At 35.1% G+C, this 144179-nt stretch overlaps 6 protein-coding genes across 17 annotated transcripts in view; 4 read left to right on the top strand and 2 right to left on the bottom strand.

Annotated features, from left to right (window-relative positions):
* Positions 1-15884, bottom strand: part of LOC142336325 (uncharacterized) — a 34739-nt gene extending 18855 nt beyond the window's left edge. The window contains exon 1 of one of the 4 annotated variants that reach the window (XM_075385094.1): positions 15749-15884. The gene's annotated coding sequence lies outside the window, so the exon portion shown is untranslated. Of the gene's footprint in view, positions 1-5889; positions 6957-9753; positions 10156-15748 lie in introns of those variants that run through there. The other 3 variants (XM_075385103.1, XM_075385085.1, XM_075385077.1) reach the window with 3 other exon arrangements.
* Positions 15885-37781: 21897 nt separating this feature from the next.
* LOC142336316 (NADH dehydrogenase [ubiquinone] 1 alpha subcomplex subunit 5-like) lies at positions 37782-38524 on the top strand. The gene is made up of 2 exons (XM_075385065.1): positions 37782-37907; positions 38217-38524. The coding sequence occupies exons 1-2, from the start codon at positions 37785-37787 to the stop codon at positions 38463-38465; spliced, it is 372 nt and encodes a 123-aa protein (XP_075241180.1). The 5' UTR covers positions 37782-37784; the 3' UTR covers positions 38466-38524.
* Positions 38525-38526: 2 nt separating this feature from the next.
* LOC142336306 (AP-3 complex subunit sigma-1-like) lies at positions 38527-54590 on the top strand. Of its 3 annotated transcripts, none has more exons than XR_012758898.1 (6): positions 38527-38680; positions 38833-38927; positions 38995-39103; positions 42888-43067; positions 50726-50896; positions 54318-54590. XR_012758898.1 is itself a non-coding variant. In XM_075385048.1 (6 exons), exons 1-5 carry the CDS (start codon positions 38612-38614, stop codon positions 50828-50830), a joined length of 558 nt encoding a protein of 185 aa, XP_075241163.1. In that variant the 5' UTR covers positions 38527-38611; the 3' UTR covers positions 50831-50870; positions 54318-54590. The 3 variants fall into 3 exon arrangements, 2 of the variants coding, with proteins under 2 accessions (XP_075241163.1, XP_075241152.1); XM_075385048.1 differs by having other exon boundaries at positions 50726-50870; XM_075385037.1 differs by lacking the exon at positions 50726-50896.
* A 6372-nt stretch (positions 54591-60962) lies between these two features.
* On the top strand, positions 60963-62329 carry LOC142346992 (peroxisomal membrane protein PEX14-like). Its single transcript, XM_075398903.1, has one exon. It carries the CDS (start codon positions 61089-61091, stop codon positions 62166-62168), a length of 1080 nt encoding a protein of 359 aa, XP_075255018.1. The 5' UTR covers positions 60963-61088; the 3' UTR covers positions 62169-62329.
* A 15585-nt stretch (positions 62330-77914) lies between these two features.
* Positions 77915-89545, bottom strand: LOC142346975 (uncharacterized). Its single transcript, XM_075398902.1, has 4 exons — positions 89155-89545; positions 86718-86937; positions 78899-79207; positions 77915-78550 (listed from the first exon to the last, which is right to left on the bottom strand). The coding sequence occupies exons 1-4, from the start codon at positions 89337-89339 to the stop codon at positions 78089-78091; spliced, it is 1176 nt and encodes a 391-aa protein (XP_075255017.1). The 5' UTR covers positions 89340-89545; the 3' UTR covers positions 77915-78088.
* Positions 89546-96966: 7421 nt separating this feature from the next.
* On the top strand, positions 96967-128840 carry LOC142336272 (uncharacterized). 7 transcript variants are annotated; one of them, XM_075384981.1, is made up of 3 exons: positions 96967-97434; positions 98174-98291; positions 125565-128840. In XM_075384981.1, the coding sequence occupies exon 3, from the start codon at positions 126394-126396 to the stop codon at positions 128473-128475; it is 2082 nt and encodes a 693-aa protein (XP_075241096.1). In that variant the 5' UTR covers positions 96967-97434; positions 98174-98291; positions 125565-126393; the 3' UTR covers positions 128476-128840. The 7 variants fall into 7 exon arrangements, with proteins under 7 accessions (XP_075241096.1, XP_075241122.1, XP_075241130.1 ...); XM_075385007.1 differs by lacking the exons at positions 96967-97434; positions 98174-98291 and adding an exon at positions 99101-99237; XM_075385015.1 differs by lacking the exons at positions 96967-97434; positions 98174-98291 and adding an exon at positions 122915-122930.
* Positions 128841-144179: the final 15339 nt, after the last annotated feature.

Genomic DNA, 144179 nt, shown 5'->3' with positions numbered 1-144179 from the left:
AAACCAGTAGGACCTGTCTTTGGTTAGACTAAGCCACAGGAACGGACTATATATGAAGAAAAACTTGAAAAAGTACTAACAACAAATTAAAAACATTGCGAAAACACAAATTAGTGAAGTTATTAAAATCATTAGCTATTAGCTCAATATTATCTATTATTGTTTCAATTTCTATTAAAACTAATTCCGCTAAAGTTACTTTGATTGAAGAAATAGGTTCCTTTGAGCCCCATTTGAAAATCATTGGGATCTCTTCTTACGCGATTGGGCTAAAGCAGGAGAAAAAGAAACACAAATACACAATTCACAAAACATTTTTGTGAAACCGCATATTGTCCAACACACAAAACATCAGTTGCGTCATAATATCAGTAAACATGTCGAGTTACAAGGAATTGTATGGGAACGATCAATGATGAGACACAGTTACAAGTTGACGATAACAACAACAAAAACGGAAAAATTTGAAAAAACCTCAAGATCTTAAAAATGTATAAAATTGTAAACATTGGGCATATTCGCTATAAACTGAAATCTTTGGGTACAATTATTCAATCGATCTTCAATTGTAAGCTGATAAGACCGGTCAGCTTTTTAGGGATACCTAAAATTTAAAAAAAACAGGCTAACACAGCAAATTCAAAAAAAAATTGAGTGAGAAAAGTGTCAAAGCCATTAAAAAATGAATTTTTCAGTAAAAACCTTTCATCTTTCAACTCATTTTTTAACAGAAATAGGTTTCTTCTTCTTAACAATTTGGCTCCAATGAATCAACAAACATGAACAAATATATTGAAACATTGAAATTTTTTGAGAAAGCCCGTAGTATCAACCCCAATAAGTACAAAAACTTTCATTGAAAGCTAATAAAAATGCTAAGTTATGCCTCAAAGAGACAACGAGAATGTTTTTCATTCACAGCTCATCAATAGGACATTACAAAAAGTCATTGACAATGAATCAACAACAAACACAGGCAGAATCCAAAAAATAAGTAGAAAATTGCGCAAAGAAAATGTCGAAGCCATTTAAATCTTTAGCTTTTCTCTGAAAACTTTATGTATGATCCATTGAACTTCTGCTCTAAACTTATAAAAATGCCAATAATCGGATAATGTGTTAAGTTTCAAAAAGGAACCAAATATACAAAATATATCCAAAAAATTAAAAAAAAAATTATGAGAAATCGTGCATCGAAATCATAACACTGATTGTTAGAACACAAACCCCTAACTAGATTAATTTTGTTTGAAGTAGAAAAAAGGGTCTGCTTTTTGCTGCGACTCACTTACAGTTCACGAAATAAGGGTCAAGATCGTTTATTGTTAAAAAAAATTCTCAAAAGATCTTTTCTAAATAATTAACAGCATTAAATTCAATAGCATTCAACGGAAATCAATAAAAATGCTCAATTATCCCTCTATTGGAAGGCAAGGATATTTTCCGTGCATATAAATCAATAAGACATCGCAATAAGTCTTATGACTATGGAAACAACAACAAATGCAGACAAAATTAAATAAAAAAATTAGTGGAAAATTGCGCGAAGAAAGTGTCAAAGCCCTTCAAACCATAAGTTTTTCTCAGAAAACGTTATCCGCGATCCCCTAAACATCTTCTCGAAGCCAATAGGAGATATCAGCATCAACATAATGTGAAAAGATTTCAAAAGGGACCAATAACAAGAATATGTCAAATTTTTTTCAAAATTTTAAGAAAATTTTGAAATCGTGTGTCATTGAAGTCATATAACAAATAGTCACAAGATAAAACCGCAGATTAATTTTGGTTGCAGTAGAAAAAAGGAGTCCTGTCATTACTGAAACTGACTTGCAACTCACGAAAATGTGTTTATGATTGGTTAATGTTAAAAAAATTTCTTGAAAATCAATTTCGAAGTCTGAACAGCCAATAGCTGTTTACTCAAAGCTCTAGATAGGGTCACTTAATGCTCATTACGAAACTTAATGCATTTTCAGTCAACGAGTTCATGCCATGGGACTCCAAAAATTAATTAATATCTCCATAAGTAAAATCTCCAATAGCTTATGGTTTAAATTTAGTAAAATCAAAATTTCATTTAAAATGAGTCGAAGCCAAAAAAAACACGAGTGATTCCTTGAAAACGAAATTTTTGTTCATTGGGCTTTAAATCAGGTATTCAGGTATTCATTAAGCTTTAAATCAGGTATTCAGGCATTCATTAAGCTGTAAATCAGGTTTGTAATTCACGGAACCTCGGTATGAATAGTGACTAGTCTCTAGGTGACTTAAGGAAACAAAAAAATATGAAAAGTTTTCTAAAAAAAGAGCTCTCAAGTAGAATTCTATTTTTTTTGATAGTCAACTTCCCTATGGGACCAGAGTCTTTTAATCGCCTTTCGTCTAATAGGAACTCAAAATTGATTCTTTTGGGGCGTGAAATGTAACTTTAAATCATTTTTTTAATAAAAAATGTCTTAATTTGTAGAAAAATTACACTAAAACTTAACAAAATCATGTCAAATATCACGTGTTCGCACAAAACTTCAATCGTCAATAACTCCTCGAGAAAAAAAACGAAATCCGGAAAAATCTTTTTAGTGTCGAACTCTATGCTGGACGAGCTTTTTATTGATACCACTTACGTTTTTTCAACGATATATCGACCGGCCAAAATTGTCTGAACAAAAAAACCATTTGAGTATATAGTTCCTTCCCCCACAAGTGAGGTCGGAACAAACGTTTGAATGTGTCATTTGTGTAACTTTTATCAGAAAGGAAACTGAAATTGAAAATTAAACGCTTTGATGCATATTATTATCACTACTTGACACAACATGGAAAAAGCAACCTCCATTTCCCACCGTAATATCCAAAATATCCATTTAAAAATATCCATTTCCCACCGTAACTCTTTGTTAGCATAAGGAGTTCCCACCGTAACTATTTGTTAGCTAACTCTTTGTTAGCTCACTTACGCTTCATCTCATTTTACTCTTTAAGATACAGAAACTATACAACCAAAATTACATGAACGAATCCACATATTTTGGCGTTAATTTTAATTTAACAAAATGCTTTTTAGTATATATATATATATATATATATATATATATATATATATATATATATATATATATATATATATATATGTGTATATCTTATATGTTTTATATAATTTATATAATATATGTCTTGTACCCGGCTTTCTGTGGCCAAAAAGAGCCAAAAAGTACGCCTAAAGAGTACACCTAATAATCTCAACGCTTTATATATACGTTTTAGGAGATTTTTAGTTTGAAATATCAGTAATCAGGCTACCAATGCTGAGGTCCAGACCGAAATCGTCTCTGATCAGACCATTCCTGACAAGAGTGACCTCTGATCAGATCGTCCCAGACTGAAGTGACCTCTGATCAGACTAGAGAGCGCTCGAAGCTCATTGTTTGCTCAAACTGCGCTCGAAACCACCTCTGATCAGACAAGTTCCAGACTTAAGTGAACTGTGATCAGACAAGTATCATACCATTGTCCAGACTAAAGTGCGCTCGAAATGGTCTGATCAGAGATCACTTCAGTCAACTCGACCTGAGAAGGTTTGTGCCAATTGTGACGGCTAAAAAGTTTACCCTTATGATAATATTTTTACTCACCCTATTTTCACCTCAATGGTCAATCATTCGTATATGATTGGTGGAGCTTATAGCTTAGAGCTTATTCTTCTGCTTATTTCAATCTTGTAATATTACGAAATCTTTTTTTTCAGTTAAAACGCTTTTTCAAGGTCGATTATTTGACTAGCAACTTTATACAGCAAAAAAGGCAAGTTCAAACATTTTAAGCATAATTTTTAAGCATTAGCAAATCACTCTGACCCAGTAACAAATCAGGACAAGGTACCTGCCAATCCCGGTCAAGTAACCAGTCAGGACACGGTTCCTGCTAAAACAAATAGAGCTCCAATATTGGAGACTCCTGTTTCCAACTTTAACAAGTGGACAGCAAAAGCCAAAGAAACTAAGTCGAAGAAAAGAAAAATTTTCGACAACCTCCCAAAAGAGGCAGGACAATTTCCCAACAAAAAATCGAGACTCGAGATACAAAAAGAACGAGAACAACATCTAAACTTCATAAATCCTCAGTTTGTTGAGTTCCTGCAATATTCCTTGAAACCAGAGGCCAATATCTGGCAAAAGACTGCTGATCGAGAGTACGAGAACAAAACGTTAAATACGAAGCGCCATATTTTACCATCAAATGCGATTGGGAAATTTGAACTGGAGAATGGAAACCTTCAACTACTGCCTGAATTCAATTTTTGTCGGATCAAGATGAGAAACGTATCAACACAAACCTACACCGTGCATTTCAACTCGCTCAAAATTTATCTAAACGTACCTTACCAGTATCTAACCGCCTTCCCAAATGGGTACAACTCGGAATGGCTCGGGCCAAACGTAAAATCAACACCTCCACGAAATCCGCAGCCTTGTACTTCTAGCTCAACTTACGTAAAGTCAAAACCTCCACGAAATCCGCAGCCTTGTACCTCTAGCTCACCTGCTTTCCCTGCAAATCTTCCAACATCGTCCATTGAATTGCAAACGCAACAAAATAATGAGGATATTATGCAAAAGAAAATAGACAACTTACAGAAAGCCCTCGATCGAGCACAGCATAACTGGAACGAAACGGAATCAAGGTATGACTTATCCATCCAAAACTGTGTGCTTGCGGACAAACAATTGCAAGAAAAGAATCTTGAGCTGGTAAAACTTAAACGTGAAAATGAGTCTCTAAAAGCCCAATTAAACAATGTTAAAACAAAACCAAGTTTTGAGGCCGAGTATCTTCAGTGTTACCACGAGATTATTGAACTAAAAGCAGCCTTAGAGAAAGCTGACAGTCAGCAGCTAAAATATCAACAACTGTATCGAAATGCTAACGTGAAGGCAGAAGAAAATCGTAAAATTGGCCAACATCTGAAAAATATTCAGCGAATAAGCGTTGACATCGATGTAAAACGTGCTGAGGCAATTAAACTAATTCAAAATCTGGACGACGAAAAATACAAGGAATTGCAAACATCTTTGGCAGAATTACTTGATTTGGCAACCGCGATCGACACCGAAATTTATTTTGAAAATTCAATCTTCAACGTCTACAAGGGAACTGTTAAAGAGCGTTTATCTACTATATGGTACCCAAGTGGTGATGGTTTCGAAAAAGATTATAACTGGGAAAATAAATATGCTAGATTGCCCTGGCCGATAAACCAGAAAGCGAAGAAGCAGAGCCAGCAAAAATAACTTGTCATTAACTCTAGTAACACTGTTTGTATCTGGTATTACTTGTACTTGTTCGTATATTCCTGATTCTACGTTTATTATGCATTTCAGCATATTATTTTGATATGGACTATTTAGCCCGTGAATTATTATGCATGATATACCTTTGGTAAGTTTGTAGTTTTTATATTTTCCTTCGAAGGGGGGTGAGTTGTAACATTTCTCTCCTATTTCCTCCCACACTATTTCCACTATTTCCATATTTAATACAGTGCTGTTTGCTGTTTGTATGAGTAACATGAGTAATCTTTTTTACTCCCACTTTTTAGTGTTGTACGTACGCACTTCTCTACAGCCTTTTTCAATCATTCCCTCAGATAAACCTCCGCGCACAAGTTACTGTGTACACTTAAAATATTCTTTCCACTTTTGCTATTTATTTATCTTCAAGTAAATTCATCTTATTAAACACAAACATTTTCACTCAAGAATTGGAACTTAGAAACAATAAGATAAGAATCTTAGTCTAAGGATAATCCAAAAGAGTTAAAACAAAATATCACCGAACCGGCTAGTACAAAATATCATCATAAAAAACTGAATAATCTTCAAATTCTACCTTTATGTGAAAAAAAACTGTGTAACTCCAATTTTCTTGATTCATTCACTCAAGTCAGTTAACTGGCTGAAGACTACGAACAATGAGAAATGAACAGACATGCTTCGCTCCTTTCAAGAAGAACCACTAAAGTAACTTTCTCGGCATAAGGTTTTCATCCGTAGCAACGAAGTTCGTTCTGTGTCGTTACGAAAAAAAATAAATGTTTCTGTCGTTTCATATTGCTTTGTAAATGCAGCTTAAAGCGATTGAAACAATTTAAAACAACAAATCAATTGTTTATTATCCACAACCGCTGAAACAGTTCAAAGGCAAGCAGGAACGAATGCAATGATGTCTTCAAACGTGGTAGCTATAAGAAGGAGTAATGGTATTTCATGTGCAAATTTGCTGAAACTAAATAGTAAGTGCTAAAGCATTACTAGTCTTAATTAGCGAATAATGACAGTAAGTTTATGATAGTATACACTGCTAACTTGGTAAGGGAAAACTCGGCAATAGAATAATGAGATTAATTTACATGCTAGCGCTGAAGTCTGTCGAAGAAAAATCTATGTATTGAACAAAATTAACTCTTGAAATCTATGAAAATTGAGACCAATTTTGATTTGAGCTGTTTAATTAGTCTATTGTTTTCACTGGGTATAATGGCATGGATAAAATGGCTGGGTAATGGCTGGGTAAAATGGCTGGGTAAAATGGCTGGGTAAAATGGCATTGGGTATAATGGCATTGGGTAAAATGGAATTGGGTAAATTGTCCTGACACCGTTTTCACTCTAATAGGGCGTGCTTTACCTAAACTTAGTGCAACTTTGGGCTATGCGGAGATTTTAGAAAGTTAAAAAGGGTGCCTTTGATTTGGGGTGTCGTTTATAGGAAAATTAGCGACGATTCGTCCTTCAGTTCGGAACCCTAAGAATTATATTCATAGACTCACGATAATCACGGGAACTTTGCTATCGCTCATCACCACACGTCCTGAACAACTCCGACTGGTACCTTGTAGGATCTCACAAGATTCTGACAAAAAAAACCTACGAGAGGATGCGACGTCTTACAAGATTTTCGGACTGGATATTTTAAAATAAATATACAACAATCATAAGCAAGATAAACATTTGTCTTAAAACTTAAATGATAAACAATTTTTACAGGACCCTTGTAAAGATCTTAGAATATAACCATCCCGTCTCGGCGTATGCAACATTAGAGATATTAATTTCAATTTCTTGCATTAAGTTGACTCCGTTTTTGTAAGTAGATCGATTGTATTAGATAAATTAAATTTAGGGTTGATAAGATTTTGCTTAAACTTCTGGGGATAATTTTTATGCCGATAGCTTCCTCAAATCAAGAAATGGAAACCAGTACACCGTCATTTTATGAGCCACAGCAGCTTTTATGACTTATAATGCGTCCAATAATTATGCATCGCTGAGAAATCTCATTAAACTACAAGCGGCGAAACAAATAAGATGACAAAACTTCTAATATAATCTGCTAATTATCAGTAAATTGTGAGAACATGAAAACAGATGCAAGTCACCTTTTGTAAAAAAAACACAACAGTTATAATTCTAAAGCAACAAACCAAAAGATAATATTTTGAGTAAAGCGTAAAATATCAACGGTATATTAGAGTATAAACGATGTTCGTTAACATATAAAACAAAGTTAAAGAAAAAGTGACTACTAGTGACTGTTAAGAGAAAAAATAATAAACCCGCTAATTTACGTACAAAATATTCCTACTGCTCACATTAATCAACTTCCAAAACAAAAAAGTTTAAACGAGATTTGATTTTGGAATTGGATTCAAAACTACATAGTCTAAGTAAAACTTCTAGAAATCAGCTTGAAGAAACAATTTTAACGTTTCGTTTTGCCACCATACTGTTCTACAAAAACTTTTGTTTGTGAAAACAGAAGTCACGTAGAAAACGTGAAGAAAAATCTGAACCTTCAGATGCCCCTTGCTTTAAAATATAATAGCCAGTTTATTCGATAAAAATCGATGCGCAAAATGGCGATTCTTTAAGAATGTAATACCTGACGAGGTTCCGCTTAAGTAAACCGTCTTCCAATGTTGTTAAGATAAGGAAACAATTCTATATAATTATCCAAAAAAGAGGTGGTTATGGCGTAAAACTAAGGGAAAGATTTATGATCTGCCGTCATTTTCATTCAACTAGATAACTGTCTTCCCATAAAGCTAAATAATGAAAATTATAATGGAATGAAAGCAAAACTCAATATTTCAGAAAACAAAAGCTGGGTTAAAAACTTCTTAGTGCTCCATCCCAAAACTAATCATAGATTTCTAGCTTGCTTTACTGTAATCTTGGGTTTCAAAACATAAAGCAGAACGCCAAAAAATTGGAGAAAAAGATAATACAGTGTGCTACAATAAAAATAGATGTCGATTCCGGTCAGACTCACCACGATACGTAAAAGTTTGTCGAAATGTCATGATTTGTCGGAAATTTCTATCAACGTTCACGTGCATTTAGAATTTAAAGACAACGTAAAAGTTTTCTAAATTAGGAAAGCACAGGCAAAAGATTACATTAAAAAAGAAATTGAAAACCATTTTCTACCAAAAAAAAAATTAATATGCAATTATCTTGTACAATTTTCTATATAAACAGTTTTTTTCAAATATTAATAATAAAAAAGCGAGATTTGCAGCACAATCTTAAGTGAAGCAGAAAAACAAACAACTTTTTTGAAGAAGCACCTTCCGAAGAAAGTTTCTGTAACCCACTAGAAAACACCTTTCGATTATAATAGCTTTCAGTTTTTTTAATTTATTAGATGCGTTAAAATTTTAATTGAAATGACTCCATAAATAAATAAATGGAAATTGAAATTTAAAATTTTACGGATGGAAGAATGTTGAATTTCAGTTTTTACACTTTTCGGTACGTTTCCATAAATCTGCTAACAATAATTTTAGAAAGTGGAATGATTTCTGGAGTTTTCTTTTAACATTCGCCCGCCAGAGTCTTAGCTTCCACAATTTTGGCATAAAAGAGTTTTTTCACTAATGCTTCTTCTTCAATACAAGAAATGGATGACAATCAAAAATATAAGAAAAAGAAAAATTTGAAAATTTTCTACAGTAATTAGTCAAATGGTTCAGTGCTATTTTTCCAATTGAATTTAAACGCTAAATACCTAACTTAGAAGAATCAATGCCAGGTAAAACAATTAGGTAGTCAACCTGACTTCATTTTCTCATTTCAAAGTTTGCGGGTAAAACAAATTTCGGACTTTCAAAACAGAAGTTAGTAAAACTATTCAAAATAAAATGACAAATCCCAATTAAATAATGGAGACCAGAAAACCCTCTGTTTTAAATGTTTGAGAAGGTTTTCAATAATTTCAGACTGCTTTTGCTTAAACAATCTAGAATCATTTTTATTAGATTCTGTCGAAAGTTTCTTCGCAGGATAAGAAAGGTTCTGAAACTCTAATAACGTTCACTGGGCAAGTTTCAATTTTATTCTTTTCTTCGGAACATTTGTTGTCACAAAGCAATTTTCTCACTCTTAAAACATATTTTTCAATTTTTAAATCGCCTACAACTCAAATAGAACGATTACAATACTTTGAAAGAGATATTGTTTAAATCGTATATCATGTAAAAAAAAAACAAATGATTTTTTTTAATTTTAGCGCTCTATTTTTTCTTTTTTTTAGCCAACTGCTTTTTCAGCTTACTTCAACGTAATTCAATTATGCTGGGGAAAACTGTAATACTTGATACACTATTTCTAATTCTATTTGATTTTATGGTATTTAATAAACCAGAAAAACTCATACGCTCATTAACATGAAGAGTCGTTTAATTGCTCATCACCTGATAAACATTTGTTGGTCTCACAAGAAGCATTTTTTACAATAAAAGTCGTATAATTCATGTACGAGGAAAAAAATGTGTGATTTAACACGAGAGACACTTAGAATGTAAATCTCATTTGAATAAAAATATCATTTAAATTCCATTAGTAAAGAAAATATCTGTGGGAAACTATAAAAAAAGGTAAAGCTGAAAGGCAAAGAAAAGTAAATTGATCTCAAATGGGTTATTATAATAGTACGTCTGGAATTAACATAGTTGTTTAAATTATCTCATTGATGATCTAGTGATTCAAGCATAGCAAGATAAAACCCAATAATTTGGTCCAAATTATCAATGGTAAGAGCAAATTTGCATTCGGTAAATGCCAGCAAACATGTTAGATGGGTTAATATTGGCAAAACCGGTATAATTTAGTATGCATCTGGGTATCAAAAGAAATAATGAAGTAAATATGAAGTTTAATTTCAACAGCTGATATAGCATGCTATGTCTGGACTATTCTTGGTTATCATACAATAAAGATCTTCTTTCTCGGAATACCTGCTCAGGACTTTCAAGTTTGTCCTCATCTTGATTTTATCCTATCCGTCACAGTTGACGCAGTACTGGCCGACAGGGCCTTCAGCGCACAACCAAAAAATGAGTACGCAGTAAAAAAAAAGTTCAAACAAATTTACCTGAACCGTGTTCAGGTAATCGGTTGTTCAGGTGAAATTCAGGTGTAAAGACAGCTGAAACACACCTGAACTTTTTTTAGAGTGTAACTTTGCCAACATTTTAAGTAAAATGAGACTGTAGATTAATTCTGGAGCTGTTATTGGTCAATTAGCGAAATGAGGGTCTATCCGTGGCTGTACCCAAATTTAAAACTGTCGGCTACAATTCTGATTTTTTCATGTAGGCTAAACTTCCTCTGGGCTAATCTTTCTATCACCTCTTGTACAGTACCGTGGTAAGAAATTGACAAAATTTAATAGTATTGTTTAGATGTTCACTGTTTTGTCAAATTATGAGTGTAGCTTATTTATAGATAAATTTTTTCAATTAAATTGATTGTGGGGATATGCATTTTCTAAAATAGTCAAACATTTCTTTCAAAAACTTTTATTGGGAACCTGAAAATGAGAATGATTATTACCTACAAAGACAAAATTCTGGCCTTTCTCTCAATCTACCAATAAACTCACTAAAAAGATGTCGCAATATTTTTGTACAAGAATTATTATATTTTTTATTCTTCTGAAGTTATTATTCTACTGAAGTACTTTTGGCAGGAAATGTAATGAATGCAAAACCAAGTAAAATGTCGACATTCTGAACAGTCTGACTCACTATTTCCTGTTTTGATCTCATATCATTGCCGGATATGACGAATTTAAATTAACAATGTGTCGACATTTTATCTGTAGACAAACAGATGGAACCGTAATCCGCTGCTGTTGATTTTTCATCACATCAAGCAGCTTTCTGTTTCAATTTTGATAAAAACTGCAAAAACTAATGCATTAAGTTTTCAATTACGCATATTATTGATAATTTTTGAATGTCAGTAGTGTGTTGAGACCTTGTTCAACCTGAAAGAATTATATTTGAAATAATCCGCAAAATTTGTACCTGAAAAAAGTTCTTCACCGCTCTTTCTCTTTGTTAGATGCGAAGAACATCTGAGAAAAAGAGGTGAAACCAGATATCAAGACAATTTAGGTGATTTAGACACTAATGAAAACTGAATTTTGGCCTTTATTGTCTCGCTGAAAATAAAAAGAGCAATTTCATAGTTAAATTCCATTGATGTGGAACTGAAAGGTGGACATTATCAAAAAATAAACTTCATTTCCTGAGCTCAAAAGATACGTTTTTGGGCGTGCTAAAACTTGATAAGATAACCGCTACAGCTGATAGGCAAAACGCGTCAGCAAATCAAACGAGCGGAGAAACTACACATTGACAGCAAAGCTCTGAAAGTCATTAAATACCTTCTAGCAGTTCTAAGTAAAAGTTTATACTTCTGAGACTACCCGACAGGACAACAATAGAAACAAAGAAACCAAAAAAAAAACTCTGTTTCATTTTTGTAAAAGAAAATGCCGAAATGAAAAAAAAAACGACTCATTAGCAACCGATGAAACCTGTCATTATTGAGACCAAACAATAAAACACAAATACGGCCAAATAGTTCTAATAGTTTTAATAGTTTTAAAACAATACTAGTTTTCATTTTTAAAACTAATATTTTTTTAAAAAAGTCACGGAAAGCAGAAGCTGCGTCCTGAAACAATTATTTGCATTAATTTAATTTACAATAACAGTCCATCCGTTAATGACATTAGGTGACAAGACGACAATAATTACAACAACTACTGGCAAGACTCAAAAATTATAAAAACTTTCCGAAAACTAGTATCGTATAAGTAAAAAAAAACGCACTAGCTATAAACTCAAACAATGATTCAATTAATTTAGGAAGTCATAGCAACAGACGAGATTTATTATCAATGATACTAAGAGATGAAATCATAAATATGAATAAAAACACTCATACCTCAAAAACTAGAAAGATTTTCTTGAAAACAATTAGTTTAAAATTCATAGAAAGCATTAGCTTTGAACTGAAACAAAGAAACTAATTGGAATATCACCTATTAGCAACTTATGGGACCCATTCTTAAAGATAATAAACGATAGCGCAACTAGAACTACAGCAAATTTTCCCAAAATTAGAAAATGAAACCCACCAGTGATGAAATTGAACCATTAATTAGATTACACTACTCAATACTAACAACCAATGATGCCCCTCAGTTTTTTTATCTAGGTGATAAGACCTAAGAAATTTTAATAAAAGTTGGTCAAAATCTAATATTGTCTAATATTTTAAAAGAATAAAAAGTTTCAAATTCGTGTAAAAAAAACATGAAATACCCAATGACAAATTCAAGCAATTGCAAATATGTGCAATTAGAACACATATTTAACATAAAAAGTTAAAACTAAAAACTGAAATGAAATTGTCCGATCGGACGTAAGAAAATTCGCTTTTAAAAACAAAAAAATTGTCCATGTACCGATTTATCAGTAAACACTAAAAGTACTTCGAAAAAATCACGCCTCCAACTTCAGTGTTTTTTGCTCCCATAACTACATTAGCGTGAAAATGATCGCCGTTATAATTTGATGTCTAATTTTCGTGAATAGGGCGAAAAAAGCATGAACAGATCTTTACATCAATTTGCCGTTTTTTAAAATTACTTGGCTTCAGAAATTATTTGGCGTCTTTTTGAAATCATTTGGCCTCAAAAAATCAATGGGTTTTTGAAAGTTGTCCCCTTCCAAAGTCCCATCAGTTTTCAGTTAAAGTACAAGTGATTTTATGAAGATTATTTTTTGTTTGGTGGCATTTTGGAGGTATATTACAATCTATTTGCTTTGGATTCTAACAAGCAGCAACACAAACAAAACCAGAAAACATTTAAAGCAACAACTCAATGCCCTTTTTGAAAAAAAAACACCTTGTAAAAAGAACAAAAAGAACCAAAAACCACCAAACAAAACTCAATCTTCACAAAACAGCTTGAATTTTAATTGAAAACAGATGGGATTTGAGAAAGGGACAACCTTCAAAAACCCATTGAATTTATGAGGCCAAATAATTTGGAAAATACACAAAATAGTTTTTGAAGCCAAGTAACTTCAAAAAAAAACGTAAAAGCTAAAAACTTCAACAATGAGTTCAATTGATTTAGAAAGTCTCTACAACAGATAAGATTTGTTATTAATGAGAAAAAGAGATAAAACATAAATATGAACAAGAAACTCACAAAACTCAAAAATTAGAAGATGTCTCTTGAAATCAATTAGATTCAAAGCCATAGAAAGGATTAGGTTTTAGCTGGAACAAAAAACAATTGCAATATCCCATATTAGCAATTGATGAGACTCACTTGTAAGATATTAAAGAATAACGCAACCAGAACTACAGCAAATTTAACCAAAGGTAGAAAATTCAAAAAGTTTTTGAGAACAAACAACGTCAAAGTCATGAAACCCACAAGTCATGATGTCAAACCATTAATTAGATAACTTTATGTCTCACCAGCAGCCAGTGAGAATCCTCAGTTTTGGATCTATGTTATAAGAACAAACAAATTTTAATAAAAATGGGTAAATTCCTATTTCTTATGACAATAATTTTTTATGACAATGGGCAGTTTCTTATTTTATTATGACAATAATTTTTTTTTACAATAAACAGTTTCAAATTCTTGAAAAGCATAAAATGACCACTGGCTATTTAAAGCATTTGCAAATATGAGCAACCATAACACATATGAACAGAAACACAGAAAAAGTAAAACTAAAAACTGAAATGAAGTTGCCACACGTGCAAAAAAATGCTTTCAAAAACCAAAAATTTGTTCGAATACCAATTTTTCACTCAACTCTAAAGGTACTTTGACAAAATCACGCCTCAAGAATCATGTTTTTTCCCATTACTACTCCAGCGTGAATAAAAATTGCTACTCTAATTTGACTTCTCATTGGCGTGAATAAGGCAAAAAGCGAGATCTTCATACCAATACAATCCAAAAAATTGGATTGTAACAAACAGCAACACAAACGAAACAAGAAAGCATTAATTACTGTAGCAACTTACTACCTTTTTTTAAAAACACTTGATAACCAGACCCAAAAACTACCAATCAATGCCTAATATTTACAAAATACATGTACTTTGATTGAAAAGAGATGGGACATTAGAAGGGGGCAACATTCAAAAACTCATTGATTTTTGAAGCCAAATAATTTTGAAAACCATAAGCATTATGGAACAAATTCTATCTAAATACTCATTAAGCTATTTATTAGGCCAAGGGAAAATGTCAGTGTTGAGACTTAGCCAACAGCTACAAAATAACAAACAAAAAGCAACAAAGATGAAGCCACAAAGTGTTGAATCAATTAGATTTCATCCATCGATTAACTGAAAAGATTATTTATGTTCGTTTGGGCCTCAACTTACAATCAATGGAACCTGTTATAGGGGAAAGGAATATGGAAAGAGACAACAAAAAGAACCACAGTTTTTGCCTGAAACTTAAAAAAATAGTTTATGACAATACACAGATTCCAAGTCATAAAAAATCAGTGAAAATTGGAAATTACTAAACATATTTTTGCTTGCATTCAAGGAAAGTGGATATAACTTGTCATCGATGAGGTGAAGTTCGAAAAAGTTACCTTTTGACAAAATGAAGAAAAAAGAGCCAAAATCAAAAATACAATGACGTGTTCGAAAACATAGTAAATTATGGTCATTAAAACCATCAACTATCAACCGAAAGAACTGAACAGAATCAATTAAAACTGAATATGAAATCAATGAGGCTGATCACTAACCAGGAGAAATCTTACATCACCAAATACAGCAAAAGAAAAATGTTTACGAAAAAAATAAGTGCTACAAAAATGAAATATGTCTAAGTCATTGAAATCATAATCTATTAACTGAAAACTTTATATGCCTTCAATTGAGCATGTTTTCATCGCCAATGGGAAAACCATAAAGCCTCCATTGAAAAACAAAACTGTCAAATTTTTTAAATTCAATGTAATTACAAATTGACAGACATAAGACCAAAAAAGGGACAAATTCTAAAACCGTCTGTTTTGATTATTTTTTTTCAAAGTGATAACAGCCGTTATCTGTCAATTCAAGGCATTATATAAGTTCTCTTATTTTTTATGAAGCCATTATTGAGCAATAGTACAAAGCGGCAAGGTCAATTTTAGTATTTGTTTTAGGGACCGTTGATAAAGCAAGGATGTTCAAAGCTCACAACGTTTTCATGGTCCAATTCCCGATTTCATTACCGCAAAACTACCAACCAAAAACTTTGAAGAAACAAGTTAGGACAGGCAACAATAAATTAAAATTTTGAAAACGAAAGAGAACAATGAAGAGAGTTTATTCAGAAGTTTTGAAACTCGTTACCTGGTGTGTTCTTTGAACGAGTAGCTTTTGGAGATGAGATTTTGAGGTTTAACTAGGTAACGCTTGCTTAAAGCATAAATAATGAATGCTTCGAAGAGAGCAAACCTTCATAATTAAAGCGTAATTGTCAATTTAGAACAAACAAATGCAGTGAATGGACATTTCTCTCTCATAAAGAATGTTGAGAAACTATTTGCAAAACCTTGTACAATATTTACTAAATTAGTTCATCAATTATCTTTTAATCAGGAATAGGTACTTATTTGATTATGTACCACTTAAGCTTCTTAAAAATAGCAGCTAAAGACGCGGGATCTAGGATTAATTGCCTTATTTTATTTCAAATATATTACGAAGTCCATTGGAAAATTGAAAAGTACCGGTACTACAAAAAATAACGTTGTATCACATACAGCGTGGAATTCTTCTTAATATGTGAAAACAAAAGCAGTAAAATTTAGGTTAATGTTTTCCAGTTTGTTGGACAATGACTATTTATTACTGTTCCTGGTATTGTGTTTCACGCTTTACTCACTGGCGACGCGTAAAAAATCAAAGTGCGCAATATTTTATGAATCACTATCGAGTGTAATATTAACCGCTAGTTTTTATATCACCGGTTTAAAATCATTGGAACGATCCTGGTAAAAAGATGTAGCCAAGTAGAAACGGGTCTGGCCACAAAAATAAATGCTTATAGATCTTTCTGATAAGAAAGTGATTAGATCAAGAAGGAAAAGATACCGCTACAACTTTCAAAATGAATGCTGACACAATGAAGAGTAGTTATCTCAGTTGAAAACAAGAAATGACGAAAAAAGTGATAACCGAGTTGTCCGACAAAAGAAAGAAGCAAACAGCATGAGTCACAGTTAATGAGCAAAGAAAAATCTTTAAAACTGACACGTTATATTATTTAATATAAAACATTTATGACGACATGAGAGTAAGTTTTTGTTGAAGTTTTTTGTGGAACATTTCAAGAACTTTTCCGAAAAAGGCAAGACTAGTTTTTACTAGTTTTTACGTTAATTGAAAAGAAACTTGGATGCTATAAAATGCTACTATAAAGATTCTTTGTTCGGAAGTACCATTTTTTCCAGATATTTTTCACTTAGAACCTACTTTGATTTTTTAAATAAAAAATAATAGTAATTTATAGTTATGAGAGTTGGAAGCATGTGATTCAAGCCAGGTCTACATGAACGTCACATTTTTAAAGATTTTATTTTCGGATTTAAATTAACGACTATTTTGCCACTTGTTTTCACCACAATAAAAGGTACAAGATATTAAGCACAACAAAAAATTATCTCTATAAAGCATTTCTCTTCAATTACGTTACTCAATATCTCAATTCTCATCTTAAATCTGTCTTTCAGATGCTTTACATAGAGCAACAACGGAGGTTTGTATCAGCTGTGCTTCCACAGCAACTTTTTCCAACAAATTGTGGAATCGTTTAATTCAGGTGTGTTGCGAGGCAGAACAGTCGCCAACAATAAATAATAGTTTAATGCACAATTGTGCGACAAAAAAGTTTACAATCTCAGTTCACAACTTCTGTTAGAAAGTTTAAAAATGCTTTGTTCTCCCTTCCTTTAGAAAACACCATTAGTACACCATTAGTTCAAAAAACATGGATTAGTAACTCACAAAAGAGGTAAAACGTTCCAGCGGAACGTACATTTTGAAGGTCAAAAAGACAGACAGATTATTCGCTAATTTCTTCATTTTGTTGTATAAACTAATGTTTTATAGCTGCCACGCTGTACTCTGAAAGGAGCGGTACACCTAGTTTTTGTTTGGTGTTGTATTCTGACTTTTATTTTCTTTCAATTTACCACGTCACCCCACGAGAAGTTCAGTCTTATCACGTGTTCCAGCAGCCATTCAGCCTTTTTTTATATTTTCGAGGTTAATCTTGACATTGTTTCGAAAAGAATCTACAACCGCTTTTTGTGATTAATTTCTAATCAGCAATGAATTGTTCGAATCACCAAAAAAATCAGCTGAAAAGAAATGTAATTAATGACGTGGAAATGAAGCCAACGCGGCTAATAAAATGGGTGATTTAAATTTTCTCAGAAAAAAAATTAGATACCAATAATGGTTCTTTATCGTTTGAATAAGTTTCGTAAGCAGAAATCTGTTTCTTAGTTTACAAATTTTCTCAGGCCTTCAAAAGTAAATTACCTGCTAATTTTATCTTTAGTTCAATATCCGACAAAAAACACAATAAAGTAAAATCAACTAAATATTTCGGTCCTGTCTGTTAATCTAAATCAGCGGTCTTGGAAAAGTTTCTGATATCATTGCCAAAGGAATTTATTCTTTGCTAAAAATAAGAATCATTGGACAAAATGATGAAAAAACTAAAGCTGAATTTTAGGAAACTAGTTTTCGAGAAAGCAATCTTTACCCTAAATTCTCGCAATCACATCAACAAATAAATATACGCTCTCTCTCTCTCTCTCTTACGCTCTCTCTCTCTCTCTCTCTCTCTCTCTCTCTCTCTCTCTCTCTCTCTTTCTCTCGTTTTGTCGACAAATAGTGATGTCCTTGTCTCACAGTCTCACATCAAAGGTTACAGTTGGTGTTAGTTTTTAATTTCTATTAAAAAACACTTAATCTTAAATTACTCATTGAAGTTTTGTTTTTAGTCAGTTAAAACAATTGATTGAAGCTGCTGCAAGTTTGCCAGATCTGATTATAACTCATCGCGCAATATGAAAATCGGAATCAATAGTGAAGGCAGAAAAAATAGCTTATTTTTTATATCAAGTTCTCCAGGTGATAAAAAATAAAATTTTTCATGAAGAGTTAATATAATGACCCAGATTATTAACTTCTATTGTCAATAATCTTATAACTTTTAGGCCATCACTCTAATTTGCATGTCATTATGTGCTCTATGCTAAAATAACTGCTAATAGGTCTTTTCCATTTGTCCTCAATCATTGCGTTCTACACCCCGCAGTTACAGATCACGTGCAATTACATGGTAAATCATCATGTAAAAATGGACCTGTTGTTTTTTCATGTAAAATGACTGATGGAGCAAAAATGTTGGTTTGCCTTCGGTCAAGCGTTTGAATAGAACAAAACAAGCTGGTTCAAACCCAATATCCAGAGGAATGGTTCTCAAAAATTTTGCACTAGACCTAAGATTAGAAAACAACTGGTAGTAGAGGTCCATTGAAAACAAAACAAGGGCATCAAAAACCCGAATTGCAAAGCTTTGCAAAAAGTTGTAACGGCAGAGTAAATTTCCGAGGAAAAGGCGTAGAATTTGAGTTATGCGCACACTGTTTTCTTGCAAAATGTCAGAAACAACAAAAGAGTAATAAGCCAAAATGCAGGACATTCTTTGTATTACTACGTACTGCAGCAATAAACAACCAACGGGAAGTCTTGATGAGAAAAACTGTTTGTCACAGTTTGTGAAGACAGAAAGAACTAAAAAGATTTGTTAATATAGCACAAAAAAAGGATTTTATCTCAGAAAAAAAACAATAACGAACGACAATTGGCCTTCTTGATAACAATATAAATATGAGAAGTCATAAAAAGATTAACTGCAATGCGATCTAGGACCAACTGACACAAGAATGATAATAAACTTTTTGCAGCTGCGCGCCGCTTCAGCATAAGAAAAACTTAATTCATGTGATGGTTCACAGTTTTTTTTTTAAATTACCACTTGTTTGTTGAGCTTCGATCCGGCGCTTGAACAAGAACAGTCATTAGTTACCAAAGATCGGTTTCCAAAAAATGGTGATAAGACCTGAAGCAGACTTTACATTAGATAGAATGTAGCAGTTATACAAATTGAAAAAAATCAAACTGACCATCAAAAACGGGAATTGGAAAAACTGCAAACCGACAGTAGCTTTCCGAGGAAAAAGAGTACAATGTGAGTTATGCAGAAATCGGTTTCATTCCAAAAAAATAGGGTCTATTCGATTTCGCCACCTCCAGCTAAGTGTGCTTATATCTTATACGCACTTCCCCCAGCATACGTGCCATTTGTTTACTTATCAACGTGCTACATAAGTTGTATGGGGGAGGAGGCGTAAACAAACTAGGAGCCAAAACAGAACAGATCCAAATAACAAAACAAAATAATGCCCATATCAGGACATTATTTGGTGTTGTACGTACGGCAACAATCAACAAACATCCGGGGAGGTTGAGGGAGAAAAATTGTCCAAAAGATATCTTGATGACATGAGTTGAACAGTTAGAGATGAAATGGACAACTACACGCGATTTGCAACTTCAGAGCAAATAATCTGCAAATTTCATTCACAAAGTCGGACTATGAAAGAAATTTGGCTTTTCCCGATATTAACGTAAATTTGCGCAACGATAGCAAAACTACCTGTCGTTGGTATCAAAAACCAACTGACACAAGAATTACAGTGAATATTGTATCAATGTACCGCTTCAAAATGAGAAAACGTTGGTTCAAAAGAAATAAGTTTTGTAAAGCAACTACCAGTTGGTTGGCCTTCGATCAGGTTCTCTTAAGGAACAAGACATTTTGGCCCAAAAATTATTCTTCAAACAAATGGTCATCAAACATAGTGAACCAGACAAAAATAGATAAAAACCGCTCGTAAAAGCCGTTTGTAATGAAATGAGCGCCAAAAAACGGGAATTCTCAAAACTGCAACCTGACAGAAACTTTCCGAGGAAAAAAAAGAAGAGTATGAGTTTTTAAGTTATGCAAAAACTGGTTTCAATCGGAATACCATAAAATAACAAAATAAGATATTTCTGAACCCATTGCCAAAAGAATTTATTCATTGCTAAAAATCAGAATCTTTGGAAAAAATGATGGAAAAAACTAAGGTTGATTTTTAGGAAACTAGTTTTCGAGAAAGCATTCTTTATCTTAAATTTTCGCAATCACTTCAACAAATAAATATTTGCTCTCTCTCTCTCTAATTTTGTCGACAAATAATGATGTCCTAGTGTCGCAATCAAAGGTTACAGTTGCTGTTAGTTTTCAATTTCTGATGAAAAAACACTTAATCTTAAATTACTCATTAAAATTTTATTTTTAGTCAGTTAAAAAAATTGATTGAAGTTGTTGCAAGTTTGCCAGATCTGATTATAACTCATCGCGCAATATGAAAATCGGAATCAATAGTGAAAGCAGAAAAAGTAGCTTATTTTTTATATCAAGTTCTCCAGGTGATTCAAAATAAATGTTTCATAAAGAATTAAAAAAATGACCCAGATTATTAACTTCTATTGCCTATAATCTTATAATTTTTAGGCTATCACTCTAATTTGCATGTCATTATGTGCCCTATGCTAAAATAACTGCTAATAGGTCTTTTCCATTTGTCCTCAATCAGTGTGCTCTACACCCCGCAGTTACAGATCACGTGCCATTACATAATAAATCATCATGTAAAAATGGACATGTTGTTTTCTCATGTAAAATGACTAATGGAGAAAAAAGTTGGTTAAGCTTTCAAATAGAACAAAACAAGCTAGTTCAAACCCAGTATCCAGAGGAATGGTTCTCAAAAATTGTGCACTGGACTTAAGATTAAAAAACAACTGGTGGTAGAGGTCCTTTGAAAATAAAACAAGGGCATCAAAAACCTGAATTGCAAAGTTTTGCAAAAAGTTGTAACGGCAGAGTAAATTTCCACGGAAAAGGCGTGGAATTTGAGTTATAAACACACTGTTTTCTTGCAAAATGTCAGAAACAACAAAAGAGTAATATGCCAAAATGCAGGACGTTCTTTGTATTATTACGTACTGCAGCAATAAACAACCAACGTCTTGAGGAAAAAACTGCTTGTCACAGTTTGTGGTTACAGAAACAACTCATAAGATTTGTCAATTTAGCACATAATAAAGGAATTTAACTCAGAAAAAAAACAAACGAAAATTGGCCTTCTTGATATCAATATGAATATAAGAATTCATGAAAAGATTAATGGAATTGGGATCTATAACCAACTGACACAAGAATGATAAAAAATTTTGTGCAGCTGTGTGACGCTTCAGCATAAGAAAAGCCTAGTTCATGGGATGTTTCACAGTTTTTTTTACATAACCATTTATTTGTTGGGCTTCGCTCTGGCGTTTGAACAAGAACAGACATTATTAACCGTAGATCGGTTTCCAAAAATGGTGATAAGACCTGAACCAGACTTTAGATTATATAGAATGTAGCAGTTACACAAATTGAAAAAAAATCAAACAGACCATCAAAAACGGGAATTGTAAAAACTGCAAACCGAGAGTAGCTTTCCGAGGAAAAAGAGTACAATGTGAGTTATGCAAAAATTGGTTTCATTCCAAAAAAATAGGGTCTATTCGATTTCACCCCCTCCATCTTAGTGTGATTATATCTTATACGCATCTCCCTTCGCGCACGTGCTATTTGTTTACATTTTAACATGCTATATAAGTTGTATGGTGAGGGGCGTAAAAAAACTAGGAGCCAAAACAGAACAGATCCAAATAACAAAACAAGATAATGCCCATATCAGGACATTATTTGTTGTTGTACGTACGGCGACAATCAACAAACACCCGGGTAGGTTGAGGGAGAAAAATTGTGCAAAAGATATCTTGATGACATGTGTGAAGAGTTAGAGGTGAAATGGACAATTACACCCGATTTGCAATTTCAGAGCAAAAAATCTGCAAATTTCATTCACAATGTCGAACGATGAAAGAAATTTGGCTTTATCTGATAATTACGTAAATTTGCGCAACGATTGCAAAATTACCTGTCCCTGGTATCAACAACCAACTGAAACAAGAATTATAGTGATTATTGTATCAATGTACCGCTTCAATATGAGAAAACGTTGGTTCAAGAGAAATAAGCTTTGTAAGGCAACCACCAGTTAATAAAGACTCGCCGCTCGGAAAGGCCGCTCGGAAAGGCCTATTGTAAACAATTGGCGCCAAAAAACTGGAATTGTCAATTGTCCAACCTTGCAACCTGACAGAGACTTTCAGAGGAAGAACAAGAATATGATTTGTTAAGTTTTGCAAAAACTGGTTTCATTCGGAATGCCATAGGCTGACAAAAGAAGATATGCCAATGTAATAGATGCTGTTTTGATTTATGCGTACTGCAGCATTGAAGAAAGAGAGGGAAAGTTGAGACCGAAAAAATTTTTCTAGAGGTAACTGGGGGCCAATATTTGCACAGTTAGTTGTAAACCACACGAGTACTTTATTTTTATAGAAAAAACATAAAAGTTCACGTTAGAAAAAATAAATGACCACGGAAATTCGGCTTTTCCTTATATCAACCTAAAATTGAGCAATGATTGTAAAAATAGCTGGAACTGGTATCAAAAACAACTGAAGCTAGAATAATAAAGAAGTTTTGCAGCTGTGCACCGTTTCAGCAGAGATGATCGGCTTTCGATAAGACGCTTGAAAAGAACAAAACCATGCTTGACCAAAAAATAGTATCCAAATGACCAGTCTGCAAAACTAGTGAACCAGACATAACAATAGACATTAACTGACAGAAAAAACCATTCGAAACAAAACTACAAAAAACATGAAAACGCCACACTGCTTTTAATTAAAAACCAACAATTTGTCTAGAATAGAGAGGCGACCATGCCCAAAAATTTGCCATCAACTAGGAAAATCTATGTTAATAGCAAATAGTTTTTGCAAGGCAAAGCTTAGATTATGCCACCGCACCCTCAAATCATCTTTTGTTAGAATCATGAAATATATCAAAAAATTTTATTGGTTGAAAATCAGTCTAGTTTGCGCAGACAAGCAGTCATGTTACCACTAGGTTATCAAAACAAAAAAAATGGGTTCATAGGTGCGTCAACACCATTCTGAGTGTTGCGGTGCCACGAGTAAAATTGAATGGAAACTTCAGGATACCTGTCGCACATTGGAAAAATTTAAGACCATCGAATGGGCTAATATTTTCAAGTTGAAGCCGCAACTAAACGCATGAAACAAAAATCGCGGGAACTCACGCTTAAGTGTCTGTTCATATCAAATTGTTGCCAGAATTACTAGGCGGAAAATATTTGAGCATAGCACAACAAAATGTACAAAGTCACCACAAAAAAAGTGCTTTGGGTAAAATTCGGAGTTACACTGGGAATAAAAAACATTGCCAAAATCAGAAATTCTGGAGCAGAAACGTTTTTATAGAAAATGATAAGAGATGTATACATGAAGTTGTCAACGGGCTAAATTTTTTGTATATGAAAACCTTGAATAATTGTTCCTTTTTTGGATATTTGGCCAATTTGTTTTCCCACAAACTTCCCACAAATTGTGGTTTCCGACACATAAAAATACAGTTTTTTTTTATCATTCAACAATTGGTGAAAATGTTTTAACTCGACAATGAACGTAAATTTTGAAAAAGTAGGTTTTAGAAAAAAGGTTTTCTTCAAAGTTCACTAATCAATATATTCCCAATCAATTGGAGAAACATAATAAACACAATATTCAGAAACTGGAGTCGCTGTTTCACCTTTTTTCCATATAAATGTTTTATAATTGCTCAAATGAAAAAATTAATTGAAGCAGTCATACACATACTCCGACGCAGTTGCCATGTTTTTGTGTAATTTTGACAAAAATGATTTGCCAGTTCAAAATTATATGTAATTTCTAAAGCAATTTTCGGACTCGCATTCGATAGGTTAAGACTGTTTCATAAACTGTCAAGGGATAAAAAAAATTTTCAGTTGTGTGATATCAAATTTTAAAACCGTTCTTGAAAAAATGTGAGTAACTCAAATAAAATGTTTCCAGATACACAATAGTTTATCCACAACTTCACATTTACGTATTTATCATCTTCTTTGGAAACAAGCTGATTCCAATTTTTCGATTTCATCTACGTTTTTCTCCATTTGTGATTCCTAGTTTTGCCCTAAGCATTCTTTTTGTGGGTTTTCGGTCAGTTTTGTTGAGCTATGCACAAAACTTTATATCTGTCTTGTAATTCAGTAGGTAACTTGATTTGAACTAAAATTTTATCATTAATTCCACATATGATATTTGTTGCCTGTGTCTAGCTGCTTCTTCAAATTGCAGATTTCCACAGCTGTGATGGTCGTGAAGTGTGATGCTGTGCGACAGGCATCCAGAAAATTCCGTTCAGGGTAACTCGCGGCGATAAAATTTTCCGCAAGTTGTTGACCCACCTCTGAACCTTTCGTTCGTGTTTGTTCTGGTAATCCTGTGGTAACATGCCAGTTTATCTGCGCAACAAAGATAGATTCGCAACCATTACATTCTATTTCAAAAAGTCAGTGACTATCCAGTTTTTTTTTACCAAAAGATGATTTTGGGTGGTGGCATGGTCTGTACTTTAAATGGGTAAAACTGTTTGCAAGTTACATAAACTTTCCAGATTGCTAATAAAACTTTGTTTTTAATTGCCTCTGTATTGTAAAAACTGGTTGGTTTTTCACGACATCTGGTCAAGTTTTTTACGCTCCTTTTCTTATGTTTTCAGTGGGTCTTTGCCGGTTATCATCTAATCTAAAGACTAGTTCACAGTTTTTGAATAACCTTTCTCTGGATACTGATCTTTTATTCAAGCATGTGATTTTCTCTACGACCTCCTAATCGGAATCCATTAAACCATCCCTAACTGGAATCCAATAAACTATCTTGAAAATTAACTGTCAATAGTTTTTGATACCAATGACAGGCAATTTTTTAAATCGTTGCTCACATATATGTTGATATCAAGAAACTGCAATTTGTTATAATCAAATTTTTTCAATGTTTTTTCCATTCTCGAACTTGCTGGAGTTTTCTCGGCTTTTAATTTAAACGTGTTTTTTTTATTTTTTAATTCGTCAGACCTTCACGATTATTTTTCGCTTGCCTTTGTGCTTACGGTAGAAACTTGCATAAATTCTAAATTCTCTCCATTTGACAAACTTGGATCGTTTCTGTTTCAGCCCCCGCCCAAGTTTTCAGTTTTTTTACTCCATGCTCTGAAAGTAATGAACATATTAAACTCTGTTAAAATGTTTGACAAAACATTATCCTTTCAATGTAAAAAAAACTCACAAAAACAAAAAACCACTTCTAAAACACTAATGTTTACTGTGTTTGCAGCAACCAGCACTGTATGCTAAAACGATTCCTATCTTCACAGTTGTCCTTGTTAAGTGACTGTGGTTGGCTGGCTGCTCTCATTGCTATTGTTGTTGTCATCGTTTTTTGGGACTTGCTAAAATCAATGACACGGTCCCAGCCATCAGAAATAAAATACTGTCCAATTGATTGTGCACACTGTGCAATAACAACACAAACGCAAAGAGCAACCGTTTATTTTCTGCGAAGTTTTAATTTTAAATTTCTTCCATCAGTTGTTCAAATCTTCGTTTTAACCCTATTCATTTGCAGAAAACAATAATTCAATCTTTTGGAGCAATTCTACGATTTGTGAAAGCAACTGCAGTTCAGTTTTTTTGTTATAGCTTTTTTTCAAAATTGAAAATTTCATGTGCCCGTTTCTCTCCACATTTTTGTTCTGGCAGTTCAATCAACTCATTGGTCTCTGTCATCAGTTGTGAAGCAACAAGTAAGTTATTTAGCTTGAAAACATTGAAAACGGTAATATGTCTAAAAATCTCAACTGTTTGGTGCACTCTTCAATACACTTTCCAGTAATCCATTCGATCGCTCTTTTTTAATTTTTTAATCAAAACCATCTTGAATCTTTTTACTTATATAAAATTGAAGCCGTATGGCAAAAAAAAGTAGTACCAAAGACTTGTAGAGACATAGCTTGACAAAGAATTTCTGTTTTGAACACAAGTTTCTTGCAAAAAGATACAAAACTCTCTGCTTTTTCTTTCTCTTTCTCTCTCTCTCTTCTATTCAAAACCTCGAATTTAGGTCTGCTGATACAAAACTGCCTAGACTTTTGACGGTTTTAACTGATTCTCTCTCCTGTTCTAGCAATCGGAAATTCTTTTTAGCTCCTATGAATATTAAAGTTGTTGTTGTGGATTTTCTGGTTGCCCTGATAGAATTTCTCGCTGTAAAAATGTCAGTTTTGCACACTTGTCCATGGCTAGCTGCTTTTGTTTCCACTTAACTGGTTCCAATACTGTCATCCTGAGTTCCCCGGTTTTTTTGTTTAAAATTAAAATTTTTATATCATTGGCAGAAACGAAAGGTTCAGCAAAACCAAGAACACCCGGCGAAACATTAATAAAGATAGCAGACAGAGTCAGTCCGGGCAGTGAGTTTTGTGGTTATCCACTTGCTTCACATGGCACTGTTGACATCAGGTTGTTACAGCGAAGAACGTGTTTTCTGTCGTTTTAATACGTTTTAATAATCTATCCGAACTTCACTTCAAGCTTGCAGTCACCTACACTGATGAACGCCGGTTTCTTGGCTGGGTAAAAGTGAGGTATATTTTAAAAAACCTTCAAGAAATATGTTTAAAAAGCTACTTTCTTGTTGCTAGCGTCTTTGTCTAAGGCTTCATAGATTCCTTTTAAGCACCAAAGAATTTTAGTTTTGAGTGATCTCTTCTTAACAAAACCAAGTTGACAGCATTGAAGAAAACTAATGAGATTATCGTCGAAGGCATAGAAAATAAATTTCTGGAGTTTTTGGCTCTCGATATTTGTTAGTGACACCGGTCTAATTTTCAACGTTTTTTCGATTACTTTTTTGTACTTAGGCGTTGTAGCGGCATTTTTCTGAGCGTCTGGTACCACTCGGTACTCTTAACTTAGTGACATCTAGAAATATCAATATTGTTTGACATCGTTCCATTTGAGCTGTCATTTTCTGCTAATATCGGTTCTCCGCGACAAAGTCGCTTTTACCGAGCATCTGCTTTTGAGAATTCTAATCGAAAGAAGTCGTTCAGCAAGTCAACAATCTAATTGACAGTCATGTTCCGCTTACCCTTACCTATCATCAGCTTTGGTAAGCAGTAGGCTCCAATGAGACCCAACAAATGCTTGAATAAAAGGTCAATGTGTCCTGAATTCACAATTTTTCCTCATAAATTTTTTTCGGGTAAATTCACCCGCTTCAGTGACGGCATTTTTCGTTCTTTGAATAAAAAAATTCCTCTAGGACGTAGTTTTGTTGCTTCAACACTTCTTTTTGTGTCTGTTACTGTTTATGAGAATTGAGTTTGATTATGTGATCCAGGAGGGCAAAGCCCCATTTTTTGGACTAAAATCTCAGTCAAATTCTTGACACATCTGGAAACTTCGGTGCTCTTTTTATTGATGTATGTGTAACAGTCGGGGTTGAATGCACCTGAATGCAAAAAATCTTCCCGTAAATATCGGCATTGCCGAAGCTCCTGAAATTCTCCTTGACAATTCTGTTTTGGTTTCAATGAACAAGCGAATCGCACTTACAAATTTTTCCGATTTTTGTATATTCATCAACAGTCAGATAACAGTTTTTGTAGAGAATAACATCTGGCGCACATTGGAATACCAGTAACCACAGACCATTTTTCCTAAATACAAATTTAATAGTGCGTTTTTTTCGCTGGCAGAGCTAATAAATGCCTTCCAGTTCTATTCACAAAAATCTGCATCGACACGGACCAAAACAAGGAAACAGTTTTTTTCTATTGATGTTAAGGAATTTTTGTTTTTGACAGAGTACCTGTTGCGACTTGATTTTGGTGGTTTAGAGGGAGCGGATAGTATTAATTTAAAACTCTACTGTTTGACATTACCCGCTGCGCAGGGGTCCGGACAAACACCTTTTATTTGTTAAGACGTCATGCTCTCTCTGATGAGAATGAGACTGCTTCCATGACAACCGTTGTGTCCCAAGAGTTTTCTGTCTCTTCGATAAAAATAGAAAACTTTCAAGAGATGATACGACTTTAAAATTTTCCGATTGAGCCAAAGTTGACGAAAACAATGCGCAATAAAATCAGTGTTGAGAGGGGGCATTCTCATGTCAATAAAATGGCTTCCAAGCAAAGCTCCTTTATTTCGTTTATATAATCGACAAGGTTGTACATTTTGGTGTTAAGTGCTTTTGAGTGAAGTAAGAAAAGCAAGTACAATGGAAAAACGATGTGATGGTCGTCCTTAACCCTCAACCGTTCTTCTCAATGGCCAACGTACAAAATCGCCAAATAAAGAAGAGAGTCATTGTTACCGCCCTAGAACCGCAAAAATATGGATATCTTTTGGAGTCAAGAAACAAAAACAGATGCAGAAGTCACAGTAATAAATGAAAAAAAAGCAATGATTTCCGACAGGGGAAGAAAGTGACATCATGCTCAAGGTTTTCCGGTAACCAAAAATCAAAACCCACAAAACAGGGAACTTCAACGACTCAAATGCCCATATTAACATCAAAAAAGCCAAAAAGGTAGCAAGAAGAATATCAACGGAATTAAGAAGATATTCTACCAAACAGACAAAAACAACCAGGTTGTAGTTGGTGTTTACCCACCCAATTGAGAACCACCAAGAAATGCCCGAAGTTCCTCTCTGAGCAATTTTATGCAAACCTGAGTGCAGTAGTGATAAATTTCGCGGGATTGGCGTTGACATTAACGCATAACTATGTTGAGAAACGTTGGGTTGGCCATTAGCAGGCAAGCGGGAGTTAAAAGAAATTAGAATGGATATTCCCTCCACGAATTGCAAGAAAACAAACAATTTAATGCAGCTAAAATATTTTTCCAGCATAAAACATGCAACATGGCAACCGGGACCAGAATAGAGAACAATACTAGAGTCGAGAAACAAATAAACTATGAGTTGTTTTATTAAAACAAAAAAATGCAAAAAAACAATCGGATCTTTAGAGTGGAGACGGATCACAGACTAGTCACAGTGAATAGTCTATAGAAAAACCAAGTGGGAAAGAGGGATGAAACCAGTTCTGAAAGCAAAGTCAGACAATTTAATCCTATATTCTAATAAATCCTGAATTGATACTGAAGCAGATAACGGTAACCATGTAAATTTACCAATCTAAAACCGACAAATCGGAGGAACCGAAAAATGCAACTAAATCAATTAAACAACGCCATAAAAATAGAAAAGTTTTTAAACAACTAAAGAGCTCATTGAAAAGGCGGAAAATTTCGTGCAGCAAAAAACGGCGCACATGTAGCCCTAATCCTCAGTCTGAAAGCAATTCCAAAAATGTCCACACAAAAATATGAAATTTCAAAAAAAGGTAATATCGGGTACATAACCGAATAATTTGAGAAACCTTTTGTGACGAATCAGCAATTAGATGAGGTGTTTCCTCGAACGCAAACAGGTCTCAGATGGCGAAATCAAAACAGACCAGGCCAAACTGAAAACTGAGAAGTCACCCGGACCAGACCTGGTAACAGCTGACAAATTCAGAGTGCTAGATCAATAACATGTTGCACTGGTACCTATTGAGAGGCTCATCTATGCCAAAAAAGCCTTAACAATGGTTTGCTGGTCCCAATTAACAAACCAGGAAAACAATACTGATAGTAGAAAATTTCGGACTAGTCAAATGCCTGTACACCTACCGCAAACTAATATCTTTTATGGTACCAGATAGAATAGGAGCAAATCGGGACGCGACAATGCTTCTCTACCTATTTGTCTACATGAAAGAAAAATCCATAGGAGACATTTTCTCTGCCCACAAATAACTCATTGCCCACGGTCTGAAAAAACACTACACTGTATGCGTCGGACTAGGCATATCGAAAGCGTTTGACACGGTGCCATAAACCAATCTCCTTTAAGTCCCAGCAAAAAGTAGTCATACGAAAATAGTCTAAAATAAATCAAGTTACTTCTTAGAAAACAACCTCGAGGTTTATTATGAAAATCTAAAGGGAGAGTGTTCAGCACGAAGAAAGGGATTCCCCAGAGACGTTTTATCCACAAAGTTTTTTACAGATTATCCCGACGAAGTGTTGAGAGGGATAGATAACAACCTAAACACAGGAAACTCAACCACCTAAGTGAAGAACTTCTGCCCAAATATGCACAGTCATGTACACAACAAAAAAATGCGGCCGCAAAGGCATCAGCATCTGGAAAATGCTGATTATATCGACTTTTTCAATAGCATCAAAGAAGAAGCAGAGAAGCACACAAGTACCGGAAAAGTATAGTTCAAAAGTAAACCAAAGCAGAAATGGAAATACCAGAATACAAAAAGAACTCAAATCTGCAAACGATTAAGTTTATCTGTTAAAACGGCCAATTTTTCTGTATAACTGCTCAACGTTGAACACTTAAAAAGTCAACAATGATAAATATGACTCATTCCACAGAAAACAGATGAGACAGTATATCAGCATCAGATACTCAAAATTAACGTCTGATGTCGATCTATATAATCTCATTAATCAATCGAAATAATTTTTCCTAAAAAAAGACAAACACACAAATTTTCCGCCAAAATTCTCTAATCATGGATCTTCTAGAAGCACTTAAAAGTACGAAACCTGCTTAGAAGCCATCAAATCGAGCAAAAGTTTCAAAAGTTTCTAAAACTTGCAAAAGATGCGGGACATTTTCTGAAAACACGCAAAGAATTTTTAGTATCGACTATTTTCCAGAATTGGCTGAAAAAAAGCCCTGACAAGAATATTGTGAACAGAATTATAGTGGTTTTATATGGTATGGTGTAATGAAACACAAGAAAATGTTTTTTTTCTTTTGCTATGATAGAGTTCTTTTAATTACAAAAAATTTCCCCATTTTGACTTGCAAGATTATATTAGTACAGAGAAAAAAGGAATTCAAGCTATTTAACGAGACCAAGAGCTCAAAATGATTTTCTTCTGAAACAGGGAAACTTAATAGAGGAGTGTCAATAGACCAGTGGAACTTCCGCTTGACTACCGTATCTGCTCCTTTTAGTGTCGGATTTTCCGCTTTCTGGTTTTTCGAAGGGCGTTTTTTCTCATTATTAGCTTAGCTTCTTCACATTGTCAATGTTTTACGTATAAGAGTCTTGATTTCCAAGTTTAGCTCTGAGTGGACTTGACTGTAATCTTTTACAAAGTTTTTTTGTCTTTATGCTTTCGTTTTGACAGAAGTCTTTCCCAATATGCAGAATATGAATACCTTTTTTCTTCATTGCATTATAGACGGTTGGTTTCGCGTTACTCGTGCGCTAAACTATCACGATAACCTTATTCTTTTTTTAATAATTCTACTTTTTCGACTAATTATAGCAATTTTCGAGAAGCGATTAAGCAAATTCATAACGCTTCAGTTTTAATAGATTTAAATACGTTATCTAAATAAATTTTGTGGTTTATTTGCAGTGTGGTTTAATCCAGCAGGGGATATTTAGTAGTTTTACAGCACATGATGATCTTTGCTATTTTTGACTACTGTAAATTTAGTACATATAAATTGAAGTAGACTTGTCTTCTCCCATTTGCGCTCCCGTTTTCACTAACAGCTCTTTAAAAACAACGGGGTTTTCTATCGGACTTTTAAAAATTGGAGGTTAATTCGAAAGTGTCCAATATTTACGAGCGAAATGCACCTCTAACTAAAAATACCATCTACTTACGGCCAAAAGCAGAATTTTCCAATCAGTTTCTCGTACTAGTTTGTTTTGCTATCGTCTGCGCTGCGCTTTTCAAATTTAGGTTGGATTTTTAGCAAACGAAAAACTTAATTGAATTCTGAGCTCAACTTTGCTGCTAAAAATCTTGAGAGAGTTTGATTATTGAATTTGAATTGGTTTATATAAAAGATTGAACTGTTACGTGCTTATCAAACAAATGATTGTATGAACAGAATTGAACGTTCATGCATCGGAAAAGTGAAAAAGAAGGAACAGACGTAAACTAACAAACGGGAAATATGGATTGAAGTTTCAAAAAAATAATGAATTGAGGGCAAACTAAATTGAATCAAATAATGCATCATATTAATTTTACTGCACTTAACTGACTGATGATGTCCATGTAATACATTACCCCCAGAAGTTTGATGAAAAATGTACAAAAATGAGATTTTTTAATAATAGTAACATATTTGTAGTAACACATCCTGTTATATCTGTAGGAGCAATTTATGTACTGGTTATCATAGCTAGTGATAATGGTAAAATACCTTTTAAATTTGAGTTTTTCGAACAGTTTATTATTATTCATTATTCAACTCTGGTTTGTATACCGTCCTTGATATAATATTGTTGGATGTCGGACTCCTGTTGCCATCCTCGCATCACGCGTGTTACATTGTTTTTTGAAGACGAAACCCCCATGCCCGGTTCACGTTTCTTTTGCTTAACATTTTATCGCCACTAGCAATATTGCTAATGCGAGTTGTGACTACTAATTTTCCAGGCTTTTTTATCTGTGAGGCGGTGGCGCTATCTAGCTAAATTCTTCGTTCTAAAAATTTTCCGGGCCCATTTGTGCTCAAAAGAGCTTTCAGAGAGAGAGAGAGAGAGAGAGAGAGAGAGAGAGAGAGAGAGAGAGAGAAGAGAGAGAGAGAGAGAGAAACTGGGCGGCTGAGATCGGAAGTTAGGTAGCGTGATTCGAGGTCGTTGCTATTCTTTTCGCGTTCATTCGCGTCACGTGTGGTTCTGGTCGTTTCCCTCTCTCTTTCAATATTGCTTCGATATCTGTTGACTCGGTTGTCATCTGGTAGAATGGCATCTGGCTGAACTGTGTCTTCATCTTTTTTAGATGAAAAGTGTGTGACTGCAAGTCCAAGTTGGCCAAAAGCACTGCAAATGATTTGAGGCTTGAGGACATCAGCTACAACTGTGAAAATTGCGGCTGGTATGTTTCTAGTTCTTGCTTGTAACCCGGGTTCCTATGTCATCCTTTGATCTGATTGGCTTAGTTAGAAAACGGTCGCAATTGCTGTTTGTTTATTTGTCTTAACCAAATCGCTTTTGGGTCACTGTTAGCTACTTACGTCGCAAGTGACTTGTCCAAAATGCTGCATGCCTTTCCTGAATCCTATAAAACTAGTGTAGATGTTTCCGATGTTCAATGGCATATTAAGGCGTTCTTTTTATCAGGATAATTGCTGATTGTAGCAATGACATTGTCTTCTCCACTACTGTAATCTGATTCACATACTCCGCTTCCTTGCAACTATTTCACATAGTTCACGAAATCTATAGGTTGAAATTCTTCCTCTACGGCATAGGTTGATTTCTCGTTACTTTTAGTTCGGGGTACTTCTTTGTTTCTCTTGTTTTAGACAAGCGGCAACAGAGTGGTACATTAATCCACAATTATTGCCTGTTTTGCCTCCTGCAATACATTTTTCTGACCCCGGACACATACTATCCTGCAGTTTGGACAGTAGAATGTTGGTGGTCTAGAACCCCTCGGTTTGTTTCATCAACATTTTTTGTTTTTCTGGATCATTTAAAATATTATGAAGACATCTTTGATGAGTGTTTCTTCTTTTTTCTCAAAGTCACTAGTTTTTTGAGCTTCCCGTATATGTGTTTGACCGTTTCACCTCAGAGATTTTTCTGGCGAGACAAATGAGTCCATCAATTATTTGTTTTCGCAGTCTGATGAATGCTTCCTCTATCAATTTCCAAAACTCTGCTTTTGTTAGTGTGTCTGGTGTGCGGGTTCTTACTGTTAAGAATTGGACGCCCCTCCACACCGATGCTGAGGCAGAGCAGTGAAACGGTTTTACAATCAGCCAATTGCCATGATCTATCCAACACATGTTCCCAATTTCTAACCAGCTTTGAAACTTGTTACGTCAGTTCATTTTCTGTTGAGCATTTTCGGAGTTACATTCCCGTTTTGATTGTGCTGAGGAACCCATGCTTGTCTCCTCGTAGATGGGATCCCGAGGGCACTTCATCCATTTTGGGTTTTTGGCCAAATGGCGTGTTCAAAACATATTTTCTTAAATTAGCAGAACTAAATTGCATTGTTTTCTCCGCTTTTCCAACGAAGAGGTGGGCCAGGAGTGCCGGTGTCTCAAAAACGATGAATCCCCAGGGTAGTTCGTTTCTTCGCTGAGTGCGCCAAGTCATGCTTTATTGTTTTCCTATGGTCCTTCCGGCGACATTAAACACTTTTTAAGTTTGGGTTGCATTCCGCCAGGCGAAATACTTAATTCAATTCTAAACTCAGCTTTGCAGTGCGAAATCAAAAGAGAATTTCATTACTGATTTTGAACTGGCTAAATTAAAAGAAGGAATTGCGAATTGCTTATCAACAAAAGTACGTATGAATAGACATAATCGACCATGCAGCGGAAATTAAAAAAATAATGAACAGGCGTCAACTAACAAGCGGGAATTATGAAATGAAGTCTGGATAAAATAATAAAATGAAGAGCAAAGGATTTTGAAATAAAAATTGCTTTAAATTTTTTTACTGAAAAAAATCAATAGATGATATGCAAGTATCATACAATTCTTTCATTGCGTAATTGATATGCAAATTTCAAAGCTTAATTAGGAAGAAGCTCTTGGCCAGTCATCATCTGTCAAAAAACAAACAAATATTAATTGTCCGAATTATATATCGTAAATACTATGGAAAAACCAGCTGTTATCAAAGCAAAAAGACCTGACAATATAGACGATTTGTTTTTAAACATATAGCACGAACATTATGCAAATCAATACCCCTGCAATTTACTACTTTATCAATGAGGGGAAATGCCCAAACATCTTGAAAAGCAACGAGAATTAACCAGTTGATAAAAAGGCCACAAGAAATCAAACTTGAATATCAGATCAATAATTATAATATGCAGTAATTCTTATTTGCAGGCTTTATGTATAGCGTTTGAAAAACTACAATAAGAAAAATCTTAGAGATCGGTGAATCATCTGTTTCATGATTCACAATTCGAATACAGACCACAAAGATCAACAATTGTTCAAATTTTATGCATCCTCTGTCAGTATAATGGTAAATCTAGAATCAATGAGCTTTTTCTTTCATAAATCGATCTTCAAGAACCATTTGACAAATTACTCAACTACCGGGTAAACAATTACTCTTCAAAATGTGAATAGGAGAAAAAGCTCTTCTTCTAACCGCACATTACTTCGAAGACAGGGAACAATGTGTCAAAATAAACCATTATACATCAGAATTCAGAAGTGTAACCAGTCGTGTATCTCAAGTAAAACCGGAATTAAACGCAGGATCTACTTGAGAAAGAGAAACTCCAAACAAATCGTGCTTAAATTAATTGTAGGGGCAAAAGAAAACTATAAGGAGCGGTTAATTAAACTAGTAATGCTACCATTTTCAATATAATATGAATTACAATTCGGTTCAATGAAAACGATTACAGGAGACAAGGAAAAGTTGGCGAGATAAAAAATTCTCAAAACTCGTCTTTATAGGATTTACAAATTTTTTTGTCACCTGCAATTGTTCAAAATCATTATCAAACAATCAAACGTTTTAGACCCAGAGGAAAACAAATGAAAAATTTGTAGTTAAAAAACTAAATCAATTTTAAAATTTAATGTAAACGTATTTAATTAGCAACACAAACGTTTTCTATATCTATCGTCGTCAGGCAAAATACAGCTTCAAGTTACCCTATTCAAAACTAAAATGAATTAAATTCTCATAAAAAAAATAGTAAAAACTAAGTTCTTGGGAAACTGTTTGTTGGTGAAAACCAAAAACTTCTGCAGTTTTTTGTTTTCCAGTTCCTTTTCAACTATATAATCAAGATCGTTGAATTTAGGTTTTTGAAGTTCTTAGTGACTTTCTACATTTTCAGTAAACTTTTGGGTCATTTCAATGTTTTGATTCGCTAAAATGTAACTTTCAAATTGAGCATTATAACAACTGTTGAGTAGCATTTCATTGTCAACTCCAAGCTACGGTACTCGCGTGTAATCAGTGATGGCTTCTTGTTTGCAATATGTGTGCAATATGTAACGCTTCGAGATTTATGACTTTTTGTGGCACATTGCAGTGATCTATTATACGCCAATCAAAAGCTTGTGATGTGCCTTAACATTCACATACATGCTGATCTACTGATGTGTCCTTTTGTATGTCTGCAAATTTGGCCTATATAGGTGGAGTTGCATCCACTACATTTTATTTCATATTCCACGCGCAATTTCAGATGCTTGTAAAAACAAGACTTTAATGATGGTAATCAGGTTTTTAGTTTCTGTGTTGTGTAGATCACTATGAGATGCGTGATATTTTTTGCAGCTTTTCTTTGAGTCTAATAGTTAATTGGCCTATATTCTGTGAGAAAACTGTGGGTATGTCCTTCTGCTTAAACTTATCGCAGGACTTTATTCCGCTGCTGTTTTTGCGGTCTACTATTGTCACCTGATTAACAATGCCTGACGACCAATTTTCCGGATATTTAATTGTTGCCATGTTTTTTCATTCATTATTAGATAAAAGTAATGCAAGTTGCTTGTAGAGCGAAAAAACCTATGGATAGTATACCCTCTACAGTATTTCTTTTATGCTGGAGGGGAGCGCAGCTAAGGAAGTTTAGAATTGTTCGAGTGTCTGTTGGCTTCTGGTAGCATTTACAAGAAACTTTTCTTAGTTCATCTACGTAGACTGCCATATCCAGTAAGGCTACTTCATGTTTTTCATCCATGTTTCCAATTGTGAATTCCAATTTTTTTTTCAAATTGTTTCCTAGTTGAAGAAAATTATTGGGTCGTGTACTACGGTGCAAATTACGTTGCACAGAGTTTGTGATCTCTTCTGGGGCTACTTTCTAATGCGAAATGACAAAACTTAAACGTTCCTGGAAATTTTTTTTGTGTGCAAAAAGAAACCCTCCTGCTGAACTCGCTGATATAACTCATTTGTAAACTTAATATATGGGTTCTAACACCCCTGTAGTGAAGTACTAAATTCTAATCTACCAATTCTGCTTTTGCAAGTGATTTGACTGTAAAAGTTCAACCCCTGGCTTATAAATTTAATAAACTTGTTACACGTGGAAGTCGATTCTTGTCAATTTTCATTTGGCAGTGGATAAACGGGTTGGTCAAATCACAAAACTGGCAAATTTTTATATGTCACAGTTCGTAGCAACATGTGCTGTTTTAGTTAAAAATGGCCTCTGGCGTAAAAAAGTTGACCACTGGTCTAACAGGATTAGCAGTTCAATCGAAACCTCATGACATGCTGAAGCTCCTTTACAACAAAACATTGATGCACTTAAAGAACTATCCTCAGGTAGCAACTGCTGATTTCCTGGTCCTTCCCATTTTATTCTACCAGCATATTTGAATAGAGCTTACAGCAGCCCTCTCCCATTCCAATAACTGTAATTGTATCATAAGGCGAATTATAATAGGAGAGACTCTACTTCCTCTTTATTTCTTATTTCTTAAGTAAGTATTTCGCAACAGCAACTAAAAACAAGCCTATGCACTTTGATGTGTTCTATTTATATACCGCTTTCATCAAATCTGTACGTTTACGGATTCCTTTGTTTCCCTGTATCTTAGTGTTTTAGATAGTAAACACAATTAATTTTTACAGGAAAGTACCTATAGAGTGTCGACCGAACGTATCATTAACAAGAAGTTGAACTATCTCAAATCTGAGCCGGACCGAGAGAAATTAGAAATACTGTTGGGTGTTCAGTTAGAGGAAGCCATAATTGATGCCCAGCGTGAGGTTGTACTCTCTCGAACTTTGAAACAGTATCAGCCATGGCAGTCGCTGGTTGGAGATGCTCCGCCTTCTCAGTTGGATTGGCCACCCGTCTCTAAGTTTCATCAAAAATGAAAGCATTCTAAATTTTAGCACAGATGACCTAAAACTGAAATTAACTTTTACTAATAAAATCTTTCCGCTCAAATTTCTATTGCAGACAGCTATTTATATGGATAGCTACTTGCCGCTTTTTAATCAGATTTTTATTTTCAGACAAAATGATCAAAGCTATTCTTATTTTCAACAACCACGGAAAACCCAGACTCCTCAAGTTCTACCATCAATATGTGAGTATCTAAATAGATTCTTTATACAACTCTTTAAGATGTGTTCGTTGTAGTTGTTTTTGTTGAATAAATTCTGACATAATTTGTGTCGCAGAATTTGAAAGCATACATTTGAAACGCCATTTATTCTTCCTTTAACGTTTTTTTTTCAGACGGAAGACCAACAGCAGGCCATTTTGCGTGAAGTGTTTCAAATAGTTTCCAAGAGAGAAGACAATGTGTGCAATTTCTTAGAATCCGTGTCATTGTAAGAGCTTCTGCCCTCCTTAATTAATTTTTTCTCTATTGCTTTCGAATAAACCTTTGTTTTACAGAATAACAGGATCTGACGACAAGCTAATCTACAGACACTACGCGACTCTCTACTTTGTCTTCTGTGTTGATTCCTCGGAAAGTGAACTTGGAATTCTAGATTTAATCCAGGTTAGTCTATCAAATAAAATACAGTGCAAATGTCAAAAATGGGCGGAAACTCAAATTAGTCAGAAAACGGGCGAAGTTTTGTTGACTGTAATTGAACTTCTACAACCAAAGATTTTGGGTCTATTCTGTTTCGACCTAGTCTTTTATCCCCCACATGCAATTATGTTTTTATATAGCATGGTACTATGTGAAAAATAGTACTGGCGCCTTTGGTGTAAAAGTTGTATTCCCACTCAGTTAGTCTTTAAATGTTACGAGTCCACCGTTCTTCTTTTAACTTTGTTCCACCGAATCATCTTTTAACTTTGTTCCATTGAATCATGCGCAACCTAGAAAAAAACAGCGTTGCCTTGGTCACTGTGGTTCTTAATTCAAATATTTAAGCTTTTGGTGACTAGTTCGAAAGAGAAGTTAATCGCACTAATCTTTGCTAATCTTTGTTCATCGGTATAAAGTGCGTGCATCTTGAAAAATTTTTGAAAGCAGGTGACAAATTGATATTCTACGTTGGTCCCCTAACAACCCTTGTACATCGATTTTCATCTGTCAATGCCAAAAGTGTCGTGAAAACCCCTTGATGTTGTGGAGTAACCTCGGGACTACCGTCCCAGTGGGCTCACCCACGAAGTAATAAAAATAATAAGGAGGCTCGGTAATGTGCGTACGCACATAATGTTCCGACCGGCTCATCCACATTCTTGATTTAATTGGCTACCAAATTATAAATAGATAGAAAACTTCAAAAAACATACATATCGTTCAATAAGCCTTAAATGGAATACAATAATGCCACGCTAGAGGGTCGATAGAACTTGTTGTCAATAGGACTACTAGAAAAGAAAATAATAAAAATCAAACAACAAACATTAATTACGACCAAAACTCGTGTCTATATTAAAAAAATCACAACAAAATCAAACTTGCATCAGATAAAACCTAAGCGAAACAAAATAAACTATACTTCAATCGAAAAGTTATTGGACCTAGCTTCAATGCGACTGGGTAACCGGTCGATAAAAAAGAGCAAAAAGGTGGGAAGTTCAAAAATAAGTTTCCATTATTGAAAACAAATAATTTCAAAGTGTTTAATATCATTAGATATTAACTCAAAACGCTAAAACGTTTGTTTATGTCTTCGTAGGAAGCAATTGAGACCTATCATTATTCAGTGTACCTCATACGACTACAAAATTAAGGACCGATACCGGCAAAATTACAGTTCAAAAATTACAGCTCAAGAATGGCAGTGAAGGCGTTATAGCCAAAAATCTATCACTTAGAGCATCAAAACTGTGCAATTGTTCAACTTTTCAAAGTCAATGGGACCTATCATTAATACTATAAATTAAAAAGAAAACAAATCCTTTGAAATGTACAAATATCTAAAAATCTCAAACAGTTTGAAATCTCCCAGTAACAGTAGTAACAAGTCGAGAAACAAATGCTTGAAATTAAATTGATTAAAAAGATTAAATAATAGCTCACTGGAAACGGGTTGTGACCTGTCTTTACAGCAACTAAGCTACAAATCGACCGAGAAACAATTTAAAATGGCGAAGCTCAAAAAATGTTTTTGAAAACATGTATTTTCAAAAGTCATAAGACATAGGATCTCAAAAAAGAGATGGGTTAAGTGCAACACTTCAATGAGCCAATCGCGCGTATCATTATTGAGACTAAGTCACGAGACAACAAAGAACAAATACAGGCAGAAGCCCAAACTTTGCAAGCTATTTTTGCGACACCACAGTGTTCAAGGCTCTATACTTATAGAATGTTATCTGCAGCAACTGTAAATTATCACTTGGTTCTCGTCTGAACATCAACGGGTCTTCCTTTTGAAAAGACTACGTAGAAATCACAACAAAAAGACCCAAAAACAAAACAGCACAGAAATCTCGAAAAAAATTTTCATGAAACTAAATAGTCCGAGCCATCTGTCAAAACACATAACGAACCGAGAAACTAATGTTTGAATTAACAAAAGTAGTAAAGTTTTGTATTAGTGAGGTTGAGTTACATGGTGAGAAAAATTAAAGCAAAATGGAGGCAGTTGAAGTTAATTTGAAAGTCAGTAAAACAAATAGCTACTAACTGAAGTCTGTAAATAGTACCAGTTATACTTCCTGGGGAAGCAGTTGAGACCAATGATTCTAAGGTTTATGCCGTACAACAACAAAAAGAAAGACAAATATAGGCAAAAAATAAAAGTCCTAACTTTTTCGAGAGACTTGTGTCTCAGCCCAATAGCATTAACTACTTAACAAAAATAATTAACTTATTCAGATGCGCCTTTTTTCAACACTTGTGCAATTTCCCCAACTATTTTTTCCTTCGATTGGACCCGTTAATGATGTGATAATTCGGCAAGGAAATAAGATGAACTTATAAAATTTTCAATTATGCTCAAAATGCAAAAATTTGAAAACTCGTATAAAAACCAAGAAACCATTAGTTAATTTTGACATCGTTACAGACAATAATTTTTAACCCAACAGGAAGTGAATTTCTGCCTGTTTTTTACCTAGAATACGACAGAAATTGGGAGAAATAATATAAAATAATGGAGAAGTTCAAAAATTCACCGACATTTTTTAAAAACAAATAAATACAAAGTCATAAGAGACATTAGATAACAACTGAAAACCTTGTCTAGGGTCACTTATACTTTTCAAAAAGCCAATTGGATCTTTGATTGGGGAGACTAAGTTATTGGACTACAAAAAGTATAACAAATGGAAGCAAAACATAAGAAGAAATACATAAAATTTTACGAAAGCAATTGGTTAGTCATAAAAACCATGAGCTCAACTCCGAAACCTTAGTGTGGTCTTTGGGCCTCTATTTTGTTAATAGCATCTTTCTATAATTGAACCTTGATTTGAGATTCTTGTCATTATTTTATATAAAAAAACTTCAAATGCGGAAATATTTAGAAAAAAGTAGCGCCCATTAAAATCTAAAATTTTTTCAACCGTTAGGATCCATGGTGAGATCAAGATCAGCTCTGCTAATGCTGCGTGGCTAAGAAAAAACTCAATTGTTCAAATGATTGCGAAATAGATCGGTTTTTGAACCAATTTTTTCAGTATATCAAAAATAAATAATACATGTAATGATGGAGTTTAAATTTGCCAAAAACTGGCTATATTATCATTCCAGAAAACTTTTAATTTCAGTGGGAGTACAATTAGCTCGTGTTGAGCTTACAAAGAGTCTCACCGCAGTTTCAGGGTGTCCGCTTTAGCAAATTTAAAGAATGAGCATTAAAAAGCGTATTTGGTCCCATTTTGACGAGAAAGTCTTGAGTTTTGAAAAAAAATTTTAGCAAAATTTAGTCAAGAAACACGGATCGAACAACTCAGCAACCGTACTATATCTTCAAAGCTAAAATCAATAACACTCGTTAACATCGGTAACATATTTTACCAAAAATTGACGAAAATTTGAAAAAAATACGGAAAATGTGAATAAAAACAAGGTAATGTCGTCTACTATTCACAAAACTTTTAAACCTCGATAACTCCTGTGAAAAGGGAAAATAAAAAAAATCTTTTTATTTCCATATTTTACGCCAGACGGGATTTTTAATGATACCACTCACAACTCTCTACGATGCTTATATCGATTGGCCAAAATTGACTGAACAAAAACAACCCATTTGAGTATATAGTTCCTCCCCCACTAAAGTGCGTCGGAACAATATAGTGAACTTTAAAATATGTGCTGCCTGAGTCACAATTTTTCTTGGCTTCTGCATTACGATTTTTACCATCTCCAACAGGTGTTTGTGGAGACGTTGGACAAGTGTTTTGAGAATGTGTGCGAACTGGACTTGATATTCCACGTAGACAAGGTTCACTACATTCTGCAGGAGATAGTGATGGGTGGGATGGTGTTGGAGACGAACATGAACGAGATTCTATTACGTGTGAACGAACAGGAGAAAATAGAAAAACAGGAGGTTAGTGATGCAACTCTGGAGAAATATTATTGTATGCACGCACTTCAAGAGAGCTTTCGGAATGACTGAAATTCTATAACACAATTCAGTAACCTCGAATCAGTTATGCTATCCGAGTGACGGCTTTTCCTGTTAATTTCGATTATTCGCACTAAGTCTTTACGCAGGCTGTTTTCAATTTTAAAAGCAGGTTTCATTTAAATTTGAAAGGTTCGGACGCCGAATTTTTGAATGCTCCTCTAATGTGTTCTCGACAAACGAAACTCTTACTGCATCTAATTTCGATGAAGCAAGCAAGAATTTCAGCTGCCAGTAGAATTGAGATTGACCAATTTTTAGTTTTGTACTAAATGCTGTATGGAGAAGATAGAGAAATTGAAATGAATAACAAGAACGTTTTTTTTTCTTGTTTATTTTTTTGTGTGTTTTCAAGCTGCGATGAGCAAATCGTCAAGCTATTGGAAACAAATTCTACGTAGAAACCAAATTGACAGCTATACAAGCCCCCAAAATTTTATTAATACCCGCACAGCGATAGCTGAATCTATATTTGGCCTTCTCTTGGTTTTTCAAAGATTTTGAATCTGTTCACACATTTTCATGATTTTTGAAGTCAAATAGGAGTAGTGATTTGGTCACGCCGAAACAGGAAGTGGAGCGAAAAAGCGAGTGGTTGTGCGGCGTGAAATTTTTTTGCTCTAAATTTAAAGTAAAGCGAGAAAACCGTGTTTGAACAAATATTCGCTTTCTCGCTAGTGGTTTTTTATTCACATGCGGCAATTTCACATTGATTTTTACTGTTTTTTTTCAATTTTTTGGATTGGATTTTTTTCTTAATGGTTTTTCCTATCCATTCATAGTCCGTTCTAGGTCTAGTTTTCTGTTAAGCCAATGAAAATTCTTTGGATTGTACGTCAGGACTTGTCCTGCTAAGTTTTTTTATTTCGTCGTCGCGATTTTTGTCACAACCAAATGACGTCACAACCACTTCAAATCTGCTTTTTGTTCATGCAATTTCAATTGAACTGCGTGTGTGACGTCATCTTTCGCTCTTAGTGGAGCGAGTTTATTTGTTCATTCGCATGATTAAATTTTTGGTCACACTTGACTTACTCACTCTCAAAAATGACTTCCTCTCTTTGAAATTGACGTCTATTTACTTTAATTCAAAGAGATAAGGTCAAATGGGTGTATGTCACTCTAAATGAAAATTATTTGAGAGCAGCTATTAGAGGCAGCCATAATTTATACAGATTTTTAATCAAAATATAACATATGAGCCTTCAATGAAAAGACGAATTATTTTGGTCTGTCTTTTTTACTGTTTTTTGATACTTCAAACCTACAAAGCTATTGCAGCTATTTTCTGGCAATCTGCCAGCTGTTTAAAGCTTTGCAATTTACACCAATTGTGTTTAAGTCAGTTTTGAACAAATATTTTAGTACTGAAAGCTCATGAGAATATTTTGCCCTGTGCTAAGTTTCAAAAATGCGTTTTGGGGCTATAAACGTGGTATGACATGACACAGTATCAGTTAAGGTGTAAAAGTTAAAAAACTAAAAAAAATAGCCCAGTTCTTTCAATTTAGTCCAGGATAGCTTAGAAATTGTAGATCCCAATTGTACTAATAACCATTTAAGTCTCTACAAAATCAGTAAGAGGTATTTTAAGAGTTGCTAATAGATATCAGTACTTACTTTTTTGGCAGTTTATTTGCAAAATGTTGTCAGAACTACCCCCAAATTTAGTCTTCGTAATTTAAATCTAGCGACAAATCATTAATGAATCCTCTTTGCGTTAAAACTACTAGCCTTAGAAGTTCTGGTTTTTAAAACCCGACGCGAAGTTAAGAGTACAATTTTGCAGATTAGTGAAACAACATATTTTTTCTTAAAAGTATACAGAAGTTGAAATAAACCGAACGTCTACGATAGTGAAGCAGCCGATTATTTATAGCGGTTTGATTCAAGTATCAAACGTTAGATTTCTTAGTTTGAAAGATTGAACTAAGATGTTGGGTTTTGGGTTTTCGCAAGCGGAATAAAGACGTTTTTAACTAAGTAGAAAAATGTTCTTTTGCAGTTGAGTTTTGAGATTTACAGAAGTGATCTGATTATAGATCAAGATGGTGATTTGGTTTTGGGGATGAAAGAAGGCTAAAAAATTAGCTGTATATATACCCATTATCAGTGCGCGAAAGTCGAGATACAAAACTAATCTTAGCACCATGATTTACAATGGGGGTCGGAAGGGTTACCAAATATAGTTTGCTTCTGCAAATTTCCTAGAAATCATTCGCAGGGTGTACCATAGATGGTATGCACTTCATTTACACTTTTCTAAGAATCCGTTCACATTTCCGGTGGTATCATAATCTTTCAATACCTGCTGGAAAGATTTTACATTAAATGATCTCTCTAATTTTACTTATCTATATTCACGAATTTGAACCAAATATTGATTCTAAGCACCATTTCTTGACGATTCATTCATATAAATTCTGTGATTAAAATCAATTTGCTCTTGTCTTCTGTAATATGTAAGTTAAACTTTTTCTAATTCTCGCTAAGTTCATGACTATAGTTTGGTCGATATTCTAACACCCCCACTCAGACTTGAGCTGATTGCGTAGAATCTGTTCGCATCAAAACAGTACTGAGTACTTCCACCTTCGATTCGGGTAAGGATTTCGAAGATATCGGCTGCCATTTTGTCAGTAGGAATGTAATGAATTGAAATAGTTCCATCTTCCGTCTTGTCCCGAATGAATTAAAATTTTGTCTCAATGTGTTTGCTCCTCTTGTGCATGACTGGGTTTCGGCACAATTTGATACAACTCTGGTTGTCCTCTCCAATTGCTATTGCATGTTTCTGTTGGATGCCGAAACCCTCCATAAGTTGTTCCAGATACAATGCTTTTTGAACTGCTGCTGCCATGCCCTGATATTCTGCTTCTGAAGAAAAGAAGAAAGAGCAACTGTGGCCTGCTTCTTGACACCCCAGCTGAGTGCTGCGCCACTTCCGTTAAGCTTGAAGTAGTATCCCGTCGTTGATTTTCTGTCGTTCACGTCACCAGACCAGTCTGCATCACTTTCCCCCACTAAATCATAACTAGCTTTTTTTGTTTAAGTAAGTTTTAAACCTTTTTGAACCATGGAGATATCGCAGAAGTTGTTTTCTGCACATCCATTGTTGATTGGTAGTTGCATTCGTGTGTCTGGACAGAATGTTGACTGTGAACATGATGTCTAGCCTCGTCTGTATGGCCACATACAGAACTGATCCAACAAATCTTCTGTAAATCCACTGGTCCTCTTCTTCGTCTCCGTTGTGTGCTGTCTGAAGTTTCAAATTCAACATTTGAAACCGCTCAAGCATTGTTTGTATGTAGCGTTCTTGGTGGACTGTGACTTTGCCCTCTTCTCGTCTGATTTTTAGACCCAGAAACCAGTGTAATCTCCCTCTGTTTTCCATGTGAAATGTTGCCTGGAGTGCCTTTTCGACATTGGAAATTACTGTCATGCATCTTGATTCTACTATTTTGTCGTCAACCCAGGCCAAGATGAAGGTGTGACCCTCTGTCTCTGCTCTCGCGAACAAGCAATGATCATTCCTCCTTCTGGTCCACCCCTATATCAGTAGGAAGTTTGCCAGCTCCTTATACCAGTTGGTAGCTGCCTGTTCCAAACCATAAATTGATTTATTCAGTCGACATACTAACTTCTCTCCATCTGATCCTTGTTTTACAACTTCCTGTGGCTTTTCCCGATTCACTTTCTTCCTCTATTGGTGAGTGCAGGAAAGTCGTCTTGACATCAAACTGGTGCATCATATGGTCCTGCTTTGCTGATAGTTGAAGTGGAATCCTGAATGTCTCTGGCTTACAGGTATGCGCAAGTCTCAAATTAGTCCAGTCCTTCCACCTGTTTGAAGCCCTTCGCCACAGCGCGCTTTGTATTTGTCCACTTGACCACTGGGTCCCAATTTTACTTTGTAGACCCATTTGCCGGGTAAGACGTGCCTGTCTGTGGGTAGTCTCACTAGGTTCCAAGTCTCGTCTTGGAGTGCCTTCACCTCGTCCTTCATTGCCCGGTGCCACTGGTCCCAATCGTCACCTTGCTTGGCTTCGTAGACTGTTTTGGTTTCCACATAGTCACCCTCAGTATCATCAAGATGGGTCCTGACTTCTTCAAAAAATTGCGGAACATTTCTTGCTCGTGTCCGTCGTCTGGGCTCTGCCCTGTCCGCTTGCTCCAGTGCCTCTTCAAAGAAGTGAACTGTCTCTAACTCTAAGAAGTCCTCTATGTCACTGTCTTCCAGCGACTCCGAGTCTCTGAGGCTCCCTCTTGTTGCAGTAGATTCTTCGTCTAGTGCTGCTTCCTCAACATTAGAGGCATCTCGTCTGTGTCGTTTCTTGAGTGTTCACGCGCTCTGCGTCATACCACTCCTCCTTTAATGCAGTAGATAAGCCGTGCTCCTCTTTGTCGCCATCGTCTTGATGACCATCATCTGGATGCCAGATATTCAGTTGCTGTGACCTCATCTAGTAGGTTGGGCGTGTGTTGACAGGGATTGAGACCACTTCGGACTTATTGATGATCACATCTCGAACTGCTACCACTTGCGTGTGTTGGGTGCGTACACCAGGTATTCGTTGTCTCCTTCGGTGTAACCCAAACTTTCCGTTCAGTGCCTTGGGTTCAAGTTTGCTGACATTTCTGTCCCGCTTCCTCATGAAGACTGTACAGCCAAAAATAGATAATTTACTAATTGAAAGCTTAGGCTTTGTACCTCGCATCAGCTCTGCTGGGCATTTTTCTTGTCTCACTACCAAGTTACTGATCATTGTTGCTTGGAGACCTGCTGCTCCCCACATCATGTTGGTAAGACCCGAGTCAATGAGCAAGCATCTTGCCATCTCTAACAGTGTCCTGTTGCACCTCTCAGCTAACTCATTCTGTTGTGGCGTCTCTGGTGTGCTCTTCTTCCGTACAATGCCTGCATCTAAACAGTACATCTTGAAATGCTCTGAGAGAAACTCTTTCGCATTGTCTTGTCTTAGCTTCTTGGTCGTCCCCACACTGACAACAAACTTCTTCAGGCTGGCCAGTGCTTCATTGTTTGCCTTAAGCAAATTCAGAAACATAAACTTAATGTATTGGTTTGCAAACACAACGCAGAACCGGAACACTGACAATGACTCTACTCTGAAAAGTCCAATCACGTCTGTGAACAACCTCTCCAGCTTCTCTTCTGCTTGGGTCTCTGCCACGCTTGGTACTGGAGTCTTTGTGATCTTTGTCAATGCGCACACATTGCATACATCATCGAGTTCCCCCACTGTCTCTGGTGCATTCCTGACCACATCCGCTTGATTCAAATGACCCAATCGTCTGTGCAACTTCCTTGCACTGTCAAGTTTCACGCTGTTGGAACCCGTCTTGATTTCTAGAACGCTGCAGGGTAAGTAAAACATAATTTTCTTGTGTTAGTTTTAACTGAGTTCTCTTTTGGAGTTTCATGCAGCTATTTCCTTTCTCGAAAGTGAAGCTATGACCCCACTCTGTGCATCTTGAGACTGATAAGAGGTTTGAAGAATAGTCAGGCGCACACAAAGTAGTTTTGATTTCGCAATGGAATTCCCCTTTGTTTGAGGGTATGATGATCCTCACACCGCCTCTGCCCACCACTGGAAGCTTCTCCGTTGGGATTTCTGACGACTGATTGAATGGGTTCATCCAGGAACTCGTCGATGTTCGTCACTATGTGATCTGTACAACCACTGTCAACTAGCATGACTGCTCTCTTCCACTGGGTAAGAGCTGCCTAGTATTTCTCGTCTCCTGAAGCCAATGTTGGACCCATTTTCACTGACTCATGTTTGCGTCCATCTTTTTGTCTCTTGCATGCCCTGTCTAGATGACCTTTCTCACCACACTTGCTGAATTGTGCTGTTTCCTTCCTCCTGCAGTCCTTGGCAAAGTGTCCCCTCTTGAAGTCACGCTTCACTGGCATTGCCACTGAACCACTTTGTCCCTTGTGTCTCTGTTCTGTGCCCTCATGGAAGTTCTGCAGCCGTTTCTTCAGCCCTGTGAAATTCGTTGCAGTGTTGAAGCTTTACTGTATAACAAAACTTTCATACCTCATTGGCAGACCATTGGGGACCTAGGCGTTGAAGAGGGTCCCTGAGACTGCTTCACCTGCTTCTTGTAGCCTTGTGAGCAAATCCTGTCCTCTGATGAAGAAGCTATCCAAATCGTCAACATCTTCGAGCTGCAGTCGAGCAAGCTGTGCCACCAAAGTCACCACTGTCGGCGTCTCCACACTCTAAAACCTGTCTCGCAAAAGCTTCCAAGCCTTTGCTCCATCTCCAATGCCGTCATCTCCCACGCAGTCTTATCTCATCAGCATGAGGGTTGTTGCATCTAGAGTCAGTGCCAGATGGCACCACACATTGTTCCGTTTCTCCTTAATGTCTGCAACTTCCTTCTCATATGCATCCTTCAGCACCTTGTAGTTCTTCTCATCATTGCTCGCCCCATTAGCTAGTGGTGCAGGCTCATTGGGTTGCTCCTCTGTCCCAAGTAGTGATTTGTAGAGTCCCTTCTTCTGCATCGTTGCCACAAATCTTTTGCTCCAGATAGAAAAGTCCTGTTCCTTTCCTGTGTTGGTCAGCAGCTTCAGTGTTTGTTGATCCATCGTAGTTTGTGCAGGCAAAACGGTTGTGGAAAATGTACTAAAAAGAAAATGTTTATGACTGTCAACAAAAATTTAGTTTTGTTTTAGAAATTAGTTTTATGACTTAGAAAATTGCTGGGCCCATAACCTGTTGGGTTATGGGTTTTCGCAAGCAGAATAGAAAGCGTTTTTAACTAAGTAGAAAAATTAACTTCTCAATTTGAAAGAATAACAAGAATGGTATTTTAGAATCATAAGACAAAGAAGTGAAAGTCTATTTTTGTCGTAAACTTTGTGTCCTATGGGACACTATGTTTAGGACAAAAAATTAGGACTTTCACTTCTTTGTCATTGTGCAGTCTTTGAAGCTAAGCTTTCTGCCTCGAAGTTTTAATGGCTGATGAAATTGTACCCTGGGTTCTCTAAATTCAATTAGAGCTTTCGGCATACTATACCCTACGTATGCGATTCATCGAAACTGCTTTGAAGACATACATTTATAGTGTGAAGTTTATGCATTTATAGTTCTTAGAGTTTGAATCCCACCCATTTACTTCCACTCCCCCAACCCCAATCCTCACATTAGCACCCTCCACATCGTTCCACCTGTAATCCAACGTATTTCGCCCCTGCTCGCCACGTGTCCCCTCATACCACTGTGTGCCCCCCCCCCCCCCACACACACACACACAGCTCTCACCCCATGCCCCTTCAATTAGGCTAACACGAGCCTCCCTAAACCGTAGCTAGTTACTGAGAGCCATCGCTTGAGAGCAGTTCTCCCGACGTTAGTCGGCTAGGTTTTAAAATTTTGCCCAGTTCTCTGCACGTTCTGCGGTAGAAATGTAACTGCCATGTCTCGACGTTTTGTTCGCAAAACGACTTCTCAACCTATTTCCACTTTTATTATTATTGGGCATTTTAATCAATTCGACATTGTAGTCTAATGGTTTGTGAGAACTAATCTTTGTGTGAGCAGAAGAAAGTTTTGTCGACGAATGAGCAAGTAGTGAGGATCAGAACCCCGATGGGACCTACGAACAGCGAGATCCTCAAACTTCCTTATCAGTCGGGAGTGCTCTGACTGAAGAACAAAATCCCTCATTCTCCAAATTATATAAAAAGTTATTGTCAAATGAGCACTGGAAAGGTTTAATCATCTCCTGTAAATGCTCTCGATCTCAACTGCTTTTCTACATACGCTTTTCTCATCCTCTCATTTGTATCTGTCCAGTATTAAACACTGATATCGTTAAGATTCAGTACATTGACAGTGTTACATAATCACGTATAAACTGTTACACAAGAGTTTTGTGGCTTGATTGATATCATTCGTTTATGAGCTCCTAGATTACAGCAGTAAAGCTAGTATAATTAAGTACAATGCAATAAATTGAACCTATAACATGGTTTGTGCATAATCATTATATCAGAAATGCAGAAATTTTAGATTGCTGACAAGAAAGCATTGGTGAGCTTGTCCCAGATACTGAGCTCACTTTCTGTGATTAATTCTAATCAAGAATTCTAATCAAGAAATACGGTATTTAGGCACCTTATGTGCTGAAGCTTTCATAATTAGTCCTTGTCTTATGAATTGCTTAACCTTAGTCCAACGTGGGGTGGGTCAAGTTTACATAAGATTTAACGGCACTGATAAATTTAAGTTCTATAAAATTAACTGTTCGAGTTAACGCAAGTTACAGCTAGTTTTATCGATTCTTCACAATAGCAGTTTTTCCCGGGTGATCTGAAGCCAGCTGTGGCCTAACGCTTTTCCGGTGCGAGCACGCAAAAATCTCAATTATTGTTCCAACATTTTTTCAAAATGGGGGTGTATATATATATATATATATATATATATATATATATATATATATATATATATGCGAGGCGGCTTTTTTTCCTGCTGTCAAGTAATAACGTTTTGTTTGCGCAGCGTAGAGAAAGAAAGAAAAGATCATTTTGTAGACCATAAATGCTACTCCTGATTTTTATTATTAGCCGAGAAGCGACATCGAGGCTATTATTGATCTCATTGTAGTTTTATGACTTGAAAAGGTGTATTGGTGTTCTACAAGTTTTTTTTTTAGCTGCAGCAAGATTGTGCATGACTTCTGTTTTCGAAAATTGAATTTGTTTTTAGTTGTTTTCGAATGAGAAGAAATTATTGTAAACGTGTGCGTATTTTTCATGCAGATTTTTCGCTTGACCGTTTTTGCGCTTTTCTTCTAGAACAATCTTTGACTTCTCACGCATTCGTTGATTTTTGAGTGATTTCAATTGCTCTCTCCAAAATAAAATTTGTTGTTCAAACAAAACCAATTGTTAGAGATACGATGACAAAGCCTTGATAGCCTCTGTCGTGGTGGAAGAATCGGATTCAGGTGGTTGGGGATCGAATCTTACCTTCTTCTGATGTTTTTGCACCCATATAGAGAAATTTACGCTCCGCCTGTCAGAGCAATTTTTCCGACGTTATTCGGTTCATGTGTTGACATTGGATGTTATTAGTGGCTTAATCACTAACACAGTAATTAAGAATTACGGGTACTATTCAAGTTCAGAAGGTCATTTTATGGTGGGGTGAGAGTGTTGGAAGTTTTCTCTGCATTTTTTTAAACAGTTTCTACTGATTTATCAATCACTTAATTTGTGTTCTTCTTTCTTTCTTTGATATTTTTGACTGTGTGGATTGTATAAATTTGGTAATTACTGATCTAAAACTCTGGTAATTACTGATTTAATTCAAAATATAATAGAAGAACTCAAAAACCAAGTTTCGAATAAACAATTTTTTCTGCTTTTCTTGCTGGTTCTTTCTCTTCTTCTTGGTACTCATCTTTTTAATTGTACAGGGTTCTGATATAGTCGAAATGAAAAACACCCAACTCGATTTAAGAACCCAATGTAAACAAAATCAAGTTTTCTTGAACAAGAAAACGACAAAGAACATCGATTTTCATGATTTGCTTAATTTGTTGGCTGATCTGCATTTTCGAGCGTCTGAAGAATTGCTAATTTTATGGTTTGTTAACATGGACCAGCTTAATGGACTAAAAAGATACAGGAACATTGGTGTTTTTTTTTGGATAAGAAAAACACAGATAGGAATTTTTTAATTTTTCCAAAGTTCTGTGGATACGCTAATCTCGGTAAATGCGAACGTTCGTTAATATAATTTTGATCTGACTCAGTTTTACATATCTGAGTGAATGTGAGATTTTTGGGATGAGACAAGAGCACAACAGAAAGCATAATGTTTTGAGAGAAAGGCAATGAAAAATAGTTTTTTATACCTGTTACGTTTCTGTTGTTACTTTTCCTGTTTTTTTAATTTCAAAATTAAGTTTCCAGTGGCATTCGATGGAAACGGTACTTGACTCATCAGTATATTTTTGTTTTATTTGATTAAAACATCAAGGTTTTATTAAAATCTGCTAGAATTTACATCAAACTTAGAATTAATGAGCAATAATTATTTATGAGTTGTTTTTGATTAAAATTATAATTGAACCTCTATGGGATATTTAAATTAAGAGCAACTGAAGAAATGTTTCTTGAGGAAAACGCAAAAATCTTTTTCAACTTTACCTTTAATTCGATTTTCCGGATCCTCAAATCTTTTTCTTATTTATGGTCTGGAGATGGCTTCAACTGATGAGCAGCATGAGTTAGCAATAAATCCTTGAGTTTATTAGGTGTTTAAATTGACAATTTTAAATCAGTTGAGCACATTTTTTTAACTAGGCAATCTGAATGGTCAAAAGGCAAAGTGAAAACAACTTGCACCTCATAATATACAGAGTTTGACTCCATGATACGGTTAGCTTTTTGTTAGAAAAATGGACAATTAATTTAAAAAAAAACTTTTGACGGATACATTGAAATGAAAATCTTCATCAAAAACTTGGCAATTTGCAACTCTAATTTTCGATTATATCTCTTCCTTGAAGATTTTCCTTGAAGATTTTTTCTTTAATTTTCTTGAAATCTTCAATTTTATCTTTTGGTTTCTCTAAAATCCCAAGCTAACGTTGAAGAGCTTTCCCAGCCTATTTGCGTTTGCTTGTTTTTCGCATCCAAGTTTTAGCAATTTGTTGTCTTTGCTTCTTCAAACTAAAATTGATTTAGATGTTATAAGGTTTACAACAGTGAAATTTTTTGAAATTGACGCTTGAGAAATTAAAGGGCTTCAAATTGTTCTTGAATTTTGGAAAGAGCTTTCCCTCTCAGACAAAAAAATTTTGTTAAATTGAGACGTATGTTGGAACATTCTGTGCTACGCACAGACTCGAACGAGCCTTCTCAATATTATTAAACTATTGGTGTTAAATAAATACAGTTTAAGGTTTGTTTCCTCTAGAGCTTCTACCCCCTCTGGTGTCGTCCAAACATTATATGCTTTTGGTAGAACCCGTATCAATAATGAAGTCTTATTCAATTCAAAAATCGCAGGGCGCTTTATTTGGTGTCATTTGTTGTTTCAACCGGGAAATTGTTGATTCATACTGGTGTCATTTTGTATGCAGAATATTGAAATTGGAGATAGAACGTCTCATATTTTTCAGGCTGGCTTACAAGCAGTACCAGGGAAGGCAATATCTGCAGTCAAAAACATGGAGATGCCGAGACTACCATCTGGTCTGGCCATTCCAGCTCTTGGATCCTTTAAATAAAAGTCATATAAGCATCGACAGATCATCTTCTGCAATTTAGAAATCAGTATTCCGAATAGCTCTAGAAATCTTTGTGTATAAATTGTTATAAACTGCCATATTTAATTTGCATGTTGCCATTGTATATGTTGTTCAACTTTTTAATTGTATTATTTGAATCGGAAATTGGGATTTTTGTTGAAATAAATTGAATTATGAACAAATAATCTCAAAGTAGGCGTTCAAAGTAGCAAAAGTGTTACTTTCTTGGCAAATGAGCTAATTATGATCTAGGTTGTCACGAAATAATTTTCAGATTAGCTGTAAAAATTCACTGTCAATCGTTTCATTATTCTTGCAACATTTTTTTCCTAAGAAATGGAGTGCACGTGACAGGTACCTTTTTGAAATTATTTTTGAAATAATGATGTTTCCAAAATCCGTTTTCATTTTGTTTCGTTTTATATGAAAAACTGGCTGCACTTGAAATTTGTTCTTAGTTGCTCGCAAACAAACTTTGCAGATATTATTTGGTCAGTTTTTATGTTATGTAATGTTGATGGTGATGATCGAACATCTTGAGTTTGATTACTGTTGTGAATTTTAGATGAACGCAATTTTATTTCATCAGAATTAACCAAAATTTAAATTCGATTAAAGATTGTCCGAAGTTGGCTCTGGTGAAAGTTTGTTTGAAAATTTTTTCAAATGAAAATCATTAGTGCCAAAATGAAGAATCATAGTAGAGGTATAGCCACCCCTGCTATCACATTCTTCATTTTGCGTTTATAAGTGGTGGAATCAAAGTTGAGCAAAGAGATGGACTTTTTTCGTCATATTAATTCTCTGATGTCACTAATATATGAAGCTGGCGGAATCAAGTTTTTTGTGGTTGCCCTCAAGGGATATGAAAAATGACTTTGCAATATTTTCACAACAATTGCCGCTTTTGTGTAACTTCTTGCCAAATTGCTTCTTGAAAGTTTCACAAATAGTCGGATAACAACTTTTGATCAGTGGTAATATATTTCAAAAGCACATTTCTGAAGCAACAAAATTATCAATGTTATCGCAAGAGAAAATACAATTATCCTCGACTTTCAATATAACCTGCGCCATTAATAGTTAGAATCATTTTTTGCGAAAGGAAACTCTCATTCCGGTAGCAACCAGTGTGATTAAATGAGGGCTTTGAAAAGATGCAAAAATAACTTATTTCAAGCATTTCATCTAAGATTTAATATTAAGTAGAAAGAAAATTACAGCTGCCAAATTGCCGCAACCTTTCATGCCTTGTGAACTTTCTACGCCTCAACGGTTGAAGGCTCATTTTCATTCTTTTTTCTATAATTGATATTGCAGAAAATACGATATTGAGCAAATTAAGTTGTACCTGTTTTTATATAAAATTGAACTGAAATAAAATAAAACTGAAATAAAACTGAAATATAAAATAAAACTGAAAGTGAAGGTCTCACTTATTGAAAATATTATGAGAATATATTGTTTTATAAAACGTTTTCAGGTTTTGTTTTTTCAAAGACTGGGATAATTTGCAGCGTCTAATTGTCATCGTCTGTTATTTCATTGTATATGCAATTTCATAATATATGTAATTTCATAGTTTATGGAAGTCTGTAATTTCTAGTATTTTCGGCTATTTGGTATTTTTGTTTCTTTAAATGAATAAATCGGGCCTCCTTCTGTTTTTGTCATCTCGGCTTTGTTTAAATTTATGAATTTGCTTTCAATATTTGAGACTTAGCTGTTGCCTCCTATTCGCTTTTGAAAACCAAGTTGTGATATCAAGTTTTTTAACGAGCTAATTTTTCTCTGTTGGTTATCAGTTATCAGTTCTTTCAGCTGCTGTAAGATTTTTTTGTTCTTCCATAAATGAAAAATTGATTTCGTAATTTTTCCTATCGTTCTTGAGTTGATAATTGAGTCAACTTTGAATATCTTTGGGCAGATGTTGCAAGAACCCGAAAATTTCATTGAGAAAATTAAAATAAAGTGCAGTTACCCAGAAACCCTTGAACTTCCCAATTTCGTGTGTTATCAAAAGTGAGTAATTGCTCTCAAACGAAGCTCGTAGCAATTATATTAGTCCTGGTCTTTTAAAGCAATTTTTCGCGTAATCAATTTTTCGTCAAACCCATTGGACTTCTAATCTTCAAAAACGGAATAAACAGGTAAAGCCCGAAGGGCATAAGTGGCTGAGCAAATGTTTCGAGAGACTGGGGCCTTACTAGTCTCTAAGTATGTGATTCACCAAAACTGTTTAGAGGAGACAATTTCATGGTGTGAAGGGAGATTCATAACCTTAAAAATTTGACCTATGCAGTCACCCATTCTCCATGGTTTGCTATTCTACATGGTTGAATGGAATAAAATTATTTTTGAGTTCGTGAGGTTTTGCTTAGCCTATTGTTATTTCAATTTTTGCTAGGCAAATTAGAAATGTAAACAGCCTATTATGTGTAGATGTGTAGTAACTTTTTGAGGCTTTTGTGGAGGAAGTTTGCGTTTGTACTTCTGTTTGGCTCGTACAGATACTGCTTTTGTAAATTTCTTTTGTCCATTTGTTTGTCATATTATTGGCAAGCACTGTAGAGCTGTTTTGATCTGTGGTTAAAATTTTATCTGGTTTTGTCAATGCGTTGTGTTCTATTTGACATTCCCTTCTACTATGCTGTCTTTTTGTCCATTCTTCCGTAATACCAATAAAAGTGATAGCGTTTTTTGTTAGTTGTACGATGAAATATTTAAATGTGTATTTCTACGTTAAGAATTAGACACTGTTTTCTATTTTTGTCAGCCGGATGGATTGCATTTGTCATTAGGTAAGTATCTGAGTGCATTTTTTTAACATTTGGCTTTACAAAATAGCAATAGTGCCTCATAGCGCAATACAAATGAAATTTATATTCCATTTTAAAGATAATCAAGTTAAACCGAGGTCTTCCCGTTTTTCATTTATAAGGATTGATCTATTCTGTAAAATGTCTGCGCTAAATCTAAGTATGTGGCAGACAATTTGCTCATGTGTATTTATGAGTTTTTGATATTATTCGTCTAAACATGGATGGAGCTTGGAATACCGTCGTCTTGAGTTTTCCAAATCCAAAGGGGTGGAGTTTTCATGGCTATGAATTTTTAAGCTCGATTAAAAATAAGCTGTTCGAGAACTATGAAAATGCAATAAAGTAAGCTAATTTAGTGGTAGTGGCTGGCGCCAGTTTCTCTTTCCTGAAATTTGGGAGCCCTTAGGAGTCAAAACTGTGTGCTATTTTCTTTTGTCTCATTAATAGCCGCCTCAGCCTCTCAGCCGGCTATTATAGCGCTACTAATTTTTAATACAATTCAAAGAGTTTGAATTGTATTGGGGCGCTGTCTGTTTTTTTCAAGATCTGTTCACACTTTTCATGGTTTTTGAAGTTAAATTGGAGTAGTGATTTTGGTCACGCCGGTACAGGAAGTGGATCGAAAAAGCGAGTGGTTTTGCGGCGTGATTTTTACTCTAATTTTAAAATAGAATGAGAAAACGGTGTTTGAACAAAAATGCGTTCTTGCTAGTGGTTTTTTGTTCACATGCAGCAATTTCACCTTCATTTTTTATTGTTTTTCTATTTTTGAATCGGATTTTTCTAAATAGTTTTCCCAATCCATTCTTAGATAATTCTAGGTCTAGTTTTTTTTTGTTTGAACCAAATTTCCCTTTCTCGCTAGTTGTTTTTTGTTCACATGCGGCATTTTGACTTTGATTTCTGTTTAAATTAGAAATGTAAACAGCCTGTTATGTGTAGATGTGTAGTAACTTTTTGAGGCTTTTGTGGAGGAAGTTTGCGTTTGTACTTCTGTTTGGGTCGTACAGATACTGCTTTTGTAAATTTCTTTTGTCCATTTGTTTGTCATATTATTGGCAAGCACTGTAGAGCTGTTTTGATCTGTGGTTAAAATTTTATCTGGTTTTGTCAATGCGTTGTGTTCTATTTGACATTCCCTTCTACTATGCTGTCTTATTGTCCATTCTTCCGTAATACCAATAAAAGTGATACCGTTTTTTGTTAGTTGTGCGATGAAATATTTAAATGTGTATTTCTACGTTAAGAATTAGACACTGTTTTCTATTTTTGTCAGCCGGATGGATTGCATTTGTCATTAGGTAAGTATCTGAGTGCATTTTTTTAACATTTGGCTTTACAAAATAGCAATAGTGCCTCATAGCGCAATACAAATGAAATTTATATTCCATTTTAAAGATAATCAAGTTAAACCGAGGTCTTCCCATTTTTCATTTATAAGGATTGATCTATTCTGTGAAATGTCTGCGCTAAATCTAAGTATGTGGCAGACAATTTGCTCATGTGTATTTATGAGTTTTTGATATTATTCGTCTAAACATGGATGGAGCTTGGAACACCGTCGTCTTGAGTTTTCCAAATCCAAACGGGGTGGAGTTTTCATGGCTATGAATTTTTAAGCTCGATTAAAAATAAGCTGTTCGAGAACTATGAAAATGCAATAAAGTAAGCTAATTTAGTGGTAGTGGCTGGCGCCAGTTTCCCTTTCCTGAAATTTGGGAGCCCTTAGGAGTCAAAACTGTGTGCTATTGTCTTTTGTCTCATTAATAGCCGCCTCAGCCTCTCAGCCGGCTATTATAGCGCTACTAATTTTTAATACAATTCAAAGAGTTTGAATTGTATTGGGGCGCTGTCTGTTTTTTTCAAGATCTGTTCACACTTTTCATGGTTTTTGAAGTTAAATTGGAGTAGTGATTTTGGTCACGCCGGTACAGGAAGTGGATCGAAAAAGCGAGTAGTTTTGCGGCGTGATTTTTACTTTAATTTTAAAATAGAATGAGAAAACGGTATTTGAACAAAAATGCGTTCTTGCTAGTGGTTTTTTGTTCACATGCAGCAATTTCACCTTCATTTTTATTGTTTTTCTATTTTTGAATCGGATTTTTCTAAATAGTTTTCCCAATCCATTCTTAGATAATTCTAGGTCTAGTTTTTTTTTTGTTTGAACCAAATTTCCCTTTCTCGCTAGTTGTTTTTTGTTCACATGCGGCATTTTGACTTTGATTTTGTTTTTTCAAAAATTTTTTTGATCTGGTTTTCTTCGAAATGGTTTTCCCAATTCACTCTTAATCCGTTTTTTTACTTCGTCGAATAAAATTTTCGCTGTAACTTAGTTCACAGCTTGTTCATCATTTTGCATGAATTCTTTTTGAATTCTCTAGGCCAGTTTCACTCTTCTCTCAGAATCGCGGTATAGAAAATTATGTTTATCAGGATCTGATACTGATTACAGTCCTATAAAAAATGTGAGATGAATTTTTATAAACCGATTGTTATTATTGTTTGTTAATTACGTTAATTAATGTGAATTTTGACGTCAGCAAGCACCATCAATTTGATATACAATAAAGCACAACACATCAAATTTTATCAAGCAGTGGAATCTTTTGCTCCTCTTATTATTATCCTTAATTGTAAAACAGTATAATTCGATCATTGTCAAGAGAAGAGACTATTTTTGTAATATTTAGACCCGGGCTATACTTACTCCGAAAAGTTGCTGAATACCTGTTCTCGGAAAATGGTTTGTTTCGCCGTCTATTGTCTTGTAGAAACCCTGAAATGTGTAAATTGTGCATGCACACGACAAAAAGTATGCAAACAGATTAAGATTTTTTTTTTTGTAAATATATTTTATTGTAAATATAAATTAAGTTACATTTTATCAATTCTCCTTTACGCGTCAAATGTATGGTTCTCGAATTGGCCAAACTGCAGAAAACTAGAAAAGATGCGAAGACGAGCGCTCAAGTGGGCTTTGAATAAGAAATTTTTTACAGATAGTGACTACTATCAGAGCCTCATTTACAACAATTTGTTGCCAATCAGTTTTCTTTTGGTTCGAAATGATCTTCTTATGCTGAACAAAATTTACAACTGTGATACTGCCCTTAAGTTTGATGATTATTGGAAAGTTTTCAAGGGACCACGCAGTAACCGTTCGGCAGAAAATCAGTTTTTGAGGACAAATTTTAATTGGACGAAATCAGTCAAATTGGAAGAGTATTGTCTTGAGAGTTGTGTAATATGCAAATGTTCTCACCCAGCGAAATGACATCTCAACTTTTGACTGGACATGTCCAACAGTGTTCTTTCGGAAACAGCTGAACTCTCTGTTGAAATTAAAGGCTTTGAACTTTAAATACTATCAGTATCCTGTTAATTGGTCCTGTTTTTGTAATTAATTAAAGTGATTCCCGCATCGCGGGTACCAAGTCAATTTAATAATAATAATAATAATACCAGTAATTTTTACTCTCACACACCTGTTATGTGAGTATCATGAACTCCAGACATTGAATTGGAAACCAAATTAATTTTTTTTTCAGGGTTATTTGAAAAGATCGATTTTTTTAGGATAATACTGACGATTTCCTGCATAATATAAAGTAATATGATGCGGTTCGATAATTCATTTAAGATTCATTCTGGAATGTTAAATTACTCCGAAATTTGTGGTCAAGTCGATAGACGACCTTGATCAGCTGAAAACCTGAGAGTGAACTATATTTATCAAAGCTGTAATGCCAGTCTTTATCTAAATCTGTATTTAAGTACCAATATTTCAGATCAGAATAGCCCAGATAAGTGGTCGACAGAAATGGATCAACAATTAGCAGAATCCGCGGCGCCCAATGCTGATTTGAGCCACTCCTTCAGTTATTCATCCTCTCCCATCAGAACACAACTGCCAGTGGTCATTAAGCCGAATGATACTCCGGACGAAGAAGAGTCACAAGAGCGCATTAAGGATACCGAAATTGAGGAATCAAGCAGTTATGTGAAACCTGATAGAAATCAATCAGCTGTTCGGGATTCTTTGGTTGACACGGCAGTCAGTTTTCTACGGAACCCTAAAACTTCAAATGCTTCAACTTCTGATAAAAAATCTTTTTTGCTCAAGAAGGGCTTGACTATTGAAGAAATTGACCGGGCGTTCTTCATTAGCGGTCATTCCGAGGAAAATTTACTTTTTGATGGAAATTCATTGAAAATTCGCGGTAGTCAAGATTGTTCAGATAACCAGCAGAGTTCAATGATGAGGCAATCTAGAAGCTCAGCCACATCTGTAGCGTTGATGCTGAGTCAGTTCTCTTTTGCTATTTCATTACTTGGAGGTCTAGCATGGGGTCTATACCACATGATCAGAAATTATCTGGTACCTCTGTTCCAAACCAGTAGACAGTTAGAAAAGCGACTACGGAAACAAGATACTGCATTGCATCAGATAAGTTTGACCCTTGAAGCCATCAACCTTCAGCTGTCGTCAAACGCTGCAGCTGCCGGTAATCAGACAGCTGATTCTGGACGAGTTCGCTCTCAAGATCTGAAAGATATCTTGGAAGAGCTCCGATCTATGAAGAGAATGATGTTGAGTAAGGATAATTTTCCTCCTCCACCAAAGATTGAACCGCTTCCGCAGAATTGGCGAGTCAGTTTCAGAGCAAATTCTAGCGAGGCAAATTCGCATGATGTGGGAACAAACGTGAATCGAATTCCGAACGGTACTGAGGTATCGAAAAGGGGTGATGGCTCTATTGGTGCTGGTTTGGATGCTACTCCCAATGGACATAATTATGACGAGGGGGATCCGAAAATGAATGGACATTCTGAAACAGTGAATGGATTCCATCAGGAAGATGAACCTTATAACAGCGAAGAAAAAGCAGAGGTAGATTGAAGATAACTTCTTTAACTTTGTCATTATTAGTTAGCAACTTTGTAGATGGAGTAAATGTAAAAAAAAACTTGTTTTCCATATTTGCAACTGCTTTCTATACGAATCCCTTTCAATTAACTGCAGATTATTACTAAAATATTTAATTTAGATTTATTTGCAAAGCAGGTTTTAGCAACTCGTTGCATCTAAGTCTGCCAAGGGTTTAGTTTTTTAAGAACCAAGGGTTATTTTAATATAACCTCTGCCAGCTTATGTGGAAACGGTAGCTGAAAAATTGACCGCACAATTTCTGAAAATGATAGCACACGTATACTGGGAGCCATTGAGGTTTATATTTTCTTTAGAAAACGGCAACTAGTGGTCATTATTGGTCAGCTGGTCTATTTCGTTTGAGTGAAATTTTATTGGACTCTGTATTGATGTTCTATATTGGTAAACGACCTTCAATGAGCGTGCAATTGAGTTCACACATGTGTAAAAAATGATTTAATTCAGGTGTATTAGTCTGACTGAAGGAAAGAGTAAAAGGGTCTAATTAATGGCTTCAATTTTTGTCTAGGAGCATTGTAAAATAATACCCAACACGAACTATTTCGATTCTCTTATGTGCCGATTAGAATGAAGATGTCTGTATTTTACGGCTCATATAATGCCTCCCCTCTGTAAAGTTATATTCCAACCGTACATTGCCATCCAGATGAAAACAAAAGAATTTAAGATTTGAGCAGCTCTGCGAGAGTCTGTGAAAAGCACTTACAAATCGTGCACAACACTTGCTACCTTTCGTCGAGCAGACTTTACTTTTACATTTTCAGCATTTATATTAGTCCTGTGGTCTTTTTGAATGCGATTTTTCGCTTGACCGATTTTTCGTCTGAACCGTTTGACATATCCGCCCCAAAACTGGGATAATCAGGTACCGCTCGCAGGGCATTAACTGACCGCGCAGCTCTCAGAATGTTACGCCTTGCTAGTCTCTAGGCATTCGATTCACCGAAACAGCTTCGAGGAGACAATTTTAGGGTGTGAGGGGGCGGTTAGTCTTAAATGTCTGACCCCCACCCTCCGTACCGTGGTAACAACACGCTAACGCCAAATTAACATTAGGAAATCTGTTTCGTCATTAGACTACGAGTTTGTCACTCGTTGTCTAATCACGGCAACATTCTAAGCGCAATGAGAGCTGGAAGTAATTCAACTACTGAGCTTCGCTCGGAGTTTGATAGCTTCTCGTTAGCAATAGCGACCATGTGGTCGTCATATTCATAATTGCTCTAAAATAAAAGTTGGTAGAAATTATAGTGGAGCTGCGGTTTTATAGTTTATTCTGATTGGATAAAAAGATTGTCATAATTCTATTCAAATGCTTAAATGTTATTGGATAGAACCAGAAAAATATGAAAGTTGTCTTACCAAGAGGTTTGAATTGTAGAAGAGTTGATAGAAAAGAAAGTTGGTTGAAAGTCGAAAGAGATAGATAGACTGAATTGAAGTTGTGCACAAATGTTTTACAAAGGGTATAGCCACATCGAATTCACTATTCATCCGAAGACCTGAAACATAGAGTAATCAGATACATAATAGAACATACTTATGTAAACATTATAAGATGATGACAGTTAAAAGTGGCTAAATAAAAATGCCTGATTTCATAAGCACAAATGTTAGCAAACAAAATATTTTACTTGCACCAAATTCTAAAATTGTTAAACTCAATTCTTTTCACATTAAGATTGAGACTTTTGATATTTACTTAATTTATGAAAATTTTTCAACCTTTCACGTGGGAATTTATATTTTACAAAAATCTCATCCAAATTATGAATCTATTTTTAACTCACTATACAAAACGAACACAATTATTGAACTTGACCATTCTTAAAAATTAGCTAATCTTGGAAAATAATGTTGCCAAGATTGATAGATATATTTTGCGATTCGTTGAGTGACAACAATAATTTTTCGACTTTCCACCCCGAACAAACGTTTTTCAAATTACCTGACTGCAATGCTACCGTACTTGCAATATCTTCAGACCCCTATTATCATGTCATAGCAATGATTATATCAAAAGACTTACAAAACGAACAAATTCTACTAATTTTGTCTCTCACCTCACAAAATTTTTCTTTTATAAACGATTATGCATTAAAATCTTCATTAGTTGATCTTGATTTATTAGAAATTCATTACTTGATTTTATAATTTGACAATGACTGATGTAGCAGCAGCAGCTACGGCTATTGCAAATGCAATAACAACAACTCTAGCTACAAGCCAAGCAGCTCCAACTGTTAACATTAATCCCTTTTCTGGAGGACCAACTGAAGATTTTTAGAATATTCAGAGAGCAAATCAGGAGCTCAATAACACTCACGCAAGTCCAAGATGCAGGTAAAGTTGATTTTCTAAAACTTCATTTGGCAGGTGGTGCACTCAGCTAATTTCTTGAACTACCAGCGGCAGAAAAAGCAGACCTTGCGACAGCATTTACAGCATTAGAAAGACGTTATTTTAGTGCAAATCAACTTGAATTCTTCAAACTCAAATTTCAAGAAAGGAAATTCGATACCTTAAAAGAAACACCAGAAGATTTCTTAACAGACCTAACTAAGCTTGCAAACATTGCTTTTGCTAATTCTGGAGGAGTAGATAGATCAGGCGAGCGAACTCGAAGAATCCGAGATGCCTTTATAACAGGAATGCCAACACAGCTACGATTGAAGTTACTCATGCGACCAGATACAGATACAGTTGACACGCTCTGTACCCAAGTTTCTACACGACTAGTCTTGAAAAGCATTTTACCTGATGAAGATTCGGTTTCAACTGTATTCAATGCTGTCTCGAGTACTCAGCCATCTATTAGCTTGACACAAGTACTCAATTCAGTCGTTGAAGCTCAAAAAGATCTGACACAAACAAAGAAGAACATTGGACAACAGATAACGCAAAAAGACAAAACTGTTCGACAAGTGAGTCGTGGTGGATCAAGTAGAGAAAGAAGAAACAGCAATTATCGCAACAATTTTGGACAACGATACAATCATAATTATTCACCCGCAACATGGACAAACTACAGACTCTTGTTCCCGCGGTCACAGTACAGCCCAACACGAGGTCAAACCTATAGAGCAAGGTTTAACCCTGTCATATGTCGAATAAGTGGTCAACCTGGCCACATGCAACGTGATTGTCTCTTAAAACAACCTGCTCAGCGTGGGGGAAATATCTCTTTTAATTACTACAGATGAAACTCAAAAAACTAGCAAAGCCACAGAAAGACATTCAACTCTCATCAATAATCACAACTAACCGTACATTATCCATCCAATTGCATGGGGACAAACTTTATTATTACTCAAGCCACTCCATTTTACCTGCAGGCAAATTAGGAATATCTTGGTTATTCAGTAGTTCCACAGTTTGAAACTTCAAACTTGCATAATCATTTACCATGTTTATACGTGTTATTACTATTAAAATTGAAAAGTCTCTTTTTCAAGACAGAAACTGAAAAATCTACATCCACAGCGTTGTTTACCTTGTCATTACCTATCGTTTGGTCTATAATATGTTTCATAGCATATACTCAGAACTAAAGGGGTAAATAATTAGAACCTATTGTAATACCTTTTTGACACGAAATCATGCCTTTCTGCATGACTCAATGTACTTGGAAGCCATTTTGAAACAGCTATATCCATACTGGCTGTAACCGCCAGGCATTGAGTGTATTCCAATAACAATGAACTAAGCTCCAAAGTTACAATTTCAGCAGAAGTTGCCACACATTCGCGCCAGGAGAATTTCTTTATATGCTTTAATCACTTTCCTAAATAACATACATATAAACTATATTATGAAATATTTAACCATTCTTATGTTGGATTAACCTTCTTCCTTAGCTCGCTTTGCAACGTATTTCTCTTTGTTGGCTTGAAATCGGAAACTTCTTTTCATTCGCTTACTCGCACCGTCAATAGCCGGTTTTCGCCCACGCTTTATTCTAGAATTATTACTTGATACAGTAGACTGACCGGACTGTGTAAACGCATACAAATGTTCTGTTAAACTACTAGTTACAATTTTGTTCCTTTTATCCAGTTCTTGGCTGATCTGAAGCGCGCCTTCAGTTCCAGCATAATTCAATAGTGATTTAACCTTCATGTCTAATTCCCGTTCCATAACCTCTAAGTGTACGCTCAGCCCTGTTCAAATCTTTCATGTTACACGCTTCCCAACCCCACACAAATGATATACCAACGCTTGAAGTTAATGCTGCATGTGCACATAAACTGGGCTGGAACAAAATATAATCAGGTTTTGGAATGTTATAGAAAACTTTTTTCTGAATTATTGAACTTTCAGGACCATCGAAATAAATTTTGAAAAATCGTCAAATGTACGCATTCGTTTTTCGAAATTAACAGAATGGACACCAGGCGTGCAAGTAAAATATAATTTCTCCCCAATCGGAGTTACTGAGACCGAATCTTCGCCTCCTGTTTCAATATGCCCATCATTCCACCAACAATTGTATTGAATAATAGCATCGCATTTTGTTTCCTTTAAACTTGATGGAACTTTGCACTTTACGAGATCTTGCATAGTCATACTATGACACCATGAACCTCTATGTAAACTCTCCTCTGGACTCTCCAATTTTGAGTGCAAGCGAGATTCTCGTCCACCTTTAATTTTCTTTGATGGCAAATTAAAACGGTTATTAATTTTTGTGAGAAAATGAAACTCGCTATTAACATTATTTAATATAGAAACAAATTCCGGATTGAGCTCAATATATAGAAACAAATATGTAGATAGAAACAACTATGATTTCAAATATCAGTTGATAGAAACAAATATCAATATAAAGAAACAAATATGATTTGATATAGCAATGGGAGTTTTCACCCAATCGTTGTCCACATATTTCAAACATCCTGTAGATATTAATTCACTGGTGACTTGCAGCCAATCGGTAGATTTACGTTGACTACGGGTACTGGCTGCCAACAAATCGATTTTAACTTATCTGTATTTCTATATTCATTATTGAAATTCCGAATTCGTGTCTGAATATCCTGAAAATTTGACTTACAACGAGTAATTGCCATTTGATCTTAAAAAAAAGTTATTGTCAATTAATTTTTGCAAAGTAACAATATTCCTTAATTTATTTTAAAGAAAACTTCAGTTACTAAAAATTTAATTTAGTAACGAAACTTGATTATTAGTGCAATCAGTGCTGGAAATACACAGAGCCCAGCTACAAAGCACAGAATTAGCCAGATCACCCATCCCAGCACAGAAAAATCACTGTCACCAACAGCAATTGACGCCTCACAAGTGTACTCCAACTTGTCAGTTGAAAACACCACAACGCCATTCTCAACGAAGGATATATTGCCTTGACAACACAGAACCTCCGTTTCTGCGTCATACTCAGTTTAAGTACAACAGAAAGTTGAACAAAAATATAAGGCGAACAGAAAGATGACATGCATTATTAATCTAAAAAACCATTACCTGTTTGAGTCGTATTTCTTTAAAAAAGTAATACATTACAAGTGAAGAGCTGAAGAAAAATATAAAGTTATTTTGTACAAATTTCAGCAGACATTTTATCACTGCGCTTTGAGAAAACCTTACACCTAACTTATTTTATTCATGCCTATGAAAACTAATTAATACCTCGAGCGCAAAAACATTGTCATACCTAGAGCTTATAATTAAATATCTCGACTCACAATAAACAATTTTGAGGAAAATTTCAAACTCTGTAAATTAATGCTTCCTCCTTAAAGCTTGTTTAGACTACTTTTTAGACTAGTTTTTACTTCCTCTGAGCTGTATTAGCCCTTTAGGAGTAATTCCCACATTGGGATGACTGCATTCTGTTAGTTTATAGTCTGGGAAAATTACTAATTTTACTTCAACCTTGTTTATTTTCTGTAGGCAGTGAAAAATGCTTTTGTCTGGCCAACGTAAGCAAAAATTTAATTCCTGCTCCTACTTCAATTTCCGAATTAGAAAATTCGTGCAAGTAATAAAAGAAATATTCATGATTAATTAAAATGGACTTCAAAACACTTTACAGAATTTTTTCTTTCCTGCTGATTACACAAATTGCCTTCTTTAATGATAAAATTACCAACAATGGCATTGAATTTTTTTATCAACAGAAATTTTTACTCGCAGAAAAGTTTATCAATGTAGAATTCATAATTCTTTTTCCTTCGTTGCCCAATAGTCTTGATATTCAACTGGCAAACATTTCTTCAATATTAGAACAGTCTTGGAACACCTATAAAAACGGATCCAACCTGACTTACATGAACACCAACGAAAGATCATTAAATTTTGATTACTTGTCCGGATTTGTTGAGAAACAATTACATCTTGCACGTCAAGATCTACAAGACCTACGAACAGATATTTCGGAAACATTGATGAGAAATGATTCAGTTGAAAGAAACGGACGTGGAGTTCCTTTGATTGCCTTTGGAGCACTTACTGCTGTTACAGCAGGAGCAGGAATAGCGTGCTCGATCGGAAGTATATTTGGAGCATGTGGTGGTTCAACGAAAAATCGGGATGACATTGATTTTGCTCTACAAAAACTTGAAGAAAGTGAAAACCTAAGGATCGAAGTTCAAGGCAAAATTAATGACAAGTTTTATATTGTAGCATCTCAATTGAAAGACGTTAAACAAACTCAAAAGCAAATTATTCAAACGCAGAAAAAACACGCAAGTACTCTGAATAATGCGATAGATGTCATAAACTCAAACTCGAGAAAACTGATGGCCTGCACACAATATTTCTACGCACGAGACCAGAATTTGAAATTGCAAACAAACTTAGCAAGTTCCCTATTGGCACTTAATAATGAAATCAAGAGTTATCGAATTGCTACCTATTCTTACAAATTAACAATACTCAACTCAATTATGACAATGGTTAATATATTCATACCAATGGCTTTGGTTCCAAAACAAATACTTGACAAAATCCTTCAATCTTTAGCTACTCAGCAGACAAAAGAGGATGATCGATTAACATTAGCAATACCTCCCTCTCAAATCCTTACTTATTATGAAACAAAACAGCTGACAAATGTCGTGGTAGAAGATTATGGAATGATTTTTCGTCTCGCCGTACTTTTTGCATCGGGGTCAACTGCACTCAATCTTTATCGTGCAATCACGATACCTATGCCAACGAATGATACAGACGGATACGCCTCTCAATATGAGACTGAAGCGGATTACATAGCAATTGCTGAATCAACCAGACGAATTGCTCTTCTATCTCAACCCGAAATTGATTCATGTATTGGATCATGTAGTTTCTCAGTGCGCACAAATGGTTTTTCTCTTGAGACAGCAGAAGACACATGTCTTGGAGTTCTTCTCATCGGAAACCAGTTTGCGGCTCTACAGAATTGTAACACAAACACTGTAAAACTTCCTGTTAAAGAGAAAGCTAAAAATTTTGAAACTTTGGTAACGGAAAGTAGTTAATCACTTCAGCTTCTGACAAATTTGACATGTTTCTCAGTCAAATGAAGAATAATGACACCTTAAGAGGAAAAAGATTGCCAGGATGTAAAACGTGTGTGATAGAATTACAATGTGGGACAAATATAGAAACAAGATTCATGGAACTAAGAGCTCACATGTTCTCATGTAGTAATGATACTGCAGTCGGAATCGATGTCAACCTTACGGATCCCTTACAACCTTTATTTTCAAAAATACCATCTTTGAACGAGATGCCACATATCTCAACTTTGACACAGGCAAGAGAAGAGGTTATTGAAAAAGTACAACTTGAACTGGCAAATGTACCAGACTACCAGCGAAAATCATTCGATCCTCTTGACGAGTTAACTGAAACGATAATCGGAGACATGAAAACCATTAGACCAAGCTTGAGAAACCGCTTCACAGATAGCTCTAGATAGAAAATAACAATTGACATTGGTGTTACATCATTTCTTATTTCTCTTGTCCTACAACTACTCTTTGGTTATTTGACAAACCAATACGGACGTCAGTACAATATGTTAAAAATTCTTGCCGGAGGAACTATCGTTCAGCCGCGACCAGTAGTGGTTATCAGTGATATACAGTTTAACTTCCTAAAGCTTCAAGGGTCCGATTTTTTCGAAAAAAAATATGTGCTAAATGAGAAAGATCTAACGGAGGCAACACTAGTGACTAATACTACAGCAAGAGCACCACAATACGAGGAACAAAATCCTATGCAATCTTTGTGTGAGCAGATTGCTCTCCAAATTAAATCCTGGACTCAGTTCAGCTAACCATCCAAAACTAATACTCTATGAGTGCGAGCAAAAAAATTCAATCGTAAAACAAATAAAGTAGACTGAACGCTATTCATAAAAAAATGAACAAAGCATTTCACCTAGTCATTACAAGTATTTCTTTAGTATAGTTTCTACACTCGAAAGTTACTCATATTAAAACAAGGCGCAGTGTCATTGCCTATATGGAGTTACTATGCTTATATGAAATTGCTAAACTTAGTAGTTAAGTTTCATTAAAATAAGGCGCAGTGTCATGACCGAAGTAACAAGATTAGAATTCGATCATGATTATTATAGATTGCATTGTTTGATTGTTGATATCATTGAATGTGTGGTTTTTTTGTTTATCCTGATTGAATAAAAAGATTGTCATAATTCTATTCAAATGCTTAAATGTTATTGGATAGAACCAGAAAAATATGAAAGTTGTCTTACCAAGAAGTTTGAATTGTAGAAGAGTTGATAGAAAAGAAAGTTGGTTGAAAGTCGAAAGAGATAGATAGACTGAATTGAAGTTGTGCACAAATGTTTTACAAAGGGTATAGCCACATCGAATTCACTATTCATCCGAAGACCTGAAACATAGAGTAGTCAGATACATAATAGAACATACTAATGTAAGCATAATAAGAGCAGGTGGTCGTTTGTATGCCCTTTTTTAAAATTTTCCGTCTGAAGCTTTTAAGTGCATTTAAGACCTTCTACCCAAGCACGGTGTGAACACCATCACAGCCGAGCACCTACCTGCTGCAAAGGTATCAAAGCCCGTGAAGCTGATACCAGGATCACAGCCAATGCAAAGCCAGAAAAATACCTCTACCTCTTCAAGACGTGGTCATAGAGAAGCTGGATCAGATGGTCAGACAGGTCATCCTTGAACCGGTACAGCCAGGAGTCACTAATGCATCTCCAGTGGTGGCAGAGAAAGAAAAGTGGAGAACTGAGACTGCGTGGACTTGAAAGTGTATATCAATGGCAAGGTGATGGATGAGGACTACCCAATACTAGACATGGAGACGACCTTCCACAACTTACATGAGCCTCATACTTTGGCAAAATTGACCTCTCAGATGCTTTCTATCAAATTGAACTTGACGAAGAGGCAAAAGATGTATGCACAATCAACACATCTCAGGGACTGTTAAAGAAGTACCGACTACCTCAGAATTGAAAAACTCTGCTTCACGCTTCTATGTTGAAAAAATGCAAGAGCACCAGCTAACAACAAACAACTCGAATCGTTTGTTGGGCTAGCAAATTGTTACGGAAGAGTGATTCCTGATTTTGCAAAAATGCACCCTTAAATAAAATGAGAAATAGCGATTTCTCATTGGGCAAAATGGAACAAAAAGCCTTTGAAGACATAAAAATTGAATTATGCGCTAACCCACTTGTACAGCCATATAGTTTACAAAAAGAAGCAACAGTTACTGCTCACGCCTCTGAAAAAGCCATTTCTGGGTTTTTTTTCGCAAGAAGGACATCCAGTCATAAATGACTCGAGAAAGTTGACTCCAGCGGAGCAAAAGTACTCGAACTTTGAGCGGCAAGCACTGGCAATTGTGTTTGTGGTCACAAGATTGAAGCAATTCCCTCTTGGAAGATAATTTACCTTACAGACGGACCAAAAGACACTCAAATATCTCTTTGCACCAGACGAAGAGATCCGGAAGACAGCATCAGCTGGAATCACAAGATGAGCAATAGCTCTAATAGGCTTCGATTATGAGTTGAAGTACACACCAGGAGGGCAGATACCCCGTGCAGATGCTTTAAGCAGAATGTATTTTGACGAAGACGAAACCGACAACGATCGTGTGTGCTTCGCAATCAATAACATCCACTTCACTCAGAGTGATTTGGTGACCCAAGCAGAAATCAAAACTGAACTTGGAACAAACAGACTCTTCCAGGACATAATGAAACAAATCGAAAGTGGCAATTGGAGACAATGTTCAGAAGTAGAAAAAGGATTCGAACAACTAAACAATGCACTGACCACACACAATGGAATCATCTTCAGAGGTGTTGTTCCTTTCAATCCACCCAAACTACGACACTTAGTTTTGACAAAAGCGCATGAGACACATCCTTGGAAGAATGCAACTGAGTCATCAGTCAGAATGATAGCCTGGTGGCCTGGGATTACCCTAGACGTTCAACACTTTGTTAGTAAATGTAAGAACTGTCAAATGAACAGGTCTAGCCTAGGAAAAACAGTCTCTGCGTGGCCAGAAGCCGACGTTTGGGAACGTCTCCACATGGACTGGGGTTATGTTAAGGACCAAAGCCATATCTTAGTAATTGTTGACGCGGGTTCTGGCTGGATGGAAGTTTTCCCCGCGGGAAATAGAAAATCAGAAACAGTTAAATCATATCTTAATCAAATCTTTGCAAGATTCGGAATACCAAAAACTTTAGTACCAGATAATGGTCCTGAATTTGTAAGTGGTGACCTTAAACAGTGGTGTGAATTACTGCGAATTAAGAAAATGGAATCACTTGTCTATCATCCAAGAGCTAATGGACTAGCTGAAAGAGCAGTTCAGACAGTGAAGCGGGTACTTCAACCATGGGATCCAAATCTTAATGTGTCATTTGCAGCATTCCTGCAAAGGGCACGGATGAGACATCGCAACACTTCAAAGGCGAGGAGCAAAGCTCCAGTTGAACTCCTGTTGGGACGGAGAGTGAGACTACCAACAATAGCAGAATTCAACTTGTGCGAACCCAGTCTATTCAAGGTCAAGGAAAAGACAAAGACAGTTCATGCTACCATCATCATCAGGAAGGGCTTGAACACATCTTTCAGCCCGAAATCTCGACACGGACTATTCTAGTGAGCGACAACCAAATTGCGAGACTAGAAGATGACAACGTGAAAACCGAACCAGCAGTGGAGGAGACCATATCTCAATCAGAATCACAACTTCAGAACACAGATGTGGGACCTTCACATCAGGATGATGCTTCTACCGTCACATCAGCTGCAGAGCACGAACAACCAGAACCACCAGAGCCTTCGCGAACATCAACAGGAAACATAAAACAACCCGACAGATTTGGAGAACCTGTACTCACGAACTTGCTAAAAAATGAGTGAGGATGTGATGGTTTCAAAGAAACATCAAGAAACTTAGAAGTTTTCTTCATTAAAAGTTCAAAGAACAAAAGAAGAACTTACCTGACGAACTTCGTTGCTATGTAGATAAGTAATGGCCACAAAACTAAACTCAATTCTAATTTTGTTTCGGCGCTATCATTATCTTATTGTTACATTAATCATATGTCAGAAGTAAATTCTCCCACCAACAGAAACCTGTTGATGAAAAGAGAAAATCCCCACCGGGATTCGGAACTAAGATCTATTTTAATTTTAACTTATTGAATTCTTTTGACCCGTGTTATCGACCACGACATAAAAGTTATTCACTAAAATCATATAACTGCACTTACGTCCAGAGTGTGAAATCCACTTGGACAAAATTGTACGTGTACCTCACATATTGGCGATCTGGGATAGATTTACATTTTTCTTGCTGCTCAGCTGACTAATCCCTTCCAACTCGCCAAGTGTTTCCTACAAAGGAAATTAAGAGAGCTTGTTTAAACAAACTATGTGCACTGTACGTAATTTTAAAGCTAATTTGCACTAACAAATGCGGACTCATTCAACGTGTCATTTGAGCAATAAATTTATTGGGGTTCTTAGATTATGTATCATTTTGGTTTTTTTGCACATCTGGCTGATAGCTTCCAATTTCTGACTGCTCAAGCCTGTTTTTCAATTGCTCTCAAACGAAATTTGTAGGATTGTGGCCCTTCTATACAATTTTTTGCCAAACCAATGTTTCATCCGAACCCTTCGACTTTTATTCCTCAAAAACGGGACAAATAGGTAAATCCTGGACTGCATTAAGTGAATGAGCAGCTGTGCTAGAGCCCAACTAGTCTCTAAGCTTTACCAAAGCTGTTTTGAAAATGCAGTTTCGTGTGAAGGGCGGATCTAAATCTTAAAAGTCCATGGCAACTCCTGCCTAGAAAATTCTGCTGACTTTGATTATCTTTACCCATAGTGACATAGTGAGGGAAGTATGAATTGGAAGCCAGTGTTTTTGACTCTCAGACCGTAAACTGATTCTATGAAAATTTTATTATAAAAGTTTTGATTCAAGAAGGGCCTTGTTATTTTGAAAATTTTGACATTTATTGGATAATATCAAATCGAATTATGTGCCTCGAAGAAGTGAATGGATTGTTGAAGATACATGTTCAAACTTTCAGGGGGTATAATAAGGTTTAATGATTGGGTTTTTCTTACATATGCCAAAAATTTTCAACAATTGACATACATTTTGTGAAGCCTTTTAGTAAATTTGGTTTTGAAGAATGTCACGATCGAGATTTTTCATAATAGCTTATGTATAAATTGAGATGTCTCCTTTTTTTCTATCTTTAAAAATACAAGCGTCCGTTGGTTCAAGTGACTTGCAATGTTTGTATAGCTCTTTCAAAACTGTTTTAAACTAGAACTTTACTAAGAAACGATATCTTCTTTTCTGAAAGCTTTTGTATAGTGTTTGTAGACGGGATTTTCAATTACTACTTTTGAAAGTCACATTTTGTCTTTGTTAGCTTGAGAAACAAATCGACTAACGCCGGAAAAGTTGCTCTCGCAAAACTACTGGGGGCTCAAATATATTGCAGCTTGCTTAATTTGGTATGGGTAACTAAATTCACTAAGGGGGCTTCAAATGACGCCATTAGAGTATATAGATTAATAAATGCCACTTTGACCACAAATAAAAATCACGGCAATTTTGGCGCACTTTTCATTGGAATTTTAGTAGTGAACTCCCGCCAGTTGAGATCATCTGCTGACACTTGTGAATATGAGAGAAATTAAGATCAAGCAAAACGAAAAAGCCAAGGGCGTAAAACTTATTCGAAAAGTCGAAACTGTTGAGTGAAAATTTTGAATGAAAAAGACTGACATGTTTTCAATAAGTCCTTCAAATTTCGTTCAAGAGCAATTAACAAGAAGCAGTCTTGATAAATAAAACTTAATTAAGCTCCCGTTCTAGAGAGTTTCAAATCTTTTTTTGTTTTAAAAGATTTTGAACGAATTGAGCGTTGTTTTTGTTTCATCGTATTTCTCCCCGTTTTTTCAAAATTTGTTGTCACCTTCTCGACTCAATTTTTAAAAATTAACTATTGCATTCAGCTGTTTAAAACAATTTATGTTTGTCGGAGTTTGATTTGAAAGAAGTTTATTTTTTTTTAAATTATTTTCTGTTTGAATGTTACCTGTACTTACTTAGCTTGAAAAGGAGGATTTTTAGTTCTGCTTTTCCTCTAAATATTTTTCCAACTCTTTCGAATAGATGCTCTGATTATTTTTTCAACTACTCAAAATTAAAGACTGGAGACAGATTAAATGGTATTGCAAATTTTTTTATTGAAAATCATTTGTTTCTTAACGTACAGGCACACAATAATACGTAATGCATAAAACATAACCACTAACGTCGGGCAAATTGCTTTCTAACAACCGGCGAGCGCTTAGCTTCGTCAGTAGCTAGCCACCGCTTAGTGAGGCTAGTTTTAGCTTAATTGAAATGGTGCGAGGAGAGCGCGGCGGGGGGGGGGTTCTGGCTGCACGAAAAGTCAAGTGGGTCAGATGAAAATTGGTCAAGCAAAAAATTTATTAAAGGACCAATCGGACTAGTCTAATTGCTACAAACTTTGTTTCAGAGCAATTAATCACCTAAATTCAATTAGTAGCATTTTAACGCCAAAAGTTATATGAAAAGTGAGCGCGCAATTGGTGCACATTTAAATTTAAATTTTGGTTTTCAACGTAAGGAATTTTTGTAGTCTAGAAGCAAGTCATGTTGAGCCCATCATGTCCGGGAGCAATTAGTTCGATAACAGATCTTTGTTATAGCTTCAGAAATGAAGAAAAAAATTATTTGAAGAATTGCAAAAAACGGAGCAATTTAATGCAATAAATCTTAGAATTGGAAATAGGAGTGGACAAATAAGCTTATTTTTTTTCAGAATTAGCTCTTTTTGTCATCAACTATCTAATTATGACTAAGAAAATTGTCGGCTAGTTGATTTGAAGAAAATTATTAAAACTGCTTTCCAATTAGAGTTGCTGGTGGGAAATTTAGCTTAGTGCTTGCTTAAACAACTAACTCTAAAAAATACGGATATCTAGTGATATTATTAGACATAATCATTGACCACTTAGGATACATAAGTTAATTATTGAGAACAATGCTGCACCATTAGCACCAAAAGTTAAGAGCTATTTACAGAGCGCAATTGCTTAAAGGGTGAAGAACCGAAAATGTAACAAAATTCCAAAAGAAAACCTCAAATTTTGTCCACCTAAAGTCCGTAGAAATCTTTATTAATCGTTCCGTTTCATCGAGGGGGGCAACAATGGGAGGGGGTTTTGGCTGCACGGGGTCCTTATGGCTGAACAATGTGCAGGGGTGGGGATTGGGGAGGCGTTGAAGTGAGGGGGGGGGGCTGTAAGAACCACCCTTCAAACCATAAGTATATTTTTAGTGTAAATTTTTGCTTGAACAGTTTTTGGTCTGACGGATTTATCTTTTGGTAATCAAAAACGGGATAAATAGCTAAAGCCCGCAGCGCTTTAAGTGTCTGAGCAACTCTCTTAGATCCTTGCGCTTCGCTATTTTCTAAGTATGCGGTTTGCCAAAACTGTTTTGTGGAGAAAATTGCATTGTGTAAAGGGCAGTTCTTAATCTTAAAAAATTGAAGTTTGTTTCTATCCCAATACCCAGTTGTCTACAACCAAAGCCAACCACCCGCGGTCGTTTGAGAGCAATTAGCCCATCGTTATTCGGTTATGTTTGTTTAATTGCAAGGCGTTAAAAACTAACTAGGTCTTAAGTTTAGTTTCTTTGTTGCTTTGAATATTGTTTGTTTTGAACGAAAGAAATTAATATTGTCTCTGTTCGTAAAATTTTGAAATATGTGTCGGGCATTTCAATTACACTGATGTTAAATTTTGGTAGATAACCTTGGAGAAAAAACATAGCAAGAAACTATGCTTCGGTTAAACCAAGCGCAGACAGTCCATACCTTGCCTTTGATAGGTTGTATTTTTAGAATGGAATAAAAACTGCGAAAGCACTCAAAAGATGCCCGAGAAAAACTCAGTATCTATTGAAAGAGCTTTTCAAGACAATCCAGCAAATTATGAGGTGGTTTTGTCCTAAAAAATAAATTTCAGATCTTATTGCGTGGAGCTTTGCACTGGGAAACGTTATTTTAATGGGATTTGCTTCTATATTTTCTGGCAGTAGATTTTTTGTGAGCTGAAGTTTCTGATCTGCATCTTTCCTAACTAAAACATTGCAAACTTAGGAATTTTTAATTGCGTATGTAGTTTAAAACTTCATGTACATTATAGTTTTAGGCATCTTTTGTTTTCAGTTGCTATCAATTTGTGGTTGATGTATAGATTTTTGAAAGGCCCTGGTAATTTCGTAACAACGGTGACGTCAGAAGAAGGACCAGTGACCACTTTGCGACGATTCTGGCGTCATCTGTCACTGAGAGGAATCAGTACCGGTTTGATCAAAGAATCACCCATTCCGGCACCCGCGGTTTCAATGTCTGAATCGCACTTAACGTCCCCAATAATCAAAGTTTTTCCCTGTTTTTTCTTTTCGGTTGCATTTCCATCTGACTCCTGACTTGTAGTTGTTTCTTTTTGACGACTGTTTGCAATTTTCCTAAATAACGGCTTCTTACTATTGCGCGTAGGACTTTTGTTTTCGTCCATGTTTTGATTGAAAGCCTCGTTGCATTTGTGCGTCATGGAGACTATTTCTCTTAGCAACACTTCCGAGTTGTTTCTGAACTTGAGCTTGACGTTTCGAAACTTGCGCTTGCGGATCTCAAACTTGGTTTTGAGTTCCTCGTGCTTCATCTTCTCCGATTCCAATTGTTTCTTAAGCTGATCGAGGGTGTTGCGATAGAGTTTGTTGTCGTACTCGGCAACCTAAAGTTGAAAAAAGTTCAGGATTTATTGGTAAATAAATTTTGCCCTGGTCTGTTTTTTTTCATTTATTTCATTTATCGTGATGAAATTTACCCTTTTTCACGCAATGAAATATGCGTTTATAGGCGATGAAATTTGCCCCGATTTTCCTAGTTTTTTTTAAAATATTTGCCCAATGACTTAATTTAATGTCTGAAAATTTTATGATGCAAAATATCATCCAATATTTTGCATCGTGTATTAATTTTCTGTGTAAACTTAACTGAGAATTGTTATGAGAAATCAGTCAGTCAGAAAACTCACTCAAAGAAATTGTCAAACAGCTAAATAGTGTCCATTTTTGGATACCTGAAGGTCAATGACGGCCATTCTATACTGTCTTTGCAGATCATCCACTGCACTTGCATTCACACCACTATTGTTTCCGCTGCTTTTTGTAGGAGCTGAAGCTGTAGAATTGATAATTCCTTCTTTTGTGAACGTGTTTCTTTTGTTCAGACTTCCTCCACTGCTGCGGTTTGTCAAACTCTGTCGGCCTGTTGGGTTATTGAGATCATGTGATGAGATTGCATTGTAGGAATTTTTAGATGGCGACATAACTGAACAATGTCCACTGCTTTTAGCCGAGTCTCGTTTGGCACTCGAGTTGGCGCTTCGCTGAAAATTTAACTCATTCGCAAAGCTCATTGTAAAACATTTTCTCTGATAACATTCTCTGCTATAAAAAATGTGGTTCGTATTAAAGTTTTATTAAATGCTCTCGAACGAATTTTAAAGCAATTATTGTAGTCGTGTCGTTTGCAAAATTTGGACTCTTGGATTGAACAATTTTATTTTTGGATTGACTTCTTATCAATATCTAGTTGTTCGTGATCTAAATTGCTCTCCCATTCACAATTTTGAGCAGCTAAGCTCAATTAGTGGCAATTTACCACTGAAAGTCATCTTAAAAGTTGGTATCACAATTGGTAAACTTTTAAAAAGAAAATTTAAACTTGAGTTATTGTTTATTATAAGAAGCTTATTTTAACATTATTTGAAGCTCCATAGTGTAGTTTTTTCCCTGCTAAATCAGGCTACAATCAACCAACCCATGGTTGAAGCAGGCAAATGCACATTGACCCCCTCCCAATTGTTTATTTTTCGACTCTTACACTTCATGGAGCCAGGATTTTTTTGAAATCACACTGAAGACACTTCATAAAAATTGTTTCTCCTGAATAATAACATATTTTTTGCAAGCAATATAATCAACATCCCGTCCACTTTTCGTTCTCAGGTTTTTTGTTTGCTTGTTCCGTATATTTTGTGGAAAAACCAAAATGATGTTAAAAATTATTTGACAAAACGTTTCAAAAGATGCAACATAACAAGCAAATTGACTGAAATTAGCCGACCCCATTGCTGAACATTCGTATTGAGAGTAATCAGAAAAAAAAAGAAAACTGATCACAGTCTAATTTTCTTTTAGGTTTTAAAAAGTGTTCTAACTCTTTCTGCAAATTCATTAAGTTCACTAAAAACAGTTAACTCAGACTGGAGGACTATAAGCGCAAAAGTAACTTCAATTAGCAGTACACTCTAATTAACTTCGATAGTCTATTGCACAAATCTTTGAACGTTTAGTGTTAGCACCTGGGCTTTATTGGTTTATTCCATTTCTTTTGACTTCTCATTTTGAACTTAACGTATATGCGCAATATTGCTCAATAATTTTCGAATTATGTTTATTTCAAACGGCGCCTGAGGTAAGTTAGAAATCGAACTTCGAAGACGTGATTTATATAAAAAGAAAAACGTGATCGAAAGGTAAAACGAGTTGGGAATACATAGCAGGAAATGTCCTGATCAACAATTCAAAAAAAATTTTTTTGACTAGCCAAAAACTAGGCGAAGAATGAACTATTATATTAATTGATTGACAAAACCAGTCAGAAAGGAAAAACATAAATGGAAACAACAACAGAATCAAAGTCAAATACAAAGTCAAATACAAAGAATCAAAGACAAAAGTCAAATTTATCGCTGTGAAGAAAACACCACTTTATACCCTCACAAGAAAGTATAGCCCCTCGTTATGGAATAATTACCATGATTGGGGGCTCTACTTTACATATCCACTAAACTTGTGGGGGTATTATGGGAAAGGTCACAAAAATTGTTGTTTAACGCCACAAATTTCCTTGTTTTTTCCCTCCACGTCCTTTTTCAGTGTGACCACAATCATCACTACAATTGGAGTTCAAAATCGTGAAAATGTTTATCGATATTTTAGAAAATAGGCAGCACCGCAATAAAATTCAAATTCTTTTAATTCCAAAAAATACAGCGCCCCGATGCAACTCGGTTTCTGTGAAATGTACTAAAAATAGGACAGCGCCTTAATAATAGCCTTCAAATACTCAAATTACCAAGGTTGGTTCATATCTTTAATGGGACAGCATATTAGTTATAATTTTGAATCGTGGACCACTGTAATTAAAAATATAAGCCACATATAAGATTTCCTTATAAATTTCTATAAAGTTTTGACTTTAGTCTGAGCCAAAGGCGTTCAATGTTCCATTGTGGTGAAACATCTCAAATAAAAGAGAAACTCGAAAAGAATTCATCTCAGTTTTCATCGAATCAATTTTGGTCTCTTGCTGCTCAGAATAATTCATTATATCCAAACAAGGATGCTCGTTAATGTGCGTTCGCACATGTTGTTCCGACCCGAGCTCATCTACACATTTGACTTAATTGTCAACCAAAAGAAGAGATAATAAAAAGAGATGTTTGAGTTTTAAAAAAACGTTTAAAAACCCAACTACTTATTGAATTACATAATGCCATGCCTCATTACAGCGCTGACGAGATCTTTCACTGAAAAAACTACGAGAAAAACACAAACAACAAAAGAAGCAAGAACAAAAATTGCACAGCAAAAACTAAGCATCTTATTTGAACGCACCTAGTAACAACGCCAAAATGCAATCGTATAAAACCTTAACTGCACAAATTTACTTTGTCCATACTATACAGCAGATGGCAATTTTCTTTAATGAGCCTAGGAAACAAAGTCGACAAAAGGAAAACGAATAATTTCTAAGGTCTTAAAAATCATTAGCTCTTAACAAAACAATTCTTAATAAATTTACTAAACATTCATTAGGAAAACAATAGGACCTGTCGTTGGTTAGATTAAGCCATAGGAACGCACTACAGAAGCAGAAAAACTCAAAAAAAATTAAACAATTTGCGAAAACACAAATTTTTGAAGCCTTTAAAATCAATAGCTGTTATCTGAATACTATGTATTCTTCCTTCCATTTTAATTCATACTAATGCAAATAAAAGTATACTGAAAGAGTATATAAGTGCATTTGGGCCACATTTGAAAATCATTGGGATCTGTTATTACGCGAATGCGCTAAAAGAAGAGAAAGTAACACAAGTACACCACTAAAACTTTTATTTAAACGCATATTGTCCACAAACAAAACATCAGTTACGAAATGATATCGCTACACATTTAACATTTTCGAATACAATAAATTGAATGAGAACTCTCAATGATGAGAATAAGCTACAACTTGACGAAAAAAACAACAAAAACTGAGAAATTGAAAAAAAAACATTGAAATTGTATAATATCATAAACTTCGAGACTATTCGCTAAAAATTGACTGCCTGGGGTAACATCAATCCTTGAAAACTCAATTACAAGCTTTTGAGATCGGTTAGCATTTTAAGCCTGCCTAAAGATTAAAAAAATAGGCAAAAACCGCTAACTAAAAAAAATTGAGCGAGAAAAGTGTCGAAGCCTTTAAAAAATAATTTTTCGGTAATGACTTTTCTACCAACCATTACTTTTTAAATAATTTGAGATTCTTTTTTCAATATGACTTCAAAATTTGAACAAATACATTAAAACCACGAAATTTCTGAGAAATCCGTTAGTATCAACGCCATTAAACTAAATTGCTTTCAGCGAAAGGCAATAGAAGCGTTTGATGGGAGCATAAGAGTTTTGCCTCAATGGAACGACAAGGAATTTTGTCATTGACACGTCATCGATACGATAAGACATTACAATAAGTCATTGACTAAGAAAACAAGAACAAAAACAGGCAAAAACAAAAAATTCAGGCAAAAAAGTGCGAGAAGAAATTGTCGAAGCCAATTAAACCATAAGATTTTCTTTGAAAACCTTATCTATGATTCATTGAACATCTTTTCTAAGCCAATTGGAACTAACACTATTATGATAATGTGATGAGGTTTCAGAAGAACGAAAAACAAGTCTAAAATTTTTCCATTTGTCTAAAAAGTTTATGAAAACTAGCGCATCGATTTTTATCAAACCAATAGTTAAAAGATAAAGCCACAAAATAGATTATTGTTGTTGAAGTCGGAAAGAACGAGTTCCGTTAATTAGTGAGACGTTCGTACAATTCACGAAGATAAGTTTACGATTGGTTAATTTTCAAAAATTTGTTTCGAAAAAATTTTTTTGAAGTCTTAACAGCCATTAAATTCAATACCTTTCAACAGAATTCAACAAATAAGCTTAGTCATGTCTCGATAAAAAGAAAAAGATGTTTTTGATGCATGGGTAATCAATAAGATATCACAATAAGTCTTATGACTATGAGAATAAAAATAAATACAGGAGCCAATAATTCATTAGAAAAGTGCGAGAAGAATGTGTCGCAGCCATTGAAACCATATCTTTTTATCTCAAAATTTATCTATGCGCCAATTAACGTCTTCTCAAATCCAATGGGAGTTATCAATATTAGGATAATGTGATAAGAATTCAACAGTAACCATATATACAAAAATATACAAAACTTTAAATTTTTCTTTGAAATCTTGTGGCATCGAAGCCATAAAACCAGGAGTTACAAAAAGATGGTAAACAAAATATTTCAGATTGCTGTAGAAACAAAAGGAAAGGGTTCTGGTCATTACTGAGAATTTCTTACAAATCATGAAAATAAGTTTAAAATTGGTTAATGTTCAAAAAAATTTTTTTGAAAAATTATTTTTAAAGTCTTGATAGACAATAAGTTCAATAGACAATAAGTCAATAAATATGCTAGTCATGACTCGATAGAAAGACAAAGATGTTTGTCGTGCTTGGGTAATCTATAAGATATCACAATTTGTCTTATGACCATGAGAATAACAACAAATCCAGGCAAAAACCAAAAAATCAGTAGAAAAGTGCGAGAAGAAAATGTCGAAGCCATTTAAACCATGAGCCTTTCTCTGAAGACTTTATCTATGATCCATTGTACGTTTTTTTTAGCCATTGTGAGCTATCCACGTTAGAATTACGTGATAAAGTTTCAAAAGTATTCAATAATACGAAAAAAATTTAAAAATTTTAAAATTGTTTTTGAAATCTTGTGGCATCGAAATAATTAAGCCAATAGTTAGAAGATAAAACCGCGGAACAGATAAGTTTCGGTTGCACTAGAAAGGATGTAGATCCTGTCAGTACTGAGGCTGACTTACAGTTTACTGAAATAAGTTTATGATCGGTTAATATTTAAAAAAAAAAAATTTCGATAAATTATATATAAAGTCTTAACAGCCATTAGCTGTCCAATCAACGCACTGAATGGCTTCACTAATATTCATTACGAAACCCATTACACTTCTAGTCAACAATTCAATGCCATAGGCAAATGGCAAAAATTCTTTTAAACCTCAAAAGAAAATAAAAATTTCAATAAAAATTTAAAAAGCTCAGAGTCGAAGCCATAAAAAACATGTGCGGTTCCTCGAAAACGTGTTTTTTGTTCACTAGGCGTAGTTTTACTGTAAATAAGGTTTATCATTAACCAAACATCGATATGAAATGTGATCAGTCTCTAGGTGACCTAAAAAATATGAAATTTTCTAAAAAAGAAAAGATAGCTCTCAAATAGAATTCGAATTTTTTTTTATAGTAAACTTCCCTATGAGTCCAGAACTAGTCTATTTATCACCTTTCGTGTATTAGGATTACAAAATTGATTCCTCTTGTGGCCTAAAATATAATTTTTAATAAAAAATTTTTAAAGAAAAGATCAGAATTTGAAGAAAAATTACACTAAAAGTGAACGAAATCATACCAAAAATCACGTTTTCACACAAAACTTCAATCCTTGATAACTCCTCAAAATATACGAAATTCAAAAAAAAATCTTTTTAATTTTAAATTCTAGGCTGGACGAGCTTTTTAATGATACCACTCACATTTCTCTACGATGAATATATCGATCGGTCACAAATGACTGAACAAAAAAAAAACGCATTTGAGTATATAGTTCCTTCCCCCACAAGTGGGGTCGGAACAATTAGTTAACTAAGAAAAGCGAGTCCATCAGTTAAGTAATTTAATTAAGGATTGGTGAAAACGTAAGAAATATTAACCGAGTTTGATACCATTAACCGAGTTTTATGTTTCTTTTTCCCCCCAAATGCTTTGATAAATAACCAAAATTGGATAGTTGTTTAGTAGAACCGACAGAAAAGTTAAAGAAAAGAAAACTATAATGAGAAAAGTTTTTGAAAAAAAGCATTTTCAACTGTATTAATAAAGTTTTCAACTGAAATCTAGAGGTGAGTCAGTGGTTAATAATATACGGGGAGAAATAGCTTACGCTCACTTTATAACGTAGAGTTACGAGTTTTATTAAAACCCGATGATCAAAAACAGCAAAATAAAGAAAAATTAGAGTACACTACCAAAAAATATTGATATTCTTATACGCTGTGGAATCATACTACTAGAGAATAAATAGCCATGCTATATTGAATGCAATATCTGCTATTTTTTTGTAATTTGAAAGCTTTCAAAATTTCTGCAGTTCTTTTCATCCCGTCAAATCTGTCTTTCTATCGATAAACGTATGTAAATTATTGCGCATGCAACAAAAGAAACAATAGCCTAACCAATTAACGTCGGGCCAAGTGGTCTAAACAACTAGCAAGCGCGCTGGATTATGGGTGCAACAATGTACAGGGGTGGAGATTGGGGGGGGGGGGGGGTGGAAGTGGGTATTGGGGGCTCTGCAGAAGAATTTTTGCCTCCAGAAGAGTTTCGGTGAATCACATACTTAGCAACTAATAAACCGTAAGGATCTAAGAGAACTTAATGCCCTCCGGGTGTTACCTGTTTATCCCGTTTTTGAGTTCCAAAACTCAAATGGGTCAGACGAAAAGTTGGTCAAGCAAGAAATTCCATTACAAAAAAGACCACAGGGTCACCTGGGTCGAGATAATTTCCAAACAATATGTAAGAAATGCGCTGAAATGCGCTCAATTTTCTAAAAATTCAGCGCAAAAACCTTACATAATAATGCGCTGATGTGCGCTGAAAAGTGCTGAAAAGTGCTGAAATTTTCAAAAAGTTCAGCTCTTTTCTTTCGCTCCGAGGCTTGAACCCCGATCATTGTGTCTCATCTATCAATTAATCCACTGCGCTATTGAGAATTGAAATGCTTCCCATTTAATTTGAGCTTATAATAATAAAACGTTTGATATGAAAAGCGCTAAAATTATGTAAGAAATGTGCTGAAAATGCGCTGAAATCATGTAAGGAATGCGCTGAATATGCGCTGAAACTTTTTAAGAAATGCACTGAAAAGCTGCTGAAAGTTATATAAGAAATGCGATGAAAATACACTGAAATTATGTAAGAAATGCGCTGATGGTGCGCTGAAATTAAAAAGTTTGAGCGCCATCTCGAAGTTTCAGCGCATTTCAGCGCATTCAGCGCTTGTCTGACATAATTTCAGCGCATTCAGCGCATTTCTTACAAAAAGATGCGCTGAAACGGCGCTGACATCTCGACCCGGGTAATATAATTGCTAAAAACAAAGATGTAATTAAATTGTCGGTGTTAGGATTGGCCGGATTTCAGCGCTATCCGTGTTGAGTTGGCAACGCGAAAAAGGACTAAATGCACGAATTTTACGCCCAAAGTTACTTTTTTTCATCGAAATTAAGCTCATATTTACTTACGTTTACTTTTTTACTGAAACAATGACCGAGATACCCTATTTATGTAAATTACTTGTACGCTTCCATACAAATTCGTGCAAATTAAAATTTAATTGTGAATCAATTAACTGGTGAAATGTTAAAGAAACAACACTTTTCCCTGAATAGTTTTCGTTTGTAGACTCACGCTCCAAAATGCGATGCCAGGTCGCTTTCCCCTGTCATTTGACAGTCGTGAGTCATTACAGGTGACTTCTAACGTGTTGCCATAGCAACTGTTGTTGTTGTTACTGTTTGATGTGAGATGTTTTCCAAACACGTGGTCCATCACTTGCTGACAGTCTACCTTCATGTTCCTGTCTGTTAAACCAATCAGATTAACCACGTCCGGGATCAGTTTGTATTTACTATAACAACAAAACCGACTAAACGTCTGAAGAATTGCTCTCGAACGACTAGTGGGAGTTCTAATCAATTTGCAGCCTGCTTCAGTCGAGAGGAGGGGCGAAACGGGACTAAGAAGTTCAATAGTGGGCTTCAAATAAGCACATCAGAGGTTAATGTATACCACTATTAAGATTTAAAGTAAAAAATGGCACCAGTTTATGCGCACTTTTCATCTGACTTTTAGTATTAAACTGCCGCCAATTGAGTTCAGCTGCTTGAAATTGTGATTGAGAGGGAATTTTAGATCATGCAAAACGCAAAAAGTAAAGGGCGTAAAAGTCACTCGAAAAGTCAAAACTGTCAAGCAAAAACTTTGCAAAAAAAGACAGGCACGTTTACAATAACTGCTTCTATACGAGAGCAATGAAAAACAAAGTCGAGGATTGGATCGTAAAACACAGCCGGCAGATTACGGAAATAGCTGCGAAATAATGGACTTGCGTGCCGTATAATAAAGATAGTAAAAAGTACAGATATAAGTTGAAAAATTACAGATATAGTTTGAAGAAGTTATCGACGCCGCTCATAAAGCTATGTAAAAATCACTCAGCGATAAATCAAAAAAGCTTGTCAAAATTCATTGCGCAGGAGACTTTTCATAAGAGCCCTCTATGAAACATACGAGTTCTTTTGACCTTAAACTAATTCAAATAACACCTAAAATTTAAAATGCAAAAATCATTCTATTGAGTGAGGTAAGTCACGTATGATCAAAATCTAATTACGCAAATTACCTATAAATTTTGTTAGAGAGGTTGAAACATGACGTCACGCGCACAACTGCCGTTAGCGAGGAAAAAGTAATTCAAAAAAATGGACTTTTTCAGCTTTGCTGTGTGAACAAATGTAAAAAGAAAAAGAGCGTTAGACGACGAAACGAAAAAACATAGCAGGACAAATCCTGACCTACAATTCAAAGAATTTTCATTTAGTAAACGAAAAACTAGATCTCGAATGGACAATTAATGGATTGGGAAACACGTTTAGAAAAAAATGCAATGAAAAAAATTTAAAAAACTGTAAAAATTTAAGCAAAATAATAACAATCGAGAAATCAAATTTTTGTTCAAACACTGTTTTCTCATTCCACTTTAAAAATCGAGTGAAGACATTTCACGCTGCTAAACCGCTTGCTTTTTCGCTTCACTTATTGTTTTGGCTTCACCAAAATCAATTGCACTACAATTTAATTTCAAAAATCATGAAAATGTGTGAGTAGATCTTTAAAAAAGACAGAGCAGCAATACAATTCTAATTTTTTGAATTGTAAAAAAACAAGAGCACCGCAATATAGCTCTTATAAACAAGTTTATAGCATTTATAAAAAATTATGAGTTAAATTTACCAATCGGGTCAACTTCATTAGTCACATTTTGATGGTTTTCTGCTATTTTTTCGCAAACTTCCGCATTGTTTGATTGAATTCATTATAACAAGAAGTCGGGAAAGCCAACTTGATTTGCTGAACAACTGGTTTTTGATAAATAAACTCTTTATTTTGATGCTTCAGCATAGCATTTTATAGTTTCGACCCTTTGACCTCCCGATCGCTAACCAGACGCACTGTCCACTCGGCTATCAGGACCTTATTTTGCTATGCTGCAATCAATTTTATTTTAGCTACAAGATTTACTTCGGAGTGAGAACAATAGAAATCACACAAAAATGAAGAACGAAAGCGAGAAAAAGTCACTTGAGAAGTCAAAGATTGTTCTAGAAGAGAAGCGCAAAATAGTCAAGCGAAAAGTCGAGCAATTTATAAAGAAAGGATTTTAGCTTTAAGAAAGAGACAATAAGAAAACTAGTGTAGGAGAGTAAGGATGTAAAAAGTTTCTCGAAATGCAAGTTTGCGCAATTTCTTGTCGAACATTGGAGATAGAGAAGGCAGCCTTGATTTGACTATACTTTTTTGAAGTGTATCAGGAATTCTCAACTTATATAGTAATTTCGAGGCAAGTTAAAGATTCGTTGCTTTTGTGTCTTCAAGATTAGGTTGAACAATAATTCTCATGACTTTCATTGACTCAGGACACCTCGGCCCATATAGGACATAAACGAATTCAGCTGAAGTCATGCTATTTTAAAATTAAATATGTTTTTTCATGCCAATAGTTGGTTGATCTAAATATCATCGGTCAATGTACAAAATACAAAGTTACTGCCTTCATTAAACTAGCCTGTCATTTGGTCTGATGTCCAAATAAACACCCAGGACTTGTCGCAGTGTCATTACAGTCATCTTGGCCTCTCTGCATGTCTGATCTCTGGCGTAGTTCATAAAAGTCTTCTGGAAGTCCACCCGCTCCTCACTTTGAAAGAATCTCTCTCGCAACACCGACACCAGTTCTTGACTTGTACTCATCTCTGATCATAAAATCATCAATCTTTACCTAGCAGTCTCAAGAACAGCTTTAGTATATATTTCTGATGTCAACAGAATTCAAATCAAATACTTCTTAAACGTCAGCAACATCCTGGTTGATAGATTAATTGTCTCTGCGATATCAAATTTTTGCCTTTTCTTAGGAAGGCATCAGCGTTGACTTTTTAAGGATCAAATCTTTTTATAGGTGTATATTAGACTACTGCTTCTCAACATATCCAGTTTGTAATGGCTTGAAAAACGGCCGAAAAAGCAAGTGAAACCATTAATGACAAGTGCCGAAAGCTGTAGTCTAATGTGCATAAATTACAAGCGCGTTTTTTATACGTTAGTATAGCTGTCCATAGATACTGAAGATCACGTCAAATGTCCTATAATGCAACCCATTTTTCGTTCGTTTACCCAAATAGTAAGTATTATTGAACAGCTGCAGTAAGAAGCAGCAGCAGTATTGTATGGTTGACGTAATATTCAGTGGTGATGACTATTTTTGCTTGTAGTACTGCGTTATTGCAGGATACAAAAATCACGCACATCTGTTAAATAATCATTATTAGCAAAAAATTATTCAGAACACGGGGGAATTGTTCCGGGCTTTCACAGCGCAAACTTATTCTAATTCAAAAATACTCTATTAGAGCAACTCTTTGCTCGTTATGTTGATTCTATGTCAACACCATTATAGTGAGAGTAAAGTTTGGGACCTATGTTGGTTGCGACCCCACAATCTCTTAATTGATTGCAATCCTGTGCTCTCTACTGAGCCAACTGGTCAACAATGCGAGAGTCTTACTATGCTCTCTTAAATTGAGCTATCATTTCAAGCTCCATCTTATGATTACAACTTACTTTCTGGAGTGTATACTCTAACATAGTCTAAGTACCATGTCACTACTTGAAAATAAGAGAGGCAATTTAAAACCACTTTATGTGATTTTCAGATGAAACTTCCCGGACCCTAGTAACATAGTAAATCAGTGCTGAAACATTGTATTCCAATTGTATATCGTCAGCCCAGTACTGTATCAGTGTATCCTAAGAGTATCTTTTAACTCATGATGTGCAGTATAAGTCCCATAGATACTTTTTTTTCTGAAAATAGACTGAACATTCTTGGTTTTGATTCCCATGATGTTCAGAGCAAAATCATGAAAAACTGGGAAAATTTCGTAAATTTAAAATTTTGGGTGATGCACTTTTTGAGCCTGACGATGACATACAATCTTAAAACGTTGCATAAAACGTATTAAGATTAGCAAAAAAACCGCCAAAATCAGTAAAAACACGCCAAAACCAGAAAACACACGCCGAGAACATGGAATCTGACAAATTTGGACCAAAATTTCAGATTTTTATGGTTTTTATTTCAGATTTTTATAGATTTTTGTTTGAATGTCTTAGTTTTAGCTCCGAAAACAGATAGAGTTCTGGGCCGAAGATATACAAATGGGATACAATGTTTCAATAAATTTCCCACTATCGAATAGCATATCAAATTTGCATGCACTGAATTCTTGAATCCTTCCCATTAGAACCCCTGTAGTGAATCCTAGCCGTAGTAGTTTGAGGAGGGGTAAATATTAAGAAAAACTAGTTGGGAGGAGGGACTCGAATTTTTTGATAAGTCAGGGCCAAAAAGTTATCAAAGTCTTTAATTTATGTGGAGTTTTATATAACACGGGATTATTTAAGGGATTAACAGATAACTAGAGAAAAATTAGCTAAATTAGGCTTGACTTCAGTTTTGCGCCTGGTAAATTTTACCCCGGGTTCTCTAATGAGTGAAACGAAAACAAGTATGGGAAAGTTTTAAAATGACGTACGTCTGCAATGCAAGTAGTTGAACTGCCAGAAGTTTCTAAATACATAGCCAGAAGTTGAACTTCACGAAGTTTCGGAAATTTCAGACATACAAATTGCGTGTTTTAACTGTAGATTACGTTGCTCTGCTTGAAGTCACTGAGAACTAGTGACTTTCGAAATGAGTGTACAGAGTCAATTAACCCTGCTTTAAACACGCAAGTTCAAGTGTTAAATCGACAAAAATCAATGAAAGTCAACATCTGGGTTTTTATATAAGTACTTCAGGCATTTAAATTTGTGCAAATTTCGGCAATTAATATTGTGCACCTGTGTGTTTTAGGAGATATTCAGCCACAATTTGAAGTGATTACAAAGTAACGCAGCCTTGATAAATAGGCAACTTGTATAGACGAAAGTTAATGGAATTAAACTTCTGCTTAACCGCATAGCAATTTTCGGCATTTCAAATTTTAGCACTGCTGAGTTTCCGTGGTTTTAACATGAATTTGCGTGTTTCAGACGAGGGTACAGGACTTTGCATGACTCGGTTTTCGATAAACCTCAAAACTTCTCAGAGATTTCATGCACAGTTACGTAACCTATACTAATGCAACTGCAGTAATGGCAGAGAGAATTGGGATCCTATCCGTCCCCCCCCCCCCCAGCTCAGTTGGTGCATATTATTTGCACCACCTAGGCGCACGTGCCTTATTTTAACGTAATGGTATAATATGTAACGACAGGTGATCTGGGTTTTGGCTCGGAGCTTGGTCATGGGTCGACTTATGAAAAGACTAATGAAAAGACTCCTATCACTAATGATCGGAGTATGTGAGAAAAGTGCCACAAATCTTATTGAAAAATCTGTTCTTATGTTTTCCTAATTGGACAAAACTTGTTTTTTGCGATGCTGCGAAGCTAAGCTATTCTAAAGCTCATGTATCTGCCTTGTTGGGCAAAAATTGTGACAACTTTTGCATATCTGACTGATTAATTTTACAGTTTAAAAATGAAAAACAAAAACGGACACTGGCTGAACTGTCATTGAAGACTATGGGCTTATAAAAAACTACACATGCGTGTATTAAGGCTTGTTGATATAATTCATATCAAAAGTGAGTCCACATAGGTGAATTTTGGGATCTTTTCCGTTTGTGCCCCCCAGGACGTTCTGCGCCCCCAGTTACAGAGCACGTGCAATTACATAGTAAATCATTATGTAAAAATATGGCACGTGCGTCTGGGGGGGGGGGGGGCGCAAATAATATGCGCCCACTAAGCTGGCGGGCACAAACGGAAAAGATCCGAATTTTGCTTATTGTTTGACTAAATTTGATTGTATTTCTAGATGTAGTAATAAAAGTTGGCTAGTAAAATAACATAGCTTTGTTGTTTTATTCTTCTCGCTCGAATTAAAGGACCCCTTGTTTGACATTTTCAATCTGCTCTAGTGTGGAGAAAGAGTTGAGATTAAAATTGACTTGTCTTGTCACTGCATTATGATTTTCAATATCAATTATTATTTGATCCCCGAAACTTAACATAGCCCAATATTTTAAGTCCTTTTTTGATGCTCAAAAAGGTCATTAGGATCTCGAATTGTTGTGGGCTCAAATTACCTGGAAAAGTATACCGTTTGGAGATGAGCTGTCTCAAAGTGGCATGATTTCAAGATACATACTTTCAGTCTTATGACAACTTCCTGTGAGCATGACAGGTCTTATCTTGAAGACAAATAGGAATGAAGACAATCTATAATAGGACAAGCGATTCATGTGTTTAAATAGAATAAGAGATCTGTTTGTCAAACAAAAATATGTGTTTACAAAACTTGCAGTTATGCGCCTATCAAAATCTTGTCTGAGAGAGAATTCTTGTACTTGATTGTATACTAAATAACATTTTCTTTATTCTCGGCTTCTCAATTTCTTGCAGTCTGCTTGCGTTAAAAATATTGTGAATACGAATTGCAATCTGTGCTTTTTGCGTTAAAATTTTCGCAAGTGTAATTAAAACTATGAAAAAGGAGGTCTTATCTTTTCTTATTGCTTGTTGGGAGTGATGTCCCAGATCAGAAAAAAATTTAACTATTATCTCAGTTGTAATTATAGAAGTTATTACGTAATGTTGCTTTCTACTGATGAAAACTTGTCGTCTTTCTCTTCCAGCTCTAAGATATATAATAGATACAGTACGGCAATCCGCCTGGTTCCATGGTTTTTAACCACACCTTATTCCAAGCTCAATTAGTTCTTTGCATCTAGTTCTCTAATTCAAACATACTGGTGCATTGCTAGCCTTCATTTCAAATTCAAATTGTGCAAATGCTTTGACAATTGTGTATTAATTAATCCAAGGGATTCCAAGGGTAGTTGATCTTTTTCGGATTGTGATCCAAGCTGCGTGCCGATAAAGATGTTTTTTTTGCAAGAAGTGCAATTTTCAACTGAAGTGCCTATTTTTCTCATTGTAGTGGTGGGTCGGTTGTTGGTTTCTCCCTTAATGTCTCTATGCCAACTGCAGTGCACTTGTGAGCTACTAATTTCCTCATACCATACACTGCTGTTTGTTGTCGGCTATCTTTGACGTTTTTCAGAACTATTTTTGACATTTTTCGGCTATTTTTGACGTTTTTTTTTTTACTATTTTTGACGTTTTTTGCCTGCCAAGACTTGGATTAAGACTTGCCAAGTCTTGGCCAAGACTTAGATTAAGACCTGCCAAGTCTTGGCCAAGACTTGAATTAAGACTTGCCAAGTCTTGGCCAAGTCTGACATATCTTAAATGTGTTATGATCAAAGCTCTGAATCAGTACTGATACCTAGACTTGGAGTTAGACTTGCCCAGTACTGATATTGACTTGCCGTTCGGTACGGGAAGCAAGTACCTTTGAATGAGTTCTGACCTAGTATTCCCGGTGCGAATGACGACTAGAATTTTCAGTTCCAATATGAAAACGGTTAGGAAGGAATTTGAGAATGAAATGAAAAAAATAAAGTTATCAAAACTATTGGCTTTGCAGAGTGAGTTGAGTTGTACTAGCTGAGTCGTTATAATAAATAAACGCTGACAAAAATAAGTGGGTTGCAGATGACCATTAATGAATAGGTACAACATTGTTTTACAAGTTAGTTGCACAAAGTTATCTTTGTGGTCTTGTACCTAAAATTTTATAGCAAAAAGATGCAGTAAAAGGTTGCAGACATCGCAAGAAAGTTTGAGTGATCAAAAAACTTTACTTTTTTATTTGATCAACCAATAATCAATCAATTGCTTTGAAAAGGTTTCACAACAAGCAATTAGACCATTTATAATCAATAAGTGTTTTATTCAAGAGATATGTCTATCAGTTTCAGAATCACACGGCAGAATTTAATAGTAAAGCTAAGAATAAACTTTTAAACAAAACAATTGCGTTTGGGCTAACGCTTTCAATGAATTTAAACGCCTATATTCTTTGAAAGTATTCATTATTACAAAAAAAACAAGCGGTTTTTAAAGAACAATCGCAGAAATGATTATTTTTTGAAAGATTAAAAAACACAATATATTTATAAAACATTGCCAAAGTGATTAGATCGCAAATTTACTTTTTTAAGCGTAACGTTGCGCAAAATATTAAAAGGACACAATTGTGAAAATTTTATCAGTGAAAAACCCGTCAAAGTAGATTATTAAACTCCAATACTTCTTTTAACTTATCAAAATTAAGGTCTCGGTTTTTGGAACCACGTGGAAAATCAAAACATCGGGAAATGAGCTCTCCAAAATAGTCTGGTTTCAAATTTTGAACGTGAAAACAAGTTTGAAAATTTCACGTGAAAAGAACACTGCAAGTTTCTACATCGAATCAATTTTGAGCTGATATTCTGTTCATTAGTTGTTTTTGAAAAAAAGTTTGCTATGAGTTTGCCAGTCAACCAGGACATTTTTTTGTTTTTTTTTCAGTTGACTTTTTAGAGTCGCTCTAGACGTTTTCTTACTCAGATTATAATTTTCGATGTTTAATTCTTCCAATGCAGCTTTTGAACTTCGAGCATTGAAGCTGAGCGAAAACAGTTACAACTCTAAATATTCTTTTCCTGCTTCTGAAAAAACTGTTCTGCTTCCTTCACTGTTAGAGACAATTTTTAGAAACTTTCTTTGTTGTGCAGTTTTTTTAAGCAAGTGTTAAAATTTATTGTTTTTTATTTAATTTGAGAAGTTTGTATGACCTTTTATTTGACTTGGTTAAAGATAAAAATCAATAGATCCAGATAATCTTTATAAGCATAGATAAACTACCCATCAAAAATTTGTTTCCTTTTTGCTGCTACTTTTTTGGATCACTAGTTGTGAAAAAATTTTTGTTGCCAGAAAAAAAGCAACTGTTGAAGAGCACTGAGAATTACCATAATGAAATGCACATTATAAGTTTTGATCTCAACATCGGTTATCTATTGTTTCACTGACGATTGTGCTTATAATGTTCGCAGTCATATTAGTTCACATTTACTGAGTTTCTTTGTCACCAAGAACAAAACTTCAACTTTTTTCTACGTGTCTCAGTAGTAAGGTGTCTTACTGGGCACGCAACGGTGGAGGGGGACATTTGGTTGATGCTGGGTTTTCAGCGGGGGACACAAAAGAAGTTTTTGTAAATTTTTGGCCTTTTTGAGAGCCAAAAGCCAAAATATTACAAAAATCGAAAAAAATGTGCCCCCTGCAAAACCAGTAACACCCAAACGTCCCCCACCCCCGTTGCGCGCCCAAATAAGACACATTTTTTGGCACATTTTCTCAACTTTTTGGCATTTTTGTTGAGAATCGTTTGTTTTGGATGTTAGTTGGGAAGTAACACTGCTGTTTTATTGTTTGCCATCTTGTCATCAAACCCAGTGAGCCTCATCAATGAAAAAAGAAATGAAAAATTTGAAAAAAAATGAAAAAGAATAAAAAACTCTGAAGTTTTAAAATTGCGTGAAATGCATTGTACGCCGCGTTTCAGGTCTCAAAGACGATTTTTGTTGACCTAATCTTACCTGTTGAGCCTCAACATCAAAAGAAATGAAATATTTAGGGAAAATTCAAAAATTTTGAGGTAGTAAAATAGTGCGAAACGCATTTTGCATCGGGTTTCAGGTCTCAAAGACGATAAGGACGATTGCAGGTCTCAAAGACGCCCAGAAAGACACCTTACTACTTGTTGGCTCTATGAGAAAAACTTTTCGTCTGTCCGAGTGTCACCTACATTTACTTAGTCTGAAGTCATTGTTTAATATTGAGTTTGCTTTAAGTTTTCCGAATAGGCATAAAAATTGAATGCAGCAAGATCAATGGAGAAATTAGGTTCAAGAAATGATTTTTTAATGTTTCTAACTATATATTTCTCGTTTTTATTAAGACGAAAGACTGGAACAATTATTCTGACCCAATATGGTCAGCCTTTTAACTAAGCAGATACATAAGTGTTTTCATTGGATAAATAAGGACATGCTTCTTTATTAGACCAACTTTTTTCGATTTTTTTTGATAATCTGGGACATTATGCACCAATACCTTAACAATCCTCCTTGTTTATTTATACTTATACCTCCATTTGCTCTCTCTGTTTTCTCAAAGTTAGCATATAAAAATTCTGGTTATAATAAAAAAAACTTCTTCATGATGTGATTATTTGACCTCTGTTACGAGTTGAAACAGATAGTGACAATAATAATCAGTTAGGCTATGCTTATACTTCTCGTATCTGTTTCTGTAATTATTCGTTATCTGTAATTATTCGTTTTAAGTCGAAAATATTTTACTGACTTAAAAGGTTGAATTGAGTTTTGCCGTTCATTATACCGAAGCTGTTTTGAGACAAGAATTAACACGCAAATTAATGCATATCACCTTTAGCTATAACTAAATTATTCATCAAGTAATTTATACAGTTAAACAATCACCTTTTCCTTAAGTTTACCTTTGATGTCTCTAGCGGTACCTGGTGTTTGTTTGTGGAAAAAATCGGGAAGTAAATTTACGCCACGTTCCTTTGTTTGTTCACGCCTGCTGTCACGTGTGACTCTATTTGTCTGCTGTTTACTTACGGAAAATTCTGTTTTGTTTTGTTGTTTGTTCTAGCGTGCTCGCCGTTTTTTCCTCGCCAATAATTCATTGCACGTACACGCACGTTTTGATGAGTAATTCAGTCTAGCATTTCATTCAGAAGAAACTGTTTGATTTTATGTCACTGAATTTCGTTCCGTTGATTCCATATCTTCTCAACAACAGTGGTGATGAAAAAGAGGTAAGAACATATTTTATGGACTAATTTTTTTATTCTCTTAATTTTTGGTTTCCTTCAAGTCATTATTAAATCTGTTTTAGTAAACAAACAAAAACAGTGCAACTTTCTTTTGCAAAAGCCGACAAAAACAAATTAAAAAAAAAACACCCGGCTGCTGTTTTTCGAGTGCCTTTTTTGTGTTTTTCGGTTTGATTTATGAAGCAGGGGGGGGGGGGGGATTTGTTCATTTGGGTTGTGAGAAAGGGATGCGGGGAGAGGGGGCTTCTTGTACATTTTTAAAATTCAAAATGCTAGAAAACATTCATGTTGGTAAAAATTTTGCTGAAATAATTGGCAAACTTTAAAATAAACGGTGTGAGTGGTTAACTACTCTTTATTCTCTTTTTTCTCCTTTTGTTTTTTTGGATGTGAACACATGCATCGTCACTTTTCTGTCTGTGTGGGCGCCGGTCTGCAGCCGAGATAGACTTTACACATTAACTTTGTAATTGATGATCAAAGGCTGCAGTTAAGAGATGGCGCACAACTTTGAAATAGGTTAAAAGCAACTTTGTTCACTGTTGAATTTAAAGGCAAACTAATTACGTTGAATTATACATCAAACACCCCCCCCCCCCCACCCCCCAACCCTAGCAATCATACTACTACTTAAATATTTTTCCGTCTGCCCCCCGTATAGAGTAAAGTATTTCCCTTCTTTTTCGAACAAAGAGGTAAACATTTGTTCCCACTTTTTAAGGTCTAACTTTTCCGACTTGACATATATTGGCTGGCTGAGTGGAGTCTGATTAAACTTGGGACCATTATTGCCAATTTTGGAGAAGATTTTGGAGTAAACAACAACAACAACAACAATCGTAAGACGACTGTTTGCTACACATTCTTCCTAGTTCATAATTTATGAAAACTGCAGATTTTTTATAGGAAATCAAGGTTGCTCATACATTTACAATTTTCAAGGAAAGGTAAAATTTCTGCACTGAACGTGACAACAGAGAAAAAGACACACTTTGCAGTGCTATTTTAAAACGAAGTTGAATTATTTATTGTGATGCAATTTGTGACAACAGTGTGTGTCACTGGTGTTGTGTGTAATACTTGTTATTAAAAAGTGAGTCATAATTGGGTAATTGAGAAACTTTTGTTCACGCGTTCTAATTGTAATTCTTAGACACCTGCCCGCTTTTTATCCACTCTAAAAATTGATTAAAAAGTCTTCACGTGATGTCAGTCGCCTCTCTATAAACTCATAATTTTATTCAAACCTATTTTTGCCTGTTTTGTGATTTCCTCTTTATTTTCTTTTGTCTGACGTCTAAAAAGGAGGCGTTGTTTTAAAACTGCCTGCTTGGAGTTAATTTGGACGGATTTTTAACCGCTAAAGAGGATATCATCCCTAATTTAGCGCACTGACGCCTTTGCAGAGCACAAGTTTGTTCGAAAATTAAGGAAAAGTTAAAATCAATGTAGCCTCTAGTCGTCAAATTATGCCGCGTGACCTAATTTTCTTTTGTTCTATTTGCTTTTGACTTTCAAATTGCCTAAAGAATTAGCGGTTGAGACGGCAATTATGCTGAAATTACACTGATCTTTCAAATTTTTGAAAAATCGATTCGCTGTAGCTAAAAAATATAAATAAAAAATATAAACGTAGCAATTACTTACAGATTGATATTATTTTAAGTTACCCCAAATAGCGATATAAAATATCGGACAATCTTTTGCGAGCTTTTGAATTATCAAAATTTTTTACCGAGTTCAAATTACAGTTTTTCCCTCGGGACCTGGTCGAATTCATTAGTGGTAAGTTCGTAGTAATGAGATAATGACCCAATAAAAAATTGTAAATTTGCTATCATTTTATTACCTAAAATTGTTTTTGGCTTTGGTTTATTACTTCCCTATGTTGAGCTAAAAAAGAAGGCCCATTATCTTATATTTGTTTAAAAGAACTACTTGGTCGAAAACATTCAGACGAAAACTTTAGTCAGCATTAGTTTTCTTTTCATAATAAAGGGGGCATGATAATAAAACAAGTTAATATAAGCTCTAATCAAAAAGCAATTTAACAATATCCGAATAAACTGGAGTACGATTGACTAGTTCACTAGGTAATTAACAAGGTAACTACGTAACTAATTAACGCCGAGTTTTTATTAATATCGGTCGAAAAAATTTCTAGCAAAAAAAATGAATAAGGCATGTTCTTAGCTTGATTATTTGTGATTTTCGCTGATTTTGCCTCTGAAGATCTAAATTCATTTATTTCTGGCACAAAATTGATTCTTGTCCGCCAAAGAAAAACGTAAGAGAACCGGGCGGAAACAACCTATTTGAAAAATTGCTTATGTTTTTATAATTATTAATTATAGTTATATTATATTATTGTTCCGACCCCTCTTTCGGGGGGGGGGGGGGGGGGGGACCTATATACTCAAATAAGTTTTTTTTGTTCAGAAAATTTTGGCCGATCGATATATTAATCGTAGAGAGTTGAGAATGGTATCAATAGAAAGTTTGTCCAGCGGAGAATATGGAAAAAGAGTTTTTTAGTTTTCATTTTTTACAGGGAGTTATCGAGGTTTAAATTTTTGAGAAAACAGAGTGAATTCCGTTGATTTTATTCAAATTTTTCGGAATTTTTGACCAAAATTTCGCCAATTTTGCTTAAATTTTTAAAAATTTTTCATGAAAGTGTTGTTAATTTTATTCTTAAAGACAAAAAGTATTGTAGGCTATTTTTATTTAATTTTGTAAAATTTAGACTTTTTCATCAAAAACAGGACGAAATAAGTTTCTTTAGTCTACTTTGATTAAGTTTGCAGAAAATGCACACACAAACACCACTAACGCAACCTTTGTAGATTGAAAACGCGGCAATTTCAACCTCAACGTCCGTTGAGAGTGCTCAGTAATTAGAACTTTGCCGTTTTTTGCTAACTTAGTTTGTTGATTATCAAAAACGCAGCATTCGTTTTTTGAATTTTTAACTAACAAAATATCTATATCTATGACATTGGAAAATTAAGTGTTCTTTAAGGACAAACAACATTAGCAGGGCTAGTTTTGGATCAATCTTGGACTGTTAAAATCCAAAAATCCGTTCGGATTGTAATCAATCGGTCTTTTTTATTAAAAATATTCGAATTTTTTTGTATTAATTAAATAAAACAACATTTCAAATCAAAGCTCACTAGTGATAGGTGCAATTGGCTTCCTAATTAGTTATAAATTAGTTTGTTTAGTTTATCGTGAAAACTTATGGTCGCTTTGACTTTTAAAATATTTGCTTTCTAAATAAAAAAATTATTGAAATTTGCCTCCATTTTTCTTTTAGTTTGGTCAACTTGTAGCTTAGTGTAAGCAAAAAGAGTGCTTTTTCTTTCTACTGAATTGAAATTCAATCTTTTTTGCGGTTTTCTTCTTAAGTTTTGGTTTTCTGACTTTGATACTACTAGATTTCACAATTTTTTTTTATGTATTTGCCCATTTTTCATGTTTTAACTGACTTTAACTGTCGTTTTACATTGTCTTTTCAGTCGTATGAAATTTTTTGAACTTTGAGGCGGTTCCATTTGCTTTTTATGGATGAATAGATGAGCCGATATCCTGTTATTAGAAGATAACTGATGGCTTTCTTGACTTTGAAAACAATTGTTTTCAAAAAAAAATTCTTTAACTTTGCAATTTTGTTCCTTTTACTGTCTGTTTGTTACTTAGTCTTGTTAATTAAAGGCCAAACTTGATACAATTGTTGCAACGGGAAAGTGACAAAGGGAAGTGTCCTTTGGAGGAATAAACGAACCTATTTAATTATTTCATTTTGTAAATAATGGCTTTTATGTCTTTGGGAATTTTTTTTTCGAAAAAAACAAGTATTACCTAATTTTGCCTTTTTCTGTCTACTTATTACCTAGTTTTGTTAATGATAGATCACATAAGGCATAATCGGTGTTCAAAAAGGTGCAATTGAACATATTTTAGAGCCAAAGGATGGCTTTACTGCTTCGAAAGCGTTTTGTTGCAAAATTTAACTGATTTTTTTTGTTTGGCGAACAGTTGTTGTTCTTTTTGTAACCGCATAAAAATTGAATACCGACAGTTCTTTATTCCAATAATTAGAAAAACATGTAATCTATAATATATGGGATTTCTAAATTGATTTCTAATATATATATATATATATATATATATATATATATATTTCTAAGTATATATATATATATATATATATATATATATATAAATATATAAAAGATTTTATATATATATATATATATATATATACATATATATATATATATACACACATATATATATATATATATATAAATATAAATGTATATAAATATATATATATATATATATATATATATATATATATAAATATATATAAAATTTTTATATATATATATATATATATATACATATATATATATATATATATATATATATATATATATATATGCATATATATATATATATATATATATATATATATATATATATATTTGCATAAATGTATACTTTTTAGTAGAATTACGTGAAAAGATTTTCAGGTTAACAATTAAGTTTTAAAAATCTTAGCAGCTTGCAGCGGACAAAGACGATGCAACTGAAGTTTTTAATGTTGATTGAACATTTTTTAAAAAAATTTTTAAAAAAATTTTTGTTCCTCCTCTCAAAGTAATCTCAATATTATTTGCTTACCTCTGTAAAAATTGCTGTTTTCAGTTTTTTGCATATTTCTTTGAGTTAATTTCTAATTTTTTTTTGAAAATTTTAGCCGTGGTGAGCATGAAATTCAATTAAATATAAAAAGAATTATTTCTATGATATCATTTTGTGGTCGTTTCTGCACCAATTTTATCTATTTGGGTTGCGCATTCACATAAAAATCTAATATTTTTTTATTGGTTTTCATTGGGGCCAGACCACGTTTCGTCGGTGTTTTTTGATTGGAGTGGACAGCCTATGGGGTATCATGGTTGGCACTTTCCTTTTGCATGCACTATAAATTTCAAAAGGCCACTTTTCTTGGCTTATCTTACCATTTTACCCTAGTCAAGCAGGTCTTATGTTTGTTATAATTTTACTGAGATCACAGAATCTAAAACACAAGTACTATAACTCACCTGATTCTTCCAAAGACTTTTTTACTGAGAGAAGATGTGACATTCATTCTGTAGGTTTATTGTGTGAGCCCGTCGATACTGAATTGTAATTTCAATACCTTAGCAAAACTCAGTTGCTAACTTCGTAAAAGCTATTGTTCCGACCTACTTGGTGAAAATATATACCCAAATTACGTCGCTAATCCTAATTTTGAGCAAGCAGTTTTGCGTGCTTATGTCAGCATTGTCCGCTCCCCGATGTTTCAAGATTAGGTGTTATAGGCTTTCGCGCACAACAGTGATATTGAGAGAAACCGCTGAAACTTTGCAAATATTTGCCACTGATATCCGCGGTTTCAGAATTTGATGACAAGCGAGAAAAGAGGACTGATTTTTGTCACTATTGTCTGGAAATTTGCCTCACTAACATCCGCGGTAAGATAAATACTTTCTGCGCAATGCTTCTAACACTGCTAAGGAGGTAAATTGGTATATATTTGGTTCTGCTTATCAAAATGCAGTTACTGTAATGGTAATTTTAAGCCGTCAAAACATTGAACATAAATTAAGGGTTCAAAACGTATCCTGAAGTGGATTGAAATTAAAGTGAGGGATAATTACTCGTTTAATACTCCAAGGCTGCTAAAGCTGTCTAAATGAGAAAGAGTGGGCTACATTTATAAATACTTATCAAAATGAACTGATGGGTAAATTTAACAACAATCAGCCAAAATTTTGAATATGAATTAAAGGTTAAATTGCAGTTATGACGATAACCCTGCTAACAAAATGCGGACCTTGACGACAAAAAAACGAGATTTTTCCGAGATCACGGGCCGAATGTTGTAAAAATTTTCCGCAATTTTGTTGTCACCGATGTCCACCACAAATCCATTATTCGTCTAAGCGAGACTGGGTGATAAAAAATCCTCACTATTTATAATAGCCTCCTCACTAAAATATCCTCCCTTTGATAAAATAACCTTACACTGTCTCTAATGAGTTTGTAAGATTAGAGACGTAATGAAAATGGGTTTTTGTACAGTCAATTTTGGCCGAGCAATACATTCATCGTGGCGACTTGAGACTGGTATCAAGGGAAATTGCGTCCAGCGGAGTATATAGAAAATAAAAGATTTGTTTTTTTTCCATTTTTTCAAAAGAGTTATTGCGGTTTGAAATTTTGTGATTAGTAGACCAAATTCCATTGTTTTTCTTCACATTTTAGGTATTTTTTGGCCAGATTTTCCTCAATTTTGCAACATTTGTTTAAATTGTTAACAAAATTGTGATTGCTTTTACTGATAAGGCCTGACTACTGGTTTTTCTCAATCTTTTGGTTAACAGGTTTACTAATTAGGTTTTCCATGTTCCGAGTTTTATAATTAAAATAGGCACCAAATACGCATTTTATCCCACTTTGATAAATGTCGCGGATGTGGAAATCTAATATCTGCAGTCACAATCTTTGAAAGCTCTCGAAAAAGCGAAACAGCTAGGTGTACTTTCGTTTTCAGTCTTTTCCGATAGGAGTCAGTTGGAATAAAAGTTTCTCCGGAAAATTAAACAAAATGCTTCAATAGTTTCTGGTTTTGAAATAATTCATTTGCTAATCATTCTTTATAGATGTAATATATAATGTTTTTTGCAGGACGGTCAGCAAAACCAGGGCCAGGACTAAGTTTGGACTCATCGCAGATTCTTGAAACCAATAAGTATCTGGTTTTATACTATTTTTTTCTGTTGAAAAAGTTTGGTTTTAAATCAGAGCCTATTTTTCAAAAAAATCCTATATGCAACAAAATGAGGCCAAATGAATATATATATATATATATATATATATATATATATATATATATATACATATATATATATATATATATTATATATATATATATATATATATATACATATATATATATATATATATATATATATATATACATATATATATATATATATACATATATATATATATATATATATATATATATATATATATATATACTTTTATTTATATATATATATATATATATATAAATATATATAATTTAACAAAAAATATAAAGTTTTATGAATTTCAAAATATTTGTTATAAGAAACTGTCAGTCAGTTTAGGAAAATTTTGCTAATTTCTGTCCACAGATAGCTTGGTCTCAAAATTTTCAGTGAACAAAATTTTTCAAGTGAAGTACAATTTTCAGGGTGCTTTTATTTTTAACTAATGGTTTCGTGTCCTTCTTACCACAAATTTTCACCAAATTAGCGGTTTTTGCAGTTTTACCTATTTTTCATGTTGTCATTTGTTTCCTTTTCACATTATCACGCTGAGGATAGCTCCAAGTGCACCTAATATTCCATCTGTATTATTGAATAGTTTGTTAAGTGAATAGTTTATATTTCTAACATTCGCAAAAAAACGTTTCTTCGCAAATTTTATTTGAACTTCTTTTCGCCTACAAAGGTCGTTCCTTTTGTTGCCGTGTGTGATAACACTGACAATCAAAAGCTTTAACTGCTTCTAAGGATTGTTAACTGAATGCTTTTACTGATATAAGTTCATAGCTAACTGTTTAAAAGAATTTCAAAAAATTTTTTTTTACTTTCCGAATTTTGTTCTCATTGTCGTCAACAAGTAACTTAGTATGGGTAATGACTAAGCTCACCAACAATCTGTTACTCCAACTCTAATTTTTTCTGTTGGTCAAGTTTTGATTGACGCCTTTATAGCTTAGTAGGTGATCTCATACGCGTATCGTGAGTTTTCGATACCCGACAATTTTTATGCTTTTTTTGTTCTTAGATCCTTTACAAAGATGATCAAACTAAAATGAAAGGACATCAAGCAAGAAACCGGTTTTCATTGTGTGAACTTAAATTTTTTATTGGTTTTTCAATGCCTTATGCCTTTAACGGCTTTAATACTGTGGTTCCTACTATATGTTTGCGGAACTCTGAATTCTGTCAGCAATTTTTGTTTGGTGTCGTCGTTTGCTTAGGTGTAACTAATAAGGAGCACCACTGGCTTTTTGGACAGTTGCAAATCGAATTATTTTGTTTTGAGTTGATAGATGATGGTTGGTTTAAGTTTTTTTTAATAAAAACTGTTATTCACGAAATCTTTGGATTTTTGAGCTTTGTCGATTTTAATTTTCTTGCCAAAATTGTAACTCCATCTCTTTAACGACAGACCGCAACCTCATTTCAATAAATGAAGATTCGATCTTTGAACGGATTTTGTTTTTAACTATTAGGCCCTGGTGTCAGGCATTTTAATAAGAAAAATGAGATTTATGGAAATTTCCCCATTTCTGAGTTATTTTATTTCCTAGCCACATTATTGCACCAATGGGTGGCACACATGGCGTTGTAAAAACGTGCAATTGAAGGTATTTAAATTTTTTTAGCTCACGTTTTCAACTGTTGGGACACCGCTCTCTTGTAAATTGATTTTTTTGTTCGTTTTTGCCGTTCTTGTCGTAATCGTTTGAATTATTTGGAATAATGACAAGTTTCTTTTGCTTCCCATAAGGTGTAAATTCGTTTTTCTATTAAGCCCCGTTAGTACGCTTTGGCTTCAATCAAATTGAAAAGGGTTGTTTTCAAAAGTAGGAACTTGTTTATGAACTTTGCCCCTTTTTTCTCTTTTTTGTTGTTCTATTAGCGGGGTTTCGTTTTTGAGAGGTTTCATATCTTATCTAATGAAGAATTTGTTAGATTTTAGTTTCGTTTTTAACTGATTCCATTTTAATTTTGGTATCAAGTAATTATTAGCATACATATAGAGTTTTTTGCCTGTTTTTTTGAAAGTTTTGTTTGCTATCAATTGATCTTTAGGTATGTTTTGTCAATTACTCTCGTAAATGGCAAGTATCAGCAGCACTCTAATCCAGCGTTTTTTTTTCACTTATTGTTTTTTTGCCAAGTGTAGAGCTATGTGAATTTTTGAAAGTTTTCTATCTTTTCCTCCTTTGATAGACAAATAGACCAAAATGTGGATGAGCGGGTTCGGCAAAATTATGTGTGATTGCACATCAGCGAGCTTCTTTGCTTCCATCCTTCCAAGCTCCGTTTTTGTTCGCTTAGACGACAGAAATAAAAAAACACGAAATGAACTTGGTCGATAGAATTAGTTTCATCGGCAACATATGGTTGGTATGATTGCTTTTAGAACATAAAAAGGCACCAATATGTTCGGTTTGAACCACAAAAAATGTTGGCAAACTTCAATAGCAGAATTTGGTATCATTTTTAGTATTATTATTATTATTATTATTATTATTATTATTATTATTATTATTAATATTATTTTTGTAATTAGTATTTTTATTGATTTGATTATCATTTTTTTAAATTATTATAATCGTTATTATTATTATTATTATTATTATTATTATTATTATTGTTTAATATTTCTTTTTTACTATTATGATCATTGTTATTATTTTTTTGTAGTAATTTTATTATTTTTATTATTATTGTTATGATTATTATTATTATTAATTTTTATTGTTATTTTTATTATTATTATTGTTATTATTATTATTATTATTATTATTATTATTATTATTATTATTATTATTATTATTATTATTATTATTATTATTGTTATTGTTTTTAATATTCTTAGATTCATAAATATAATTACTATTATTAATTTTTGTGAGTATTATCTTTTTTGTTTTGTGTTATTACTTTTATGATTATTATTATTATTTTTTTCAAGTGAAGTAATATATACACTTTTTAGGGAGGTTTCGTTTTTAACTAATGGTTTCGTGTCCTTCTTAATACAAATTTTTAAAGAGAGTTGAAGTTATTTTTTGTTTCTTTTTCATGTTATGACGTTGAGGATAGCTCCAACTGCAATTAAAAAAAATGCAAACAAAAAATTTTCAAAGATTGAACAATTTTTTAAGTGAATAGTTTATATTTCTAACGGTTGCAAAAACGTTTTATCGCAAAATGTTTTAGAAGCTTTTTCGCCTCCAAATGTCGTTTTTTGCCGTACGTCTTAATCCTGACAATCAAACGCTTTAACTGCTCCTCTGGATTGTTAATTGAATGCTTTGACTGATATCAGTGTGTAGCTAACTGTTTTAATGACTTTTATTTGATTTTTGTTTCAAAAGAAATCGTTTTCCCAGATTTTGTTCTCATTGTTGTCAACAAGTAACTTAGTCTTGATATTGACTAGTCTGTTGCTCAAAACTTGATTTTTTTGTTAATCAAGTTTTGATTGACGTCTTTATAGCTTAGAAAATTGTTTTGATACGAATATTATGAGTTTTCAATACCAGCCAATATTTCTAGTCGTTTTTGTTGTCTTTTCCGCTAAGATCCTCTACACAGATGATCAATTTAAAATCGAAAATCAAAGGAGACCAAACAAAAATTGATATCTGTTAGTAAACTTATTTTTTAATTGGTTTTCAATGCCTTATGCTTTTATTGGCTTCAACAGTGTGGTTCCTACAATGTTTGTGGAACTTTGATTTCTGTCTGCATTTTTGTTTGTGTCGTATTTTGATTACGTCTAACTAATAAAGTGTACCACTGGCTTCTTGGAGCGTTGCAAAGCACTTTGTTTTTGTTTTGAGTTGATAGATGACGGTTGGTTTAATTTACTTTAGAAAAGTTGTTCTTCATGAAATCTTTGGATTTTTGAGCTTTGCCATATTTCTTGCTTTGCAAAGTTTGCAATTTCATCTGTTTAACGACAGGTCGCATCCTCTTCCCAATGAATCGATAATCGATCTTAAATTGTTTTTTTGGTTTTCAACTAATAGTCTTTGATGTCAGGCTTTTTTATAAGAAAACTTTGATTTTTGGAAATTTCCCCATTTAATAAAGTAACTCACAGTTATTTTAATTGTTAGCCAGAAGATTACACCAAAGGGGGCACACATGGCGTTACGAAAACGTGAAATCAAAAGTTTTCAATGTTTTTTATGATTAGCTTACGGTTTTAACGGTTGGGACAGCAGTTTCTTTTGAAGTGATTTTTTATTCGGTTTTGCCGTTCTTGTTGTAGTCGTCTGAATTATTATGAAAAATGACAGGTTTCATTTGCTTCCATGTGGTGTAAATCAACTTTTCTATTGAGCAGTATTGCTACGCGTTGGTTTCAATCAGAATGAAATGGTTTGGTTTCAAAAATAGAAGTTTGTTTTTGAACTTGCCCTATTTGCTTTTCTTCTTTGTCCTGTTACTGGGTCTCGTTTTTGAGAGGTTTCATATCTTATCTAATGAAGCATTTGTAAGCTCTTAATTTCGTTATCATCTGATTCCGTTCTCATTTTGGTATCAAGTAATTTTTTAACATACTTATCGAGGTATGGTTAAAGTTTTTGGTTGCTATTATTTGATTTTTAAGTTTGTCTTGTCAATCGGTCTCATAAATGGCAAGTATCACCAGCGCTCTAATCCACAATTATCTTTTTCACTTAATTGTTTCTTAGCCGGTATGTGAGTATTTGAAAGTTTTCTATCTCTTCCTCTTTTGATAGACAAACAAATCAAAACATGGATGAGCGCGGTCGGTTTTTTTTTCAATTAATTGTTTGATGTCCGATATGTGAGTTTTTGATTGTTTGCCATCTCTTTTTCACTTGAAAGACAAATAAATCAGAATATGGATGAGCAAGGTCGGAACATTATGTGCGAGGGCATATTACCGAGCCTTCTTGTCTATTTAAGGACTAATACAGAAAATTGCGTCTCCTGCAGTGCGTTCATCTTCAGTATGAACATACTCGCTTCGCTTCAGTATGAACCATGAAAAATTGAAAAATTGTGGGCAATATTCAATAGCAGATTTTAGTATAATCATTGTTAATTTATTTAATTTTATGATTATTGCTTTTATTATTATTATTATTATTATTATTATTGTTTTTATTATTATTATTATTATTATTATTATTGTTATTATTATTATTATTACTGTTATTATTATTATTTTTAATATTATTAATATTATTGTTATTATTATTATTCCTATTATTATTAATTTAATCATTATTTTTTGTTAATATTATTATTGTTTTTATTTTTATTAATAAAAATATTATTATTTTTTTTTAAATATTAATGTTATTAATATCATTTTTATTATTGTAATTGTGGTGGAAAGCAAGAAAGTTATGAAACCAAGCTATGGGATCTACTATTATAAACTCGTCTAATCTATATTCATTAGTAATACCATTCTGCATGGAATGATTAATCTCTAAACTGAAGCAGAAAGCTTATCTGTTCTGAACTTAATTCTTTTGCTCTAATATTACGTTTACTGTACAATTCATTTCAGACAGGTATTGTCTGTCACGAATAAGGTGTTAATCATGAACAAGAAAACGAGCGCGCTTTTTGCCAAGTTCAAGCTAGATTTAAGTTCGGAATTAACTCTTGCTAAACTGTTCTTTTGACCGCCAAAATCATATACAACATGGTGCAGTCAGCATTGTCAAGATCCCCAATAGGTGTTGCCCTATTTTGGAAAAAAAGTGCTAGACCTAAAACGACGTGGGAAAATGGTTTACAACCAACAAATTAGTAATCTGGGCAAAGAAAACATCCAAGTCGAACAACTATTACGGCCCTGTTCAAAAACGTATAAGCAGAACTACCCACAAGAGCCGATTTATGAATCAGCACTCCCAAATGAAATAACCGCGGGGAAACGCCAAAAGGAACAAAGAAATATTAAACGAAAAGTGGACTGGAGAACGAATGCCAATCAGTACAGGACCGAGGTCCAATGATTGATAACTTTAGATGAGACGAAGTCAAAGTCTAATGTATCTCTCACTAAGAACAGAAGGCAAAAACATCTCCCATCAACGCAATCAATGTACAACAGATGCACTAGTCATTCAATTACAAGAAACATTCAAGGAAATCAGAAATGAAACATTCGACAGTTTCCGATTTTCCAGATGCACACAAAACCAAGGAGAATCACTCCAACAATTCCACTCACAATCAAAAAAAGCAGCACTCTGCAATTGGGAAGATTTAGAAGACAGCTTAGTAGAAAGCATTTCTATCCAAGGAAAGGCAAACCCCCAGATCCAAATGGATCTGCTATCTTAAGATAGAGATCCACTAGAAACACTAAACTATATACTCACAAGAGAGAGAGAGAGAGAGAGAGAGAGAGAGAGAGAGGACAAAAGAACTAACAGCGTATAAGCAACACACATGCACAATTTCTACAAGAACCAGAAACAAAATTAGTCCAACGAACACGACAACAATCAACAAGAACAAGCATCTTACCCACACCGCCAAACCATAACAAAATTCCAGACTGTTGAAAATTTGGATACAATTTCATCAAAGGACATCTGGATATTGGTCCAGCCAAAAGCACAGTTTGTAACAATTTCAAGAAAATAGGACATTACGCTAAGGTTTGCAGATTGGAAATTCCACCAAGAAGATCAGAAACAAAGACACAAAATATACAAAGGAACAACCCAAACCAAAACTACAACAGAAAACAACAACAAACAAAGATTTCACAACAACAAGTAATTGCAGGACGAGTGCGAAATATACAAGACTCAAGCACAGAAAACGAAAAAATTTATGCAAAAGAAGAAAACGAAACGGAAACCATCAACCCGGAAATCACATGCTATATTAGAGAATTGATTCATATCCCGACAAACGGCAAAAATCCTTACAAAAAAAGTTAGGAAACAAAATAATTATCACAGAAGCAAAGATCGGAGAGTTAAGATGCTTTAACATTATCAAAATCAAAGTGGACCACACAATGCAACTGGATCTGAAATCTGAAAGTACAGAAGCAAACAACTGCCAGATATTGGTCGTCTCCAGACACAGTCAACCTACTAGTGCGGGACATACGACAAAACTCGGAGCCCAACTAGCATTTACAAACCCAGGTGAGAAAATACAAGGTTTACATTCAACACAAAACAACATTGCACCATGGATGTTCCAAAAATATCCCAACTTATGTACCAGAATCGGAAAATCAAAAAATCACGTAGCCAAATCTACATTCCATCAAACATTCCAACCAACACAACATGAAAGAAGAAGGGTACCACTCCCCTTAATAGAAAAAGTAGAAAAAGAGCTACAGAAACTAATAGAAGACAAACAAATAAAAAAATTAGACAAATTTTCGGTTGAATACTTCATTAGTCCAGTATTAATAACAGTCAAACACGACAAATCAATCAAAATAGCTCTTGATTAAGAAAAAATTATATGACGCCATACACAAAACAAATATCAAATGCAGAGTATAGATATTTTATTTGACACAATCGTATGTAAAATCAGTGAACTAAAACGAAAAGAAGGTACACTATATTTTTCGAAAATAGATTTAAAATAGTCATATAGCCAATTACCACTCCATTTGGATACACAAAAACATTGCAATTTCAACATACTGGGAGGAAACGCGACGGGAGCATACAGATTCATAACTGGTTTCTACGGATTAACAGACGTGCCGGCAACATTCCAAAAAATAATGGATTTCATACTTGCGAATATCCATTCGGCACATGCATTCCTAGACAATATAATAATCATAAGAAAAGGATCACTCAAGAACCACGAATCAGATTTAGATACAGTACTCAATAGATTACACAAAGAAAACCGAGCCATAAGCTTACATAAAGGCAAATTCGCAGTAAAGGAAATAACATGGCTATGATACAAAATCAATCCACATGAAATCATACTAACAACACGTAAAACAGAGGCAATCATTAAAAATGGATCCACCAAAAACATTAAAACAACTCAGATCACTAATGGGTAGCATACACCACTTACAAAAATTCAACCCAAACTTATCACAACTCTCAGCCCTTTTACGCCCACTACTATCACGCAAAGAAAAAGTAAGAAATAGCAGACTAGACTGGAGCGAAGAGCAGACAAAATTGTTCTAACAAATAAAAACTGCAATTACACAAGTAATAGAAGAAAAGCATTTTGATACAAACAGACAGACACGGGTACGGTGCTATGCAAGCAGAGAAGGATTAGGGGCATTCCTAGAACAGAAATACGATAACAACTGGTATTATTTATATGGCTCAAGATTAACACTCCAAACGGACCACCAAGCCCTCCTGTAAGCCCTTAAAGATAACAGAGGCAATAAAACATATCGAAGTAGATTATCACGGTGGGCAGACAGGTTATTACCATTCAATTTCTCGGTAGAACACATCTCAGGAAAAATCATCGGATTTGCTAATTATTTCAGCAGGCACCCTACGGCAAAAGCCGTTCCACCATCTAAAGAAGACAAAATTTACGTAATAAATTTAACCGACTCTTTTAAAATTCTGCTAAAGAAAGCAGACAAAATATCATCCAATAGGAAAGCAGAAAACAATTTAGAACAAAATGACATCAAAATCGCAAAAGAACGAAAACAAACAAAGCAACACGCTTTTAGCCAATCGTTAATTACAAACCAGTTGCACTCTCTCATTCAAATTTCGCAAAATTCAAGCAACTATAAAAACATTGTTAACGTATGCACAAGAAACAATCCAAATAAGAACACAATTGAACAGATTATTACCGCAAGATTTTGAGCTCCCAACAGAAAAACATGCTATCTAATTTCAATTCAGATACTACATCAGATAATACCCCTAACAACCCAACTGGCGTTTCCCAAACTAGTATTACACTTAGAACTCAGACTGACAAGAATCCAAACATCGGTCAAGGACTAGAACCCCTTAACCCCTTTATAGTTGAAAAATCATTTGATGAAATAACGCTAAAAAAATTGGCAAACTTTTTATTAAATTTACATAATGTTTTGGAAGAAACGTTTATAGCAGAAGCCATCAAAAATGACACTAACAGCAACAAAATATGCAGACCTATAGAGCTGCAAGATTGGACCGCGATAAAAGATTTTTCTAAATACTGGTTCAGTTTCCACCGAGAATTGTCTACCAATCCTAATGGATTTATCCTATATGACGGCAAGTTCTGCATCCCTACTCGATTAAGAAAAAAATAACTGACACAGTTCACACGACACACCCAGGACAAACAGGAATGATTTACATTGCCCAAATAATCTGGTACCCACAATCCACAGGGACATTGTGGCACTCGCCCGAAAGTTCAAGCAGTGCACCAAAACAGGTGAAGATCTAAGACCTATAATTCCCAAAAACAAGTATATAGACCTTCCAACACTATCCGAACCAAATGAAGAAGTCCAAATGGACTTCGCAGGACCAATAACAAACAACAACAGAGACACGTACATATAAGCAACCAAAGACAAATATTCACGATACCCACACGCAAACACATTTAACAACTGTGACACTGATACATCACTAACATACTTAAAAGAGTACATAAAATTCCACGGTATACCGAGGTAAATAAGATGCGATCAGGCACATGCGTTCAAAGCAAAAGACTTTGAAATATTCTGTATAGATAACAACATAAAATAATACTGGCTCCCACTGGAGACCATAGGGGCACAGGTATGTTCGAAAGACTAATTCAAACACTGAAAAGACGACTAGCAGCAATTAAAACGGATGAAAAACGGTCAACAGAAACACTCCCAAACAAAATATCGGCAATCATTGAATACATATAACTTATTCCTAACACCACCATCAAAATTACACCACACTTCGGCAGAAAACCCAAGAATAAGCAAGCAACATAGTAACAAAGCCAAACAAAACAATCCTATCATACTATAATATAAGGAAATTCTATTTAGATAAGAAGATCCTTAGACGCCCGATGCTTGACCAGCAAACCATGTGGAATTTCTCGTACTCGGAGCCCAATTTAGACATCCAATACAAAACAGCAACAAATTCGCATGAAGACCACAGGACCCAACGTCTAACGGAAGAACAGTCCACACAAGCGCAACAAGAGCCATCCGCCTCAACAGCCGACTAAGCGGGACCATCAAGTCAACAAGCACCAACCCCGAGACCCGCAAATGCACAAAAAAGACGCTCCGAACTCAAAGGGAAAACGTATTGCCATGAAAAAGAACAACCAGACAAATTAAAAACAAGCCATACAAGCTCGAACAAAAATCGAAGAAAGCAGCGCTAGCGCAAACGAAACTCATCTCAGCTAAGAAACGGTATTTTCAAAAGCAATCAAAAGCGGCAACCACTGATCCACATGGAACTTTCAAACATTCAAAACTCAAGAACAATTGACGTAATTAATCTGTCATCTGATTCCTCAACAGCAAGTCCAGCACGGGTCGTAACTTCGTCGTCTCCCAAAGATTTCATGGAAAAAACCCCCAGACCAGAGAAGCGCATAAACAACATAGTCCAGAAATTAAAGGCCAGCAACAAAGACTTCGTGGAACAGACCCCACAAAACAATGACTCGAACAGCAATACGGACTATGCAAACATAATCACTATTAAAAAGCAAAATCTCAAACACCAACGGCACCAAAAGACAACAACGCACAACAAGAAGCTACAACCCCACAAACCCAGCAATAGTTGAAACCAATCCAACCGGATGAACCACAACAACCAAATGTGGGACACGATTCCACATCGGACCTAGAGAATGAGCCTGAAACCGAAAAAAGAGTAGCAACTATGGAACAACAACAGACACACTCCAGCAACAAAGCACGCAAAGACAGAGCAACGAAGCCATTGGAACAAAGCCCTATATCGTCAGTCAACACTGAATGCATTGAAGAATTGGACAAATTGATATTCGACTAAGGTCGAACATATAACTTGGCGGGGAAGTGTGGTGGAGAGCTAGAAAATTATAAAACCAAGCTATGGGATCTACTATTATATACTCGTCTAATCTAAATTTATTAGTGTTACCATTCTGCATGGAATGATTAATTTCTAAACTGAAGCAGAAAGATTATCTGTACTGAACTTAATTCTTTTGTTGTAATGTTACGTTAATTGTACAATTCCTTTCGGACAGGTATTGTCTGTCACGAACAAGGTGTTAATCATGAACAAGTAAACGAGCGCGCTTCTTTGCCAAGTTCAAGCTGGTATTCAGTTCGGAATTAACTCTTGCTCAACTGTTCTTTTGACCGTCAAACTCAAATACAACATGGTGCAGTCAGCATTGTCAAGATCCCCAATAGGTGTTGCCCTATTTTGGGAAAAAAGTGCTAAACCTACAACGACGTGGGAATAATAGTTTACAACCAACAAATTAGCGATCTCGGCAAAATAAAACATACAAGTCGAACGACTATTACGACCCTGACCAACAACGTATGAGCACGACTACCCACAAGAGCCGATTTTTGAATCAGCACTCCCAGATGAAACAACGGCGGGAACACGCCAAAGTGAACAGAGAAATAATAAACGAAAAGTGGACTTGAAAACGAATGCCAATCAGTACAGGACCGAGGTCCAATGCTTGATAACTTTAGATTGGACAAAATAGACAACGAAGTCAAGTTTCTCATGTATCTCTCACTAGGAACAGAAGATACAAACGTCTTCCATCAACGCAACCCCCACACAAAATTAGGAAAATGTACAACAGATGCACTAGTCATTCAATGACAAGAAACATTCAAAGAAATCAGAAATGAAACATTCGACAGATTCCAATTTTTCAGATGCACAAAAAACCAAGGAGAATCACTCGAACATTTCCAGTCACAAATAAAACAAGAAGCAGCACTCTGCAATTGGGAAGATTTAGAAGACGGCTTAGTAAAAAGGATTTCTATCCAAGGAATGGCAAATCCCCAGTTTCAAATGGACTACTATCATAAGATAGAGATCCACTAGAAACACTAAACTATGCACTCACAAGAGAGAGAGAGAAAGAGAGGACGAGAGAACTAACAGCGTATAACCAAAACACATGCACAAATTCCACAAGGATCAGGAATAAGCTTAATCCAACGGACAAGACAACAATCAACATGAAGAAGCATCTTATCCCACACCATTAAACGATAACAAAGTTCCAGAGTGTTGGAAATGTGGATTTAAATTCATCAAAGGACATCTGGATAATTGTCCAGCCAAAAACACAGTTTGTTTCATTTGCAAGAAAATAGGACATTACGCTAAACTGTTCAGATCGGAAATTCCACCAAGAACATCGAACACACAGACACAAAATATACAAAGGAACAACTCAAACCAAAACTAAAACAGAACACAACGACAAAACATTTCAACAACAAGTAAATGCAAGAGTGCGAAATATGCAAGACTCAAGCACAGAAAACGAAACAATATATGCAGAAGAAAAAAAACGAAACGGAAACCATCGACTCGGAAAGCACATGTAAAATTAGAGAAATGATGGAGGATTGGAGCTCCGTAAACTTCATACATTCACTTAACTTCACCACAGTCAACAAAAAAATTTAAATAAGAACCTTCAAGGAGAATTTTGGCTAAAAACTTCTTGGAACAAAGAAGAAATCAACTGGCTAGTGGACACAGGCAGCCCAAGATCATTCATAACCGGACGAACGGCAAAAATCCTTACGAAAAATTTAGGAAACAAAATAATTATCACAGAAGCAAAGATGGGAGAGTTTAGATGCTTTAACAATAACAAAATCAAAGTGCACCCAGGTGAGAAAGTACAAGGTTGACATTCAATACAAAACAACATTGCAAAATGGGTATTCCAAGAATATCCACACTTATGTACCAGAATTGGAAAATCCAAAAATCAAATCTACATTCCACCAAACATTCCTTCCAACACAACATAAAGGAAGAAGGTTACCACTCCATTTAATAGATAAAGTGGAAAAAGAGCTACAAAAACTAATAGAAGACAAACAAATAAAAAAATAGACAAATGTTCAGATAAATACTTCATAAGTCCAATAGTAATAAGAGTCAAACACAAAAAATCAAACAAAATAGCTCTTGATTCAAAAAAACTAAAAGACGCCATACGTAAACAAATTACCAAATGCAGAGTATAGATCACTTAATGGACACAATCCCATGTAAAATCAGTGAACTAAAACGATAAAAAGGTACACTATATTTTTCGAAAGTAGATTTAAAATAGTCATATAGCCAAATACCACTCCATTTGGATACACAAAAACATTGCAATTTCAACATACTGGGAGGAAACGCGACGGGAGCATACAGATTCATATATGGTTTCTATGGATTAACAGACATGCCAGCAACATTCCAAAAAATAATGGATTTCACACATGCGAATATCCATTCGGCACATGCATTCCTAGACGATATAATAATCATAAGAAAAGGATCACCCAAGAACCACGAATAAGAATTAGATAAAGTACTGAATAGGTTACACAAAGAAAACCGAGCCATAAGCTTACATAAAGACGAATTCGCAGTAAGGGAAATAACATGGCTATGATAAAAATCAATCCACATGAAATCATACTAACAACACGTAAAACAGAGGCAATCATAAAAATTGATCCACCAAAAACACTAAAACAACTCTGATCACTAAAGGGTAGCATACACCATTTACAAAAATTCATCCCAAACTTATCACAACTCTCAGCCCTTTTACGCCCACTACTATCACGCAAAGAAAAAGTAAGAAATAGCAGACTAGACTGGAACGAAGAGCAGACGAAATTGTTCTAACAAATAAAAACTGCAATCACACAAATAATAGAAAATCAGCATTTTGATACAAACATACAAACCCGGGTACGGTGCGATGCAAGCAAAGAAGGACTAAGGGCATGCCTAGAACAGAAATACGAAAACAACTGGTATCCCATTGTTTATGCAAGCAGATTTCTAAATACCAATGAACAGAAATACAGCATAAATGAATTAGAAATGCTATCCGTAGTCTGGTCACTGGAACATTTTAAATATTACTTATTTTGGTCAAGATTTACCCTCCAAACGGATCACCAAGCCCTCCGGTCAGCCCTTAAAGATAACAGAGGCAATAAAACATAGCAAAGTAGAATAACACGGTGGGCGGACAGGTTATTACCATTCAATTTCCCGGTAGAACACATCGGAGTAAAAAACATTGGATTGGATTTACCGATAATTTCAGCAGACACCCTACGGCGAAAGCCGTTCCACCATCTAAAGAAGACAAAATTGTAAAAACATTGTAAGGTATGCACAAGAAACAATCCAAATAAGAACACAATTGAACAGATTATTATTAAAAGATTTCGAGCTCTCAACAGAATAAGCATGTTATCCAGTAACTATTCAGATACTACGCCAGATAATACCCATAACAACCCAACTGCCATTTCCCCAACTAGTATCACCATTGGAACCCAGAAAATTATTCAAAACATCGCTCAAGGACTAAAACCCCTTAACCCCCTTATAGTTAAATTTCCATTTGATGAAATAACGCTAGAAAAATTGCGAAACTATTAATTAAATATAAATAATGTTTTGGGAGAAACGTTTATAGTAGAAGCAATCAAAAACGACACTACCAGCATCAAAATACGCAGACTTATAGAGCTGCAAGATTGGACCGCGATTAAAAATTTTTCTAAATGCTGGTACTGTCTCAACCTAAAATTATCTCTCAAGTTTAATGGATGCATCCTATGTGACGGAAAGCTCTTCATCCCTACCCAATTATGAAAAAATTAATTGACTCACTCCACAAAACACACCCAGGACAAGCAGGAATGATTTACCTTGCCCAATTAATCTGGACTCCCAAATTCACGGGACATTGTGGCACTCGCGCAAAAGTGCAAGCAATGCACCAAAACAGGTAAAAATCTAAAACCTATAATTCGCAAAAACAATTATGTAGACCTTCCAACACTATCCGAACCAAATGAAGAAGTCCAAATGGACTTCGCAGGGCCAATATCAAACAACAACAACAGAGGCACGTACATTTTAATTATCATAGACAGATAATCACGATACCCACACGCAGAAACATATAACAACTGAAACAGCACTAACATAATTAACAGCGTACATAAAATTCCACGGTATGCCGAGATCAATAAGATGCTATCAGGCACAAGCGTTCAAAGCAAAAAAACTCTGAAATAATTTGTAAAGATAACAACATAAAATTAATACTGGCTCCCACTGGAGACCATAGGGGCACAGGTATATTCGAAAGACTAATTCAAACACTGAAAAGACGACTAGCAGCAATTAACATTGATGAAAAATGGTCAATACAAACACCTGCAAATAAAATATCGGCAATCATTGAAAACAAAAAATTTATTCCTAACACCACCATCAAAAATACACCACACTTCGGCAAAAAACCAACACACGAGCAAGCAACATAGTAACAAAACCAAACAAAACAAACCTACCTTACAATAATATAAGGAAATTCTATTTAGATATGAAGATCCTTAGACGCCCGATGTTTGACCAGCAAGCCATGTGGAATTTCTCGGACTCGGAGCCCAATTAATACATCCAATACAACGACCCAACAAATTCGGATGATTGATGCACATTGTGGCCTGTAAAACGGTACGAGAATAAAATAGGAAGAGGGAAAAAATTCGAAAGTTCTGTTTAGATGAAAAAAGGTAAATCCACAGGACCCAACGTCTAATGGAAGAACAGTCCACTCAAGCGCAACAAGAGCCGTCCGCCTCAACAGCCGACTAAGCGGGACCATCAAGTCAACAAGCACCAACCCCGAGACCCACAAATGCACAAAAAAGACGCACCTAACGCAAATGGAAAAACGCATCGCCATCAAAAAGAACAACCAGACAAATTAAAAACAAGCCATACCGGCTCGAACAAAAAACGAAGAAAGCAGCGCTACTGCAAATGAAACCCATCTCAGCTAACAAACGGTACATACAAAACAATCAAAAGCGGCAATCACTGGTCCACATGGACCTATCTAACATTCAAAACTCAAAAACAATTGACTGAATTAACCTGGCATCGGCTCCTCAACAGCCACATAAGCAACATAGTCAAAAAATTAAAGGCCAGCAACAAAGACTTTGTGGAACAGACCCCACAAAACAGTGACTCTGACAGCAATACGGACTATGCCAACATAATCACTATTAAAAAAGCAAAACCTCAACAACCAACGGCACCAAAGGACAACAACGCACAACAAGACACTACAACCCCACAACCCCAGCAATCGTCGACACCAATCCAACTGGATGAACCACAACAACAAATCGTGGAGCACGATTCCACATCGGACTTAGAGAATGAGCCAGAAACTGAAAAAAGAGTAGCAACTATGAACAACAACAGACACACTCCAGCAACAAAGCACACGAAGACCATTGGAACAAAGCCCTATATCGTCAGTCAACACTGAGAAAATTGAAGAATTAGACAAATTGATATTTGACTAAGGTCGAACATCTACCAAGGCGGGGAAGTGCTATTATTATTTTTATTCCCGGGTCGAAGTGTCAACGCCATTCAACGCAAAGTTATGTAAGATAAGCGTTGAATGCGAAAAATTTTGCAGGATAAGCGCTGAATACGTTGAAATTAGATAAATCAGGCGGTGAATGCGGTGAAAAAGCCTTTATCGCCTGGTAGCGGTGAAATTAAACAAATTTATTTAATTTCACGACTAGAGTAAGCGGTGAACTTACAAAAAATCACCACATTTCACCGCGAAAGTTTGTAATTTCACGGTTAATCTTACAAAAGTTCAAAGGGTATGTTTTACCAATAAAGTAGAGTGAAAATGAATTTAATTCAGAGGAAATATGCTAGATTTTAGTGAGAAGTGGCTAACATGAAGGAGGTGAGAGGTTCGAATCTGTGCGAGGATGGTAACATGTAGTAAGTGGTGAAATGCGGTGAATTCTTGTAAGTTCACTGCTTACTCTAGCGGTGAACTTTCATCATTTCATCGCATTCAGCGCATTTCACCGCAAAACTTTTCACGACTTATCTTACATATTCGTCTGATTTTTTTTCGACCCGTTATATTATTATTATGCAGTCGCACTTGATAATGGCAGTTTGCTCCTGTTAATTTCAAATACGTTCACATGACGTTTACCAAGCGTGATGCAACATCGCTAAGCTTATATTACAGGAAATTCCTAATAGGGAATAGGGTAAAGGCAGTAAATTATTGTAAAACTATTGGATAATTCATCACTGATGGTAAAAAATTTCCTTGGTAAAAAGTAAAATTTCCTTTTCCCAAAGTTACATTTGCACGTTTTTTATATTCTCCCAGGCCCTATGGCTACTCTTACTTCAATATGATGGCCTCTCAAATTATCTGACAATATTTGGTTCAATTTTCAGCGAAAAAGAAATCAAATTTTAACGGGAAATTTTTTTAACCGAAATTACAAGAAAAATGTCTCACAGAAAATCTCAAAACCAGTGATTTTTCTGCATGAAATTATTAATGGTAGTTTTAAGTTGCTGAAAATTATTTCTCTGTATCATTTTCATTCATTTTGCATGCATGCGTAGGAGTTTTCGACATTTTTGCGGTAATAAATTGGACTTCAGTTTGCTAGTTATCTTGAAGTAAAATAGACGTAATTTAAACCATTCGCTATGATCGGGTTCGAGCATGAACAAAAATGTGCACAAAGTCAGAGTCAGACAAGCTCGTTTTACTGCAAAACCTAGACATGTTATGGCCATTTGACAGTCAAAACAGAATTTTATAACTCGGCTTATAACCCAGGTTATAAGTAGGTTAAGTAGTTCGTTGAGCCCCACAGAAGTTGATCAGTCTATTCTTGCAGGTGAACCAACAAATTGCAAAATATCTTCAAAACTGTGCGTTTTGCGAATTCGCGTTTTGAATTTTTGCTTTCTTTATCAGTTGTTCAAAGCCAATTTAAAGTAGAAATAGTCCTCAAAATAGTAGCTTCAAACCTCCGATACTTTCTCTATTTCGTCTCAAACTACCCTAGCGCTCTTCAAATTATGCCCAACTTTACTTTCAAAATGTTGTGAACAGAGTCCTAACTCAACCTTAAGTCTCCAAAAGTGACCCCTCAAACGTAATAAAGATTTCGCTTATAACAAACCAACCGTCTCTACCAACCAGGGGTCAGTTATAACCAAAGGAGCCTTTTGTAATAACTTCAAGGGATTTCTCCTTTTCCTACCAAATATTACCACCACTGCCGGAGTATTACTACTGCCTAACGCTATCATAAATCTTAAAGTCGTATATAGACTTGTAATCCCAAAATCTGCATTCGGTACTTTTCCTACTTCCCAGTATTTAATCTGTTTTCCCAAGCTCAATTTAAGCTTTGAAACCTGTCAAATTGAACAAAGCGTAAGCCTGTGTTAAGGCTAGCCCGGCCCAGGCTACACACGTGCGCACACCATAACCAAATCTAATCTCAAGTTTCAGCTAGGAAGCAGAGTGAGTGAGCAAATTAAATATCCTCACGGCTTTGTGAAAACATTATATTCCTGTGAACTTGTCATTTTGGTTACTACTTAATACCCCCCAGGTTTGACGTTTTCACCATTTATTTATTTATCGCTTAATATCCAAGTAACACCTTTTACGCCAATATAGTTGAGTTCACAACATTCTAAAACTCAGCAAACTCGCAAATTGTGAAACAAAATAAAAAATTTCAGAATTTAATTGATATTTTTTAGAGCGAATTTCTGAAAATTTTCAGTAAGGCCATTCCTCTCTTGTTCAAAACCATTTTTTTCCGATTTTAAACTGATCCCCTTCTACAAACACATTACATAAGAATTTGCAGAAACAATTACTTGTAAAGTATATATTACAATCTACAATCTACTATATATGATAAAATATCATGGGTGGCCGACGTTTCAAATAGCATGCAAGCACTATGTGGATAAGGATTGTTTCAACATTTTCAATTATTTCAATTTCAGTTCGACTATTATTTTGTAACGGGCGGTGCCTTGAGAATATTAGGGTTTTATAGTCGCTAATAGCCCGTTCAGCGTTCACTCTTGCAACTATTTCGCCTTGTTTTGTTCACCGAAACGTGCAAAGTACAAAACTTGCTCTTGGAAATTTTCTTATCAAAAGCATTTAAACTTAATTCGCTCCCGGAGTGAAAAAGTTTGTTTCAATTTACAATATAGCTTTAGGGTGATAACTAATCCTTGCGGTACTGTACTCTCGCGAATTCGTCTTAGCTAGAATTAAGTTATATAGCCAACCAACCTTGTAAACTAACAATCTGAAAATATCTGAAACCGAAGTGAAAATTTTCCATTTAATTTTATGTGGTATTTCACCATAGCTATGACGTTTTAGTCCTGGCGAAATATACATACATACCACTATAAGAATCTAAACCATGTTTTCACAAAAAGCGAAACCGCGTTAATTAAAGAACTCAATTACTTGTTAAAACTTTTCACTTTTCGCCCCGTTGCTCAATTTTGAACGCGTCAACAACTTGAAACGGGAAAACAAAACAAAGATAAAAGCCCAAATTCTTGCCATTTTATCCGTGGTTTCTGCGCTGTTGTTTATTTTGGGTTCGGTGAGTCTTTAAACTGTATTGGATCTTGTTTTGGAATGTGAATTAAAGACATATTAGCCTCCCCCTGTGCCATTTTTCATGACTCATTCGACGCATATTCCATTTGATATTGTTTGTAGGTTTTGTGTTCCTAATTATAGCTTTATCTACCTGAACGCAGCAGCTAAATTTTCCTTCTAAAGTGTTTCTTGTTTATTTTTCCCCATTATTTCTGCCTCAAGTTGCTTGTATTATAAATTGGGCGCCTAATTTCATATTTTTGGTCGTTTGAAGCTACCTGGATTGCACTTTGACTGTCGGTAAGTTTCTAGTAGTTTTGCACTTCTAATTTTGCTCCAACAATTACACTTTTAATCCCGGCTAGATATTAATTCACGTTTTTGCTATTTTTTTGTCAAAAGAAGTGATTTTGTTCACGCTTCCTATCAAAAAGTTGCGATTTTTTATTTGAAAATAAAATTTAATTTATTAATTTATGATTTGACAGCACGATAGTTTTAGAGTTTTTTCTGCATTTCTCTCAGAATTGTATAGATAGAAAAAGTAGTTTCTTAAACAGTTATTTCTCGTTCTTTTGTGGCTTTTAAGACAAATTTGTTTAATTTTTGGCGATAGAGATGCATGTGAACAAACGGCCGCTTTGTGTGTGATCTTTTTGTGGTTTACATGTTAGAGCACGTCAAAGTCGCCTTTGTTCCCTTTTTATGTTTCTCCGACCGGCTTGTTTTATTTTTGAAGTTTTTTGTTAACGTTTGTCCCTTCATGTTTTTGTATGAACCGATAAATTGTGGTGTTTATATATGATATGTATTCGGCTATAACATGCAGTTAGTAACGCAGTTAGATCTAACATCTGTTGAAAATGGAATTAATCCATAAATAAAGTTCGTCTTTTCCTCACAAACTCACAATTGTAATTATGTAAAGTGCGTATTATACACAATTATTATGCGCACTTAGTTCTAAGCTAATAGCATCACTGTGGTAATAAAACAGCTATAATAATGGCTGTTATTTTTAAGCTAATAATGACTCCTTTTAAGGAATGTTTAGATTACATTTCGGTATGTGACTATGAATTCATAGTTGGCATCGCTTATTATTGTCAATGAATCATTCGTATAATTACTGGAACATAATTACAGCGTGAAAAAATTGTGACTCTTAATGCAGAGATTTCAATGTATAAGTAAAAAATATGCGCAGTTTATTGATTTCCTATTTTGAAATTGTGACGTTTATTTCAATGGGAAGTTGACAGGTCGTTTAATATTGGATCTTTTTATAGCACAGAGCAACTTCACATCTCTTAAGGGAGAAATAAAGCAAAAACAACTGGACATTGTTTGAGTGTTATTAATTTTATCCTATCTCTTTTTACACATTTACATATCCATACATTCTTACATCATTTTGAGCAAATCACTCAAGCTTCAATGCCGCGTGAACAAATTGTTGACTCAAAGTGACTTTTCTGAATTGAAAAACTACGTTTTTCCTTTTTAATGTTTCAGGCGGAAAAATTCCCAAACTTGGTCAGAATACGATGGAGTTAAAGTCCACAAATGGATATAATGTGACGTCACGAAGTCTACGCCATAAAAATTTGAACACTACTTAACAAACTCGCTAGTTAAATTTAAAGTTACTACTATAACTAAAGTTAACTCCAGTTATTCTCCTTTGATCGTTTGTCAGGCAAATTTTTGGCTAATTTTGGCTTGTCTCATAGTCAGTTTACTTTATCGACATTTGGTATGAAAAAGCTGTTTGAGCTGCAAAAATCACGCCATTTTTTCTAACGAGAAGTTTAATATAAATATTGCTCATATTTACACAAGAGCTGGAATTTAAAACCAAGTTCTTTCCCTAGCTATAACTTGTTCCTACTGCCGGAGGAATAAAAGCAGGAATAACTCATTTATTTGCCAAATCAGACATTATCTAGACGTATAACTTTATTTGGACAGTGTCGAGCGATTTATTACTCGCGTTTGTTTTAAACTCGATTCAACTTCACAGACAATAAATTAGCAAATCATTATCATATTTGTTATTTTTGGAGCTGACGTTTGATAATTTTTGCAGATTTATCTGGAAAAATTACATGTGCAGTGTTATTCCTATATTTATTCAGAACCCTCGCAAAATTTCCGTCTGTCCCGCACACCCTTCGTTTTAATATATGCAAATTTACACTTGCTGGTGAACAATAATACAATATATCTTCAGTATAATTATCGCTCGTAGGCGTTCTGCTGTTTAATTTCTGCCTGTACGTGATTCAGATCTGAAAGTTTGGTGATATTTGAGAAATTATTCTACAAAGTGTTTAACTTCAAAATGAAATCGCATTTAACAAACTACAGCAACCATCAAAGTTTGCGTTTATCGAAGAACTCGTCCAACTATTCAGAGAAACTCTTTCAGTCATCTGCTTCAAACGAAAGTCCGTATGATGAACTACGCATTAATCACAACTTGGACTCTATTAATAGAGCGCCGATTATTAATAAGGACCACTTGACTTTGTTTGGTTATGACGATAACACAACACCTCAAGGCTTGCATTGTTTGACAACAAAGCCAGTGCATTGTGGCACCATGTCCAATTTTGGAAGTCATGGCGATTTGGGGAAGAAAAAACGTCTGTCATTTTGTGGCGCCGATGACTATAAAAGAAAACCTACGACATCAGTTAGCGTAACTTCTTCTCCTTCTATCGGCAAATCTAGTCGCTTTACCATCATGAAAAGTAGTAATAATAATAATGATAGTAAAACAAGTTATAACAGTAATGATAAGGGGCATCATAGAAGCCATCATGTGACTTGTAATAATAATAGCAGCACCTGTTATAATTCGAATCCAATATTTGCTAACTTTGTGGAGTTGACTTGTGAGGAGAATGAAGAGGGACAATTTGACGACGATACTCAGAGTGAAATCAATTCTGTTCACTTCTTAAACGACACACTTTTGAGGGCAGGCAGTCGAAGTTCAATCTCTACCTTTAAACCCAACACTTCACCTGCAAATGAGTCTGCAAACGAACGAACTTTAGACTCTACACAACTTGCAACCCTTGATCAGAACTCTGCTCAACAAGAACCCACAAACATGCACACTTCAGAACCGATACAAAATTACCAGAAACCCAAATTTAGTGTCCTCAAACGAATAGACAAACCGCATAGCTCGCAACGCAACTCAATAGCGGGCCCTAGCGCAACATGTCCCAAAACCCTGTTAGAAATGACGTCACAGATTGACGAAGATCTCAAATTAGATTTCAAGCCTCTAGCTATCAGTCCGCAACTTTTGACTTTTGGTAACACGTTAAACCATAGACGCACAAATTCTATCAATTCGTCCGATTTAGACATTTCTGGAATGTTACGGCCGAAAACCGGAACCGAACCGAGGCCGCCTTGTAGGAGAAATTCGAGACTATCCACAGAAAAGATTGTAAAGCGTGGGGACTTTGGGCTAGTGTTACAATTTGAGGGTTTGAAGCAGCTTTCATCTTACGGGTTAACGTACGCTAGTCAGCTTCTTAGCATCGTAGTTCGTTCTTCAAGCTCCAAAAGTGTCTTACGTTCAGGATTGCTGCATGCAGATTTATCGACAGAATCTAAAACTGTTCAAGACTTTGTTCACGCTGTTACTGGTGAAACAATCCGAAACTTAATCACAAATATTACTTTAAAGAAACAGTGTGAGAAAGCCGAAGAAAGCAAAATGCGAAATAAAGCTTCAAGTGCCCCCTCCCTTGCCTTAGTATCGTCAACCTTGACAACCATGGGATCCGAGATCACGACTTCGGAACCCGACTCCTCCAAAACTCAGGAATCCACAGTCCAGGACAACGGAAACTCCTCATCGGCTCATCTCTACAAACACAGGGCATCCACTGATAGCACAGACTCAGGTGTTGGATCCCAGTTAGATCAAAGCGAGGAGCAGATCGAGAGTCCAACGTCGTCAACTTCTTCTCGCTCGACAGCTAGTTCCACTCGAACATCTCCCGACAGTCATTATCAAAACCGAGAGTTTATCCAGCTTATGAGGTTCGAAAAACACAAGAAAAGCTGCCTTAGTCACAGTAAAGAGGCTTCAAATTGCACAATAACAAATAAGCAAACAACGCCCACCAAAGAAGTAAACAACAACAACGCGTCCGTCATTAACCAGAACCTCTCAATGGATCCTTTAAGTCCAGATCTGGATTTCGAGTTCACTTTGTTCCACGTTGGCTTTGATGTGCTACCTTGTTTTATGGCATTGAAAGGTCTAAACGTGGACATACACCATTTTACAATGAAGTCTGGAAAAACTGCTTTCCTGAGAATTTGTACCGAAACTGGAACTTCTAACACTGGTCTATTACCCTCCTTGACAATTCCCAGATCAACTTTTGTTTGAATAAAACGACATTTTGATTCCATATTTTGACCTAATGAAAATTTTATTCATCATCAGAGCAATAAGATTAACATTGACTGGCGCAGTTTACTTATGCTGAAATTGATCAAAATATTTTTAAGACGACTGAAAATTGGAATCTATGCTTATAATTTAGTCAGTGCAATTTAACGTATTAATGAATTGACCTCCGAAAACACGTGCTTTGCGTGCATCTAAAACACTGCATTGAAGTATGATTAAATTTGCATTTATGATCTGCTAAATGTTCTTTAATTTACTCAGTAAGTGAAGACGTAATGCTTACTTAATACACTATGCCAGCAATTAGTCAAATATTGTAATGAAATATTTTGTCAATGAAACTTTTTTTCTGAGAAAAAGTGGACAAATCCGGCTGCTTATGACAAAACCAGAAGTCAGCTAGCGTTTTATTCAAACTATTCAATGAATTCGATTATTACTTTTATCAATTTTCATAAATGGGGGAATTTATATCCGAGGCAGGTTTTTTTCAGTCAGTAAAACTTTCACTTTTTGTAGTAAAGGGCAACAATTTAAAATTTTGAAGGAAAAACGGGACAGATAAAAATCATCAATTTGAGAAAAGTAGATTGGATGCAATTAAAAACTACTTCAGTTTTATTCTAGAAATAAATTAAATTCGATTTCTACAGATAAGCACATATTTGCTTATTAAAAAAAGGAACAAAATGGACAGAAAATTTGAAAAAAAGCCTCAGAAAATTTGAAAACTAGTTCGCTTGTCGGTTTAGCTTGTATTAATAAAAACAAAATACTCTAGTTCATTAGATTGCGCGAAAAGAACATAGATATGAACATTATGCAAATCAGAAAAATAAACATGAGAAAAATCTTGTAGAAAACAAATTCCTGAAGAATTTTCCCAGTCTTCTTTATTTCTCCAGAATATCCAAATTAACCTTCAGAAATTCCTCTGCTCAAATCAAAGTTATCTATATCGATTTATAAAAAAATTACAAAATCATAAAAAAAAGTTCAATTATTATTTGCTCTCAAATGAAGTTTATAGCAATTATATTAGTCCTGTCGGTCTTTTTTTGATGCGATTTACTGCTTGACCAATTATTCGTCTGATCCATTTGACTTTTCGTTCTCAAAAACTAGATAAATAGGTAGCGCCCAGCGGGAATTAAGTGCTCTTCAGCTCACTAGTCTCCAAGTATGCGATTCACAGAAACTGTTTTGGAGACTTATTCTTATGTTGTGAAGGGCGGTTCTTAGATTTTGACTGCAATCCCCCCACCCAAATCAGCCCGCACTCACTTCACCCCCAGCCCTGCACATCGTTCAGGCGGTAGGGGCCCCGTGCAGCCAAAAATTGCCCTCCCACCGATGCCCCACTCCCGTCCCACTGTTGTCCCACCCCTATCAGCCCCCCGATGCAAGATAAGCTAAAGCGAGCCTCACTAAACCGTGGCTAGCTGCCAACAAAGGCAACCACTCGCCGTTAGTTTGAAAGCAATTCACCTAAAGTTAGTCGGTTATGTTTAAAAAATGGAAATAATGTAACAAGCAGTGACCAGGCGTTAATTTTTTATATAGAAAATTATATATTCTTTTAGATGAGTGAAGCTAATTTTGAAAACGGATAATTTTTCTTAATATCTTGCTCATAAAATTGCAAAAAACAGGAAAATATCCAAATTTGGTCACGAAAAAGAAAAACCGAACAATTGTCAAGTCTGGAGAAAAAAAAATCTTGTTTAACTATGTCAATTTTGTTTACACTATATTTTTTGCTAATCTTTTTTTTCCAAAAAAAAATCCGACAAATTAGAAATTAAAAAATATCAAAAAACTTTGTTGTCGACAATTCCTTGTGAATTGTTTCCTTCAACAATTCACAATCATCAACAATTGTTGAGCTACTTTTTAGCTATTTTCCTCTAACATAAAAAACCTTCTCATTTGAAATACTAGAAAACAACAGATCAGGAGTTTGAACATAATGAGAAAAAACTAATCAACTCTGAAACTTGGAAACATTGGCATTATTGATTAAAAAACTGAAGAGATTCAATTTGCTTTGTTATTTGTTTGTACATAAACTTTGGAGAAAATCGAGATGAAAACAGTCGTCAAGACCACCTTCATGTGTCTTCCCTTAAATTCTAAAATCAATTTTGTAATTATATACTGCAGCCTACTAGGAGTTTTAAATTAAAACGTCAAGGTTTTAACTAAGAAATGATTCCTGGAGTGTTTTTTGGTTAAATTTCTTCAAATAAATTCAAGTTGTAGTCTTTAGAGAATTTGTTTTTTCGAGTTTCAGAATTACTGTCGTTATTAAAATTTTCTACTCAATGATAATTTCGTTAATTCTAACTCACTTTCCAGATATGAAAAAAAAACAAGTGAAGATGTCAAGCAATCTGAAGTTTTTCTCTGCAATCATTGTTTCCCTTATTCGGCGCAGTTCTTAAAGTTGCATAAAATAACATTTTGGCGATAAACCAAGACAAAAAGCGCATAAATTATTCAAAGGATTGGAAAGTTTGCCGCTAATTTGGCTGTAATGCTAAAACTGTCAAATCTTTTTGCCATTCCAAATTTCTGAATAATTTTTCTTAAAATTTTTTTAACATTTAATATTTTTTTGCTTATTTTTATGGGTATTTTTTATATATAGAAAAAAATATTTTTTTGAGATCTGCGGATTTAGTATTGAAAAATAATAATAATATTTCTTAATACAGCTCATAAAACCCAAAAAGAACAAAAATCCAATATTGGTATCGAAAGCGAAACCCTAAACACTGTATAACCAGAGAAACAAAAATTGCAGCGCTCCAATGAATTTCATTTTTTTATTGTATCAAGACAACCACGGTATGACCATTATATTCTCGTTTCTTGGCTATTTATTATCACCGCTTTTCCTGTATCATTCAGCATTCAACATGAGTAAAGTGAAGCGCTAGACTTGTACGCAGTGGTTAATGTTTTTTTTTCATTTATTAGTTGATACTCGGTTAATTTTGCTATGATTTTATTTTTGGTTTTTCATGCAAATTTTTATAACCGTTAACCAGCCATTCACTGCAATTCTGACAGTTTGCTGCATTCGACAATTTTGTTGGCGGATTTATTCTTCGATAACCTGACCCGCAAACACATGCACTCTCTCAGAGACGTTTGAAAAAATTTGGAAATTCTCAATAAAGTCTGCAGATAATTTGTGATAATATTTCAACAAATATTAAGGTCGATATATGATTTGGAAAAGTCAAAATGTTAATGTGGAGGTTAAATCACATACGGGTTGGCAAAATCGTAAGCATATATCATATTTATTCTGTATCTGATGGAATTTAGGCAGCATAAACAGTGTTCAATAATCTCTAAAAGACTAGTGAAGAAACAGCTTTGGGCTCTTTCCCAATTCATGACCCACAGCTTAATGTGTTTAATTTCGCTAATAGCTTAATTGCCGTATTTATACACCATTGTACTAAGAAGCTTCATACGCGCAAGAAGTCAGGTAGTAAGAATCATCGACGGAGACGACGAATTGAAAAACCATAGCAGGACAAGTCCTGATGTACAATTCAAAGTTTTTCAATTGACTAAACAAAGAACTAGACCTAAAACGGACTATGAGTGAATAGGAAAACCATTTCTGAAAAAATTAGATCAAATGTAAAAAAGAGAAAACAGAAAAAAACTGTAAAAAGGCCCATGTGATCAAAAAACATTTACCGAGAAAGCAAATTTTTTCTTTCAAAAACCGTATTCTCACTCTAGTTTAATTTTAGAGCGAAAAAAAACAACTCAATTTTTTGCTCCACTTCATGTTTCGGCGTGACCAAAATCACTACCGCATTTTGACTTCAAAAATCATGAAAATGTGTGAAGAGATCATAAAAGAAACATAACCGGAATAATTCTGGAAACAACTCGAAGTGAAAATCTGCTTAAATTCCGTCCAACTACTCATCAGACAAAACTTGCCTTCAATAATTTATGATTATCTCGAAATAAAACCATAAAACAAAAAAGTAAAAAAATAAAATCTATTAAAAAATGATAAAAAATCTGATCGATTTAGGTCATAATTTGAGGCCCCGAAAAAACTATCTCTGACACGATTACTTCATCAAGACAACTAGTGCCTACTAAAATCACTTTTGAGATTTTTTAAAAGTACTTGAAATCTAATCATGAAAAAAAAAGCTCTTACAGACAACTTTGACTAAATAACTGGAAAAAGTTAATATATTTTTTTTTGATATTACAAAAGCACATATATCCAAACAAAAAACTTCTCGGCCACTAAGATATCCAGATGCTCGCAAAACAATAGGCAAGTCATAATAGGTTAAGAAACTTGTCTGAGGAACAGAAAAAAAGCGGAAAGACTGGAAAAAACTAAGAAAAATAGTTTCACATTTCGCCATTTTTCGTCATACTTCTCAATGCTTCATATCCACAAAACTTTAACCCCGTGTTAACTAAAAGTTTCTCAGAAAATAGAGGTCTTTTCAATACCCGTTAGAGGCAGTAAAACAAATTAATAGGAAAAAAGTTAGCCCAGTATCAGCAAAATCCATGAAAAAAAATCCGAATTAGCGTGAAATTCATATAAACTTTCAGAAATTTGCAAACCACTAGCAAACTCAGCTTAAAATCAAAAGAAAATCATAACCAAACTTTTTAACGAAAAAAATTGAGAAAAAACTGCTTTTAAATGCCGCACGTTAGCAAAAACTATGCTCGCTTAGTGAATTTTTTTTACAACTCAATTTCTCGCTCTCTAGAAAATAGAGTTTTGAACAAAAAACCAGTCTCTTTTTGCTACACCTTTTATTCTCCTCAGCAGCAAAATCACTCCAAGTTTTTTTTACGTGTTTAATTTCCCGCTTCAAATTCACTCCAATAAAATTGATTGAGAAAAACATAGCCCGAAGAATTCCGGAAACGACTCGAAGGAGAAAATTGCCCATACTTATGACTAAACGACTTGAACAACTATTGTGAATACTGAGCCTCCACAAATGCCATACAAAACTTAAGGAACAATGGAAACGGCATTCAAAAACAAATTGAACAAAAAAACCAGAAAAACTTATTGAGTTTTTTTAATAGTACAGGGAAATATAAAGCCGAGTAAAGTTCGTTTGCAATTAGAGCAACGAAAAGCGCGCACACCAATGGCAAGTCATAATAGATTAAGAAACTTGTCAAAAAATTAAAAAAAGAAAAAAATGCAAAATAAAAAAGAAAAATCGTTTAAAAATCTAATTTTTCTGTCAATTTTTCTAGGAAAAAAAAAGATTTATACCGAGAAAACTTTAATCAATTGGTTTCTCATTATTCGTTAAGTAAGGAGCTTCTATTCAAATTCCACGTAAAGCGTTAAAACAAAAAAATAGGCACAAATCTTTAATTTTTGTCTGAAAATCAGCAAAACTGATCAAAAACCTTCAAATTAGCATTTAACTCAAATTAACTACTTGAAACCTTCAATTCCTGTCAAAACATGCCTAAAATTAATAAAATATCATAATCAAACCTCATAACCATGAAAAATTGCAAAGAAACTGCTTTTAAAAGCCGCAGGTGAAGAAAAAAATTTCGCTGGATTAGAGAAAATTTTTTCACACATCAATTTTTCGCTCTCTCAAAAACAGCGGTGTGAACAAAAACCATTCTCTTTTCGCTCCACTCTTCATTCTGTTCAGCAACAAAATCACTCCAAATTTTTTCACGTGTTTCATTTCCCGCTTCAAAAATCACTCCAATAAAATTGATTAAAAAAGGACTTCTCCAATACTCCTCTTCGAGTCGTAAAAAAGGACTTCTCCAATACTCCTCTTCGAGTCGTAAAAAGATAGCGCCCCAATACAATTCAAATTCTTTGAATGGTAAAAAAATACCACGATGTCCCCAATAATAGCCGCTATCGCTTCACGGCTATTAATAAAAGTTTCTAAGAACCAGATTTTTCTATAAATGGGTGGTGTCTATTATGGGATAGAGCTAGTTTTGCGCTAGAGTTAACACTCATCATTGGTACACTCAAGAGCACCTTTTGCGGTAAACATGGTATGTACAATACTCTCTTTTCTCTATTTCTATTCTACCACGGCTGACAATTCTCGCACCAGCAGTCGCTGTGATTGTCGTTTGATTTGATGCAGTGAGGAACTTTCTCTGACCTCTTTGGGGTCAAACACTGAGTAAGAAAGGCTGCAACCACCACTGAGCAAATTATGGACATCAATTCCTAAAACATTATACTGAAACACACACAGAGGCACGCACACAACACAAACTAGCACACACACATCACACACACACACACACACACACACACACTCACTTAGCCACATATCATCCTCAATTCAAACATCTTTTGCCGAGCTACTCTTCTCAACCTTGGAGCTACTTCTCAATTAAGTTTCTCAAACAGCGTTACACCAACTTGTGATCAACTAAGGAAAACAAATTTTGCTCAATTGATCTGCTTCAGCAGTGGTGCTTCCTACCTATGAAAATTAAATAATAAAAAAATTAACTTAATACGAACATCATTGTGAATTAGATCAACTCAATCGAAATTTCACAGTTAAAAGAAAGCTGTCTGAAATGTGACAAATGCTCAAACGAAATTTGAATGAGTTCTTAGAAAAGTGTATACCATCTAGGGTATCCCTTGAGACTGATTTCTAGGCAATTTGCAGAAGCAAACCATATTGGGTACCCTTGTGACCCCCACTGTAAACCCTGGTGCTAGGATTAGTTTTTTATGTTGACTTTCTTGCACTGATAATAGGTATATTTACAACTGACACCACTAGCCAATGGGGCAAGCAATGATGAGAAGAAGAACCAGAAGGTGATGAAGGATGCGTAAAAGAAGGAAGTTGCAGACATCGAGGAGAAACAGAACAATTTGTAGAGCCATCAGGCAATGACTCTAGATGCAAAAACGCTCATGCTGATGAGAAATGAGTGGGTGAGAGATGACGGCATGGAGCAATGACTTGGAAGTTTTTGCAAGAAAAATTTCAGAGTACGGAGACGTCGACTGTGGTGATTTTGGTGGCACAGCTTGATCAACTGCAGCTTGAGGATTCTGAGGATTTGGATAGCTTCATCATCAGAGGACAGGAGTCGGTTGTACAGATCACATAGTGACGAACATCGACACGTTCCTGGACTTTGTGTCGAACCAATCAATGGTCAGAAATCCCAACGGAGACGCCTCCAGAGTGGTGGGCAGACCCTGTGTAAGGATCATCATACCCTCAATCAAAGGGGATTTCCAATGCAAACTCAAAACGTTTTGGGTGTGCTTGACTACTCTTTAAACCTCTTAATGCACGGAGTTGGGACATAACTTCACTTTCATAAATCGAAATGGCTGCAGGAAACGTCCGAAGGGAACTTGGGTAAAAATAACACATGAAAAAAATTTGCTTTGCTTACGCTGAAGCGTTCTAGAATTCAAGATGAGCTCCAACAGCATGATACTTAACAGTGCAAGGAAGTGGCACAGACGACTGGGTCATTTGAACCAAGCGGATCTGGTCAGGAATGCACCAGGGACAGTGGAGGAACTCGATGATGTATGCAATGTGTGCGCATTGGTCACGATCACATGGACTAAAGCACCAAGAGTGGCAAAGACCCCAGCAGAGAAGCTGGAGAGGGTGTTCACAGACTTGATGGGACCTTTTTGAGTAGAGTCACTGTCAGGGTTCCCATACTGCATTGTGTTTGCAGACCAGTACACAAAATATGTGTTTGTGAACTTGCTTAAGACAAAGAGTGAAGCACTGGCCAGCCTGAAGAAGTTTTTTCTCAGTATGGGAATGTCGAAGAATCTGAGGCAAGACAATGGGAAGGATTTTTTTCAGAGCAGTCTACGTTGTACTGCTTAGATACAGGCACTCTACAGGAGAAGACCACACCAAGAACGCCACAACAGAATGGGTTACGTGACAAGTGCAACAGGACACTGCTGGAGATGACAATTGATTGCGCATTGACACAGGACTTTCCAAAATCATGTTCGGAGCTCCAATTCTTCATGCAACAAGGATCAGGACTTGTTTGGAAGACGAGGAGAAGAAAAATGCCCTGCAGAGCTGATGCAAATTATAAAACCTAAGCCTTCAATTAGTAAATTATCTCTTTTTCGATGCACAGTCTTCATGAGGAGGAGGGACAGAAACGTCAGCCAACTCGAAAGCAAAGCATGGAAGAAAAGTTTGTGGGTTACACTGAAGGAGACAACGGATACCTGGTGCACGTTGCCAACAGAGGCAAGATTGTGGCAGTTCGAGATGTGACCATCGAAAAGAGGAGTGGAGGACGCGAAGAGCGTGAACACACAAGAACTGGGACGAGATCCTTCGGATGTTGAGGAAGTGGCACTAGATAAAGAATTTACTGAATTAGTAGGGAGATACCAGACTCGGAGTCACTGGAATACAGTGACACAGAGGACTTCTTACAGTGAGAGACAGTTGGTTTCTGTGAGGAGGCACTGGAGCAAGCGAACAGGGACCTCATAACGGGCAAATGGGTCTACAAAGTAAAATCGGCACCCAATGTTCAAGTGGACAAAAACAAAGTGCGCTATGTAGCTATTGGCTTCAAACAATTGGAAGGACTGGACTACTTTGAGATTTTTACGCCTACCACCTGTATCCCAGACACATTCAAGATTGCACGCCAACTATCAGCAATGCAAGGCCATGAGATGCACCAGTTTGATGTCAAAACGGCATACCTGTACTCACCAATAGAGGAAGAAGTGTACCTGGAACAAACAAAAGAGTTTGTAAAGAAGGATCGGACGGAGGGAAGTTAGTAGGTTGACTGAAAAAATCAATTTGTGGTAGGAAACAAGATGCTAACAACTGGTATAAGGAGATGGGAGACTTCCTACAGAGACAGGGTTTCACCAGAAGCAGGAACGATCATTAGGATCTCTTCGGTTTGTTCCCCCAGTTTAGTGCGCGAATTTTGTTCGCTCCCACCCCGACGAATGTGCCAAATTTTTACATAACGAATTACTATGTCATGGCACGTGCTCTGTCTCTGTGGGTGCATAACGTACCGGGGGGACACAACCGGAAAAAATCTGATCATTGCATGTTCACGAGAGCAAAGACAGTGGGTCACACTTTCATCTTGGTCTGTGTTGACGACATCATAGTAGCATCAAAAAGCATGATTTTGAGCCCTGATGTCAAGAAAGCCCCTGAGGCAACATTTCACATGGAAGACACAGGAAAATTACACTGGTTTCTTGGTCTAAGAATTAGACGAGAAGAGGGCAAGGTCACAGTCGACCAAGAACGCTACAAAGAAGCAATGCTTGGGCGCTTTCAAATGGATCAATGCAAACCCTCAAGAACTCCAGCTGAATTGAATTTGAAACTTCAGACAGCCCAGATCGAAGACGAGGAAGTGGATCAAAGTATCTACAGTGGCTTGATTGGATCAATTCTGTATCTGGCCGAGCAGACGAGGCCAGACATCAAGTGTCGCAGTCAACATTCTGTCCAGACACATGAATGCACCTACCAATCAACACTGGCTATGCAGAAAACAACTTCTGAGATATCTTTAAGGTTCAAAGGGTTAAAATTTACCTATACAAACAAACTAGTTATGATTTAGGGGCAAAGTGATGCAGACTGGTCTGGTGATGTGAACAACCAAAAATCAACGGCGGGATATTAGGTCAAGCTCAACGGACATGGCGCAGAACTCAGCTGGGGTGTCAAAAAGCATGCCACAGGCTCTGTTTTTATCAGAAGCAGAATATCATGGCGTCGCAGCAGCAGGTCAAGAAGACTTGTATCAACAGAAACATCCAATAGCAATTGGAGAGAAAACCAGAATTGTATCAAATTTTGCCAAAACAAAGCAAGCACTTTGAGACAAAGTTAACTTCAAATGGGACAAGATGGAAGATTGTACTATTCCGATTCATTACGTTTCAACTAACAAAACGGCAGCCCACATCTCCACCAAATCCTAACCGTATTGAAGATGGAAACATTCAGAACTGTTTTTATGGGACCGGGCTTTACGCAATCAGCTCAAATCTGAGTTGGGGTGTTAGAATATCAATCAAACTATAGTCTTGAACTTAGTTAGAATTATTAGAAAGAAAGTTTAACCTACCTGATTACCAAAAAGAGGAGAAAATTGATATTAGTCATAACATTTATATATGAATCGTCAAGAAATGGTGCTTAGAATCAATATTACATCAAATTAGTGAATCAGATAACTATTATTAGAGTGAGATTAATTGATGTAAAATCTTCGCAGCATGCATTGAATGATTATGATTCCACTGGAAATGTGAACGAGTTCTTGAAAAAATGTAAATGCATACCATCTATTGTATCACCTGCGACTGATTTCTAGGAAATTTGCAGAAGCAAACCACATTCGATAAATTTTGGGACCCCCACTGTAGATCATCGTGCTAAGATTAGTTTTCTATCTTGACTTTCTCACACTGATAATTGACAATGGGTATAAATGTACAGCTGATTTTTTAGCCTTTTTTCATCCCCAAAATCAAATCACCATCTTGATCTAATAATCAGATCTCTTCTGTAAATCTCTAAGTTCTACTGTAAAATACCATTTTTGTTATTCTCTCATTTTGAGAAATTAAATTTTCTACTTTGTTAAAAACGCTTTTTATTCCGTTTGCTAATACCCATAACCCAACAGCAACCACCAGTGTTGGATCATATCCTACCTTCAGCATTTATTCAAAAAAATAGACTTTGAAAAGGCGTTTTTAATCACTTAGCAGTTTTGAACTACTTTAAAATGACACCGCCTGACAAGGAAATATTGCTTGTTGGCTTCTCCTGGATTGCAAAAGACAATTTCATAATATGAAAAAATGTGTTAAATTTGATATCAAAAAGATGATTTCTGAAAAATATGCATTGGAGAAGGCACAAACCGAGTATATCAGTTTCCACGCTAGCCATTATGGCACAAAAAAACAAAATTTTTCGCTATCATTAAAATTACAATACATTTTTACCCTCGGTATTAAGTTCAGATGTATTGTTTTATCAAAAAATACGATAAATTTTTATAAAAAATTTACATCCTAAGAGCTTTTGAATTCAATTCTTTGATATTAACAATTATACCAATTCTGATAAATTACCAGTCGCTTCACTTTGTATGCAGCAACCTATTCAGCGGGCAAATGCTAGCTGAATAGCAAAACTGTGACTAAGCAAAAATGGTAACCCGGGCCGATGTTTCACCCTTAATTCACCACAAATTAACGAGGGTAAGGGTGTTTTAGCTCATCCCACTCTCACGCTCATTTGGGTTTGGAGGGGTTTACAATCCCTCACATCTTGTGCCACGCTCTTAATTAATCCTTTATTACTCTTCTGGTGCATTTGGTGTTTTGTTTGTATATTTTGGGGGCTTAAAATCGACTTTTAAAGCGCCCCTGAACCGATAACACTGCACCGTTATCTACCAGGGAAAAGAACGTAAAGAGTGTATAAATACGATTTTTTAACGTTAGTTCTGATTAAAAAGGTGGAAAGGTGGTATTTTAAAATGTGAAAATAAGAAACATAGCTGGCAGATTGCCAGAAAATAGCCGCAATAGCTTCGTAGATCTGCAGTCTCAAGAAAATCAGTAAAAGAGAGAGCAAAAAAATTTGTCTTTTCATTGAAGGCTGATATGTTATATTTTGAATAAAATCTGTATACGTTTTTGCTGCCTCTATTAGCTGATCTCAAATAACCTTCGTTTAGAGTGACACACACCCATTTGACCTTATCTCTTTGAATTAAAGTAAATAAAAGTCAATTTCAAATTGAAGAAGTCATTCTTGAGAGTGAGGTGTCAAGTGTGACCAAAAATTTAAGCACGCGCATGAACAAAAAACTCGCTCCACTAAGAGCGAAAAATGACGTCACACATGCAATTCAGTTGAAATTGCATGAACGAATGAACAAAAAGTGGCTGTGACGTCACATGGTCGTAACAAAAATCATGACGACGAAATAAAAAAACATAGCAGGACAAGTCCTGACGTACAATTCAAAAAATTTTCATTGTCTTAACAAACAACTAGACCTAGAACGGACAATGAGTTAAATGGAAAAACCATTTCTAAAAAATCAGATGCAAAAAAAAAACAAAAAAAACACAATAAATGTCAAAATGCTGCTTGTGCACAAAAAATCACTAGCAAGATTAGAGAGAGGTAACTAATATTTATAGGAACGACGTTCAAATAGCGGGCATCTAAATTTGGGCTTTATGGGTTTATCCCGTTTCTACTTCTGACTTCAATTTTTTCTACTGACCCTGTTCATTTTGAATTGCTTTGCTGAGCAACTGATGTTCAAAATCACTTTTAGCAGAATGAGAGAAGAGAGAAACTAGCCTAAAGAAGTCAAAAAGATTTCACGCAAGATGTTGAAAAGGCGGCAAAATGAGGTAAAGCGGAATATTTTTTTATTCGACGAAGTAGAAAAACATTGCAGGACAAGTGCTGACGTACAATTCAAAGAATTTTTATTGACTTAACAAACAACTAGACCTAAAACGGACAATGAGTGAATTGGGAAAACCATTTCTAAAAAAATCAGATGAAAAAAAAAACAAAAAAAAAACAGAAAATCAATGTCAAAATGCTGCTAGGGAGAACAAAAAACCACCAGTGAGATATGTAATTTTGATTCTAACAAAAAAACTAGGTCCAGAATGAGCTGTGAATGGATTGGGAAAACTATTTAGAAAAAAATCCGATCCAAAAAGTCGAAAAAACAGTAAAAATCAGAGTGAAATTGCCGCATGTGAACAAAAAACTACTACCGAGAAACCGAATTTTTGTTCAAGCACCGTTTTCTCGCTCTACTTTAAAATTAGAGCGAAAAAAATTCACGTCGCAAAACCACTCGCTTTTTCGCTCCATTTCCTGTTTCGGCGTGACCAAAATCACCACTCCAACTTGACTTCAAAAATCATGAAAATGTGTGAACAGATCTTAAAAAAAGACAGCGCCCCAATACAATTCAAATTCTTTGAATTGTAAAAAACCAAGAGTAGGCCAGTAATAGCCCCAGCTGTCGCTGTGCGGCTATTAAAAAAGAGTGTAAGAGTGCAATAAAAATTATTAAGAGTGTAATCATATAGAGTGTGAAATTATGAAACTTCACTTTTTTCCCGTGTAAAAGTCTTAAAGTTACATTACACTCCTTACACTCTTTCCTCCATTATTAGGTGGAGAATTAACGGCGTAGAATCTTATTTTTAAACTCTTACACTCATTTCCCCATTATTTTTGAGTGCAATCTTCGGCCCGGGAACTGAATTATTGGAGTGCTATTCTTGCAAAAATGAAAACTTGCAAAATATCCTTAAATCGAGATCAATTAAGAAGTCTGATAACAATATTTGTTTTGACGAAATAATCAGTGATTGTGGGTGTACAAGCTTTGCCAACAAGAAATAACTACTGTACGTGTTTTTGTTAGTGGTGAACAATACATACCATAGCTTGTTGTAGACAATTCTTAAAATAATTTAGACGTTCTTTCCAGAAGTGAAAAACTTTAGTTGTGATGACCTTTGTGTTTTGTTAGACAGCTGGTTTTTTAATGTTACGAATTTTTGCATTCATTAATACAGTAATACTGGGATCAAAACAGGCAACTAACACAAAATCATATCAAAAATCCAAAAATAAAGCAACTGTTACGTCATCTTTTCTTTAGAGAACCCAGGGTACGATTTCATAGGTCACTAAAACTTCGAGGCAAAGAGCTTAGTTTGAATGGTTAAGCTTAGATTCGAAGTTTTAAAAGTCTACATTTTTGTCCCAAAATAAGTGTCCTATGGGACACTAAGTTTAGAACAAAAAATACACTTTCACTTCTTTAAGTCGAAGTTAGAAATGAAAAACTAAAGAGAGGAAAGTCTATTTTTTGTCCTAAGTTTATTGTCCAACAGGGCACTAAGTTTAGGATGTAAAATTAGATTTTCACTTTATGAATAACCAAACCGCTAAAAATAATCGGCTGCTTCGCTACAAGAGAGGGCGAAGTTTGGTTTATTTCAACTTCTGTAATGTTTTAAGAAACTTTTTCTTTCAGTAATCTGGAAAATTGTACTCTTAAATTCAATTTCGAATGAAATTCAACACTTTCGCATCCTTTATCTCTAAATACGTCAGAACAAAATATTGGCCCCCCTCGGGCCTCGTGCCACACCTCGGGTGACTTAGCTTTTGCTCTAACATACATTTAATAAACCGGTTAAACGATGCCAAGCCAAGCTGAAAGGGCGCCCAAGACATTGCAATGAGACTCGCGTCATGAGTCAACTTGTTTTCTAATTATTTTGACTTATTCTGCCCACAGTGTCATCAATGACTATCGGTTAAAAAATAGTGTTTTTGACGCGCAATTTACGAGAAATATCTAAACCAGCTCGTGCGCCTGGGAGGTGTAAGAATTATGTAATCATTAGGACAATTATGGGGTAAAACAGACTGGATCCAATTATTTTAGACTACTCATCTGAATAAGCAAATACAATGAATTCTCAAAAAGATCAGCTGAAGCAGCAAAATAGTTGAACCAAACAGCACTGCCATGTCAAAAATTTTCAACAACGCTCAAAACACGACATTTACTGAAAAAAGTGGTGAAAATTCCACAGTTAATATCAGTTAATATCACTATTTAGAGGTTCCACAGTTAATATCACTATTTGGAGGAGAAGTGACACACAAGAAGTTGCCCAGTTAATTGATCAATCCTGTAATTCCACACGATTCTCTGGGCCTCAGTCGCATGATTTTTTGCGTGATTCACACAAAAAATTGCGTGGAAAAACCCCTAGGTTTCGTGTACAAATTTCGATTTTTCACAAAAAAAAACACTTTTCTCATGTGGAAACACACGAAAAGTCACGTAAAAGTCACATGATGTCTCATGATTTATGCATTACTTTTTTGTGTGTCTTCAAATGAGAATTTTGTGAGCTCATACGCAAGAAAATGGTTTTATTTCACGAGAAATCGGTGTTTTTCCTCAAAATTTTTTGTTGCGAATCACGCAAAAAACCATTAGATTAAGGCGCAGATAATCGCGTAGAAATATATGATTTATCATGTAACTGCGTATTTTCTTGTTTGTCCCTTTTCCCACAAAGACTGGGGCGTTAGTAAACAATTTTTCGGTTCCTCGGAGCTAATTTTCCAGCACCAAAAAATTGAAGCATTGAGTTATCAATCTGAGGAATCAGAAAGATTGTTCTTCTTTCACTTTTTCGTCGTGTTTTCAAAAAACTTGTTTGCAACCTGGAGAGGTGATTTCTGTTGGCTTGTTAATTTTATGGAAGCATAAACAAAATTTATGTTTTATGTTGTGAACTTTCTGCATTCTGTATCAAAAACTAAACCTTGAATTTTGGAATTGTTTCGTAATCACCATTGAAGCCAAAGGAAAGGGAACTCTGTTCTGTCGCAAACCATTTTCACGTAAAACGTTAGGGATTGAGATGGACGACTTCGCCATCAGTATTGTGGCGTCCATTTGATTGAGAAGATTACCACTGAAAAATTAAACAAATTTTTTAATTAATTTTATGACGCTGTAAAGTAGGAGATTAGGGGAAGTTTAAT

The sequence above is a fragment of the Convolutriloba macropyga genome, chromosome 1, assembly GCF_964194025.1.
Source record: "Convolutriloba macropyga chromosome 1, txConMacr16.3, whole genome shotgun sequence".
NCBI lineage: Eukaryota > Metazoa > Xenacoelomorpha > Acoela > Convolutidae > Convolutriloba > Convolutriloba macropyga.
This window is presented reverse-complemented; position numbering and strand designations above follow the sequence as displayed.

What these genes read in the sequence shown, in the direction of transcription:
- LOC142336316 (XM_075385065.1), top strand. Translation starts at nt 37,785, where the DNA reads ATGGCCTCTGGCGTAAAAAAGTTGACCACTGGTCTAACAGGATTAGCA. An exon ending in ACTTAAAGAACTATCCTCAG is followed by an intron (nt 37,908 to 38,216) that starts GTAGCAACTGCT and finishes TAATTTTTACAG; the next exon opens with GAAAGTACCTATAGAGTGTC.
- LOC142336306 (XM_075385037.1), top strand. Translation starts at nt 38,612, where the DNA reads ATGATCAAAGCTATTCTTATTTTCAACAACCACGGAAAACCCAGACTC. An exon ending in TCAAGTTCTACCATCAATAT is followed by an intron (nt 38,681 to 38,832) that starts GTGAGTATCTAA and finishes TTTTTTTTTCAG; the next exon opens with ACGGAAGACCAACAGCAGGC. An exon ending in AGAAAATAGAAAAACAGGAG is followed by an intron (nt 43,068 to 54,317) that starts GTTAGTGATGCA and finishes CATATTTTTCAG; the next exon opens with GCTGGCTTACAAGCAGTACC.
- LOC142346992 (XM_075398903.1), top strand. Translation starts at nt 61,089, where the DNA reads ATGGATCAACAATTAGCAGAATCCGCGGCGCCCAATGCTGATTTGAGC.
- LOC142346975 (XM_075398902.1), bottom strand. Translation starts at nt 89,339, where the DNA reads ATGAGTACAAGTCAAGAACTGGTGTCGGTGTTGCGAGAGAGATTCTTT. An exon ending in GACATCAGACCAAATGACAG is followed by an intron (nt 86,938 to 89,154) that starts GCTAGTTTAATG and finishes TTGTTGTTATAG; the next exon opens with TAAATACAAACTGATCCCGG. An exon ending in TGGCCGTCATTGACCTTCAG is followed by an intron (nt 78,551 to 78,898) that starts GTATCCAAAAAT and finishes TTTCAACTTTAG; the next exon opens with GTTGCCGAGTACGACAACAA.
- LOC142336272 (XM_075384981.1), top strand. Translation starts at nt 126,394, where the DNA reads ATGAAATCGCATTTAACAAACTACAGCAACCATCAAAGTTTGCGTTTA.